Source organism: Poecile atricapillus, chromosome 1 (assembly GCF_030490865.1).
Source record: "Poecile atricapillus isolate bPoeAtr1 chromosome 1, bPoeAtr1.hap1, whole genome shotgun sequence".
Lineage (NCBI taxonomy): Eukaryota > Metazoa > Chordata > Aves > Passeriformes > Paridae > Poecile > Poecile atricapillus.
The window spans coordinates 141585743-141729921 of record NC_081249.1 but is presented as its reverse complement, the minus strand read 5'-3'; the positions used below and the strand labels follow the sequence as shown (position 1 = coordinate 141729921).

The window sequence follows — 144179 nt, the reverse complement described above, 5'->3', positions numbered from 1 at the left end:
TCTCTGGATTTGTCTGTCAAACTTGATGGTACCTGCACTAGGGAAGAGAGCAAGAAGAGAGGTCACTGTGCCTCACAGAAGGTGTGAACTGAAGGAGAGCTCAGCCTCAAGGAGAGAGTGTGGGCATGAAGCATATGCCAGTCTAGGGAGCTGTGGCTTGACATTGTGCTGAGACAGAGCAAAGTACTCTGCTTCAGCTTCATGTATTGGAACCTAAGATTTCTCTCTGGGAACACTGAAACATTTAATATTTTCATCTTTAGGGAAAAAAAAAAAGCGCAGAAATATCATTAGTCAGACAATTCTGAAAGCCTCAGCTACCCAAGAAAAAACCCCAAACCCCAGTATGCTTGTAGAAAATTACCCAAACAGAAAATAATGCTGTTCCCAGCCTTTATTCCAGTAGGAGACTATTATGTCACCTTGTGGGTAAGAGATGAACTGAAGGTTTTTCAACTTCACAAAGGGTTTGTACAAAATATCTACAACTAGCAGGCAGATCTTAGAAAGAAAATCTGGAAAATTTTCACCCCCTCTCCCACCAAAAAAAAAAGGAAAAAAAGTAATGAGGTACAAGGAAAAAGAAGGCTTGTAATCAGGTTTTGTCTGCATGGGATGAAATCCCATGGTCAGTGATAGACACTGATGGAGCACCAGCATAGTAACCAAAACCCAGTGGGGCTGTTTTTCTGAAAACAAAGCTGCTTTCAGAGGGCTATTGTTTCCATTAGAGAATATTGTGCTCTGGCAATGAAATCTTCATGTGCTTTATGCATTCTGCTGTTTGTCAGTGAAAGTGCTTTATCACATGTTTGTCACCCGGCAGGATTCAGGCCCAGATCTCTTCTAAGTGACAAATGCTATCACCTTTCAGCCTGCGACTGACAAACTCACAATCCCCTATTACTGTCAGCACTGTGGGCATGCTGAAGTATTAAAAGCTCTTTCTTGTTCCATCAAAGGAAGAATTAACCTTTTGATCTACTTTGCAGCATTCTGAACCCTGGGTTGTTTGTTTCATGTTAATGAAATTCAATCTTTGTGCAACAGCAGAGGCTTCTTAAGTCTTACAATTCTTCAACAGAGGCTGGGAATGGAAACCTGATCTCACAAGCATGGTCTGAAGCCTTGCTGTCAAGGTCATTCAGCCTTTTCTGAACAGAAAGTAACTGCAGGAAAAAAAGAATATAAAATATTTTCTGCTTTATTTCTGACCATTTATTGGACAAAAGATATTTTTTTGCCTTCATCTTTAATATTAGGTCTAATAACAGTCCTAGAAACAGCCTCCTGTCAAACAATTGTCTTGAAGCAGGTGAAAGAAAATGTCTTTTATTCTTAACTCTGCATCAGAGAATAGCTGGGAGGGTCAGTACTGAATTAATTATATTAGAGATTAATCTAGGTATGTCTAAGGCTTTGGTTCATCTCTGTATATCAAGAAGATGTGTAGAACAGCAGTACTGGTAGCTTTTTGAAGGATACGGATGGATGGTCTTTAGTCCAAGAGCTGAGGATGACACAGTGTAAGAGTGATAATGACATGAGATTCTGTTGCTGATCATTAAAATAGTAGAGCTGGGCAGGAAAGATGCTGGCACTGTCCGGCTGACAGGGCAGATTTGCTCCTCAAAGCAGAGTTTGCAGTGTTAGGCCACGTAATACAGCATATGAGGAAAAGAGGCTGGCTTGCTATTTGCAGCAATTTTTCACAGCCATTTTTCTTGTTTGGATCCCTTGCATGGAAGGCATGCAATTTCCATGACTCTGGAACATGTTTTACATTGCTTGAAGTAAATCAGTTCTGTGCTCAGGTGGGGAATGCTCTACAACTGCAGAACAGTGGTGTCATCAACCTTTAAAATTCCTTTTTTGTTTTTGAGAGACTGTAGGGTAGGCAACTTGCAGTTCATGCACTCGTAATAAAAATATTGAAACGAATCTTTCCCAAGATATGGCTCAGATAATTCTTCAAGAATTTCTCAGCAGCATCTTTGGAACTTCATTTGACTGCCAGACCAGTGCAGACAGGTGGCTTAGTGTGCATGTGTGTGACAGGGGCAGAGGTTTTTCATGTGGCTGTGGATATCACCTGTTTCTATCCAGGCTGTGAGATCACCGTGCATCCTGATGTATCGGCACTTGCAGCGTAGGCTCAAAGCACAATGCAGAGGCACAGCCGACAAAAAAACCCTTTGAATAGCTGCAAGACAAAATAGGATTGTTTTTGTGTCCACATGAACAAGGAGCAAGATTCACTGACTGCCTTACAATTTAAAATGTTATAAATTGTACAAAGCTGAGTATGACTGTCGCACTACCCCTTGTGTACTGGTGGAAATTGAGGCCACAAAGAGGGAAAAAGCCTGGCTTGAAATGATGCTGCAGACCTCACAAATATAGTTTGGCGTCTAATGAGGTTAATTAAGCTTTGGTTAACTCTAAGGTTATTTAGCCTTGTCTGTACAGAAAAAAACTGCAAAAGAGAGAACATAAGCTACTTTCAAAATTTAATTTTGAACTGTTTATTGGACAGAACTACAAATTTCTGTCTTACCATTAATACTGCTTCTTCATCTTTTGAAACAAAAAATAACTTCAAGACATGGAAACTGTCTGAAATTGGTAAATGTTTTGTTATCTAGTCTCACACCATCATTATTCTATTTTCTTTTTGGTTTCTTCAGGTGTGAGAAGAGACATCTAAATCTGCCATTGATGCTTAATTTGTAGATTGTAGAAACAGGAGATGTTTGGAAAGGTACATCAGTATTGATTGGAATTGTGTCATTCCCAGTGCAGTTCATTCTTTTGTAGACGACTAAACTCTAAATTTGCTGTTTCACTGATGACAAGATTTTGCAGTAATCCTAATATCATGGCATTTAGCCTGCAAGGACCAGAGCAGTAGTGCCAGGGTGCCTCCCTCACCTGTTTTAATTCCTCTTCAACCCTCTGCAAAGCAAATTTACAGGCAGAAAGTCTGCATGTGGTACAAACAGCTTCTGCTCATGTCTGCTCTTATTCCAATGACGGAAATTGGAGTCCGTTTTTTCCTGACATGTGTTTAGCTTTCTGACCAGGCTGTATTTGCTTCCTTATTTTCATCTATCATCTTCATTTCGTAAATAATTAAAGAGCTTTCACTTACTTGGTCTGTACTTTAATGCTTTGAATGCATATATGCAGCTGCAATTTTCACCTTCAAGCATCAAGATAATAAGGATGTTGTGTCTCTGTTCCACCCTTGTGGTAACAGTCCAAAAGTAATCTGAGTAGCCAAGATGCTGAAAGAAAGAAGTTGGTTCTGATCTGTCCCACTAAACTCATTTTCCTTTGCATCTCTTTGCAGATCAGCTATTTTTCCTTTGTAAATTAAAGCACTTGAGTAAGAAAGAGAAAAACAAAAAAAAAGGAGTGTTTTTGTAAAAAAAATTAAAACAATGTCTTCAAAATTAAGAACATTTATTTTTATCCATTTGTAATAAAAACATTTCCATTGCAGTTGCTGTGGTAGGCATTAAGACAGCTTCCTATGCGACTAAGAATGCATAACTGCAGATTGAGTGTAGCAGTCCTCTGTTTTTGAATTTTATGAGTAGTTAACCTTTTCCAATAGCTTTCACTGTGGAGCCGGATATTTGCTATTATGGGGGAGGTGAAAATACTTTGGAAGGAAGGCAGTCTAGGAGATTAGAGAAGGAGAAATACCCAGTTCAGTTATTTTTTTCATTGGGATGTTCTTTGCTCCTTTTCTTTTTACAAGATAGCACTATCTGTATCAAAGCTTCTCCATAAGCTCAGTTCTTCTGCTGTGTCATCTTTTCTTTGCAAGGCACACCACCCCTTTCATCCAATTTTGAGAATTTCTGTGGCACTACTATCACAGAATATGTCAACTCTTCCATTATTAGATACTGCACTAACCATTTGTTTCCCAGTGATATACAATGGGAGCTGTTCCTCGGGTCCATGGTTTTTAGATTGCTTTTTTTTTATTTGGCTACAAGGAGCAGCAGCAAGAGTAGCTTCCTCATGCCCATCTTAAATCTTCTGAATGGACCGAATCCCAATACACATGTCCATAAGTCCTGTTCAAGCTCTGTCTCTAACAATTTTTTATTGCTTTCAAGATGGATTTTCCAAATATTTTTACCATCTAGTATTCCCATATTGTATGTATGAAGGAAAACCAGGCTGTTCCGTATTTCATACAGACATCTGAGGCAATATTACACATCTTGTGAGATAACAATAGGGAAACACACATTCTGTAAGCTAGATTGTACTGAATCCTGCCTGACAGTTAGTTTTGGAGCAAGTATTTATCATGTGCATGATCTCATCTCAGTCTTCTGCTGTTATTTCATATTTACAGTCAAGACTAAGTAACTTAATAGTTTTTATGCAGTTTGTCTTTTAAAACCAGCTATGAATCATATATTCGAGACATAATCTTGATCATGGAAATTTCAGCCTATGCATTATACTTTCTAATGAAGCTAGGCTAGTTTGTCTCTTGTCTGGAAATATTATAAATAACATAAGCAAACAATATACATTTATATTAAATGGCCCCCTTTCTCTTTCCCTAGCGTTATTGCTTCCTCCTGGTGGAGAAATCATCTATTTTCTACAGTTTCTTTTAATGAACATTTGAAAGAATTTTTATTTTCCTTCTGATTAAGAGAAATTTCCGAGTTTTGATTTTTCCTTTTCCTTTTCATTTTTTTTTTTCTTTTTTTGACTCTATAGCTTGTCTCTTATGTGACCCATTAGTAAATATAGTTTTAATTACCAGGTGATATTTCATGAGTGCCAGAATTTTGGGGGAAAATCTTGTAACCACGATAATGAGAGTTAATTTGCCATTTTGTGATCAAGTCTTAATTGCCTGCTAATGCCCCATCCTCCAAAGGTTCTCATGCACATGGCCGTAACATGTTTGAAACATGTTCTCAGTTACTGTGTTTTAATCTTGGGCATTGGAATCTCATCTGAAATATCTCCTTGTGCTTTTGGCTTTGTTTGCTTGTTTTGGTGAAAGAGGGGCAAGAAGTTTCTGAATTTTATCAGATAATTTCACCAGTTTGGACTACCACAGAGGGATCTAATTAATGTCTTAATTTATACACAGTGATTTTTGTTTAGTTTTTCAACATTTTTTTCCCCTCCAGGATAAGGCAGATGATTTTTGTAGATAATTTTGATCCATTTGAAAATGAATCAGAACATAATTTCTCCAAAATATGATGCACTTACCATTGATAGATAAAATATTAAAAGTTTTTTTCTTCATATTCTGAGCGTGCTATTCCATATGGAGAAATCCTCTTTTTTATTATTATATTTATGTATACCAAAGAGCTCCTCCTTTTATAAAGCCTTTTGGGTGCTACTTCACCCTTCTAAATATTTCTGTGCACAATCCTCAATAGCAGCATTTTAAACTCTTTCATTTACATTCAAGAAGGAGGTCTATAAGACTCTGGATTTAAAAAAAAAGTCCATATTTGGTTTAAGTTTTAAAATTGCCTCTTTGTGACAAGTTGATGATCAGCAAGCCTTCTGTCACCAGAGTGAAGTGTTCTTATAATCAGGGAGATGACTCTATCTCAAACATTATGCAGCATTTATGAGCACATCCATTTGTTCAAGTCTCCTTCATTTTTAAGAATTTCATTGTCTTGCTGAGTTCACCAGGCTCTTTCCTTATATTAGAATCAGACATTTTGAAATCTGTTTCATATTAGCTCTTGCAGCAAAACAAATTGTCTTGATTTGCTTGTTCACTAGAGCTTATTTTCTAAAATGCTTTGAAGCTGCAAACAGCCTTGCTTTTTAAATATACCATTTTTGTCTTTAAAGGGTAGTGTGGCTGGCTGGACACATTCATTTGAAATCACTCAAATTCCTAACCTCTGTGACTTCCTCACTTACAGAGTCTGTCTTTGCCAAATATATGAGCTGTCTGGGATTTTCTTGATATCAGTGTTTTAGATGCTACTTGCATGTCTTTAATCTCTTGGAGAAAGCCTGAACAGTTTTGTAGTCATCTGGCATTTTCAGACAGACCATAGTGAGGTACTGGGAGGTTCTCAGAGAGCACCTCACCCCCAGCTAGAAAAAAATGGGACAAGACCAACCAAAGCCATGAAAATGCTACTATATGTGAGGTTTAACTGAAGTCTACTGTTTATCTGAGAAATTATTGAGCTTTCTTGCATGCAGACAAACCATTTTTGAGAATCTTTATGTCTAGTGTAGTGGTGAGGCTTTATTTAAGTAGGATTTGTGAACGCTGACAGGGAAAAAAGGTGTTTATGAACAGGAAGCACTTGAGTTCATTGGTATCTAGTATTTTGGAGAAAATATCTGATTAATCACAATTGACAAAGACTATCAAAATCATCCAGAAGGCTGAAATTAAAATATTTAGCATTAATTGGTAATCACTGTAGTGATAATTAAGTGATTCTGTCTTCAATTGACTGTCAAATGGACATGTAGCAAAAGATATCCATGAGTTTCTTTGTATTATCTTCTCTATGCCTCTGCTGGATAGCTCATAGGAATGGAGAATTTGCTTTTCTTAACTAAATATGATTTCAAATGAAAAGTGCAAGCTGCTTTGTTATGCAGCTGTGGGCTTGTCAGTCAGTTACCGTCAGATTTCTTAGGGAAGTTCAAACATGAAGCACATTAAGCTTTGAGCAGAGACCAAACTGGGGTAATCAGTTTGGGTAAATCAGAAGAGCTCATTTGACTTCAGCTAAAAATCTTGCTGTCTAGGTCTGATTCTCAGCGATACCCCCGTATTTACATATTTAAAAACTGGGAGTTGCAGAAACCTAACTTGTGATAGCAGCATTTTTTCCCTGTTAAATGCAAAGCATCAGAGAATTAGGTCCCAGCTTCCAGTCAAATTTGGAAAAAGAGAACAGCAGTGGGAGATAGCTTTTAAATATATTACAAAGTAAAAAAACCCAAAACTATAATAATACACTCTTCATTTATTTTTCATCACCTTCCTTGTATGTGTGAATAGTCACACTGAAGCACTATATTTAATCCCTGTTTAAGTCAGCTCCTGTCAACATAAGCTGTAATTGAAGGGCCAAGTCACTAAAACCTCACCCAGGAGTGGAAGTAATTGTAGCATGAATTGCATCACCTCCCTGCCTCTCAGGACACAAAAACAAGACCAATGCTGCAGTGCCTGGGACCTGACCAGGGCCAGGGCTAGAGACACCAAGAAGGGCATTCTTCAGCAGATTTTGGTTCCTCAGACAATGTTGTCTCCCAGCAGGAAGTCAGGTAACAGAGCCAGCTCTCGATCTTGTAAGGGCGAATCCCTGTGGATGACCAATGCACTGTTGACAGACCTTGGATTTGGTTAACTGCAATACCAACAGGGTGACTCTGGAGCTGTGTTACTGTTGTTCCTACCACAGCAAAGACTCAAAGTGTCGGGAACTGTCTAGGTCTCAGTAATGTTTCCATCTTTTTACTCTGGTAAGTGCAATAGAGGTGTTATGAACTGAGAGTCGGTAATTCTTCACCCAAATAGGTAAGTGGTAAGTTATGTAGGTATGGAAGCACTGGAAGAGATCCTCAATTCAATGTACAGCTATTATGAGATATATGAACAATAACTGACTGTCTTAAATTTGTGCCTCTGCTTTTCATGTTCTCCTACATGAAATAGAGTGAAAATATGATTACCCAGTGAATGAGAAATTAACTGAAAGAAAATTTCATACATCTGAGCCAAGTGTTTGAATTCTGCTGCATTTATACAGAGCTTCTCACATCCTGATTCCATTAAGTGACATCATAGTGGAACATGACACAATGCTATTTTAAATGTTATCTAGTCCAAAACTAGCGGTACACTAGCTGAGAATAAAACCTCAGGGCATCCAGTTATTTTTTTGCCACAGACTTCTTGTGGAAAAGATCCTTTCAGCTCTTTTTGTGATTCTCTTCCTTTTCTCATAGTGGGGATAATATGAGTTGGTGAAAATGCTCTTTAATGTATTAACATGGTCCTGAGGATACAGATTGGTGAATGCTGTTGTGTTAATATTACTTCGCATCATCTTCCTCGTTTATCTTTCACACTGGTGAGTTTTGACTCTTGCACTACTCTCCTAAAATGGTTAAGGGTCTGAGTGCCTCTGTGCCCATGTGCCATTTTTCCTCTAAAGGTCATTACATTAAATAGAAGCTGCAGCAATCTTTATGAAGGCAAGAAAACCTGCCCAAAAATGACAAAAGAGCAGCCACACACAAAGCCTTTGGTAACTGTTATTGAGTGAACGAGTTCCTTGACCTCTTGGGATTACTTCAGTGTATTTTTAATCTAGACTGAGTTTTGGTTTAAACCGTAAACTAGTTTGCCAGCACAGTTACTCAAAACGCATAAAAAAATATCAGAGACATAATCCAGTCAAAGATACAGGGCTACTGAAAACCTTCACAGTGGTACACTTCTCTGTACAGGCAGGGATGCCAGTTTTCTTCAGCTGCTGCTAAAGCTGATGAGACTGGTTGCCTTCCCTGAAAGCAGCCCAAGGCTTAAAGCCACTGGGCTCCCCTACTCCTTGTTCACATGGATGTGTAGATAGACCAGGAGTCAACAGGACTGGGTATCTCTGGTCTTCTCTGTGACACTGCTGTGAAACTGTGGTCTCTGACCCATGGCTTCAGGCTTTTCAGGCTATGACAAGCAATGGTCTGGGACCACTGAGACCACTGGAAGGCCTCCAGGAATACAGACACTGATTGCTGTTTATATATAAATGTTTATAAGTAACTATCTGAGGATCAATAAATTACTATGTTTCAATGTAAGTGTTGTTTTTTAATAAGAATGCTGCCCTGTCAGAAGGAACAGTCAGCCAGACTGCCCTTGTGAGTTGTCTCAAGCTGGAGACAGTCCCTCAGAGCACAGATATTCCTGGAGCTTGTTTGCTTCCCTGACATCCCACATTGACCAGGTGTTAAGGAGCAGAAAGATGGACATAAGTAGGCAAGAGCAGGTTCCCTGAATTCCATCTTGTTTGCCATGTGCCCTGACATCCAGACTCCTGTTTACTTAAGCTTGGTCAGCTTGTGTGCACTTTTTAGAGAAGTTATGAAGACAGCCTCTCTAGTCCAGCTGCAAGGGATACTAAATCCAGAACTCTCTTCCAGAGGACACTTATAATTTAGACTAATTTCAGGGTAACTTTTACTACCTAAGGATAATTACTTTGTGCCTCAGTTTACCTCCAGTACAAGTCACGCACCTCTTGAATGGGTGCCAATGGATACTCCAAATGGTACTGAGCAGAGCTGCTGTGGAGTAGAAACAAGTAGAAACAAGGGCTTGGAGTTTCACATCTCCAGAGTATTGTCTGTACATAGTAGAGGCTCCCCAGGGCCTGGATTTGAACTTGGCATGAGACAAGGGCTGCTACTGATCATTTGCCTTTAGGCAGCAAAAATGCTGTTGAGCTTGTAGCAACATGCCTGACCTAAGTTTGGAACAGCTGATTTCACTGCAACTATAAAGCTGGATGAGGATTTCTCCACTTCCATGCAGAATGGGACATTCTTTCACAGAAGGACCTGCAAAGTAAAATTCCAGAAGTATAGCACTGGACAGAAATTCTAATTAAAACAGCTTATCACTTAAATGTCTCAAAAGAACTTTTTTTTTTTGTGAACTTCCAAATTTCAGTAAATGTTCCCCAGGAAAATGTAATAAAATAGAAAGTAGTTTTGGACAAATTCATTTCAGAATTTTGGTATTTCAATTTAACATAGGATGTCTTTAATGTATTTGTTCCTAAGTTTTAACTACTAGTGAATATTTTATGTTACTACTGCCATATTTGATAATAAAAGTTCTGGGTTTATTTCAAAAATACTGAAGTGAGTTTGCTACTTTGAAATGGCTGAGATATTTTATCTGTTTTCTAGATCAGAGTATTTTCTGTTTGTATCATAATGAAACTATTAATATAAATAGCACTTTGATCTAGAAAAAGTACTTGTTTCAACATATTGTTGAGTAACAACTTATTATTCTTTCAGATTTTTAAAATGAAGGCGTATCTGTGTTTCTTCAGAAAACTCTTCCTGACTTCCTTTAGAATTACACTGTAAAATAAATATATTTCTCTAGCACAGCATAATGCCAATGAGACAAAGGTTAGGGAGAATTTTATACTGATACAAATGCATTTGTAGCTCCTTTCAGCATTCCTGCAGGAAGCAGGCAGGCAGACGGAACCCCAGTGTCTTTTCCTGGTCAGATGCATGTGACCAAAGCCCAGGTGTCTTGACCTTTGATGTCCTGCCAGCTGTTGTGGCAGGAGGAATGTGCTGCACGTCTGACTGAGCTCTACTGCCCAGCTTCCCTGTGCCCCGAGGCAGGGGTGTGCAGGGATGGGCGCTGTTTCTGCTTATGAATGAGCACAGCCTGGCTGAGCATGGTGCTGGCTACAAAATGCTTTCTTCTACCACTGCATCTGGCCAGGGGTTGCTTACCTTGTTCCACTGGACTATGAACCCAGCCTTCTGTAACATGGGAAAACGAGCAAGGGGATTGAACAGGGTGGGAAGGAGAAAGGGAGGATGGATTTCTGAATTGCTTCGTGTGGGGGAAAAGGCAAATGTTACACTTGTTTTGGTGAAGGAGAAAGTAATTTCTGAAGCATGAAATGCAAACTGAGACTCTTGTATAGTTTTGGGAAAGGGAATAAATTGCTTGGAAAAAACTTAGCTTTAAAGAGGTTCCTGATTTTTGATGATAATGGCTATCAGAGAATGATTACAGGATCTTGTGTGGAAAGGACTATGAGACCCAGCTAAGCAGAAAAATCACAGAAAGTGCTGATAGAAAAGATATGGGCAAGATTAAAAATAAACACTTTTTTCTGGATGATTTTTGCCAACTGCTGGGAGTGGCTCTCTATCCCTGCTGGAAAATATCTCACTGTGTTCTCAACTACTTCATTTTATTCCAGCAGGTTTGATTACTTAGGGGCATACATTTATCTTGGTATATGATTATGCAATGCATTTTCTAGTGGCTGGAAACTAGAAGTAGTATCAAGGTCACACTTGGTAACCAAGGAAATAAGATAGCAAGTTTTATAGATATATCTTTCACCTGCAGAGTTATCTCATGTGGATCAGCATAAAATAACAATAATGGCAAAGTCTGAAAGAAGTTTGTACCATTGCTGTTACAGGTCTGTGGCTCCATTGAAGATTTCAGCCTCAGCAACTACTGTCACCACCATCTTCTCTACCATTACACAACACGTTTCCTTGTGCTCAGACCAGCCTAAGCAAGGTGCTTTGTGAGGAACTGTGTGTGCTATTTGTAGGTAAAGAACTTGCAGTCTGGTCTATTTATAGATAATACAGTTAATCTCATCTTGAAAACAAGGAGAAAAGCGATACAGACAGTGGCAGCTGTGACAGTAATATATTATATTTAGCCATTTCATCCCTTCTAACCTGCTGTTTATTGAATGTCAGAACTGCACACAATTAGCCACTGTGTTGTCATTGCTGAGGTGCTGTTGGTGTGGTCTCCTACTCCCCATTCAGCTTTGCAGACTCGTTAAAAATTAACTTGTGATTTTCTTCAGGAAGCTTAACCCAGTTTATTCAAATGTTCTAACTGTATTTAGCTGGGAGTTTTATATTGTTCCAGCTTCATTTCCCACACAGCTGTACGTGCTTCTTGCAGACAAAAGATCCGTACAGTCCTATTTATTTATTGATTACAAGATTCACACTGCTTGGGAACAGGAAGAAAACAGCAGCCAGTGGCAGGTGGAACACTTTTTTCCAATTACTGTTGAGAAGTCTGTATCATTAGTCCAGTTATACCCATCAGAGCATTCTGGACTGAGCTGCCAGTGTATCTTCCTTGGAAAGTCACCCCATCCAAGGCTGTGTACTAAACAAGATTGTCAAAACTGCATCCAGCATTGTTTGTTTCCTTGGGCTAACCACTGGTTAGTACTTTTTTTTTTTTTTTTTTTTTTCTATGTTAAACACTTCTACATATAAGAAATGCAGAGCTGCAGATTAGAATGGACCATGAGACCCATGACAGAAAACAAACATGGTTTTATCACAAACGACCTCTTCCAGATGGCTGTGATTCTACAGTTCCTTGCTCAGAAAGGGCTTGATCATTATTTTTGTTTTGTCATAGACCAGAAACTTGCTATAAAAACCTTGTTTCAAAGCTCATCTATGTATAAATCCATAAATAATATAGGGGAAGTGTTTATATCTAGAAGGGTGATTCTATCTTATAGAGAATTGAAATGTGAGACAGTAATGGTGCTAGTAAAGATAACCTTACAGTTACATAGTACTCACAGCTGAGGGTGGAATATTTTTTCGGTATTTTCCATTTTATACTTACATCCTAAAACCCGATAAAGAAGGCTAATTTTTCTTGTAATAGAAATATTTATTTCTAAACTACAACATGTGACACGATAAGGTGATATTTTAGACTTGGTCTATGTCAGAATGATACCGAAAGAACAGTAAAGACAGCAGCAAGGAGAGATCATGTTAAAGGCAGCTAACTTCTTTCTGATAAGTAACAAGGAGAGTAACTCCTGCCAGCTTGTCACTGCAAGAAACAAACCCATGATCTTAAACAGTTTCCAACCTCTGTGTTTCTGTGGTGGCTGACAGAGAAGCAAATCTGCTTTTTATCATCCTCGTGCAGGCTGCTGCAACGTCACTGTGGCTAACCTCTGACTGTGTGAAGGACAGGACATTGCAGCAACCTCAGAGAACATGATAGAGAAAGTCAAGAAAGGGGATACCATAAATAGCAAGAGGGAGGAGAAATTAGATGAAGAAACCTTTTGGAAGAAAAGTAACTCTTCTTAGTTTTGTGTCATCTTTTGTGTGTTTAGAAAGCTTGGGTTTTAGTGAAGCTGTATCTAAACAAAAAAAAAAATAAATTAAAATTTTCCTCCCTGCTGCACCCAAGAAAAGACCTACAGGCATCTTCTGGCCTATCTATATACTAAAATTATTGGGATTGCATCTCAGATTATAGAAGCCTGTTTCCTATTTACAGGTGGTGAAATACAAGTGCAGTAAATCATAGGTTGAAAGTTTTGAAACTTCTCATGAGTTGAGGAACCAATATTCCCTCACAAAACATCAATGATGAATGCTTACAGTTTATTGACTCAGTTTGCATTTGTCTGTTCTGCACCTTTGCTGATCTGGAACAGCATCAGCAGAGGGTCTCTTCCCTTTGCATGAACTGCATTTGAGAGGACTCAAGTCATGCCATAAAGATTTTATGTCCATTATCAAATCAGTGATGTGTGTTGAAGAATGATGCACAAAATTCCAAGTGCAAAAACATTTTAATCATTCACCATGACTCAGAAACCCATGATCCTGCAGGTAGCAAATATATGTGGCAAACAAAGTTGGCCAAATCTTAGAAATACAGATATATTTTATTTAGACTGGGAAAGACACAATTTTCTGATGTTTCCTGTAAGATAGAATTTCTGTTGAAAAGATAGCCTGCAAATACCAACACATGGGATTTCTGAAATGAAGTATGACCCCTGGCAGTTGCTGGCTGAAATTGGTGTGGTGCTCGCTGGGCTCAGTGCTGCCCACCTCCTGAACAGCAGCTGTGACTTTGATGATGGTGTTAATTTTGCTCAGTGTCTGTTCCCTTCCCAGGTCTGGATCGCTGGGATGTGTCTGCCCTCTGGAAGCAGTTTCAGAGTTTCTAGGCCCCCAAGCCAGTTGGCTCCCTTGCTTGTAGGGGCTGGATGCCTGGCAGTCCCTTGGAATCCCACTCCATGATTCATCACAGATGCTGATCCCATCCCAGTGCTGATACCAGCCTGCTCTGATGAAGCCATGTCTTGTTGGAGAGTTCACAACCATCTTTGACTGGTAAAATGATTAATTGATACTCCCAGAGCCACTGATACACAGGCACATCATTATCATTAGTTCCCTTGCTGTATAATTACCAGGCATAATTCAATATTTCTCCCATGAACAAAGCATTTATCAGTTATGCTCCACCTGCCCCTTTGGCAGCGTCCACAACACAGAATAGCTGAGCAGGCCTGCCAGACCTTTCCAGCCTTTGTCCTCATGCCCTGGCACACAGTTGCAAGGCAGAAATGATCTAATGCCCATTACCCAATTTTCTTCACACAGTTCATCCTTATGTCAGCTTATCCTTTCCCCATATCCACATCTCTGTCCTTGGCTGCCTGGGCCCACTGCCTTCTGTCACTTCAGTAAGGTTGCACAACTTTATTTTCCACTGCTGCATATGCTCACTTTCCTTCTCATTATCTCCTCCTTCAGTTTAATGAGCTCTCTTCTGCCTTACAAACCTCTTTTTCCATATTGCCCATCACTGGGGAGCCAGAGCTTCCTCTTCCCCTTCCTACTTCAGAAGCAGTCAGACACAGTCTTTTCACATCCTATCCTTTCCCCTCCTGTTTTTCAATAAATCAGTCTCCTCTGCCTCCTTTTCAGGTCTCTTTATATTAAACACTATCTCAATATGTTTTACCTCCTCTATCACCATTTGTCCTGGAGCCATGGCAAAGTTTTCTCTTTGTCTTGCCTCATTCATCTCCTTTCCACTCAATAACCCCAGCTCTTCTTCCACGGGGATTTGTTCCACCCAATTTGTCTTATTTCTTAAGGCTTATTTGATTCAGCTATGTGTGTGTTTATGTGAGCATCTAAATCTAATGACCCATTCTTTAACCCATTGGTAAGCTGAAACCTCAGCAATAACAGAGTGAAGATCTTAAAAATACCAACTTCCTGCAGTTCTCATGAAGATTGATGACTGGGTGAAGAAAAAAGATTTGCACTTGCCTTTCCTGCTGGAAAGGCTGCAGCATGTGCTCTTTCTTCCAGTGAATGTACAATTATTAATTATTATTAATTGTCAACACCAGGAAAAACTTCACTCAAAGTTTGCATTTTCCTCAACAAAAGAAAGTGAAGTCATAAGGAACAAATTTTTAAGAAATCAGACAACAGGAATTCTGTTGCTCACTACACTGCTCTTTTTTCCCACTTTCACTCAGTGTTTCATTATTCAGCTTTGAAGATTTGCTTTTTTATTTCATATCTACTTTTAGTTACTTTTATCTCGGTTTTATCAAAATGTCTCATACAAATTTTTAGTTGCTCAGGTTTCTGGTTTGACCTTTGTTTGTGACCTGTTCTTTCTGCATCTTGACTTCTTCTTCAAGGTCTCTCTCTTCATGTCTCCAAATTCACCTTTATGCATTGTCTTCTCCCTTAATGCTTCTATGTCTCTTATTTTCTGTCTAAAGGCTTTTCTCATAAATGTCAGTTCCTTAGTTATATAGCTGGTACTGCCACCATCTCTGAGCACCTTCTTTATAGTTTGTGCCTCTGTAAGGAGAAAATTGTCTTTTAAATTCAGAACTAAAAAAAAACCAAAAAAAAGTCATTGATTTTTCTGTAAGAAAAGGGAAGAATATAGAACCTTTCTGAAACCTTGTAAATGAATTCATAGCCACAGTGAAAACTGATATGCCCTTTTATCAGACTTGATAAATTTTCATATAAATGTTCACAGTTCTGTGACATGCAGAAGAAATCTTTGTCTTACTACAAGTTGAGATGCAGATTTATTTCTGAGACATGTAAAGTTACTCTGCGCTATAGTTCATGCAATGAGAAGGCTGTGTGGCTTTCAAGTCATACAAGTCTTATTTTGCTTATTTTATTCTCAGTGACCTCTCACTAGTAACTAATAAAAAAAAGTGAAGTTGGGACCTTCTGAATAGAATAATACCAATACTTGGCATGGAAATCTATTAAAAAAGAACAAGAAGAGACACAAAAAGAAAAGAGCAGGATGAACCGTTCCTTCATTCTGGAATATCCTCTGAATTGTTTCAGAAATACCAACAATGAGTTAAATTCAGCATTTCAGAGGTAAGATCCTAAATCATATACTTGCAGAGAGAATTTCTTACAACCTGAAATAAAAATATAACTGATGCAAGAAATCAAGGATAGAAGTATTTTATAATTGAGTGACAGATAATGAGAAGCAGCAGAGAAGAGATGCTCTCCAGTGGGCCAGGTTATAAGGGATGCTCCTCATTTTCAGTCCAGGAGCACATAGAGCAATCTCTCCAGCAAAGCTTTCAATCACTGTATTTCATAAATCCCAGAGACCGACCACACACAACTGCCTGCATAGGAGTGAAATTAAAATCCTGTACTAAGTGAGAATTTGATTTTGCCCTCAGCAATTTCTACAGAAAATTTTCTTAGTACTTCAGCCTGTGAAGTATTATAGGTACAGCGTTACGACAGATAGCTTCATTTCCACAACCAGTAAGAGCTCCTGAGTGACAGCAGGTTCAGCTCCCAGTTTCATACCTAAATGGAGCAAAAGAAAATCAAGTAAATAGGAGCAAGGAAATTGCAGCTTGCTTGTGCACCATCAGATCAGACCATAGCTCTTACACTTACATGAGATAAATGGGTACGTCATACTTGACAGGCAATAACCTCAGTTCCGGCCAACAGGTGGAGAGTTTTGAATTTTATTTTTTTTTTAATCTGGATTTTAGTCTTTATGTCAGGCTAGAAAAAGAAAGCTTCTCAAAATATTATTTAATATATGTGTCAAAACCTATTGTGTGGAGAGTAGTTTATGTTTTAAATTTGTAATAGCTGGCTGCCTTGTAATGTACTACCATTCATGTAATTACCATCAAATTTTAGTATTTTGGTTGAACAGTTATTTGCTGTTAAGTCACAATCTGCTTCTTATGCACTGCTTGTAGGGAACTATGAAATTATCTGTCTATGATAAAATAGCTTTTGGAAGTGGGTAGCAGTTGAGGCTAATAGTAATGGTTATGTACTTGCAGTGAAATGTGGAGAGTTTCTTCAGGTCACTATTTTTTCTAGAGTCTGTGCAGACAAGTAGTTAAAAAGTGCCTGCTTTAGTTACAGGAAACATTGACTGTATGAAACATGCAGGAGAAAGGGGAAGCAATTATGGGTACATATAAACACAGTTAAACAAAAATAAAAGTAGGCCTATATATTTTGTCAATGAGAACCTTCTTCCTATGAACATTTCAAGTGGAATCCAGCAGACGTTGCTGACAGACTGAATCAGTTGCTGGAAGAAGAGGGAAGATTGATTCATATAATCTCAATGGCATTGATTTTGTACCTCAGATATCACGAAGTTCATTCTTTTCTCCAGACCATTTTAGTGAAAACAGTTAAGAAGCATACTTGCTTTATTGCCTTATATTCTTAAGTCTTCTCAAAATCTCCCTTGCCCCTGGATTAAATGCCAAACCTTTCCTCACTTGATTTATTTTGCTTTTCTTCAGTTTTCTGTTGGTTGTTGATTTCAATTTTTTGACATTTCCTTTTAAATTTGTGGGATTTTATCCAATAGAATTTATCCAGGAAACTGAATGAAATACAACTACTTAGGTGGAATATTTTCCCCAGATCTTCCATAGCAGAAAATAAAAACAGTGCAAACCTCTGCCATTATCTCATTTAAATCTGCTTCTGCTTTCCGCTTATAGCCTCACTAAATTAGCATTAGAGAAACAGACCTTTATGTTAAATTCATTGCAGGGCTGTGCCAGCAGGACTAGTTGCATTTTAGTGGTCCCTCATTGCCTGTTTGCACAAAATTATAGCAAAGCCCTGAATAGTAAATTAAAATGGAACACAACCTTTTTATGTTGAACTTCGAGTAGTTGAAAGCTTAAGCTTCTCTAGAACCCTATTACTATTGCATAAAGCATGTTTCCCATATTTAAAATTCTGATTAATTAAAAACACTTGCAGTAATTAACATGCATGCTAGAGGAAGCCAGAAATTATCTACACAAAATTGCTTGTGGTTTATTTTGGTGTACATACAAGAAAACTTGATACAAAAACTCTTTTCCTGGACTTCTGACTCCATGAAGTAACACTGTGTGTCTGGTTTGGTGCTTACAGTAGGTTTTTCCTTTACAGCTAGCTCTGTCTCTTCGAGCAGAGTTCTGCCTTGCATGTATTTCATCTCCCCAGTTTGTGACACAGCAGTTTGTAACCAGTCCTCCTCTTGCTTTTTGTCAATGAGCCCTTCTTTGTCTTCTTCACATGTATTACTGTATTGATATAAGATACTGTAGGAAATGTAATAACTAATAACTATTGCTACAAACTGCAGTGTAACCAGGGTTGTTGAAAGATGTTGTCAAATGAGGTGAACTCAATGGCACTTAACAGTATTTAAGGCAGTATTTTGCCTTACCTCCCTGCCATATATTTCTTTTAAAACAGGGGTTCTCTGGGCCATAATCCTACAAAAATCCATAATAAGATGAAGTGTGTATACATAATTTAGGACTAAGAATTGCTAAAAGAATGTAGTAAAGGCCCCAGCTTTATATCCCAGTAAGCTCCTGTTTTATTTTACGGTCTGAGCAAGAATAAGAGTAAGCCAAGCCTATCTAAACAGTAAAGATATAGTGCTGGTTTTCATGGAGGCTTTTAACAAAATCTACTCTGAAAAATAGATTTTATTTAATAACTAACCTGCAAATGCATACTGCATGGAATGTGATGTTACTGAAATGCCTTTAATTCTTTCATAAATACAAATAAGATTAAGGTCCATATCAGCTTGTACCACAAGACAGGCAAAATATTTAATCTACAGTTTGTTTTCTTCTTGTTTGTGTCTGCACTGTTCAGGAGCACGTGTCCACTATATGTGGACCAGACCGACAACTGAACCTTTAACATGTTTTTGATTAATCCCCATTTTGAGATTTTGAGTTGATTTTGATGAGACTTGTAAAAGATACTGTAAAGTCTGTGGGTGATCTGTTTATTCAGAGTGCATGTGTCCAAGCACACACACTGAATGGAAACTGTTCATCTTGTAAAGCTGGCAGAAGACTGAGTGTGGAGCTCCCCTGAAAACTCACCCAGAGTTGCAATAGTGAGTTCACCTACCAGTGCTTGGATCTCATTTTTCTACCGATTCCTAATGTTGTGAATTCAGTGTGGTGCTGTGGGGAGATGTTATTCTTCTCTCCTGGTTTAGTAACCAAGGAACCACTCTGCTTCTTCATGGATATGCCACTTGTGTATGAGCAGTCAGTGGAAGACAAGCTCAATGACTTTCAAAAACCTGTGCATTCTTCCAGTCAAACCCAGCACAGTCCCCCCAACTTTATAATTAATAGCTGCCTGTGTATTTAAAAGAAAAATGTTTCTTCTTTATATGCAAAATTTCCTTATTAAAATAACCTCTGTGCAGTGCCTCAAATGGGCTACTGCAGTGTTTTCTGTGTGTGAAGGTGGAAAGTCTTCAGGTGACTAAAGATGATTTTTAGACAATAGAGAGAAGGTTTTTAGCAGTTAGACAGACCATGATACTTCTCACAGTGTCTGTCACTTACTTAAAACTTCATATAAGTCTGAGTTGTCAGGTATAAGATATTGTGACATTTATTTTTTTCCTGCAGGTGGAAATAGACTATAATAGTTATTGCAAGCTGGCTGACGTGCTTTGGATTTATCTCCTGCTTTATTGTGCACTGATTACCCCTTGTGGACAAGCCCATTAGTCTCTGTTAGTGTGTTAATGGTTTCCCCAGAATGCTCTGCAGCAGGACTTGTGGTGATGTAGTCACCTCACTTTACAAGTAAAGCAATTTGAATGAAAATCAAATTTTAATCAAAGCTTTCCTAATTATTTAGGAAACTATTTCCTAATTATTTATCCCTCTTCACTCTTTCTCCTGTAAGTACATGAAGATGATTTTATACCACACCACCATGTAAGTTTTTTGTCATTGTTTGAGTAATTGCATTGAGTAACTAATAACTCAGTCAAGAGAAACGTAACCAATATAAATTCAAGGTGGTAACACCTTTTAATAACAACAGTTATGTATTCTGTTTATCATATAGAGTATGATTAACTCTTTGGGGTTGCACAGAAATCAGCTAGCCAGAGTGTGAGGATGTCAGACTACTAGGCTATGTATCTGCTGGTATTCCCAATTGGCACTTGTTGGTAATTTCTTTGATTAAAAATTAGCATACCCACATTTTGCCATGCTGTGATATGAGGGCTGATTTAGCAACAAATTGTAAAACAGGCTTATTTGATAGTGTGCTACTCTAGAATAGGAAGAAATTTATAAACTTACTATTATATGGAGTCGAGGAGGTAAGGCTTCATTTACCCTAAAATGCATGACTGATGTTTTCACCCAAGAACCTGTATCATCTAAGAACTTCTACTGGGTGTACCGGGTCAGACAAGAGCCCCAGCTAGCCCAGTGCCCCATGTCTAGCACTGGCCATCCAGGGAGGCCCAGGAAAAAAGCACAAGGCAGGCAGGAATGACACCTTTCTTCTAACACATTCCTGCACTCCAGCTGTTTCTAGCTGTTTTTCCTAGGGCTGGATGTTGTTTGGCAGTCTTAAGTGACCCTTAGAAGACCTCTCTTTGTGCCCATGTGAGCTTTACTATCTTCAATTGTGGCAAGATGTTGCACAGGTCCAGCACCTGTCATATGAAAAATTGCCTTGTTTGCTTAGGACCTGGCTGCTGCCAGCCTCTTCTCTGGGTGATCTGTAAAGTCAAATCCAATCCAATCCATTCCATTCTTTTCCAGACCTGGGAGCCCTAACTAATTTAAATCATGCTCTAAATGGAAATATTTCCTTTTGCCTTTCAGCATTACTTCTAGATTAAGCCCTTCTGCCCTTTCATAATAGAAATTGTTTGGTAGCTTTTAGAACAGCTGACTCCACAACTTCTATTGCATGGAAATATTTAACTTCTGTATATTTCTGTGTACATGTATGTCTGGTTCTGGAATGGAGCAAATCTGTAAATTTTCTGTTTTCAAAGCAGCTCTACCTGTTTAGACCAAATAAAGCTGTCACTGTGAAGATGTCACGAAGGGATTTGCCTTTCTGCTTATTGATGATGATGTAAATTTAATAGGTGTTTGAAGATTTTTACAACTTTTGCAGCCTACCTTAAAGATAATCAATGACCTAAATCTTCAAAATAGTCTCTGTGCAGAATTAAATGATAAAGAGAAGTGTGTAAAACAAAGTAGAGCTGTGTTTTCTCCTTTTTGGACTTAGGCTTACTTGTCAGTTAAGTTTGGTCTGATATTACTGCTCTGGTGAGAATTTGAAATAGGAGTGCCTTATGTAATTTATTCCATGGGTAGTATGAGAACATAGTATTTTTCAATAGTGAATACTTCAATGCAAATCTGACAACAGTGATTAGAATGGACGAGTAGCCTCTATAAATGAAAAGTCTATTAAATTGTGCACATTTAGAAGAAATATTCAGTAGCATTCAAATTAAATGTGAACTCTAATGAAACAAAGGAAGTTCATAAAATAAGCAAAGTGAAGCTGACTAAATGCTGTATTCAAGGATTCTGTGGAAAAAACAGGAAAAGGTGTAGGCACAGTCCGCCTTTTTAGTTACCACGTTAAAAATCAACATGCAAATTTTTTATGCAGAAGTCAAAACCAAACCAAGCAAACTACCTCAGAGCTGGGCAGCATTCCACCCGCAGAAAATTTGTTACATCATGCCTTAAAACTGCCAGCAGGAGCTTTGGGGAATATCAGCACCGCAATGTTGCAACAGCCCAAGCACCACCCAAGGAACTGGCACACAGAGCACATAGTTGAGCTATGCTTTGTAGATCTGGCCACAATTCTATTGCATGAATTCAGTACGTAAATATTAACTTTGATCCACACATATGCACTTTTTCAATAGTTTGAGCAGTCATCTGAGGCAATAATGCATTAAAGAGTTTGTTTACAATTTCTGAACAAGATACCATTTAACAGGAAGCAAGTCAGCTAACTGACTTCTACATTCAAACCTGTCACATGACAAACTGTATTGCACATTTAAGATATAAAACAACTCTGCCATTCCTCGTTGCCTTTTGAACCAAATTTTATGCCTTTATGAGAATGGATTTTAGCTTCTTTTTGGCCTAGTAAACTTTGGGTAGAAGGTGACAGCCTGAAGAATTTCCTGCCGTATCATAGTTTCCACTCCTTCAGAGATACAGATGTCCAGTTTTAACCAGCTGATTTTGCTAAAGCAGTGAAATTAAAGGTTGAACAGGGATATAGACTCATACACGTAACAAATTAATGCCTTTTATTACTAAATAGTGAATGGAGACATTTGCTGTGGCAGACAGGTTATTTGGTAACTGCTAGTTGCAGATCTTTCCTTGCCACTGCTCTATTAGTCTCAGCTTACAGGGAACCTTCAGCAGTGTTTTCAGAAGACACAGGGAATGATGAGAGGCTACAGCAAGTCACAGCAGAGGCAGAGCCCTGAATGCTGAATGACGTTTCAGCTACCAAATCCTCCAAAACTGTCAGGATAAATAAGACTCTCTAACACTGTCTTTTTACTGTAAGTGAGTAAGGCATTACTTTATTCTTAGCCTGGAGGTGTGTATGTGGCCAACAAAATTCTGGCCTCTACACAAAAGCAGATACAAAACTCATTCACTTTTTTATACAATTTTAGCAAACAAAGAAATTAATGTTCATTGGTTCTAAATGACATAATTGTCTTTAATTAATCAGTATTCTGTTTTCTTTTTTTTAATGGATTTCTCACATCTCATGCTAATTAATTTATATTTTTCAGTCTTTTTAATATCTTTTTCCCAGGTAAGGACTTTTCAGTACACATATACTGAGTCTTTATTAGCTTCTTCTCTTTATTCTGGTTTCTGCAAAATGTCCTTGTAGTCCATAAATTCTGTGCTTCTTGTATCCAATTTCAACAATACATCACTCTGTCCCAGGCCTTGTTCTTTGAAGCACATCAAGGTTAGCTTAGCAAAACTTAAAAGTTTCATTAATTTTATCAAGCTCTATTCCCACACTAGCTGCTTATGACAACTTTGCTAAAAGCTGGCTGAGAGTAATTTAAGAATAACATGCTGTTTATAATTAATTTATATAGATTGTTACAATGAAACAATTAATTTAGAAGCTAATTAAAACCATTACCTGAAATTACTAAGCGGTTCTATTGTTTCCAACACTTCCAGAATAATTTCACATAACTTCTGTGCTATTTCATAGTGCCAGCTTGGGATATCAGTGCCTATGGTTCTGTCCCTTAGTTACTTACACAGTCTGCTGATTTATCAAATAATAATAGTTTCTACCAGTTTTCCTAAATTATGCATGGCACAGATGTAAACCTTTTCCAAACTATTTGTCACTCACACCTCTCAGTGTGGATTCCTCTTGATGTCAAGGAAAAGGACCAATTCCTTATGAAATTACTGCCAAAATCGTACCATTAGCTGGAATTAAGCTGGTTAGCCTCCTGCAATGAACTGCCTTCTGTGCTACATGATCATCTAATTTGTGAAGCCTTATTTAAAAATGCACACAGTGTGCCAGGTGGAAAAAAGCTGCACGGAGCTCAACGTTTACGTGAACACAGGGATTATACTTATACTGTTCTGTGTCCACGTTTCTGACATTTTCTTTAGAAAACTGGTAGCCAAGGAGCATTCCCTTGGTGTGCATGCAGCAGCATTTTGGGAAGTGTGGCCTTGTATTTTCTTTCGGCCTCTAAACTGACTCTGTAGTAGCTGAGATCCATTATGCAAGCCCATCTATGTAACAGGGAGCGTTTTCCACTGCTCTCTGTGCAGGATCTCAAAGCATTTTCCAGAACAATGTACATGTGTCATTTTCTGAGCACTGTATGGGGTTTATTACTGCTCAGTAAATATTTCACCCATTCAATAAAACCTACATTCAGAGCCTACATAGGGTGAGTGTCTGTAAGAGTTCAAGAGTTGAAGAGAGGCGGCAATACCAGACAATATAAAATCTACTGAAATAAAATTTGAACCAATAGAACTGTTAACAGCCAAAAAATTTCCCAGGAACAGGGTGTGTGATGAAATCCTATGATAAAAAAGCAGCTCACCTGCATTCACTGGAGGTTTGAACTTTAAAACAAAACACTCCAATGCAATTAACCTCCCCAAGACACCAATGAAAGAACATGCCAACAGAGAAATAAAACTTTGCAATAAATTCTGATGAAAATCCGGTGTCCCATACTATTTAAAAAGAAACTGTAGCATTGGTATTTGATACATCCCATTGCTATCCTGTGAGAGCCACCTTCTATCTGGCGATCTCAGGTCTCTTCTGCACCTGTTGGCTCGCTGCCTTTGAGAGATTTGTTATCTCACCATTCTGCAGATGACAGCAGAAAAGGTAATGATGAATAAAGTCATAAAGTGATCAAAGTTCACACAAAAAATCAACAACAGAGCTGATAGGAGAAACATCTTCATTCCAGTTCATCTACTGTAACCATATTTGTCTACATTTGCAAGGTATATCTAACAGTGGATTTATCCTGCCAGGTTATTGTATACAATATGTGTCAGGATTTGTGCAGCTGCCCTGCTGAAGGTCTGGGTTAATGTAGCACAGATACATTATAGCTATGCACTCCAGCAAGCCAGTTCCACACCTGTCCATCAGTGTGATGGAATAGAGTTTTACCATTTACTTGGCACAGAATTTCAAAAGTAGACAAAAAACAAGTTTAAAATCTGGACAGAATAAGTTGGAGGAAAGTGGATTGGAAAAAAAATAAAAATAAAAAAGGGATTTAGACAGGAAATCTGGATCAGTTTTACAGTGCTGGTGAAGCTCATAGGTACTTCAGCCCAAGGGAGCAGTTGGTCTTACTGAAAGCCAGATTGCATGAATTGCATGATTATCCAGCAAAACTAGCAAAAGCCACTATACATGTTTAGCTTTCAGCCACTTCACGTATTTCTCTTTCCTACTGGAAAGAGACTACCCACGTCCAGAGTAACAGAATAGCATGAAAGTTTCTCTCCACTAGGGACCAGTAATAATTTCTGGCAATAGCAGCTATTTTGTTCATGCCAGTGGATATTTTGAAACATTTCAAACTCTTACAGTAGAGCTTTAAAATGTTCTTTTACATGTGCATGTTCTGATTCAGAATATTTAGAAACTTGTTAACAAGAACAGCTCTACTATTTTAAGAGGTGAAATGGTCAAAGGTTTTGTACATATTTTTACAGCTGTATTGATGATGAGAGTGAGGTATGGCTGACTGCCACACACTCAACTCAGAGAAGACATTGGCAGATGAGACATGACCTGCATCATTTGTTTGGGTGGGAACAGAAGCTGCTTTGCTCACCCTGGATATGTAAAATGCAATGCCAGTCAGATGGCACACACATTTCTTTCCATGAGCCACCCTCTAGGACTCTGCCTTCAGAAAGTACTCCTAAGTTGCTTATGCATCCAAATAATTTTTGGGTTTTGACTGACCAACATATTGGCAGTGATTTGAAATACATGTACAGGTACTTCATAATAATACAATTTATTATTTAATTCTATAATTTCATTATTTTAGCTATGTAAAGTTTTGTGTTACTCAAGTGTGAAAGAGAAAATAATGAAAAATAAGCTTATAATAATTACTACAGGTCTGAAGGCTTTCTGGATTGTGACTATCCTTTATGGAATTGCTATAGAGGAATGACTGAACTTTGCTATATAAATCTTTCTGCTCCAAGATCTGTGATGTCATTAATGTGTTTTTGACTCCTCAATGTTTAAGCTGTATCTACATATGTCAGTTTTTACCAGTTCTCTGTCATGGCACTCCTATTTCTGCTATTGAATGAGAATAGGCTACAGCCTATTCTCCTTGGCTGTAGGATCAAGAGGAAATAGAAACATCAAAAGGAAGTAATAATTTGTATTAAAATATGTTTGTAAAAGATTATGTAAACTTTTCAACCTTGATGTCTCCAATGACAGAGGAGCTAAGCTTTCTTCAACTCTTTCCTGGAGGCAACTCTTTGAGTTCAGACAAATAGCAAGTCTTATTTGAACACAATATGAATGTAGACCATGTTGGATTTATAAGATTGGTTCACTGCACATAGAGGGTGGAGTAAAATGCTGCAACTTATCAGTTGTTCTGTGGCCACCCTGCAAAGATAAATTCAGTTAGGCTGAATTATGAAAGAATTTTGGTTTACCTTTGCTAAGATAAGACTAGATAGATTATATATGTGTTCCTAGTTCAGTCTACCTACCATCTGCAGTTTACAGGGGAAGGGAAGAGCACAAAAAGAGGCTCATCCATTTTGAGTCCTTACGAGATAGGAATCCTTACTTATGTACTGCAGACTTTTGGACATTACTCCCTAATTAGTAAACCACTTCTCTCTTGATTCCCTGTGCAAATTGAAGTTTTGTGCTAGCATTTTAGAGAAAATAAACTTTAACCTCACACATGCACCATATTCTTATACAAATTTTACCTCAGAACTGGAAAAACCTTGCAAACAGTAGATAGATAGCTTATGATTAGTACAAATAAACACTACTACAGTAGCCAAACACATATTTGCTTAGAAAGCAAAAGTGGGTCTTTCAGCCCTCTTTCAGCACTGGCCAGATCAGCAACAGCTTTGGGTAGTAACCAGGTCCTAACCTGGGCCTTGCTCTGCTGCTTTTTGTGTTGCTAAAAGGCGTTGCAACAGTTCAGCTTAATCTGGCACAACTGAGGAGACAAGGTTGCCTTAGGCAACGCTCAAATACTTAATTTAAGGACTGTCAGACTTTACAAAAAGTGAACCTGTATATTACTGGAATTGAACCCCTCCCCCGGCTGATTGTTAGAGATGCTCTGAAGTAATCACTTGAACATTAATTCAAGAAAGATGAAAGGTTAGCAAGGAAAACAGTTTCAATTCCTCATATCCTGCAATATAACATTTTTCAAAATTACTAGAGAAGTCTTAATTATTTGGCTTTTCTAACTACATTGTTAGAAAAAAAAATTATTTAAGGTTAGAAGTAAATTGATTATCAAAATAATCCAGAAAAAATTATGAAATGAGATAGCCAGTTCTAAAGCCAGGTAAAAGTGCAGTGCCTCTGAGCATTACTGACAAAAGCTTTGTTTTTCTCCTCTAGCTGACAGCTTTCTGATTACAGTGGGACACTAAGGGACCTGCCACCAAGGGGGAATGCTGGATGTTAGAAGCAAAACCTTAAACAACCTTGGCATTTGGTGGAGAAACAACACAGATGGGCATACCAGAGTAGACTGCTCACAACAGCCCTTCATTCCCTACAGCCTTTCATTCCCAGCAAAGAGCCTGGTGTGTTTTTAACCCTTTGGAGGTCGTTGTTTTTTTATTGTGGGCTTTTTTTGGGGGGAGGGGGGGGTGTGTTTTTTTATTTGTTTTTGTTTTGGTGTTTTTTTTTGTTTTGTTTTGTTTTTTTTTCCCCTTGGGATAATGTAGTTTAGTAAGTTAAAAATAAAGTCTTGAGTATATCTATCACTGTAGCAAGACCCACTTCCACAGCTGCAAGGGGATGTTTTGCTTCTATTGTAGAAGTGATGGAAGTGAACCAGTGGGGACTGGTGTGGGGACTTGTGTGGGGACTCTCCACAGAGACTGTGAGGAGTTTATTTTATTTGATGAGATACAAAGCCATGCTTGTATCATGTATACTTAATTGTTAGCCACAATCTTTGCTTGTGTCAATGCTGCTAGAAACAGGAATGCAATTCAAGTGAAGGCCTATGTAACTTTAAAATTTCCAGGTGGGATACAGTATCTGGTTTATCTGGTACTTGCTAGGAGGTAGATCCTTTTTCTTAATCTACTTGTAATGGAAGGAAAAACTGGTCGTTCAAGTTACACGTGGGACATGTGATGTGAGAATAGGCTGATAAGTAAATTGCACCGATAAATTGATTTTGCTTGCTTATTAGCTGATTTTCCATTTGCACCAAATACTGATATTTGCAATAACAATGAAATGCCCTTGAGAAATTGAAGAACTATTTTAATTGCAGCTACTGATATAATAATAAATTCACATAAATTAGTCAAAAGGAAAACAAAATAATTGAGTCTAATGAAAGCTTAATTGAATAAAATGTGTTGGTATTGCCTGGTTTTAGTTTACAGAAGTATTTATGTCCAAAATGCAGCAGAGTTCCACGTGACATGTCAGGCCAGTGCTGCAGACTGTCCTTCTCCAGCAGATCTTTTATTGGCTGCTCATTCTTTGAAAGCGTGTGCATAAACCTCTTGTAAAGGCCATGCTGAGAAAGAGGACAGCTGGGGTTATTATTTGAAAAGCCGATAGTATTTTCTCTATAAGCCACAGATAAAATGTTTCACATTTCTATTTCAGGCTGTAAACCGGACCGGGCTGTTCTTGAGTGTAAGTTTACCTTCACAGGAAATCCATTGTTTGGGAAGCTAATGGAATCACCACACCCTGTAAGCACACAGATGAAGCTCTCAGATAAGTTCTTGCTCTCCGTGAATACCTAGAAATTATCTGATAATGCTATTGTTAAATCGTAATATTGAAAATCTTACAAGAAATGATACATTTGTTTACACAAACCTGTTGGGGCTGGGAACTTGATCTGAGAGAGGAAGCAAATTAGCAAGTAGGGTTTTTAATGTCCAGTCCAATGCAAAAAGAAATCATCAATCTGGAATAAATTACTGCAAATTAGCAAGAACCCAAATTCGAGGGCTAAGATCTTAAAACAAGAGAGCTCAACCTATTGTACAAAAACACTGGGAACCTAGTAGCTTTATTTATTCCCCTCTGGATGTATAAAAAATTCTGGAAGAAACATTTTTTGCACAGTCAAGCATTCAAAAAAAATTAGCACTTTCCCCTTCCCTCTTGTGGCAGAAATAGGAGCTGAGTAAAGATAGGAAATTTTCATGTAAAAATGTGTTGGTGATGAACAAGTGGATTTTCTCCATAGATGGAACGAAGTCCAGAAGAGAGAATTAGTACAGCTGTAAAGTACTATGAAAATAGTATAGACAGCAGTACTCTTTTGAATGCCTTGCATTCAGTTCTTATAAAATAAATCTGAGCAAGGAAACCTTGAAATATTGTAGCAATTAAAATGTTAGCAATACCACATTGACATAATTAGAAGTTTGTAATTACTACTCAGCTCTAGAAATGCTGCTTCTTCTAGTATTTCACAGTAGAAAAAGTGGTGAGTTTGTCTGTCTATAAGGATATCCTAGCTCCTCCAGGCATAAGAAATGCATGGAGATGATGTGAAAAATGAGAGAGAGAGGACTTCCTTCTATTTGTCTCCATGTACAGCCAGACCAGAAAATCAGTTTCAGATTAGGTCCCACTAAAAGAGCAGGCCATATCCAGCATATTCAGAAAATTTGGTAAGAAAATCTAGTTGCAAAACTCCATTTGGTTATATGGAAGTTCTGAGGGTGTGAAAAATCTGATTTTTAAAGTCACATCCTCCCCCTTGCTCCTTATAGGAGTAGTCTGGCTAAATACAAATAGATTTTTAAAGGAAAAACTAAAGGCGCATTTTTTTACCAGGATAATCCTGACAAATTTGAAACTGTCACTCCAAAACTTAAGGCATTTGAGAAAAGAGGGACAGAGCTTTAAAAATGCTGGTCCAAACAGCTGACAGTTTATGAAATCAAGTATTTCTGCTGTCAGCAACTGAAAAGAGATCTTAAAGTGGGAAGTGCTGGGCCAGGTGTTATTGTCTACATTGCAGCTCATCCAGCTTGTAATGCAAGTTACATTGTTGGGTTTTAATCCTGAAGTAGCTTTTACTTTGCATAGTTTTGGATAATCCAAATCACAAGTTTTGGATAATCTGTATTTTACTTACTCATCTGCAGGGACAAATGATTGTGTTTACACAGCTGTACTTCTTGAGGTTCAGTTTAAAGAAAGAATGTACACTTGGAAAAGATCTTTTTGCTTTTGCATTTACATTACTGTCTTCCCAATATAACACACTGATCGTCTCCATTCTGCTGAGATGTAAAGACTGTTGCTGTTAGTGAAGCTGTCCCTGCTTCATTCCCCCAGAAGAGATACCACTGTGCAGCTGTACTTTCCACTTAACCATAGGCATCTCTGATGTTTCGTGAACATCCACAGTATGATTTTTTGATTACACAACCCACCCAGCACATTTTAATTGTGTTTGCCCTTTGCTCCTTTTGACCCTTAAGCCTTTGCTTGCAATAAAACCAGTAAATAGACAGAAACAAACCTCTATGCCACATCAAGTCCTGCTAGAATTCAAAGAATTGTAAATATGGAAATGTCAAGAAAGAATAAGTTTGCCCTCATTCATATAAACACTTTATTCAAATGCTTTGGGTACAGATAAACAGTCCTTGTGCAATGTTTGTTATGGTTTCACCTTCTTCAAGCTGGAAACTGAAAGTGTTTTGGTTAATGGGACAGAAAAAGTTTCTTGACCTGCCCTGCAGCTGCAAGTACTTCTGCATGTTATGCTGAAGCACTATCTCACATCTTTTAACAGCAATGCATATCAGTAATTCAGATTTTTAAATTTTGTTTGGTTTTTTGTTTTTGTTTTTTTTTGTCCACAGAGAAGGAACCATTGCTTTGTATTGCAGTTTCAGTGATGGGCTGTACCTGCTGGCATTTCCTGGAAAAGCAGAAATAAATACGGATTTTCTTGATATCCTTTATTGGATACAGACATGTCTTAGTAAAAATGTTTTATAACTTTTCTTACAATACTATTAACTTGGGGGTGTAGGGGGATGGGGGGCGGTTCAAGTATTTGAAATTCTTTTCTATGTGAAGCAGAGACCTAACAAGTATGAGGCCTGATTTCAAACCTGTCGAAAAAACAGGAAAAATTCTGAGAAATTCTACAACAGAAATATTTGATGGATCCTTTAAAATGTTCTTTAGAATTTAAGAAATTTGGTTTTATATTAAATGATTGGTAATAATCTTAGAACTTTTTTTTTAAGTTTTACGTAACATTAGCAGTTTCTGTAATGTCATTCCTATTGTGCCTTGAATTTCCTTAACCCATGTGACGTGTTTTCTGTAATTCTTATGTTACAGTTGCATTTCTGCAGTTTCCTGACTGGTGCAGTGTCTGGGTACTTATAGCATGTTGACTTCTACATGGAGGAAAAATTAACTGATTTAGATTTTTGGTTTTTTTCCCCCAACTCATCCTCCTCAGTGTATATATAGTCTATTTATGAGGGACAAAGGCATAATACCCTTCCATTTTAGCTGCGTTTTTTTCAAATGTAATTTCTACAGTTGTTTCTTGAGTATACTGGTTCTTGAGCTGTTCCTACCCATATGATAAAACAAAGCTTGGATAAATTATACTAGAAACTTTATTATCATTTATAGTAAGCAAAGAAACAATACCTGCAACACTCTCTTGTTCTGATTTTAGTTTTAATGATCCTTGAGTATTACCATTTTACAGTGGTCCACAACAGGTAATACAGAATAATTGTTATGAAATAAAGCTACTTTGCAGCACCAAGCAGCATAAGGGAGGATTCAGATAAGTGTGTGGTTTAATTCTGGTTCCACCTGGAGAATTGGATGTCTTTATAAGTGAAATATTTCTAAGGTGCAGTTATACTGCAATAAATAAAAAGTGTCCACAAAACCTAAGGTAATCAAAGCCCCAAACTGATGCTTAATTAAAAAAAAATTAAACAAATCAATTTGAGAAGTTTTCAACATCCCTTCCAGTTCTTCTTTTCAAGTTTACTACTATGATAGCGAAAAACTGAATTTGCTTCTAATCATTTAATATAATGGGATAAGGATTTAATGTATTTCCTGAAGGAGCTGTTGATACCCATTAAGACCACTTTGTGGCTCTGGGGTTCAGAGATAGTGAAGAATAAGAAACAACTTGTTAACATTGCACAGCAAAAGAAAAAGTTCACAAAAATAGAGTTTTGTTTTGAGGGAGGTTTAAATGTGGGCATCAGTATGTGTTCATGTACTTGGGGGAAAAAGCCAGAATACCTTTATATTCCATTTTAACTCAAGTTGCTACTCAGAGGAACTTCTGAGACAAGTGGCAGAATGTCTCATCAAAGTGAAACCAGAGCTGCCCTGCTGAGATTCCACCTGCTATGTAAAAGTGCTACCACCTTCTTGCCAAGTGGAAAGAATTCGCTGACTCCAGCAGATTTTGGGTCTGTATCAGGTAAAAGTGATTCATTGGACTGTGAGATTGAGCACTAGAAACTGTACACTCCACAACTAGAATTAGAAGCCTCCACATTAAAATTGTTTAAGAAAACTAATTTCCTAACTGTGATAGTGAAAAAGTTTGCCATATTCTAGTGTAAATTTCCCTTCTCAAGTGTTTCAGTGCACCAACAAACTAAAGTTCTGCTCTTGGGATGACGAAGTCATTGGAATCACAATAAGCATTCTACACCTAAAAATGAGCTTTTTGTGGTGAAAATAAACTTAGCTGCTGGCCTTTCAGAATAATTTGGAAAATGTACTTCAGATTGTACGTACCTGCTGCATTTAGCATTTGTAAAAGTGCTGTAACAACACTCCCCTCACTAGCTTTTCACCTCTCTCCCTAGTAATTTAATTTTCTTTCTCCCATTATGTCATGCCTTAGCACAGCTCAGGTCACAGATTCCTCAAAATAAAAATGAGGCTCATAGCAGGAGGTGCTATAACATGGTTAGAACCACAAGATAAATAAAAATAACTAACTGTACAAGTTATGTGCAGATTGATCACACTTTATCCACTGGTATCTCCAGTATAATATAATAGTATAATTTGTGTCATTTTCTTTAAGATCATATGCCTGTAGCACAGAATATCATGGGCTTGAAAGCAAGTAAACCAGCACTAGTTTCCTCGTTGCATTAAACAATCACTTGAAATGAATTTAATTGCACCCACAGAAAGTACAATGGAAATCACCACAAGTGTATCAATGAAAAAGCCCATCTATTTTGGCCTGATTTTTTCTCAGTTTACAAATATTCTATCTAAGAACTGTTTGCATTGAAAGTACCCTAATATTTTGTGGGTTAGTAATCAGATTTATGTCTATAAAATAGTATTTTCCTACCAGACAGGAAAAACCCATCAGAAGATCTCCACTTTTCAGAAGTCTCCTGAACAATTTTACTGTCTTTTAGAATCCTTTTTTTAGGTGACACCCTCCAGGCAAAGCCATCATACAGTTATATGTATAATTTGGAAAGCCTTGCCTTGATTTCTGGATCATCTTAATGCAGCTTTGAGTTACAGAATGATTTGTGCTGGAAAGGGGCCTTTAAAGGTCATCTAAATCCAAACCCCCTGCGATAAGCAGGGACATCTTCAACCAGATCAGGTTGCTCAAGGACCTGTTCAGCCTGAGGTTGAATATTTCCAGGCATGGGGGCCTCCTTCCCTTTCCTGCACTGCACACACTTTTGGCCCTTTTGCATGTACCTAGACTTTTAAAAGGTTTTTGATTTATGGAACTGGGTTTTGGAATACAAATCCTTGACTAAATTTGTAGGCAATATAATTGTTAGTAGGTATAACAACTGACACAGTCACAGGAGCTAGCAACTGCACTCAGCACTTGACAACCATCAGCAACCTGCTTATGATCTCAATTTCTCAGCTAATCTCTGTTATTGTCAGTTAGGAATCAAAACCTTAGGGAAAAAAAAAAAAAGGATATATTATTTCTGCATTTCCAGATTGCTCTGGAAGGTTGCTATGGGCACAGAATATTGTAACTCTTCTTTCCATCCCCCAGACAATGCTTGTGGTGGTTGTGCCCCAAACTTCATGTTAGTAGCTGATCCAGAATGTACAAAATCAAAAAAGAAAAACCAACAGAAACTGGCATAATGTCTCTTACAAGCAACTTACAAGCACATTTGTGAATGTTTACTACTTTTGGGGAAAACAAAACAAACCGAAAAACAACAAGAGGACTTGTGAAACAAACGAGAGAAGACAAGTGTGAAGGAATACAGGATGGAACACCGATATGCAGGACAGCTGTTCTGAGTCTGGGAGGGGGTGCAAGAGGGATGTGATAGTTACAAAATATCCATCCTTACCAGCTCTGGCTTTTACCGAAAACAGACTATCCTCGAACATACTCCTACTCCAATTTCTACTTCACATGCTACCTTTCCATCTCTACCATTTCGTCTCCCAAGCACACTGAAGCATTACCAGTGCACATTACAAACTTTTAAAATGTATGTAGCTTTCCCACAGGAATGTTCAGGATACTATAGCTGCAGCGTTAAACGCCCTGAAATTCCGCATCCATCCGAGTTCACCCGTTTACGTGCGCTTTTGGGAAGGGTTTTGTTAAGCCACAAAGGCGGAACAGTCAAGGGTGCTTGGACAAGAGCGGGCCTCTCCCCAGTCCTGCTGTCACCCAGCAGACACAGAGCACTCCTTTTTGTCTCCTAACAGAAAATTTCGTGAGATTTCTGTCTTTTGTAGGGATCCTTGCATTAAAACCACTTCTGCTGTCGGCGGGCAGGATGCGCTGGCGCTGCGGGCGGGACCAGCCTGTTGCGGGCAGCAGCGCTGCCGGGGGCTGCGGGCGGCCCTGCCCGCGGCACGGCATCGCCGCCGGGGACAAAGCCAGCCGGGGGAGCGACGCCTTCCCGGAGCGCTCAAACGCCGGTTCCGGGTGCCCTGCACGCCGCCCCCGCGCCCATCTCCGCCGCGCTGCCGGGCGAGAGGCAGGACCGCCGCCGCTTCGCGCTCACGCCCATCGCCGGGGTAAACGCCGCCGCTCCCGCGCCTCCCGCGGGCTCTCGTCGCCGCCCCGCTGCCCCCGCCCGGCGGGGACAGCCCCGCGCGACGATGCGGGGACAGCCCCGCGCGGCGATGCGGGGACGCCGCCGAGTCCGTCCCTCCCGTCCCGGCCGCTCCCGGGGCGGGGGCGCGCGGGAGGAGGCGGCGGGGCGGGGGGAGCGCCGGCGCTGGAACGTCCGGGGCGCGCATGCGCGCTCCGGCGCTCCGTGACGGGGGCGCTCCCGCGGCACCGGGGCCCGGCTCGCGCTCCCATAGGCTGCTTCCCCCGCCAGGCGCGCGCCCGCGGCGCGGCTCTTCCGACCGCGCTCGCGGGGGCGCGCGCTGCCCGGGCCGTGCGCCGCTGTCACAGCTGCCCGCGCGCCGCTCCCCGCCCTCGGCGCGCGCCCTGCCCGCGCCCCGTCCCTGTCAGCTCCGCTCCTCCGCCGCCGGCGGGTTCCTGCTTCCGTCTGCTCCCGCCGCTCCCCCGCCCGCCAGCCCCGCCGCCCACCCCCCCCCTCCGCCCGGCACCCGCGGCAGCGGCAGCGCGGGCTCCGCCGGCGGCGCCGGCACTCCGGTAAGGGGATGCGGGGGCTCGGCGGCAGCCGCGGCGGCGGCTTAGTACCTTGGGGTACCGAGGCGAGACGGGGCTGCTCCGGCTAGCGCTCCCCATCCCTCTCCCGGGCCTGGCGCCGCTGCTTTTGCGACTCGGGCGCTGCTCAGCAACCGCTGCCGCGCCGCCGCCGGGGTGGTGATGGCGAGGAGGGGGCCGGTTCCCGCCGTGTGCCGGGATCCCCGTGGGCTCCCTCACCTGAGGGTCGCCGGTGGGGCCTGAGGCCGCCGGAGAGGGCGGCGGAGGAAGGGGAGGCCGGGGCTCGGCGGGCGGCCGGGGCATCAGCGTGGGCGGCCGGGCCGGGCCCGGGAGGGGGATGCGTGCGAGCCCCGGGCGGCGGCGTTGCCCCGGGCGCGGTGCGGGCAGCGGGGTTCCCGCAGCGCGGAGCGCGGCTGCCGCCGTCCCGTGCGCCGCGGCCGCAGGGCGCGGGGGGCGGCCTCCAACTTTCCTTGTCCCGGGAACTGCGGCCGCCCGAGGGGACGCCTGCTCTTGGCAGGGAGGAATACACGGGAAACGTGGGCTTTGAGTCCGAACCTCACGCTCTAGGGCCGCCTGGTAGCTCGAGGAAGTGCTTGTCTGTCGCGGGTACACAGCCACCGGTTGTTGCCTGGGGCTTTTTCCACGGCGACCTTTCCTGTATTTCGGCACAACTGACTTTGGTCGTGGATCCTGTTACTGGTGAGGCTCTGGCAATTTACTCTTAGGCGAACTAGTGCTTGACGTGTGCTCCGGTCTTTCACACGTGTGTGCAAGTAGGGCGCGCACTGTGTTCTTGATGCGCTGCGAGGACCAGGCTTTGAGGCTCTGCTCTCAAAGCTCCTGGTTGAGGGTACAAGAGGCAGGAACTGTAGCGCGGTGCTGTGGGTTGTACCAAGACGCCTAAGGGCAAAGACATCGGCTGTAAAATTGCTTGTTGAAAGACTGTAACTTCCTCGGGGCAGTACCTGCTGTAGCTGCACACAGGGTGCACTGTGATGCACATGCTGTGTGTACATGGATGTGACAAACAACCCTGCGTTCAGAACATTCTTGTACTATCTGCGATCTTGTATTAGAGCTTGGCACCTCTTGCTCTGTGTGTGTTTGTATACCGAAGCATACACATCAGCTGAACATTGTATGTTTCATTATTCATGTGTACGTATATGCACACATACTCTTTCTCTCCCGAAGTACAGGATCTTAATGTCTAGGCCTGAAAGTTAATGCAGTAAATACTTCAAAAAGAGCGAGCATGAAAAGGTTTCTTGATTTTATAGTATTAATCTTATTTATTTTTTCTGAGTAATTTTCTACTTCAAGTCATCAAAAACTTCAGAAAAGTCTGGACTGCAAAAGCAAATAAGTGGCTAACTTGCCTGTGCTGCTGGTGCTTGGGGTGCTTTTACAGATGACTGTTACAATTCCTTTCATTATTAAAGAAAATTAGCTATGAGGAGTTGGCAACTCTGCTTTGATGTATTTCCAGTAGCGTCTGTTTCTCAGGTTATTGCAGGTGTGCTTACTGCCAGATTTTTATTGATGCTTGTTAGGGTTTCATGTGTATATGTACCTTAAGCAGGCACACTAGCATATTGCAGAGTTTGCATATTTTCCCAACTACATGTAATAAGACAGCTTTTTTCAAAGTTGGAAGTATAATTATTACTCATATTTTCTGAGCAAGTTCAGCAATGAGGGAAAGGCAGGAATCAACTTGGAGTGTTGAATCAGGCACATTCACTCTTTTAGTGATGTATCTGCCAGGAGACATTTGACAGCTGGGAAATACAGAAGGTCAGCTGGAAGTTGTAGCTTTCTTTCCCTTTTAGTCTGTTGTCTTCATTTGTTTAAAATTTTGGTGGTTTCATGAGCTGAACAGCTGAAAATATACTAGTTGTAGCTAATATGATATATAAAAAAAAAAAGCTATACTCACTGGAGTAGAAATGGAGATACTTTACCTTAAGTGAATTAATAAAGGTTGTACTAAACCACATTGCACTTCCCTTTGGTTTGTCATTTGTGGTTTATGATCACTGTATTGACACTGCAAATAGAGACTTGATTGTATAATTGAATGCTTACGTATTACAAATAATGCATTCCATTCATAGTGTAAAAATTTTATTTTTGGTCCATTTCTGTCTTTGTGTGGCTCTATGGAAAAGGTGCTTTATCTGGCAGCTCTTTTCTAAACCAAATGATTTTCCCGGGCTTGGAAAGTATGCAGTTAAAAATAATAAATGATAATTTTATTTATAGTTTATCAGATCAGTCTGTTCATTGACATTTCAGTGGATAAAGATGAAGAAGGTTTGGATTTGAGTATTTATATCTTGTTGCAGAGTCAGAATTAAAGTAAAAAGTCATTACTATGATCTTAGGCTGGTCTGGAGGGGGAGCTAGTGTCAAAGCAAAAGTGACTTAATTTTCTGGACGCCTTCAAAAGCTTGTTGTTTGGTCATAGAATATGCTTCTAATACAATAACGGAAACAAATATAGATGATACATGCTATGTATGATTGCATTAATATGCATCTCTTGTATGATAAAAATAATCTGCAGGTGAAGTGTTGTGTGATATTTTTTTTAGGGAAATAGAATATGAGTTTTGCTATTGTGGAACAGAAAGTATATCCAAAGAACTTTGAAGTTGCAAGATCAAGCTCTTATAAATCATGAAATGGCAGAATTAGAGGTTCTTGTAAGACATGTAATGTGCCTATAAATGTAGGGTTAAATGTTACATTTTTCCCTACAATGCTGCTTTCAGTCTACAGCATAGAGTGGCATAGATGGTGTTCAGTGTGTGACACTGAATCCTTTTTCTTGGTATCAAATAATGTGTAGCCTCACTATTTGTTTTTGTGCTGTTCATACTGTACTTTCTTAATTTCCTCTTTTGCTGTTTCATTACCTTCAGTCTCTAGTGCCTGCATGTTTCACTAGTAATATTTTCACATAAGTCTCCTGAGATGTATTATGTATTCCTTTGTGTTGAATATCCAATTTAGGACCTTTATTATATGATTTTTCAAAATAATCTATCAGTGTTTTAATGATTTATGTGTTCTAAGATGTTTTCCCATAAAGGTCTAATTTACTAACAATAATCTGGCTTTTTTTTTTTGGTTATTTTTAATAAATCCCTCAACAGGGATCCATGAATGCACATCTAGAAAAGATGCTTTATTTGTATGGTGTGTTGATTTAGACTGCAAGTATAAATACTTAAATCTATTGCAGTGTTACTACCCCCAGGTAGTAAGTCCATAATTTTGGTGAAGAGTGCATTGCTCATTAAAAGTTTGTGGGGGTTTTTGATATTTTTTTTCTTTTAAAGATGATTTGTGTGCAAGAAAGAAGAAAATAAAAATTTCCAGGACAGTTATAATTCCCTCACATGTCCTACAATACCTGTCTTATTAACAACACACTTGCCAACATTTACAGTGCATGTGTCAAGGATATGATATGATATAATATAATATAATATAATATAATATAATATAATATAATATAATATAATATAATATAATATAATATAATATAATATTTTTCTAACACTTTCAGTAACACAGCAAGAGTACCTTGGGCACAAGGGCACAGAGAACAAGATCAAATAACCTTTAATTTTTGCGATGTGTTTATATATTTTTTTTGAACCAACAGTTAGGTTTTTTATAGTCAACTGTTTAAAACTCCACAAAATTCTTTGCACACAACCAAAATATTCAACATTCTAGGTTAAAAAAAAAGTCACCAAGCCTGATGGACAGGAGGAAACCCTCTGCCCTGTGGGATTGCACATATGACTAATACGCATATAGCATATAAGTCTTTTAAAATGCCGAAATTTGTCTATTTTGCCACGAGACTTGTGCCACTTGAGCTAGCTGGGAATGCGATACTAGTAATTTGTAATTCAGCTGTGCTCAAAATGATGTGGTCTGTGTATGGTTTTCTGAGGTTTTTAAGTGTTTGAAACTAGAGTTGAAACTCTGGAATCTTGGATTGTATTCCATTTCTGCTTATTCCTTGTGTGGTATCTCCCTGTCCCAATCTTCTTTGCCCTATTCTGAAATTTTCATCACAATCCTATTTTCCTCAAGTAAACTGTTTGTTTCTTGTGAAAGGTCTTCTTATCTGACATCCAGTATTGCTGTACATAGAGATTCTAACTAATAAATTGTTTATCACACTGTTTATTCACTGTTTGAATCCTTTCTGGCTTTTTGCAGTCCTGTCTTGCTGGTCTCAGGTATCTGCCTACTACCCTCAGTTTCACATTCAGTTCTCTGTTATAAAAAGCATCTCTTCTCTCTGTGTTGTGCATTTTCATTGGCTCCTGTAGTTCTGTCTTCTGTAGTTTTTCACCTTCAATTTTGTGCTTCATTCTTCCTGGCTTCTCTCATCTGAATTTGTTTTTTCCTTTCCTACCTGTCTTCCTATGTGTTTCAGGCTTGGTCTGTAGCCCAAACTAAAGATTGTGTTCACTGTGTCAACTGTATCAGTTTTTTCCCATTTTGCTGTTCTGTCTTTAGTCAAATTTTATTGGTTCCTCTTTTCCACCCTTTTGTTTACGTGGATAGCTTATGTTTTCATATTTGTTGGATCCAGCAGGGGTATCACTGATAATAAATTTAGATGCAGGTGATCCATCCTGATAGTCAGGGAAGCAAGCAGGCTCATCAAGGGATGAGCTTGACTTTGTGGGGAACTCATGTCTGAGCTGCAGTGCAAAAATGGGGTATACAAACAGGGGCAGGTGGGACAGGCTACAAAGGAGAAATTTACAAAAATTGTCCTGGTATGCAGGGATGGCACCAAGAGAGCCAATGCTCACCTAGAGATGACACTTAGGAGGCAGATCAAGGACAGCAAGAAGAGTTTCTTGTAGTACTTGAGTAGTGAAAAGCACGACAAATGAAATAGGAGCTTCTTTTAGAATATGATGTGTCACAGTGACAGTGGACACAGATAAGGCTGGGGTACCCTGATCCTGCTGTTCTTTAGCTGAGTCACTGCCAGCAAGGTCTCCCAGGCTGCTGTGCTTAGTAACAAGGGTTTGAGGAGAGCAGCTGCCAGCAGTGGCTGAGGATTCAGCTGGGGATTATTGGGAGAACTCAGATCCTACCAATATCAAATCCTACCAGTGCATGGGGCCAAATGGACTGTGCCTGTGAATGTTGATAGAGCTGGTCAGAGTCACAGCGAGGTCCTTCCCCATCATCTTTGAAGCATCTTGGATACCAGAAGACCCTTCCAATGGCTGAAAAAATGTATATGTTTCACTCTCTAAAAAGGCCAAAATACAGCCCAAAGAGCTACAAATGGGGTAGCTTCCTTTTTGTCCTGGGAAAATAAGGGCATGGGTGTTCTTGGAGCACATTTCTGGTCACAAGAAAGAAGTAAATGGGAGCAATCAGCATGGATTTATCAAAGGCAAATCATGATGAGGCAGATTGCATTATATGGTAAGCTGACTGAATGTTTGGATGAGGTAAGAACGGTGGATTTTATTTTCCTGGACTTTAGTAAGATTTTCAGCTCTGTCTCCAGCAATATTCTTGTTTCCAGATATGGACATAACAGGTTGCTGGAGAATATAGACAATATAAAAAAGACTGGTTGGATGGAGGGACTCAGAAAGAAGTGCTTAATGTGTCATATAGGGAGGTTGATATCAAGAGGGGTACTGCATTTAGGGATTTGTCCTGAATCATGACAAATTGTGCTTTCATGCTTGCAGATGATACCCAGATTGTGGGGAATAGTTGCTATGCTTGATGATGGGGTTGCCATTCAAAGGGACTTTGTCACTGTGAACACAAGGCCTGTCTGGGGCTTTATTCAAGAACAACTGCAAAGTCCCACACTGGTGAAAGAGGAGCACCGTGTGATACAGGCCAGGGACTGACAGGCTGGAAAGCAGCTCTGCTGGAGAAACCTGGGGTGCTGGCAGACAGCATTGATCAGCAGCATGCCCCTGCAGAATCACAGAATGGTTCCCAGCTACCAGTGTAAAGCACAGCACTGAGGACTGCTAAGGAAAAGAAAAAAAAATAAACTCTATCTCAGTCAGACCCTATACAAAGGGACATAAAAGATCCTCCAATTCCAACTCCCCTTCCATGGGCAGGGACACCTTCCACTAGAACAGGTTGCTCAGAGCCCCATCCAGCCTGGCCTTGAACACTTCCAGGGATGGGCCATCCACAGCCTCACTGGGCAACATGATCCAGAGTTCCACCACTTTCACAGTAAAAAGTTTCTTCTTAGTATCTTATCTAAACTTCCCCTCTTTTAGCTGAAGGCCATCCCCCCTTGCCCCATCACTACATGCCCTTATTGCCCTTGTTTTTAAGTCCCACTCCAGCTGTCGTGTAGACTCCCTTTAGGTACTGGAAAGTGCTCTAAGGTTTCACAGGAGCCTTCTCTCCTTTTCCCCTCCTTTTCCCTCTTGCTCTCCACAACCCTGGCTCTCTCAGCCTAAAGAAAAGAAGGGCAACAACATCCTGGACTCTATGAGAAGGAACATAGCCAGCAGATGGAGGGAAGTGGTTGTCCCTCTCTACTTGGTGTTCATTAGACTGCATCCACAGTGCAGTGCCCAGTTTTGGGACTCTCAATACAGAAAAGACATTGATAAATAGAAGTGAAGTTGGTGAAGGACGAACAAGATGATTAGGGAGCTGGAACACTTGTCCTGTGAGGAGAGGCTGAGAGAGACAGGTTTGTTCAGCTTTAGAAACAGGTGATCTCAGTGGGATCAAACAACAACATACTGTTTTTTTTTGAGGACATCACTGAGAAGATGGAGTCAGGCTCTTTTACTGAGATGTGTGGGGAGAGGACATGAGGCAGCGTTCATAAATTGAAACAAAAAGGTTCAGGCTGGATATAAGGAAAAGCTCTTTCCGTGGGGGGTATTGAAGCTGTCTAAGAGGTTGCCCTGAGAAGCTGTGTAGCTTCTGTCTTAGAGGTTTTCAGGACCCAAATAGGAAAGCTGAGCAACCCATTCTTAACTCATATCTGACTTAGAGCAGAGAGATTGGACTGAGGGACATGTGGAGGTCTCTTCCAAGCTCTGTTATCCTGTGAGCCTACAGCTGTGGATTTTTAGTTCCCAGAAGCCTTAGAGGAATGGAATAAGTACAGACAGAATATGTAGGTGGCTCAGCTGCAACATATCAAAACAAAATCAGAAACAGTAACATTACAGTGAGCTTGACAAGAGCATCGCTTTTATGTCAGGGTTAGCATTTTGCAGTCTCTTAGAAAGATGCGTTTAGAGCTTAAAGCATACGAGTGATTAAACTTTTTGAGGAAAAATAATCTTTTGTAATGAGGTGAAAGTGTATTTTTTATGGAGCTTTCCTTGGAAAGGGGAAAAATATGTTTTGCATGCCATGTAAACAATGAAGCAGCTTTGACATGGGCACCTGGCACAGAATGGGTCATCTTGAAAAGCCTTTGGCAACTTAAAGTGAAAAATTATTCTTCTACAAGGAAGTATCTGTCAGCCTTAAAAGTTGGTGATCTCCCTTGGTCATTTGTCATGATAAGTATGTAAATTCATATTATGTAGCCCATAATGCATCATTTCAAGGTGATGATTTTCTGACAATCTGTTAAATCAGTTGCAATCAATTCTGTCTGTCCTCCCCCCCACCCCCAAATATTATATACTAAATCCCTCACATGATTACTGTTTCTTCCTGCTCTTTTCTCCCTCCCCTGCCACATTTTCAGGGTGGGGAATAAATAAAGGAAGAGAAGTAGTCCTAAGATGCAAGGAGCCCAGTAACTGTTTTGGAAGACTTTTGGCTAAAAGTCTCCAAGTCAGAAGAGTTGCCTGTAGCTGAGAACTCCTGTGAAAAAACACAGTCTGGGTGTATATGGATATTTAAAATTTATTTTTCATTTTCGTTATTTAAATATGAGATATTATATGAAGTATGATCTTTTTCAGAGTTTTTTGCCTCTTCATTTCATTTTTCTAACTTGTACTCTTCAGGTATCCTCCCTAAAACAAATGGTGATTTCTGTAGCAAAGCATAGTTTCCAGTAATCAATGATTGTCTTTAGTTCCTTCAAATATTAGATATTTATAAAGCATAATGTGCATAATTTATTTTCAGAATATATAACACAGTAAAAATAAATAGTTCATCTGCTGGTCATTCTAGAAGTTGAAGAAGTTTGTGCTGCTACAATTGCTTTGTGGTAGCAATATTCTGAATGTAAATGCTTTTAAGGAGTGTGCTTTCATTATATGTTTGCTTCATAATCTTATGATGCATAATTTTCTGTAATGTTAGAGAATTTCTTTTGTGAGGCAGTTAATAGCAATAAATATCACCATGACATTATCAATTCTACGTGCTACAGACTCTTTAGAAGCTTGTGGAACATTGCTGTGAATATCTTATGGACATCAACTTTGACTTGCTGTGAATTAAACTTTTTTTTCAAAGCATTGCTCTTACAAAAGGTTTTGTAAAAGAGCAGTAGGAATTCTCTTCCAGTAACCTCTCAATGTTCATCTTTAGTTTATAATATTACTTATGTTTTACTTCACCATAATTTATTTGCAGTGACACAGTAACTTTTCGAGGTAAATTTGATTTGTATGGGTACCAAAATATTTGTTAAGCTGTTTGGAATTTATTTATTTAAAGGTGTTTTTTTGCATGTATGTAATAAATGTTAAAGTAAGTGTTTATCCAATATGCTGTTTTATGTTTTTATGATGAGTTCATAAAACATATTTGTAAAAATATTTGTTTAAATTATGAATGTATTAAATTACAAAAATTTCTTCTTAAAACCCTTTGCCTCTAAGGAAAATCCTGTTGACCAAGTTCAGGATATGAGCTTTCAGATTGCCTGGAACCTTTGTCTTTAGCTCTGTGCCTCCATTTATGATGATAAAATGTGTAGTATACCTGATATGTTATACTTAACTAACATTTTTTCACCTTTTGGGTGTTTGCTAAACAACTTGCTTTGTTTGACAATCAGTGCTCACACAACAACAGCTAAAGCTGTTCCCTCTCAAGGATACAGTCATCTAATGTGGATGTAATGTGTTGATGGATACTCTCTCCCCCCACCCCTTTTTTGATTTTCTCCCACCCTGAGTTGTATAAAACCATGGCAGGGCACCTATGTCTTTAGTTTTGCTCAGCCACCTAGGCAAGCATTTGTTTCTTATTTAGGGCAAGATTTGAATATAGAGGAGAAAAACTTAAGACCAAACATAAATGTTTTCCTTACTGTTGAGGGTTTCAGTGAGACACCTTTGTGCTCTTGTGCCTTGTCTCAGTATGCTTAGATAGCCTCTGCCCTTCCTTTTTCTGTAGTCTGGGGTCTAGAATGACTTGTTCACAGTTTACAATCTTCTCGATGCATGTCTTCACATTTCTGTTCAATAACTAAATCTGTTTCACAGTTATCTTGGGATTTGTTTTTTAACGGTACAGCATCTGACTTTTTAATCTGTCTATTGCTTGGGGTGTTTTTAAGTTATAGCAGCTAGGACAGCATGAATTACACCTTTTTCCTCATGTGGCCCACTTGAGGCATTCAGTGGCATTGAAAGATGTTCTTGAGTTCTTGTCCTTGAGTTACTCTTCATTGCAGATCCCTGCTCAGCAGTCTGGATTTTGGATTGAACTGCTAGACATTCTCTTTGCAATGCTTTTTGTCTTTTTAGCATCAATTAGGTGGTGCTGGACTAGGTTTCAATACTCTGAAGTTTACTCTGCCAGGCTGTAAAGATGGATGGCGATTTTGGTAACATGGCAGCTTACATTACACTCTTTGACAGTATTTTCAAATTCTGCAGATACATGCTTTGTGTAGTTCCTAGGGAGCAGGGGATGTTCCCTAGCAGGTTGTTGATTTTTTTTTCTGATGTAATTTTTTTTTTTCAGTGGCAGCGGGATCTTTGTAATGCATGTGAGAAAGCCCTTTTTTCCTTCTTCACTTAATTACAATGGATAGTGCTCTTACAGATGAGGAATTCAGTATAAGTAGAGCAAAGAGATCTCTAAAGGAGCCAGGCATACATATGAGATACAGAGAGATCAACATAATTTAAAATGCTTATTTGATTTTCCTGTACAACGTACTGCAGCATCACGCATAGGTTATGTTAATAATTCTGCAGATTCTGTGTCTACAGAAGAGCTGAGAGAACATGGTCTGTATTCAGTTGCTTTCTCTTAAGACCCTTCTGTATGTGTGCACAAAGTCACTTGCAGTTTATCCTTAGGTGCACTGAGCACATCTATTTGCTTCAAGCTGTTGGGACAAGAATAGGAAATATCCCCAGTACTGAAATCTGACATAGGGTCATAAAACCATGTGTTGAGATGTGACAGGATATGCTGGCATCTCTTCACCATAGATGTTTTGATGTTAGACTTTGCAAAGAATGAATTTGAAATACTGTTTTACAGAGCATTGGTTTTTACTTACTTCCAAATCCAGTATTTCCAGAAGTCCTGCAGCAGATAAGATCCTGTTCTCCCACCTTTGAGAAGACATTAATGGTTTTGCGACAAACTGTATTTTCAGTTAAGACTTCCAAGACTGTGCCTTCTGTGGCACGTGTTCTTATGTAGATTGTGAGTCCATTTACTTTTCCAAATGTATCAGTCTCTGGTATGCTGTTTGAGTGCTGCTGCTCTTTGGGGTGTGCTTGCTCATTCTTTGCAAGAATAAAAGGGGAAGTGTCACATTTGTATGCCTGCTAAGTGGATTGCTTAACTGCATGCATGTCCCCTGTGTTGGTTTGCTCACAGTTACAGGTTCCACCAGTGGTTAAAATACCCTTTTTTCCAGCTTTTTATGTCAAGTGGACAGCAGTTGTCCTTAGAAAAAGATTAAGTCATTTTTGTCTGCAATTTTTGTTGACGTGACATGTATTCCCCCCTGCCCCATCTGATCTTTGATTGGTCCTTTTATATTTGCTAACTTTGGGGATCCCTTTTGGGCTGTCTGATTCCGGGTTTACTCTTGCTTACATAACATCCTGCTTTCTGCAGTGGAGAGCACTTTTCTTAGAGGAGAGATTTGGAAGACGAGCATAAAATTGACTGTGGTACAATATAGTAGAGATTTTCAGGTATTTTCAAGTGATGGCATGGTGATTAAGACATTGGTATGATATCCTGAATGTCATGGAGTCATAGAATGGTTTGTGTAGGAAGAGACCATAAAGATCATTCAGTTCCAACCCCCCTGCCATGGGCAGGGATACCTTTCACTAGACCAGATTTCTCAGAGCGCCAGCCTGGCCTTGACTGCTTCAAGGGATGGGGGCATTCACAGCTTCTCCAGACAATCTGTTTCAGTGCCTCACCACCCTCATAGAAAACAATTTCTTCCTATTGTCTGATCTAGATCTACTCTCAGTTTGTTGTCCTGCCACTATATGCTCTTGTCAAAAGTGCCTCTCTGTCTTTCTTGCAGGCTCCCTTCAGGTACTGGAAGGTAGCAATTAGGTCACCCTGAAGCCTTCTCTTTTGCAGGCTGAACAAACAAAATTCTGCCAGTCTTTCCTCACAGGAGAAGTGTTTTGCTATAGATTGTTTAGAAAATAAAATGATTCATCTTGGCCTTTTGATTTTATAGATTTATATGACTAATTTTTTATGCTTTCAAAGATCTGAGCTATAAATGGAGGTAATGGTTTAGTGTCCCATCAGAAATTCTAACCAAGGTATCAATTATACGGTTATATTTGAAAATAAGTGGGAAAAATGGTTAGCAGAATTGTATCTTGTTTATTTCAGAGTGCTATCTTGAAGGCACATGCAGATTCTGAACATCTTTCATGCGGAGTCAGGCCTTTTGACTTCCTTCATGTTTATATAGCTAATATAAATACAGAAACACTTTTTCATAGTCCTTAAATTTTCATTTAAATAAATTTCCTCGTGGCGCTGATGTAAAATGCTGCAATATGGTTATACTGTGCTGGACAGCAAAGGTGCAGCCTAGGTGTTCCTGGAAATTGTTTCCTGCTGAAAAGTTTGTAAATAGTGGGTGAAAGTCACTGGCAACCTCAAGTCAAACATATTTAGCCAGTTTTTTGTTTCTTAAAGGGTTTTAATGTGATCTGACTTCTAGGACAGTAAAGAACTGCTTGTGTGCTTAATGTTCTCTGTGCCATTCTGTTATGCAAGAGCTCCTTGAAGTCATAAGCAAATAGGGAATCTTTAGATTGATAACCTTTTGTTAGTGGCTTTTCTCTTGAAGTCTTCTGCAGTTGTCTAGTATTTAACTTCTTACTATCCCTGCCAGAAGCAACCACAATGAAATTGATTATTTATCTGATTTAAGCATATCTTATCAAAAAAGGTCATAGTTTTAACTGTTCTTTTTGAAATCATTAATACTGTGAAATGGAAGCACTTGGAATGCTCCTTTGAACAGTTCTTTCCTCAGTTGTTGCTTGAAAACATTTTATTAATATGGTGTTTATTAACTGTCATCAGCTGGTGTTGAATTGTACCTAGAACTCAGGGCCCTTAAGTTCTGCCTTTATTTTTGTTTTTTTTCTTATGTTAAGTCAGATGTGATTGTAGATAAAAAAAGATGCTGTGAACCATGGATTCCCATCAGAGAATTCTTCAGCTGTGTTTGGATATGCTGTGTGAAGACTTACTGTTATTTTGAAGGTGGATAGTCCCAGGTGTGCACTTAGTATGTGCTAACATAAAAAAATAGTGTGACAGTATTTAAGAATAAACAATGATAAACCAGAATGGAATATTGTCACTTGAACTGATTTTTAATAACACTTGTGCTATTACAGGTGTCTGTCTCCCCTTAATTGCACTAATTACATATGTGTAATTGGTGACAGCATGTATAGTGTGTAGAGAAGAGATATTTGGAAGGCAGACTCATTAGTTCTTGAGGGTGCATTTTGAGCTTCAACAAAACATTTTGTGTCTCATCTGTCTTTTATCTTGTACTTTTTCAGCTTTAGACTTTCTATTTCCTGATGGCAATGTATGAAGTGTAGTGACAAGTTTGTCCTTCTTTATCCAGTAGGCTCTCTAATGAGTTCAGTGATGGACAGCACTGATGTCAAGCTGTATCTCTGTAAAACTAAGTGTACAGTGAAAGCTGCTACAAATTTTGCTTGTATATCAGGCTTAAGACTACATATTTTTTTTTTTTTTTAAACATTGTCTCAATGTCTGTACTTTCATATTTCCCAGAGTTCATCCATTTCCTACTGTCCTGTTACTGGGCTCAGGATTTAGAAGAAACCCCTTTTTCTTGATTCTGTATCTCTTGGTGTTTGAGTACTGCCTTGTTTTCTTTGCTTGGTGTCTGTCAGCATCTCTGACTGATGGGAAATGGTGATCTATGGTTAAATGAAGCAGCTGTTACAAAGGAAAACAGAAGTGGTGCTCCTACAATTTATAAAGTTCTTTGCTGTTTGTATAGTATAACTTGAACATACCCATATTATATGCATTTGGACAGATGTATGGTCAAAACTATATAATTATACCAGATTATACTGTTCACATAGGGTGGCTTGTACCACAGTCATTGGGTAGTGTAGGGAAACCTCATTACTACCAGTGTATACTTTCATTGGGTATGAATGAAGCATTTTTTTGTGGAGCCTTTAACCCACAGTAAATTAATTGCAGTGTTTATCCGCTCTCCTTCATACATTATAAACTTAAAAAAAAAAAAAAAAAGATGAAATTCAACTTAATTAAAAATCAACATGTAACTTTTTTGCTTTTTATCCCTATGTAGGAAGGACATAGGTATAATTTGCTAAACATTTTCTTCATAAATTAAGCATGAGAGAAGTAAGAAAGTTATAAAAGATTGGCTAATGGATAGTAAAAGTGGGAGGTAGAAAAATAACAACCATTTCAGGAGGAACATTGAAGTGTACATTTGAAGGAATAATATTTTAATATCACACTGTTAATCTGTTTGTGATGAAGCCTGCTCAAGGAAAAGATGTCAAAATTTTTTCAAACACCAGCAACTTAAAAGACCTGAAATCTCTGAAATGAAATGTACTCTAGTATTAGTACATGTTTTTTTCCCTAACATTGAGATTCCATAGTACTCGGTGTGTAGTATCAAGGAATGTATTCAAAGGCATTTTCTGTTACACTGAATGATATAAATTGCATGGGTTTTCTGTATTATATTTATACTGATGGAATTATATTTAATACAGATTTTTAGCTTCCTTCGTTATCCGGCACCTACGTTGCAGGAAGGTCTTTCAGATTTTGTTATTGAAAATCCCTGACCACTTCTTTGATCTTTAATTGCCAGGATCTTAAATTTGATAGACTTCTTGACTTTGTTTGAAGATTTGTTTGATGATCTACCTTTGATTAACCTGTCTGATGAACATGAACATTTACCGTGTCTGATAAACATGAAGCTGCACTGCTCTCTCAAGGGAAGCAGTGTTGTGTGTTCCTTTTTTTCTCAGCTTCCTGGTTGCTGAACGCTGCTTGCATCTGTTCTTAGCCTTCCCACGGAGGAGCAGTGGCAGCAGTACAGAATTGATACTATCTCTGAAATCTGCACAGCTGCTGGTATGGGTCTGAGTCACAGCAGTGAGGTTGACCACAATCTTGTTAATGCACTGCTACTTGACCAGTCACTTAATAAAAGCAGAGTCATTCAAGCTGATCGATGATAGACTTTGGAATAAAACGCTATGATTTTTATTTGTTTCCTGTTTGAAAAGCTTCAAAGGAAAATTGAAATTATGTATGAATTCCTAGTATAATTTCCAGAGCAAAATCAAACCATGTGCTCACGGTGGGTAGGTTTGAAGAATGTACCTTTTCCAGAAGGTGGAAAAAAAATCAAGAAGGAAAAGGGTGCGGCATCTAAGGCACAATAGAAAATGTGGTTTCTTTCTCTTAGTTTACTAAATAATTTGTTTCAATTCACACATCGAGGATTTTTAATAATTCTCTTGGTGTTGGTATTTCCCTTGTGTGTTAAAGTATTTTTCAATATGAATTTTCTCCAGCTGTAAAAGACTTGAGTAATGGTATTTGTAGGGGTAGCTGGTATTTGCAGTGGGTAGTAAGGTGTATATTTTTTAATTTTTAAAAAACTTTACCTGCTTTATGTCAGAACTTCGATAGCATGAATTAAATTCCACACTTTAAAATGATCCTGCAAAATAAAAAGCAAGGTTCTCTAGCTTTTTTATATAAATATGAACTAGAAACAAATAAGATTTTTTATTGGCTTACAGCCATGTTCCTTTGTGTTGTGTTTTTAACGTCACAGTTGTTTCTCCGTGACATGTATGGTACTGTCTGTCTTCTATGAAGCTTGCTGATTTTTTTTTTCTTGTGACTGTCAAACATTGTCTTTTGGTAGGATGGATTTTGATTTTCTCTTTTGAACTAATTAGTGCAAATGATATCAAATAAGCATGAGGCATGAACAATTTTCTACCTCAAATTCAAATCCAGGTTTGATTTTTTAAAATTTTGTTTCTTGACCTATTTTTAAATGAATGGGTTTTTCCAGTATTTCAGCTTGTAAATTGTTGTTTCTTCTGTATGTTCACTGTATTCTCACTTAACAGCATTCTTAATTGGGTTTTCCTGACAGCTTTTTTTCTAGTCTTTTCATTCATTAGCCTGTGTCTACAGAGTGTTCTGTCTGTGTGATTTTCTTTCCATTAAATTTTCTCATTCTTTTGGTTGAATTTCTAAAGATAGTTACTACTTTCTCCTCTTTTTTTTTTTTTCTATGTACTTTTCCAGACTTTATCTGCACTTAATTTTAGTTTCCTTAAGCTGGTTTGATTTCAAATCCCTTTTGACTGCATCATCACTAATAAAGTGGACCATTGTCTGTTACTGAGGACAGCTGGCACAGATTGAGATTTGTCCTTTCTGTTAATCTTTCAGCCTTAAAACAGGTAGCTCTGTGCTCAGTACTGTTGGAAGTTTTCCCAGCCATGTGATAACCCTCAGATTGTTCCCAGAGGTTGGGAGAGTGCAGTTGGCCTTTATCAAAAGTATTTCAGGACTTGTTCTGACACAATGATTTGCATTTCAGTCTCTGGGAAGGTTTTAGCCATTAATGTATTGATGTAACCTTTAAGGTTAACTTTTGTAAAGGCAATAGTTAAGCCAGTTGCCAACTGGAGGTTAGCTCAGCTTTATCTGTTATCTTCTTCCTAAAAGGCCTACTCTGTGAATCATTAATATTAAATCTTGTGCTTTGAATCATTCTGCTAGCTGTCTAGAAAAAAAAACCCAAACAGTACCCAACAAACAAAAAAAACAACCCAAAAACCCAAAGCAATTTCAACAGTCCCTCTAACACCCTCAACCACTTAAATTTTCTGGTTTGGTGATTTATAGGAGGTCAACATTTTCCAGCTCACTGTAACTTCTCCTTTCTAATGTTATGCAGAATATTTGGCATCTGTTGCATTCTTTATTTCAGAACAGATATTCTAATCTTAAGATGTTCAAGACAAGATTTCCTGCCCCACCCTATATATCTGTCCTCCCTGAGCCAAGTATGCCTTCTAACAGGATGGAGTACCTCACAAAATGTGTTGTGTCAGTTGAGTTATATTTTTGTTTACTTGTTGAGATTTCCAGCTACCCTTGTTTTCATTCCCATAGTTCTTGCATTAGTTTGCTGACAAGCAGAAGTTTGCAAGGAAGCTCTGGAGGTATTCTACTGTTTGCCACCTTCTCCTCCCTGTGACCCTTTAGCTACCCACGCTTGCCACTCATTCCTTTGGAGCTGTGATCTAGGTTGCCATTTGTAAGTCTTGTTATTTTATTAAAGAGGACAGTCTTTGCCTTTAATTTGCTCACTGGTGATTTGAATGACAGCAGAGTTTTAGCCTGCCAGGCTGGGAAGCACAGATGGCACTTCACATGGCTGAGAAAAAGTGGAACTCTGGGGAAAAGAAGCATATGTTTTCCTGGATTTGAGAGAACTAAAAGAGGTCCACTGCTTGAAGTGTTTTTCCAAATTTTCCCCAAATTTGCACTACACATGAAGTAGTGTAATGTATTAGCAATGTCACTTTAGCATACACAAAACTTTGTAAAGTGACACTGAACAACAGTGATGTGTCTTCCAGGAATAATGGGATGTGTCAGCTAGGGCCATGTAAATGAAAGGGAGAAATTAGTCAAGTGGTTGGGCCAATGTGTCTTGAGGGAGAGGAGCAGGAAAGAACTTGAGAACGGTGCAGTTCTCAAGTTCTCAAAATAGGTTTATTTCCTTCTGAGTCGCCTAGCTCCTGGCAAGTGGATGGATTAAAAATGTGTTTATGTTTGGGATAGTATTTTATAACTTAATTCTTTATTTGCCCCTTTAATATGCCCATGAAAGAAGTCAGTGGATTGTGCACTGTTCTGTGTACTGCATCAGTTTTGTGGAGTGTTCTGAGTTTGTACCTTGAGAAACCATTATGTGTTAAAATTTCAATATCATGAAGAGATTTTGTACCTTAAAGCAACTATTTTATATTTTCTTCTGTAAAGGATAAGCACTTAATGATACTAAATTTTGTTGCTAATTGTTGTTTGTGCTGTTAAAAATGGTGTGCTCTTAGAACAAGGTCAAAATGGCAAAGTACTGTGGAGATTTTTTGTATTTTATGCTTATTTTGATGAATATTGAGGAATAATGCTCCCAGGTCTGGCTTGATTGAAAGTGGAATTTCACTGACCAACTTGTATGTCCTTTTCAAACCAGTGGTAATCAAAGCTTGTTTGAAGGGGAGCCTCCTATACCAAACTGAATTGCAGAAAGAATCTTGTGCACTTCTCTGCAAAACAGATGATTCCTGAGTGCTTCTTCTCTGTGCAGTAGAAGTTTGATAATTTGAATCTGTACCTTGCATATGCCAACTTTTTTAGCTCTTAGCTAAGGAATCTGAAGAAAAAAATGCAACAAAACCAAACCCCAAACCATTATATAATGTATATAGAAAACCCTCTATGATTTTTTTTTAATATATACATGAAAAAGGTTAGCTTTCCTTCTGTCTCTGTGGGATGTTTTTCTTCCCATACTTGTTTTAAGAAATTTGCTCAGTATCAGAAATTAGCAGTGCTACTAGACAGATGGATTGATGGGTATAGGAGAAATGAAATTCAGTCTTTCAGTTATATACCTAGTTCTCCGTTAGAAAGATACTGATAAAATCATGTTCTGAGCCTCACTTGGGCTTCCAGAAGGAGTAATTTTCTATTTCTTTTTCTTTACAAATTTACTGATTTTGTTTGAAGTGGTTTTGTTGTGCTTAAATTGTTTAAAATAGATTCTTTTCACGCAATGTTCTCCCTAACATAGGTTCAGTCACTTCTCTTGAAACTTGAAGCTGGAGAGCCAGCAGTGGAATATGCAGGTGACTTTACTAAATAGCTGGTCTGTAGGCTTCAGAAATTGCTTGTCCTGGAGAAGGTAGGATTGTCACACTTAGGAGTAGATTTATGTGTCTGAAGTAATAGAAAATGTTTAATAAAAAAAAAATAAATTGCAAATTCACATGTATGAGCACTGATGAGAACTCCTGATAAAACCAGACTGGTGATCAGAGGCAGATTGCTGTTGTATGACCCAGCTCCTGATCTGCTTCCTTCTCAGATGATGTGGCTTGGTGAGAGTAACGTGATTCTAAATCACACCAGCTGGTTTGTAGCTTTTAAAAACAGATTTTTAGAACCAGGCAATAAAGCATTTGTTGATTTACATTTAGATTTGCGTTAGCTCTGATCACAGTCACACTCAGAAAAGAGCAAGTCATTTGGATAAGAAAGAACTGTTAGTGTGATTAAGCTGAACTTGCCTTCTTAAAGGAGAAAGAAAGCATTTGTCAACTGAAACCTGGGAATAAATAACAATAGTCTTTATTGGGTGTAGGGGCATATATGGGAGAGAAACATCAGAAAATAAATATATTTGAGGCATAAATTTAAGAAAAAATCTTGTTTGAAAATCAGAAGATGAGGTCTAGTCTCAGTAATGGAGAGAAAGAAATTCAGTGGTTCAAGATGATCTTTTTTATATTTATGTAAGAATACCATGTAAGATGATAAGGTTGATCCTGGACTCAGAAATTAAAAATGAACATTGGAGACCCCTTGGTACTAGAGTAAAAGAAATCTCTGAGAAAGATGGTAGAGCAGATAGGGAAATACTTGATTGTTATTTGTAATAAAGTTTTCAGTTTTACAAATTCTGTTCCGTAGAGCTACCACTGGTATCCTGTACATATCTGAAGGAGATATTTATTATTTTTAATTTTTCTCTTCTTAGTACATAGTTTGTTTTCTTCTGAAGCAGAGACAATTTGCCATTCTCTAAAGGTGGGATTTTGAGTGGTGAGTCTGATTTGTCCTGTGGTATTGGGAAAGTAGTCCTGGCCTGGCATACGGGTCTAGTGTCTGTGTTTAGAATTAAATCAGCTTGCCCCAGTCAAATGGAGAAGGGATGGGAGAAGTGTTTCCTTTTTTCTTCCTCCATGCTGCAACCCTCTTTGTTCCTAAGGTTGTGTAGGTATTTTCATCCAACACTTCTCTAGTTACAGTCGCTAAAGTGTGGCATCCTTGAACTCTATTACCTTGCTCTTGTGCTTTCAAGTTTTGTGTCTTTTTAAAATGCAACTTAAATTATATGAAAAATGTTGATGGAATGGTTTGATTGTAATGCAGAAGACTGGATTGAGCACTGCAGAAGTTGCTGAATCCTTTATAAGGATATATATATATTTTTTAAGAAAAAAGAAAAAAGGTAATGACTAGTCTGTGTACACCCAGCAATTCAAAGTCATAACTGGGCATATAATTAAAATTTCCCATCCATAAGGTCACTTAATGACCTTTATTTTTGAAAAGATCTGTGTAAGAGGGCAAATTTATCTGGAAGGAACCACTATCTAATTAATGATATTTGTAAATACTCTTGAGGTGGTTGAAACACAAATGCAAAGATTTTTTTAAAATACTTTCAGTTTTTACATGAATAGAATTCAAATCTCAGGATTTATTAGCAATACTAGGCTGTAGAATTGTGACGTTTTTGCTAGTTTTGAATGTTTCAGAGTAGGCTGGCTGTTTTAAGGTAATCAGAATTTATGTAAAGTGACTGTATTCTCTTATGGAAGTGTGGGAAAAAGCCCAAAGAGCTTTATTTCTCTCCTCTTAGTAGGGCATGGTGATTTCCCCAGCCTGATAGGACTGGAAGGCCTTTTGGTACTGCTTGCAATTCTATTGCTTAAAAATAAAATTTAGTAATAGTTCTTGTTGTTATATGAAATATAGATGTTTCCACTTCATGTTTACCATGAGCCAATCTGTCTAAATCTATTTTTCCATATGTATGGCTCACATAATGTACTACCTTCTACTCGTTAATGAGGTTGGAAATATGAACTTGTAAGAAAATACATCATAATGCTTCATACAAAAGTAAAAGTAAACATCATTCTAGACCGTGCTCTAATGTTTTCCCTGTAGGGCTACCTCTTGGAACAAGTAGACTGCGAATTTTGTTCTGCTTGGCTTCTTGAGTCACCTTCAGCTGAAAGTTTCACCTCTCCATTTCTGTGAAGCAGGCAATGTAGCTGATTTGATGAAAGCTACAGTAAAAGAATGAGTTTATTTTTTCTCATTTTACTTTTTTACATGAAGTAACTGGGTTGTATTTTTTTTGTTTGAATTTCTGAGATACTTTATCACAGCAAAAGCTATAACCTTTTCATTGAGTGCCTTAGCCAAGTATACCCAAACTATCAATCTCAAATAGAAGTGAAAATAGGCTATCTCCCTGTTTCCCTCAGGCTTTCCATATTTGGAAGTTCATGAGCTCTGACTTTGTAGGTGCTGATTACTTTAAATAATTTATTACATGAATAGGAAAACACAGAATTCAGATTTGTTTTTTATCACTGTTGCTCCTTTTGAGAGCTTTAGAATTGCCAGTTCACCTTGTTCATCTAACAGTACAGCTGCTGGAGCTTCTCTTTGAAATAGAAAATCACTTAATTTTCATTCAAAAATGAGACTAATTTGGTAGAATTTTCATTGCAGTAAAAGGCAGTTATCTGAAGCATTTTTTTTTTTCTTTTTTTCCTGTTCCTGGTACTATTGTTGCTTTAATTGGTTTCCTGTTTATTTTTTTTTCTTGCTTTCATTCCTTTCCTTGAAGTCAGGTTCACAAATAAGCTTTTTAAACAGCCAATTTATTGCTGTTTCAGTCTGATAGTGCAGCTTTTGATTGCTTTTCTGTTAAATGGCCAGAAATCAACATTTAGTTCAGTAGCATGCTGCCATCCTGAATTAGTGAGACAACTGTTAGGAAATGATGTACGAACTCCATGCCTTGCTAACCCCAAAGTAAGATTTTGTTTAAAACAGTTGTTTCTTCACTGAAAGAGTAGTCAAGCTCTCTAACAGGCTGCCCAGGGAAGTTGTTGAGCCTCCATCCCTGGGTGAATTTAAAAGATGTGGCTCTTAAGGATATGGTTTAGTGGTGGACTTGGCAGTGGTAGGTTTATGGCTGGACTTGATGATCTTAAAGATCTTTTCTAACCTAAATGATTCTGTGATGAAAACTAATTATCTTTTCCTCTTCTACTTTCAGAGAATTGCCTATGCTTCAAAATGAAAGTGAGGAAGAAGAATCCCCAAAAGTATTAATTTAAACAATAATTATTGGTTGTAAGTAAGTACTTCTCATTCTTTGTGATGTTGCCTTCACAACTGAAAACTGCTCTTCTGTTAATAAGTCTTTGTCAGCTGAGAAAAGGAAACTTTGCAAAAGAGAGGTCAGGTCCTTCAGTTTTGAGTGATCACTGACAAAATGGGTCAATCAGATAACCGTTTCACGTTTTGTTTCTCCTTACATCTATTTCTCTCCCTTCTCTTTGCCACTCATTTCTAAAAAGAGAAATTCTTTGGTAGTTTCATTATGTACCCTCTGTCTTACATACAAAATCATACATACATTTGGCAGTATTTCTGGGCCCTTTCCATCTGTATTGCAGCTATTACATGTAATTTCTCATGGATAAGCTATACTTCTGCAGAGGCTGGGCACAGGCCCTACTCCATGAAGTTTTTCAAGAGATATAAGCAACTAAGCTGTTGTGGGTGGAAGGTATTGTGTGGTCTGGGATATTCCAGATCCAGTGCTATTTAATACTTCAGATTCTTATGGTTTTGAAGGTCTGGGCAAGTACATAATAGTTGTGTTTGAGGACACATTTTTTTAAATTTAAATAAAACTCTGTTTTGCCTTTACAGAAAGGTAACTCTCTTCTTTTTGAGAAGAATGCTTAAAGAATGAAGTGAACTTCACTGAAACATGAATCCGGGTGTGAACTTAGAAACTAAGCATATTATGACATTATTCTTTTTTTGGTGCAACTGTAGAAAAGAGTGTTATGATCATTATTCTTAACTATGATAAGAAAGTTGTGAAATTTTCTTAAACTTCCACAATTGAACAAATTAGACTAAGAGTTCAAGCAAATTTTTTGCAGATTTGATGCTTTTACAGTTCACCCAACTTCACTAGTGGTTGTCAGGCTGGCAATATCTAAAGTGCTCTCAATTATTTTGATTTATTTTGTGCACTTATAATTCTAGAAGTACTGTGGTATTGTAAGAGTTTAATGAATGGTTTATTTAAAAAAAGAAAAAAGAAAAGAAAAATTAAAAAAATAGTGGGATTTCAAGTAACGTTCTAGGGACTTTCTGGCCTGCTCAGAAGAATATGGTGATAGCTTTCCAAGTGTCCAGGTAAGTGTCTTGAAACTGGGTTAGCTGTTGTGAAACTTCTTCCTGTTGGTGAAAGGAGTTGTTTCCATTTCCTGAACCCAGCTTTCTTCTCTGTCTGACTCCTACTGAAACCAGTTAATTGATTTATCTCACAAATCCAGGGAAAAGGTGGCTAGTTTTGTTTCTTGGCTTTTGGGATGGATCAGCTCAGACAACTGTTCAAACAAGTGTTCAAATGGTACAGAAGAAACAGAGAGACTCTTCAGGCAGGAGGAAATAGTGTGGGAGCATCACCTGTCCCTCTAGGCAGCTGCCAGTCAGTGGATTTGCCCAGCAGTTTGTGGGCACGCTCTCTTGAAATTGTTAGGCTGGGAATACATGATTTGACTGTGGAAAAGAACAGGCTTCTGTGGAAGCTTCAGTGGCTAATCTTGCCAGATCCCTCCCAGCCATTGCAGTTAGTTGGAATGGTTTATTGAAATGGAGTAGAAACAATGATTCAGAGGAAAAAAGATCTTAGCAGGTAACCAGGAAATCTGTAACAATCTTTCCCCCACCCTCCAACTCTCCAGCCCTGTGTGTAGTACCTGTGTGCTCCAGGCTCTGAAAATGAATGAAAGGTAGAAGAACTTTCATGACCTCTCAAAACCTCACTTGTAGTCAGAATCAGCTGGTCCTTTGTACATGACATTATGTAATACAACAATTTGTATCTTGATTCAAAGTTTTGTAAATTAAAATTTGTTTCCTTGTGAGAGCCTGCTTCCAGGCATGCATGCATATGTAATTAATTAATTACTTTTGTACTTCCTGTTGTTCACACTAACTTGATTTGTCCAGAAGCTGTGGTGATGGCTTGACTTTAGCAGAGGTGTGTTCCTTCCTTTAGCAAGAGAGGCACAGTGGTTGAGAGCTGCATGAAACCTCCTCTTGCCTTTTCTTTGTAGTTTGTGTGGGAGGGTAATTAAAAGGATTTGTGCAGATCTATACACTGCAGTGCCTGGAGCTATAGTTAAGCCAGTGGTTTGGTATATGCATTGCTCAATTTACTGAGGGAGGTTGAGCAGTGGAGAAATACTGATTTGTGCTTACTGTCTAGGTAACATCTAGGTAGTGCTGGTGGGTTGAGACAAGTAACTGAGCACTACAAGGTGATATCTTTCCTGTATTACTTGATCATGCAGTTCATGGATTGTGTTGGATTCCTGCTTCTGGTCAGATTTTGTAACAAGCTGTGTTTGGGATTATTTTCTGCTATCATAGTCTGGTTTGGGAAAACTGTATTGTCATCCATATACTTAATATTTTTTCCTGATTCTTTTCAGATATAAAAAACGTTTCCATGGTAGCCTTTCCTTTTTTTCTTCCCAAATCATATTTCACACTTAGTCTAATCCATTCCATCTCTGAAATGCTGTTCTGTAGTTTGTTGAGAAATAAAGATCAAATCAACATTTTTCTATTGCATTCTAAAACACTTTCTTATCCTTTCTCAGATATTCTGTAAATTAGATTAATCTGCGATAGGCTTTTCAAGATAAACTAATCTCTGGAGAAGGCCTGTATATCTTGAGTTTTATTTATTGTAAGGGCACCTATAATCTCGGATAAGTATTCTCTGTTTCTACATATCTAAATAGATCAGTATATGATTCCTGTTGGAATATACCTTTTCAGGAGGGTATGTTGCTGATTTAGCCCTGCCATTTTATCAGGACTGTCTGTCTATGGTTCTGGAGTATCTATGATCTTACTTGCTACTTTCCCTCTTGCCTGAGGATCAGCAAAATCTGTTTCTTGTTCTAATATTTGGCTTCAGTGTGCTCTTCTATCCTTGTAGACATTTAACTTGGATTCTTCTTTGAAAGATTGCTTCCTGCTCCTCTGTCTCTCTGAACTATATTCTTTATTAAAAAGTGTGTTCTAGATAAGTCATTTCTGATGCAGAAGCACAAACAACAGTCTTTTATGTTTTTCTTTTCAAGAAGAGGATTTTAATGGATCTATTGACACACATGTTTACTGCAGTGAAAAATGATACCAGATTGAGACACTGCAGAGAGGTTGGAAGGTTGGAGGAGAATTTAACATGAAACAAGAAATTAGAATGAGCCGGGGAAAATGGGATTGAAGTAGTTAAGGGGAAATTTAAGATACTGCTTTTAAATTAAAGAAGAAAGTAGGCGAGTCCAGGATAAGGAATGGCTGAGAGTTCTGAAGAAAGAGATTGAGGTTTAAGAGCTGACGTTAAATCAAGAGTATCATGCACCAAAAGTAGTTCTGAGAGTTCAGGATGAGTAAATGAAAGTGCTGTCAATCAACACTGTAAAACTGGTGTAAATCCCTCCACACAACCTAGGATAGAAATGGAGTCAACTAGGTAATTGTGTCCAATTTGGAACTGTACACTTAATGCACACAAAGAAATCAAAGTTGTCTTGCTGAACTGGGGAGTCCAGAAGAGAACAGTATTGAAAATAGACCACTTGATTCAAGATCTGTGAGGAGAGGTTAAAATAATAAGAGGTTGATTAAGGAGAAAAATTTTTTCCCTCCTTAATTGTCTACATCTTTTGTGAATGAAGCATAGGGAGAGCAGCATTTTGCAAAAGATTCTGAGAAGGAGCATAGAATCTCTTTCTGCATATTGCAATGTCTTTTATTTAAAAAAAAAATTAGCTTAAATACTTCTTCCAATGGACCAAGTAATATTTTATCTGGAATGCATCCAAATTTAAACTTAAATAGTCCAAATCTAAAACATCAACTGAAAATTTGGAAAATGACTAGACATGATAACCTGGTGGATTATTTGACTCTAAATTAGCATTATTTTTATAGTGCCTGAAAAGTCAAACTTCAAACACTACTGGTAGTCTGTACCTTTTAAAATGTCTAGGATTAGTCTGTTGCACAAAACTAAACTTCTGTATCAACAAACTGCTTAAGGGGACAAGATCAGAGAAATAGCCAGGCAAGAAGCTTCCTGCTTCACAAGTTCTTTCAGTAAAATAGGTGAGCACGTACATCACAGGGTTTTTAAAACAGAGAGATAGTGTAGGTGTGATAAATGCATCTGTGAGTTACGAATTTTTATTTAATGTTGTCATTTTTAGGTGAAATGGTGGAGGAGGAGATAGTCTTGCACACTTTTTGCTGTTGAATGAAAGAAATTGTGGCTGTCATGGGGAGAGGAACAAAATGTGGATAAATGTCAAGGCGACGTCTACAATATAGAAATATGCTGCAGTTGTTTTGTCTTTGCCCTTTTTAATGATGTAATTATACTACACTGATAATCCAGTACTTCTTTATTGTTTGGATTATATTAAATAGTGGCTAATACGCATTTCTGAAATTGGCAAATCCTGTTAGCATAGGAAGATCTTTATTTAATTGTTTTTGCACCTCAGTCTTGGTGGGGTTTTTTGTTACTTCTTTTGTTCTTAAACAAATATTGAAATAAGCCATGTCTAAGGGGAATGAGAAAAATTAGATGCTTGCCAGTCAGTATGTGGAAAAAACCTAATCAACAGAGGTTAATTATAGGGTGATTCACTTGAAACTGATCCTAATGATAATGTCTTTTAATCAGATTGATATTACCTAAGCATATTTGTTGTAACTTGTGTTAACTGTATTAAAATTGGTTAATGAATCCAAAAACCTGTCAGCAAGGAGGGAAGTTTCAAATTCTAAGGAAGGCTCCCTCATTGCTACGTGGCAGGAGGTTCTTGCTCACTGGCTTTAGCTCTTGGGAATAATAAATTGCTCCTAATACATTTCTAAATTTTATAGAAAGAGATTGCTGACTGTTCAATTTTTTGGCAAGTTGAACTGGAAAGAGCCAAATGTGTGATCCCAGGTCTAGAGACCAATACTGTAGATTGTACTTATGGATGAGAGACAATGGTTTGGAATTACACACCCAGTAGAAGGGATGTAGGGGAGGGGACATTAACTGCTGTATACAATATCAATGGGCTGTGGTTGGTATGTAATGGCTTGTTCGGGGTTCCTAAGATTAGTCAGAAATGGTTTTAAGAGATTTAGAAGAGAGCTGTAAAACTGCAGGTTTTGGGAAAGTGTATCTCATTTTAGAGATTTAAGAAGCTTGTTCTGTTGAAGTGTAACTTGAGAAGTTTTGAAGATTTGAACTTTAATCCTATATGAAAAGGCATTGGTGAGAGCTGAAACAGACATTTGGTAGCTAAGTAGTTGAGCAATTTATCTGGGAATCATTTGTTCTCTCTTATTCTTTCTTTTAATGTTTGAATGTCATGGATGGTTTTAGTAAAATGTGCCTTTTCTTGGAGAACTTGTGGTGCTGATGCAAGAAATAGGAGAAAGTGTGTGATCATTGGATCACAAAGCAAAGATGGTAGTCATGATGTATTAGAGTGCCACAAGACAGTATCCAGAATATGCACATTAGATGGAAAGAAAGCAAGGATTGCCATTGCTCTTGGAGATGGAGCTGAGACCTCATGGTGTGGCTCAGGAAACAAAGATATTACAGACTACTACAGAGGAATCCCAGTCCAATTCCCAGTGCCATATTCTCCTCTGGGGGCAGGGTATATACCCTTACCCGACTCAGCATGTTACTGGTAACATTTTTGTCACAAATTGTGTGTAAAATACAATGTGTCACAGTAAGAGGAATATAAGTCCCTGAAATCCATTCTTGTCTCAAGGTGTTACCAGCTCCTTTTCTGCCAGCCAAATGCATTTTCAGGCATCATGTTGCATCTTCTTATGCAGTAGTTGTGCTACTCCTTTCTCCTTTCTAGATGGTGTCTAGATGATTTTTCACCTGTTGAGCTAATGGTAGAATCCTTCTGAATGAATGTTGGCTTTGCAGTTCTGCCACTGAACGTGATCCTTTCCAAGAAATTTGCTAATGTTTTCACAAAGTTCTGTTTTTAAAACACTGCTTTTTGCACCTTCCTTCCCAACCATACTAATATTTGTGGTATTTTTTTATTTTTTTTTTATAACCAAGGAAAAGTACTCCTTTCCCCGCTATACTTAAGATTGGCTTAGGAAGGCAGAACTACTGTATATCTCTCTTGTCTTGATTCATCACAGTGTAGAAATTCCCTTGAAATGTGCTTTTTCCTGCATGCTACAGTTGGAGTGCTGAGCAAAGGTCATGTTTTTAGTGTCTCTAAATGTATGAGAATAGCTATTTATATTTCCCTTTGAGCAGATAGTAGTCTGGAACTACAAAGCTTCTGGAGGGCAATCTTTCCATTTTGTGCCGTTGTCAAATGACTTTGGTTGCGTCGTCAGCGTTATGTGTAGTTGTGTTTGGCACGAACATGGTCTGAAGGGTGCAGGGAGGTTGCTGATTGTCCTGTGACAGTAGGAGTGAGTGAACTTACAGCTCAGTGCTTTTCTCACAGACCTGGAAGCACCACTCAGCACCGTGCAGGGGGTCAGGGAACACTTGCAGCAGTTGATGGTTTTTGTGTACCATCTGTGTCATGCATCCCTTCTTCTTGATTATCTTGTCTTCATTTCAATGTATTTTGGTAGTTGCTGAAGTCAAAGAAATACAAAAACATTATCTGTGCTATTGTTACATGTTCATAACACTCCTCTGAGAAGAATTCACATATCTTCTGGAGATACATGATTCTGGCTGAATGAAAACTGATGTGATGAGCCACGTGTATTTCAAAAAAGGGACACTAAAAAGCCACTAATGAAGTTGTGGGAAGTGGACTCTTGAGTCCTCGTAATTTCCTGAATGCTGTGATTAGCATCCTACAGAGCACTGTAAAACAGTTCATTAATCATAGTCAGTGCTAAAGAAGGTTCTGGAATGTCAGCTGTATTGGGCACCTTTCTGTGGTTACCAGATCTTGTGAACAGGGCCAGAATATTTACAAAAAGAAGTATATGTGTGCTGTGATGGGCCACTCTTAGCAGCAGTATGACAATGCTTTCTGGAACAAAGAATAAATGGAATAAAACTTTTTCTAGTGTAGCAATACTATTAGAATAGGTTCTTGAGTTATTTTGCTAAAAATATTTTATGATCTTTGTATTTTACCATTTCTATTTTAAATGGACATTCATTTTAAAAATTATTTCACTAATTTTGTCTTACTGGTTCCACTTAAACCATGCATCTAGTTGTGTTCAGTTTGCTAATCTACATGTTTTCTTACTATTTTATAACATTTTATCCTAGTGTTCCAGATATTCCACAAAACTAATTTACATATACTTGGAATCTCTGATTTTCAATTATTAATTGTTGCGGTTAACATAATATGTATTTCTTAAAGTGTGTTCTGATGTAAAATGGTGAGTATGATGAATTACTTAGCTCCATTGGATGAGAAAAATTAATGTGGATAATTTTGGAAGTTATTTTGCAAAAACTGAAAATTGAACATTCATTCTACATCAGTGCTATGTAGTTTATTTAAAATGGTATATTTCTGAAAACCATTACTGTTCTAAAGCATACACTTGAAGTCAAAAGTCACTAAATCAGAAGCATTCCACCGGTCCCTAGATTTTTCAGGCAGTAGCTTATATTTAGTTTTGGCTCTTTAGTCCAATAGCTGTATTCCAGAGATTGTTGTTAGAATGTGACCAGTGAAAAATAATCTCCAAGTCTGGGAGAATTTAATGGGAACATATATTAGAGTGGGCTAATGTTTTGATGTCTCACTAGAGCAGGGAGCATAGCTTGAAGCAAGGTCAATAAAAAGGAAAACTTGAGCTCTGTTGAGAAAATTAGTGGAATGTAGTTCATGCATTGAAATGCATTCTCAGGCTTCTGAGAGTATCTTAATAACATAGACTTTCCACTTCTCATTCTGCTTTTTTTCCTTCCACATGCCTTTTTGGAGCACTGATCTTTTAGTCTTGAACTCTGCAAATCCCTTAAATTTGGGTGAACTTAAGGATTTTTCTGTTTGTCTTCAGTCAAAGGATTGCTTACCGCCTGCTTTTCATTTATTGCTTTGCATCAACTTTTTCATAATTTAGTAACTGTAACTGTTGTAAACGTGTCATCTAGAGATGGAGTTGGTGGCAGAGAGAATGGGATCTCTTCCTAGTGCGTGCCAAAGATATTGAGTAGGTTTTGTGTGATTTCCTAAAAATCTATGGATTTTCTCCAGATCTCTATGCAGGGAGACTCAAACCTCTTCTGTAAAGAAGCATCATAAAAATTAATGCATAGCTTGACAGAGAAAATAATCAGAACTTTCTTGCAGTTTGGTACTCCTGTGCATATATGTATATATGTGCTCTTTCCATGTAGTTGCTCACTAAGTCATGGCCAACTACATTTGTTGCTGTCTTGTATTTCAACAGTATTTTAATCTGTGCCATTACTTTAGAGGTGTTAGGAGCATGTCATGTACCCATATGCACGCAGAAAAGAATTAAAAAAAAATTCAATCTATGCCCTTCTTAGCAGTCATAGGATGAAGAAATGTTTTTTTATGTTTTCTGCTTTATTCACATCTACAGTACTTTTTCCGAAATGTAATTTTTCTCATACTCTGCTTAAGGATGTAACTTTTTTTGGTTTAATTCCTGGTCTGTTATGATGAGCAATCAAGTATTTCTTTCATCTAGTAAGATTTTTGTGTTTATGAATTGATTATCTTTCTTCAGCTGCTAAATTTTTCAAATCTGTTTCTCAGAGTGTTCAGTGTTCTTCAAGGCAAGAAGAATTTTACCTTTTTTTTCCTCTGTTCCTCTGGCCCAGTTCATGCAAATTGTGGAGAGGGTTCTAGATTTTTTTGCTGTATGAGCATGTTTTTATCTTTCTCCACCTGTCATTTAATGAGACAAGATTAAGGAAAGAAATATAAAAATGTGTTTTTCCTAAGCAAACAGGGAAAACAAATTATTTCATAACAAGCTAACAACCAGATAATTAATAAAATGTTGTGTATTTTTTAAAATATCAAATGTGTATTTTAGGAATGATGTAGATGAACTGGTTAAAAAGTGTTTGTGAGAACCTAAGGTTTTTCTTCATTTATTGTCAGAAGTGATTTCCATTCCCCCATTTTCTTGTTGCTAAGTCTCCTCAGACATTTTAAAATAATGATCCTCATTTCTAGAGAGCTCAGAGCTGTTAAGAATGTTTTGGTGGTGTGTGATAGTAATGATATATCCAGTTTCATGTCTTTTTATTGATATCATGACATTCAGTGTGTTTGACCTATAATTTTTTTGGTCAAGCAGAGAAAATCAGAACAAAGAGTCAGCTCAACACTTAAAACATTGAAATGTCTCAAACCAACAAGCAATCAAAAGAACAAAAAAAGAAAAAAAAAGAGGAAAAAAAAAAAGGAAAGCAAAAAAAGAAAAACCTTAGCCAAACTGTTCCAAAAGTCTGTATTGCATGTATTGCATGAGGAAGCTTTCTCAGCACTCATCACAAAATGATGGCCCACATTGCTCCCTGTAAATGTGGCTCTTTCATAGGTTATACCTTCATCTTAGTTGACCATACTTCTGTACTAGGATCAGATCCTTTAAATTGTCTGTATAGAGCAAGACATAGTCTGTATAGAACAGACTTCCTCTTGTAACTTGCTTACGTTGGTCTCAATACTAGGAAAGTAAAAGGTGCTGTATTTAATAGAATCTTATTTTACAAGAATTCCAAAGATTGTCTATGAAGTAAAAGATCTCTAAGTTTAACTCCTGTTAAACACAGCCATGAAAAGGGTTATTTGATATGTGTTCAAGTATGGTATGTTGAAGAAGAGCCAATGCAGAGGTGACCTGATCAATAAACTATAATTGAATTGCCTGGTTTTGGCAAGGCTTTTCAAAAATTGCTTTTAGAAAAATGAAATTTTGGGGAGAAAAGAGAAACAGTTGTTTTGTGAATTTGTAACCCCATAATGGAATAGAAAAAATCAGAATATATGGTTATTTTTCATAATGGTAACAGTGTAATGCAAAGTTTCATCTTATCCTGCTCAAGGGCATGTACTGGGTCATGTGTACTTCATCATAAGAATAAATTGTCTGGAAAATAGAGTCTCTTGAGCTTTTCTAGATTGAACGTATATAGGAAACTTCAGCATTGTATTTATGACCAAATAATCTTGGCATAATGTTTTCATTTTAATTATTTTGTGTGTGCGTGTGCTTCTCTAATATAGATAGATAGGGAGGGAAGGAAGTTAGGAAGTGAGTACATACTGAGATTTGGGAAAAGCTCTTCTGTGGTCAGGTAATGAATAAAAAATTCTGAATGGTACTAAATGAACCTGTGCATGTAGCATTCCATGAAGATATGACTTTATGATATGTGTTACTCAGTATGTGTAATAATGGATCCATTTGAAGTAAATCAGGGTCATGTGTTTTTTTTTTTTAACTATCAGTGTTGAATTTTTGATCACCTAATGCTGTCCTAGACCTTCATCTACCATCATTACATGTAAAACAGAAGGTGAGCCACTAGTGTATTTAAAATACATATTTCATTGCATGTGTGTTTTTAAAAAGCTTAACTTCTTGTGTATGACTGAAATGAATAAAGATCTCTAAGCTTGACTTTGGATCTAAATTATGTATTTATCTCTGGAACCAGCTGTGTAAATCACAGTGAAATAAACACAGTATATGAAATTTCTATTCCATCAATTGTTGCATAGAGTTTTTCCTAGGGAAGTCTTATGAAATCAATTAATAAATATTTAGACCATTTGTAAGTGATGTATAATTTTTTTTTTATATATCATTAGGGAACCTTTTTTTAATGTTCTATATTTCTGTGAAATAATGAATAAATGTTTTACAACCATAAATTATATGCCCATCACTCCATTGTTTCTCAAAAGAAAACAAAAATATTTTGCTACATATCTGGTATTTGAAAAAAAAGTTTCTGAAAATTAGCTAATTTAGCTAATAAACACAGCCTGGACTAGTACAGTAGTAGGATGTTGTGATGTTTTTTAATAAGTATCTGGTTACTATCTTTCTCTCAATATTGCTGTCTTTATATGTACTTCATTATTAGATGGCAAAATTCATCTTGCTGTCATATTCTGGTAGCTATTTTTTTTAAGTTTCGTTTATTTAAGAAAGCTTACATCAGTTTTAACCTCCTGATATAAGGAAGCTTATATCCATCACCTCTGTGCTTCAGAAAAGTGATGGTTATATTGTGAAGTAGAATATCTTGCCAGCAGACCCATGAGTATTTTAAACTGCTAAGGAATTACACTGACCATAGCAAAAGATTTATCATTCACTTGTGTTGAACAAACACTTTTTTAGTGAGGGGCAAGATAGCAATGACAGGAGTAATTAGTGGTGCTGCTCTGGGTGAAAATAAAAAGCACGGCCTTCTTGTTTAACCTTGGTGTTATAGATTATTGAAGGAATTTATCACTTTGTTTTGTTCTGAAGTTAAAAAGGAGAAATGTTATCGCAAATTTTTTGCAAATTTTTTGCAGATCTTCTTTTTTGCAGTGTTCCTTCTGCCATACAAGCTGTTTAACTTCTTAAAGGAAAAGGCTAAGATTTTGCTCCAAATAAATGCAGTGGCAGCTATTAACAGTCTTGAAATCATTTATGGGGAATTAATCAATGCCTGACTGAAGAGACCATAAAACTGTGTTTCAGAGGAACTAGTTATCATAGCATTTTCAGCCTCAGGTGATATTATTATTGCTCAGCATCGCAAAACCTGGACACCAATGTGCTCATATTAGTATTACATTTCCAGCTGGTGTCTTTATGAAAAATCTGAAAACAGCAAATGTATGTGGTCTTATTATTTAGGATTATTTAGGTTTATATCAAATTTGAATTAACTGTGAGCAGAGGAGACAGAATTAGAATTGCATCTGAGATACTGTAATGATAGTTTGATTCTCACGTCTTTGCAAACAAGTCAATGTTTGAAAGTTATATAGTTGAGAAAATACAGGTTGCATTGCAAATTTTGTATCTGTAAAATATAGATTGAATTTTACAGATTTAAAATTGACAACTGTTTACAGATTGTAAAATGCTGTCAGAATTTTGGTAGCTGTTTGATTCAGTCTTTATTAAAGCATATGTATATGCGGCAGGCAAAAGCTGCTGGAGAGCTGGTATATTTGAAAAGTTCAATTGAGCATAAGGAATCTGTTGTGAAGAAAGAATTTCAGTGCTTGTTATGTTGGTAGTATTGTGTAGTGATGGATGAAGTGCAGGGAGAAAATCAGTTTCACCTTTGTCAGTGTATTTGTCCACTTTTCATTTCACGTTTCCTCATATACTACACTTCCGGGATATCTGAGTAGCAAACATAAAGAATTTTTAGAATTTAAAACATATGGTGTTCTCTGAACTTTGGAAACAAGTTTCAGTATTATCTAAATGTACTTTTTTTTTCCCCCTCTGACTGACTTGAACTGTAATGCTTTATGATTATGTATATTTTAAATGATGTCTCTGGGTTTTGATGTTTTGGCAATCTAATTCTTTTCCTCTCTATAATGTGGTTAGAAAATAGGTCAGGCAGTATTGTGCTGAGAATGCAGTGCTGGTGTTCTGTGGGCTTTCCCCCCTCTGATAAATATATTTAGTAAATTGTTAATTTATTTGACATCAGTTACAGAAATGCATGTAAATAAAAAAAGGGAAAATTAATAGTTTTCCTCCAAATTGATGATTGGATATCATTTTGAAAAGATTAGAAATAATTCAGGCAGTTTTTGGAAAGTGAAAACAAGTGAAAACACATAGGTAGTACGGGGTTCTGTTTTGTTTCTGAGAATTCTCCTGTACTGGTTGCAGCTAACACTTTGAATGTGTATGGATGCTTCTGTGAAAGCTGGGTGCAGGACCAGGATCTAAGTTAGGGGTGCAAAGCAGGCACAGCAAGTCCTTTGAATACAGAAGGACTTAATTATACCAGCAGCAGCATATGACACCCTAGGAGCACGTTTTACACTGTTCTGAAAAGTGCAGTCTGCCTGTGTTTTAAGTAGTACAGATGAAATGGTGAGGTTCCTAAATTAAAACATGAACACAAAGTGTTCGCATGCACAGATTTCATTAGGATATAAAAATCACACACAATTACAAAATTTCTTTGATCTTGTTTTCCTAATAGACTGCTTTTCGGAGCCTTTATCTGTGTTTGTCCTAATAATGCTTTGTTAGTTTGTGGAAGAACATAGTAATTAGTGCATTTGCAAAACTTACTATTGGGATTTTTTTAATCAATTAATTATAAAGCTCTCTGATTAAAACAAAGTTGCAGAAAGAATGTAATAGGTTTGTTTCCTGTAAGCGCTCCAATGCTGATAATTTTATAAACTACAGGTAAAAAGTTTTGTTTCATATTTAATTTACCATCCAAGCATCTTTCATAACATTTCTTTTGTAGAAATGCTTGTGTTATCTTTCTCTGTTTTCACATGACTGGTCACATATGACTTCTTTCTTTCTATGGTTTACTGCTACTTTTCATAAAAAGAAAGTGTGAGAGAAAGCGGTCTTAAAAGTAAAATTTATTTTCTCTATTATATATTTCACCTGTATTAACATTGACATGGTAACTTTAACTTTTGAAAAAGTTTTCCCTAAATTCTCCAGCAGTATGGGTTTCTTGTCTATCAGTGGAATTCAACTCCTGCTACCTACTTCGAAATGCATACACACGCACTATGTCATTCCAGCTAACTCCCAAATAATTGCTTTTGAAATTCTCGCAGTAGAAATATTCTCCCTAACTCTGGTGTTTCAGAAGTTCAACTTTATTATATTAGGTATCTTGAAGACCCTTAAGAACAGTATCAAAGCTTTATCAGAATGGGCTGAGTTCCATGGCACTGCTTATTTACTCTATTTTGTTGCAATTTTCTTCACTTTTTTCCTTCACTTACTGAATAGATTTTCAGCAATGACCATGCCTACATAAGATCCAGTGAGAAAAAGTCAGTTTTAAAATTAATGTGATTTGAGCTTTTTTCTGAAAAGGCTCCCTGTCCTACTCAAATGTCAGTAGCAGTTATCTATAGCAGTGGAAACAAGCACTTCTAGCTTACTTTCTGAGCTTCCAGGACTTGGGTTGTTCTAAGACAGATGAAGTATAGTATCCATGGATGGTTTTTGTAGAAAAAATATCAAAGTCTGATGTCTTTAACATATCAAATTCTTTAAACTCGAACATTTTAATTACAGTGAATTTCACAATCTAGTAGTGCCTTCAGAAAATCCTAATATTCTACATCAATCAGCTCTCCCTAATTCCATGCTAATTTAGTTTATAAAACTTAGTCACCTTCTGAGGCATGACATCCCTCACAAAAGCAATGTTCTTTATTTCCCAGTATCTTGTTTTAATTGATGTGCCTGTTGTTTCTGATGAGTATTGTAGTTTCCTAGCTGCAACAATTCTTCTGTCATCTTCTTTGTGAATAAAAATTTCAATGTAGGCATCAATTTAAGTTCCTTCTAGTAACTGCTAATGCATTTATTTAACTTTCCTGCTGTAGTCCTATATTTAATGTGCTGTAATAATCAGCTCCAACATCATTTGCACTTATGTATTCTATGTCAAGTCTTTCAGTTCCATTGTGCTTTAAAAGTATTTGATATAGCTGTTATGCATATAAGAATTGGCTTCTCAAAACTTCTGTATTTGTCAATTTAGTATCTTCCAATTAAGCTTCTGCACCATCTCTCTGCTTGGTTTATGTGTGTCATAAGGAGAAAAAACTTGGTCATTGATATTTCATAAAGCAACCTAAATTGTACTCCAAAGACTCCTTTTTTGCTGCTTCTGGTAGTGTTACTAGAAGTGATTGTGGACTTGAAGTCACCAGCTCCTTCCCAGCATTTTCTTAAAGACCATCTAGTTTTCTTATAAAATTCTGTCTTTATACTCAGCAGTAATTTGATCACAGAGCATTCACTAGCGTTAAACAGCTTGTTATCGTACATGGATGATATTTTATACTTTACTGTATAATCTGCCTTCTGTCCTTCAGAATTCCTGTTAGCCTCCACATAAGAAGTATGTTGGTATTATCTACTTCTGGGACCATTTCTTTTCTCAAAATTTTCTTCAGGCTCTCTTGACTTGGGAGCCCAGAATGCTCAAAGTATTAAAAAATTTGTTTGGTGTACTTATGTGTTGACGTGGCACTTTGGGACGTGGTTTGGTGGTGGACTTGGCAATACTGGGTTGACGATTGGACTGCATGTGTCTTAGAGGTCTTTTCCAACCTAAAAACTTTTATGAATGTATGAGTCTACTTGTCTGTCTAGAATATTTTGATTTCAGCAAAACCAACTTCAAAAACCAGTGTTTCGCTTTTTAAGATCCTCACTTACCTCAATGGAGATAATCATGTTTATAAAGCAGAATGATTTGGGCTCTAATCTTCTGCTGCCATTTGTTACAATCTTCATGTGCAATTTTTAAGTTGGGTAGCAGACTAATTTTCTTGTTTCATTGTTCCTTTTTGATTTTGTGAGTAACTTAACGGCTAGAGATGTAGATCCTTTATGCTTCTCCTTCCTTGTGGAACTGAACTCCAAATGCCATCCAGACTCTCCTTTAAATTGCTATGATACTCTGTCCTGAGACTCAATTTGCTAAGGCAGGTTTGCTTGCTTTAAAAAGAAGACAAAGATTTATAAACCAGAAGCCTACTATCTGCGTTTGGGCCTTAGCCAGACTCTTGAGTAAAAAAAGGGTGTGGAGTGTGTGTGATTCTCACAGGAGAAACCATGCTCAGAACCATGGAGAGCTCTTTTAAATTCCTGTATGGGAAATAATGGGCATCCTTGATTTTTTTCTTGTTACTGTTGCTAAAATTAGCCTGAGCTATTCAGAAATGAAGGAAGCTGAAGGGCTAGAAAAAGACTACACTGAAAGTAGGAACAAGAATGTAATACCTGTTATAAAAGAGTAGGTGTAAAAAGCCTAACTTGAGAGTTAAGGAATTGTGAGGTACTGCTGGAGAACGGCTAAACATAGGAGCCTCTGGCTACAGCAGTCACATCCTTAATATAAGGTGTTCACCACAAAGGAAAATACTGCTTTTCTCACAAATAATAAGTTTATACACAATTATTCTATGAAGTAAATGGCTGTGTGACTATGTAGGTTTGCTTAGGAAACAGTAAGAATAATAAGATTTTAGGGTTTTCCTACAAGTGCTTGACTTCCAGATTGATTCAAATAGTGATTTAAAATCCTGCATTTTATTACTTATTATCTGTCTGAAATACTTGAATGGGATTTCACTAGGATTACCTTTGAGAACATCTACAAATTTAGCTTTTAAGTATTTTGTTCCTGTAAAGTATTAATATTGCTTTAATAATTACAGACTTTATATGGAAAATTAATTTAAAATCTTATTTTTAGAATGTTTAAATTCAAAAATAAGGTATTGTTTGGTAAAAATCACCTAGCTTGCTTTAATTGCTGTAAAAAAAAGTTATATATATCTGGGCACACAGACACAAAAATCCCAAAATCCCATCTTAAATATAAAAGAAAATAGCTCACTCATTAAATCTGATAGTTGCTAACACTCTCCATGGTTTGACGGCAAAGTTATGCATTGGTGATAGTTGTTATAAATAAAAATGGGAATTCTGATTAACAGTATAAACTTAAAGTATTAAGTTTGAAAGGACATAAGAGAAGCTAAGCAAAAAGCTAATAATTTCAATGGTGTTTTTAACTCAGAAAGTTTTAAACTCACCTGTCATTTTTCCATAATAATGTGTCACACCAATTTTGAGAGGAAAAGGCATTGGCAGCATTATGTGAGGTTTTGACTTGCAACTTCACAACTGTGTTTTATTCATAGCCTTACTATTGTGCAAAGTGCTTTGAGTTTTTCAGTTCCTTCACTTTTAAATAAATGAATATCTTAGATCAGTGGTATGCTTGAGCCATGGTGATGATCACAGGCAGAATGCAATCAACTTTTGGTGCCATGGAGCTCTACAAAAGCTGTAAACCCGTGTAAATTAGACATGAACCTATGTGCTAATGCAAGTAAATTGCTTCCCATACTTGAATTAACTCATTAGGTGCCTTTTTTTCATGCTTTTTAGCGTGTAAAGTTCTGTATCCCAAGTAAAAGAAAACTGGAGTGCCAAGGGAAATTTCTACAGGCTAAGCTTTGCATATTTTGGTGGATTGGAATTAAAGTTAAGGCAGATACTTCTTTATCATATGGCAATATTCCTATTTGCAATCCCCAGTAAAGATTTTCTTGCTCTAATAAAAGTACTGTATAAAACATTGTTCAATTTGAACTAGAAAATGGTGATACTTGAAAAACAAGTCTGATTATTTAGTTAATGACCCCATTTGACACTCTTTCCCTGATATGGCCCACTCAAAACTGTATTCCGGCATTTCTGTCGAATCACCCAGTCTCCAAGCCTGCCATATATAAGAAGAAAGTCTTTTAGCTCAGTTCTGTGATGACTTTTTTTTTTTTTTTTCCCCAGCATCTGAATGCCATATAGCCTTCACTATGCTTTGATTTTGCAAAACCTCCTGGTTGCAAATATCACTTCAGTTTTCTTATGGCTGCCAAGTGTCATGCATTTTTGCATAACTATTACAAACTCAGCAGCTCTCTCATCTGCCTGTTTTTCATCTTGATTTATAAACATCCAGCTGAGTTGTGAACAGACTGATGTTAAGTTTCCTGGTTATTAGATTTTTGCATGTTGCTTTGATGCCAGCCAAAAGAGGAAAGATCTTACCTCTGATCTTGCTTCTGATGTTTGCAGCCATTAAGGAATGACACAGGAAGCAAGTGGAAAAGAAAAGAAAATTTAGTGGAGTGCTTCATCAGGAACAAGAATGGAAAAGTCAAATATTACCTTAAGGTTTTCCATTGTTTTTTTTTCTCCTTTTCAGTTCCTTTCCCAAGGTATGCAGGTTTTTCTACTGTTAGGGGGCTGCACTTTCCCCAAGAAGATGTGTATTTTGATCCCAGATGAGCACTGAAACAGGAGTTTTGTTAAGTTCTGTTAAGAAAGGGGTGCAACATTTCTGTTTGTTAACTCTCAAATGACTAATGCAGGGCAGAAAGCGCTAGTCTGTTCAGCTTCTTGATTCAACTGCTGTTTATTTTTGAGAGCATTTTTGGTGCTTCAAATAAAAGGGAATGTGGGATTAAAAGGGAATCCATTACTTAATGAAATCATCTATTTCAGTTGCTGTTTCCTTTATCTGTTTTGCACTTAGATGTTTAGGAACTACTTTCTCCTACCTCATGAGCCAAATTTATCCAGGTGGATAGAACTCCTATTCCCCAGATTTTGTTTTGTGTTTGTGAGTGTAAGAAGCAATTCAATGCCAAAAATTCTTTCTTTTTATAAAACACAAGTTATGTCCTTCTATAGTCTGTTTTTTTTTACTTCATTGCTTCCAAAGATTCTCTACCTGATTTTTTTTGGACTGAGGCTTCTGCAAGGATTATCAGTAGATTATTAACCTAATACTATGGAGGAAGATCATGCTTGATGTTGGAGATTTGAATTTTTATTATTCATTGACTGTGGTTATATTAGAATTGGGTTGTATGGAGTCAATACAGTAAGTAAATGAGAAAAAAGAAACCTTTACTATCATGTGATTGTCCTGTTCATTTTCTGAGGCAATTTTCATTTTACAAAGACATTCCATTAGTTCAGATTAAACAAAGGTAACTTCTCACTTCACTGTGTTTCTGGTTAATGTATTATCTTAGGAATTAAAAAGGACTGTAAAACTGAAAACTGCTTTATCCATTGCTTATTAAAATGAGTCTGTATGTATAATTTCTTTGGAGGAGTGCATTGTTTCTGCAATTGACTCTTTTATCTTTCTAAAAGAAGAATCACCAATAAGTTTTTGTCTGTTTGACAGAAAATCTTGCATGTATTTGACAAGTACACTGCTCTTTTTCTTTCAAGGTACAATTCAGTCTTTTGTTCAAAATAACATCGATTGTAAAAAAAAGGGAGAAATTACTGTATCGTTTTTGAAGTGTTCAAATGTAGTATGTTACAAGATTTATGAGCACTTATATTTATCACTGTATCTAATATGAAAGAGAGCTTATTATTTTCAAACTGTATTTGTTATTGTTGATGTACTGTTGATTCTTTTATCTAGTTTAGGAAAGTCATTACTTCTGATTAGATTCTTAACTGCTGATAAACTCTTTCAAGGTCAATGTTCTATGTGTAGCTTTAGCTTAAAAGCCCCCAAGTGCTGTGGGTATGGACTTCTCTGACCCACTGCTGTTGAGATAACTGAGCCTTTAGGCGTTCATATAGCATAATTTTGAGGAATATTTGGTCTCTGATACTAAAAGTACCTAAATTGGTCTTTTGATTGTTTGTTTTTTATTTCTGACTAGAAGCTATGTAGTTGAAGTAGGATTAGTACTTAACTCCATTGTGGTTTTTGTTATTGTGTGTGTGTGCTTTGGGGTTTTTTTTCTTCCAGTAGAAATAAATTTAATAACTACAGGGGCATAGGACCTGAGTTGGCCATCATTTTTATGTGGTTCACCTTAGGCGTTCTCCATGTAATTAGCTCCTCGAAGGAAACCAAATGGTTTTTAATTGAAAATGTGCCAAGTTTTATTAGAATAACAGGATAATTAACACTTTAAGTATTGCAAACTCAGTGAATAGGAAAGAAAGAAGAAGGAAAAAAATTTTATAGCATTTTCTCTGCCCACATTGTCATTGTGAGTGTACTGTTGCTTCTACTTGTTCACAATTAATTCAGTGCCTTTAAGCCTTGAACTGTATGAAGATAGCTTATCTTTCTTTGAAAGATAACAGGAATTTCCTTGAAATTTTGGAAGTTGTATTCTTTTACTATGGAATACTTTTAAATAGCTGTTCAACTTATTTGTATTTTGTTTTCTCCAAATCTCCAGATCTGTGATTTCTCCAGTGATTATTCTAGTGACTTTTAAAATTTTGATTGAAAGAAAATTATTTCCAAGGTTTTCTTAACATATTCATAATTTTTATAAATTATAAAAATACATAAATGATAAAAGATATTAAATAATATATTAATATTCTTCTATTAATTTTGTTAAAATTAAGGTTAATTTATCTTGGATTTTTTTTTTTTTTCCATTTCAAAGCTTTGCCTGGTATTTTGAACAGGGAGTAACACTTAGAGACGGGGAAACAGTTATTTGACAAAACTGCTAAATGGCTGAACTGCTTTAATTGATTATGCAGATTTATATCTTTCATTCAACATGTATAACAACTTTCAGCTGCAAATTTGATGGTATCTGTAAATATTAATGAATCAACTTCAAACATAATTTTGAAGTTGGCAAATATTAACAAGGGAAATTGGGGCCTGGTGAGACTGACTTGTAAAATTTACTCATTAAATCAATACAGAGCCTAAAATATTCTTTGATTTAATTCTTTGGTTCCTAGATCACATTGTATCTAATCGAGATATAATGAAAGATGGTAGTTAAAAATATTCTAATTGAGTGATTGATCTTCATGGATAATCTGTGATTAGCTAAATAACAAGTAGAAAATGTAGTATTTTAAAAGAAAATATTAGGTTCTTTCTCACTGTTATGATAAAGAGTGAATCAAAAAGAAGTTGTTCTTACTGAATGTGAAATTAAAGGCACTTTCTTTTTTTCTTTCAAACAGTTACTAATTTCACTGACTGCTGGAATTGTGGAATTATTTGGTAACCTCCAACCTCCATGATGCAGTTGTGTTTATTTCCTGCTGTCACGGAGAGGGTAAGCCGTTCTTCATGTGTGTTATGAAGTTAGGATTTTTTAAAATGTATTGCTGTTTATGTGACCAATAAAATACATTGTACGTTTGAATGTTATGCCTTTTAAAATAATATTTTTTACACACCAAAATCTGTAAAACTTCTTTTATTTCATGGAGTCAAATCATAGTTGGCTTTGGAAAGTGTCTTTGGGGATCTTCTAATCCAACACCAGTGATCAAAGTAGGGTTTATTGGAGTGCACTGCTTGGGTCTTTGCCGAGCCTCCAGGGATGGGAGCTTCACTGACACTTTTTGCTGCACTTTCACCTGTGTGACCATGTGATGTACTAAATACAAGGAATTTAATCCAATGTAACATGTTGTGAAAAATAAGCTATTGTGGGAACTTTTAATAATGAATTTTTTTTTTATCATGAAAAACTAATAACTAGAAATTGTCTTGCAGTTTTATTTTTCTAGATATTTTGAATCAATCTTTCCTACTTTATAATTTTTTCAAAATTTTTGCATCAAACATTCATATTTATTATAACCACTTTTTTTTTTTTTGAGGAATCATTTCCATTAACATCTGATGTTAATGGAAACTTAACTTCCTAAGTATGTGGTTTTGTGGAATTTTTTTGTTTGTTTTGGCTTAATTTTGGTGTTTTTTTTTTTTTTTTTCTTAATGGTGGATATTTAGACTTGAGGATAAAAATCCAGAAATTACCTGGAGAATTTGTACCATTTTGAACATCAAGGAGATAACATAAAGGAATATAGTAAAATAGAAAGTAATATTAGAAATTCTTTTGGGTTGAAAGAGCTAAGACCTTGTTCAGTGCTTCAAAGATTATTATTCTTGATAACAGTTCAGGTATTTGTGGTGGTTAGGGATCACTGATGGAGGAGGAAGAGGAGGCTTACAGGAAATAATTGCATAAATTCCTTAATTACTTTCCTATATGATTTTGATTGAACTTAGACTTATGAGGGAAATTGCACTTATTATTCTCTCAGCTTCAGTTTTTCTGCTACACACCACGTTAAGAACTGGAAAAAAGCAGTAGCCACCTTGGTTTGGTGATTTCTGTCATGTCTTCATTGATCGTAGGTCATTTTTGGGAATTTATTGATGCTACTTTGGTTGAAAATGCAGCAACTCTTGAGCTGTTGATCATCTCTCAGTTTGTGTTCTATGTGTGTTCGTCCTTTTGATTTGTTTTGGTTGCATCCATAAATATTGACTTCCTAAAAGAAGAATACATTTGACATAAGATTAATAATTGGTCATTCTGAATATTTGCCTATTTATTCCTCTAGCTTCCATTCTGAAGATGTTTTCATTTCAAATTTCTGCAATGTTGTTTTCAGGTATAAAATGCTATGCAGTTAAATTGAAAATAGTTTCCATGCTGCTCAGCTGAGCATTTTACATCAAATACACACTATAAGCTCTGAAAATAATACCAGAATCTTTCTCTGCATTCCTCTGCTTTTTTTTGTCTGTATTATAATATGTATTCTGCTAAAGCTGCTAAATGAATCTTCAGATGACTCTTTTCAAGTTGATAATCTTGCTTTTAGACTTGAGGTTTTAATTCCTCAAGTTCGAGCAATTTACCTTCTTCATAATCTCTTTAAGTATGGAAAGTCATCAAGCTTCTATGTTCAGTGACAGAACCTCTTCAGCAAAATTTCAGGAAGGATAAATCACATTGTGTCTTTCTCCAAGGCTTTTTGTGATTAGTTAAGATTTTGTTTTCTAACAAATGAGTGGGCCTGTAGCTTTTGCACAGGTAAGGAAGTCCTTCAGTACCATCTTTTCCTTCTCAAATGTTTAATTTGAGATAATCTGCAGATTGTATCAGATGCAGAGATTGTATTTATTCATGCACAATTATAAGGGACTATATGAAGGAAATATCAAATTGCTCAGAGCAATCTGTGCAGATATAAAATTAGAATTTTACAGAAAGAAACAGTAGTAAAGAGGGAGTTGTGGATGTACAAGTAAATAGTGAGCAAGTCTAATGATTGTCAGTTTATGGCCTCTGATTCAGGGGAATAGAAATCAAGAAAAAAAAAGTAAATTTCTCCAATAATTAAGTATATATATGGAATGCTACAAATTTTATGTCCTTGTTCCAGAAAAAAGAGAAAGTGGAGAGTTTTTATGGGGAGAAAAAATATAACTAAAACAGTGAGCTTGACTAGGAAACTAAATGAATTTCATTTTGGATACTTGTAGAACGCAAACATTAATACGTACTTTGTGAATGGGTTTCTAGTTGAAGAAAACAATAGATATAATTTGTATGTTAATAAAGGTAATTAAAAAGTTATAGATGAATGAAATACTTCCAAATTGTATCCAATCACGATTCTAAAATATTTGCAACTAAATGGAAAAAGGTCTCTTGGGATTGATATATATGAATGCTGGAATTAGAAATAATTACCAGTCCTGGCTTGATCACAATAGTGTGCAAAGCATGGGGGCAAATTTCAAAGAAATTACAGTTAACAAAGTAGAGGTAGATAAAAATGGGAAATTAGATGAATGCAATATAAGTTTGTTATCAAAGATTTTTTATCTGTTTTTTCTGGGTTCACTTGCTAACTGTTTCAATGTGGTCAATTTCCCAGTGAAACACAGTTGGGCAGATAATATCTATGTATCCCTTTCAGCATTTCTTGGCACATAGAAAGTTCTGTATTGACTGAGGGAGGTTGTGGGTGAAAAATAGAATCATTTGTTGGGAAAGGAAGTAGCTGAAGGGATGAAGTGACAGAAACTTGTGCTGCTAGGAAGAGTATCAGTTTGGAGGAGAGATTCTATTACTGCAGTGGATTGCATGTGTTACTCATCTTGGATGTTTGTAGTAGTGACAATGCCACAAAAATATAATAGCTCATAATGAAATATAGGTCACAAAATAGAGGAGGGTTCTGAACAATGTATAAGGATTTTTTACTTGGGATACTGGAGTGGTAAAATGGGATAAAGTGTAATAATGTACAGTTAAAAGGATGAAAAAATACAAATTTCTGTATATAAGACAAGCTTATAAATTTGAAGAGAGATAGATGCAAAAAGGTTTGAATGTATTATGTCCTTGTAAAATGGTTGCTGACTGCCAGAGCGATGCAGCCATGAAAAGACAAATCCTGTTTTGGGATACATCACAGTAGGCAGGTCCAAGAGAGAAAAACAAGTATTTAGTTCATGAGAGACACCAGCACTGCCTTGTGTTACATGCAGAATTCTGATTGAATTACTGTGTAAGTCTTCATAAAGAATGCATTGCATACACCGTGAATAATATTTGTAAGGTTTGCTTATTTTTATCAAACACTACAGAAGGATTTACTTGTTACTTTTGTCCTTTGATCCTTAGTTTTATTTTAATATCCTAAAAGGATTATTTCCGTAGGCTCCAATCCTTTGTCAGAGGCTGTGCAATCACATTATTCTTAAATAGGAACTGAAATCAGAAAGTTGGTTTTAATTTTCATTTTTATGAGAGCACAACAGGCTAACATTACTTAGAGTAGAATGCTTTCCTAAGAAGGTAATTTTTGTTAGTGTAATCTTAAAAATACTAATTTAAGCTTACTTTTAAGGGAAACTGAGAATGTTGTGAGAGTTCAATCTAAGTTGTATGTTGGGTATAACATGCTTTTTGAGTGTTTCACATTTAGTGGTAAGTCATTGTGATAACTCTTAGAGTGGAATGAATTTCATGTTTTGTACATAGTACAATTTTAGGTGATGTACATGGCTTAAATACAGTGCTTTGTATGTTAGCTATAGTGATGTGTGTGCTTTACTTCATGAGTTGTTTTCTGCTTTTCAGCTTACATAAGGTATACTTTTTTTTGAGTGAATCTAGGCCAGTAGGTGGTTCAGCCAAAAGTAGACTTGCTTAGTTTGCTTTGAATTTAATCTAAAATAACTTTAAACTGTACATTGCCAAGAAAAATCATAATGCTATTCTAGGTCTGTAATTCTGTAGGAAGCAAAAATACACAAGGAGAAAATACACACTGTGTCACTGAATTTACTATTGAAAGCATGTTTGAAATAGTACATTAAAAAGAACCTTATTTAAGTCATAAAAAACCTTCCATTTGAAATTATATAGTATTGGGCTACTCAATTTTCTAATTCTTAAGTACCTTTTAAAGCTTTAAAATAACTTGAAGGCTTTATGGGAGCAAGATGAAGAAAGGCACTATGGTGTGGAGTTTTTTTTTGTTGTTGTTTCTTTTTTGTTTGTTTGTTTTTTTATTAATAATTTTTGCTGTAGCAAAATAACTTTGACATGGATGCACATTATTTCTCATTAAGATATTGGTGCTATGCTTCAGTCTCTTTTTCTAGTTATCAATTTAATAATGTTTCTTTAGTGTTTCATTTAGTCATTTTCACTTAGTCATTCAGTGCATTCCATTGCATTGAAGCAATGTTGTTTTCTAACCAAATTTTTCCTGTTAATTTAGCAGCAAAAGATTTTCACATTCTTACAATTGACTGTGGCTTACATGTGTAGTATGCACAATTTGATTTCCCAATTAAGGCTTGAAGCAGACACTTATTTTTAGGTAAATGTTCTGTCTCCTCTACATGGAGTCTTAATAAGTTTGTGACACTAACCACATTTTCTGTGCTATGGACTTACAATAAATAAATTTTAACTTGAGTTCCTTTCTCACCGTGTTATTTTTCATTCAACTGATGCATTGAACATTATGTATTCCCAATGATTTATGGTAGCCACTACTTACCAGACCTATTTTGTTTCATTAGATAATGCTGCACATTTTGTAGTGACTTTTTATAATAGACCTAGAAGATTAAGTTAAACCTGAAGAATAGCTTACTGTATGTGATACTTTCAACTTAGCATTTGCTTTTAATGTTCTTATTCTACAAAACTTTTTCCTGATATTAGTTTGATGTCTTTAGTAGCTGAAGTAACAAATCAATTTGTAAGGAATGATAGAGGCCTCCTACATTTAAAAACAAAAAACATTCTTTTTAATCAACATCAATGTGCTGTTTATTTCTCATTATATTGAGAAAATTTTATAGATGCCTGTAGCCTCTTCATCTTCTCTCTCAGAGAACCAGGAGACCTTTTAAATTTGTATATTGAAGATTTTGCACTGTTAATGTCATACCAAATTGCTTTATTTCATGGCAGCTAAAAATTGTGTCTTTACAAGCATACATTCAGGAATGACTGAAGGTTACCAATTTCTCTGTGGCATCTGCAGTCCCACCACACTGATGCTGGCATTAAAGCTGGCTTTGATTTACTGTACTGATGTCAGCTGCTTCTTGGACTGAGCTTTGCCTTTCCATCCATGCCTAGCACCTGTGACTGGGATTTCTGTGGCTGGTAGCTGGGCTCTTACATGTGGAAGATGATTTACCTGAGGGATCAGGTTGAAAAACTGTCTTAACTGTGTGTAGTGATGAAATTTGTAAAGAAAATTAGTTTGAAAGATTGCTTTAGAGCTGCTGGGGAGAATAGAGGAATAAATACATTCTTTTTCACTCCATATATCCAGAGTTAGCCTTTTGAAAGAGATGAGAGCTATTTCTTTACATTATTTTAGAGAGTAACATTGCAAGAAAGTAGTCAACCATTCTCAGGATCCCCTAGAAAGGAAACAAGAACTAATCTAAAGTTGAAGGGAAAAAAATTAGCTAATTGCCATTATACTATGTTTTGATGTGCTTATGCCCTGGAAAATGCAAGGGTACGGGTAAATCTAAGCAAATGTAAGACAAGAAATCATGGTAAATCTCAGGAGATAACTAACTACTAAATTAAAATTCATGGCTTTCTCTGGTAAAATAAAAGTAATGTAATATTCTTAGATAAAGAACCTTCACTATATAATTATAACAAATTTATAATAGCACTAGCGACTGCTATTAAGATATTTTTCTCTTTCCTGCTTAATAAAATGTATTCATTGGTACTGCTCTGCCCCACCTTTTAGGTTAGGTGGACTTGTATTTAGGTACTCAGTGTCAGATGGTGTTAATAACCATGTCATGATCCATGACAGGTTTGAATTGCTGCATTTGTGGGCTGCTGCTGTGGTTTTTTTTCTAACTCAAGGCTCATACTTTCAGTTTTGGTAGTCTTGAACTTAGTTTACAGTATGAAATCTCATAGACAGCTGTAGAAAGTTAAACAAGTATAAATATTGACATTACATCTTGACTTTCTTTCAGGCAGATAGCTGTGGCCTATGTCTGCATGTGGAGATCTTTCAGAAACCTGAGACAAGCCATAAAAATTGAACAATTTTAAAAGTGTGATAATTTTTCCTTTAATTTGATTTATCTAAAGATCTTGTGTGAACTTTGAAATAATGAATCACAGAATGATAGAATGGTTTGGTTGGAAAGAACCTTAAAGATCATCTAGTTCCAAATTCTGTGCCATGAGCAGGGATGCCACTCACTCGATCAGGTGGCTCAAAGTCCCACCCGGCCTGGCTTCAAACTCTTCCAGGGATGGAACAGCCAGGGATGCTGGATGTCTCATCCCTGGAATGTCAAATACCTTGACAAAATGTCAAATGCATTGGCATTTTGCATTCCAAGAACAGTGTGAAATAAAACAATTAATGTGAAAGCCACATTACAGTACAAAGTTGATAGTTAAGTGTTGTTGGAACTCATGTATAATTAGACACACCACATTTGAGATACAGGCTTTTAAATGTTTTTTTCAGAATGTTCTTCCTATTTGTTCAGCTAGTTTGGCATCTGTATTTTATATTTAACTCTACTGTGACCTAACTTATGAAAAGAATAATGACATCTTCAGAGATTGATAGAAATTGATAGAAACCTGAAAGTTTAGAATTAAAAGTTGATAGAATTTAGAAATCTAAAACCTGTGAGAACTTTGTTGGGTTTAGCCCAATGTTGAACGGACATTTTATAGAATTACCAATACCAACTAAAGCCCATTCCTAATGGGCCTCAAACATCATCTCTACACACTGCAGAACTGATTTTTTCCCTCATTAAACATCTTGATAACCTCCAGTTCATTGCTATCAGATTTTTCACCTTCTGTTTCATCTTGTTTTCCAAACACTTATGAATATGTCAAGCTGTATGAAGGCTGCCATGGGTACAGAGAGGTTCTTGCTCACTCTTTCCACTTAAAGTGATTCTCTGGTCTTACTGTACATTTTTTCTCTTCTAATGGGGTGGGGACTCACGTGACGATCTTTCTTCTTCCATCCAGCTTAGGTCTTTTGGAACATTTTGGGGACCTTGTTGAATGGCATTTGAAAATCCACATTGACTTAATCAATTATGCAACAATTAGGACTGGTTCTGTCCTACCTCTGTGTTTGTTTACATCTTCAAAAGAACTTTTATAAATTTATGGGGCACAATTTGTCTTTCTGAAAGTAATGTTAGTACTTTTTTACTTTGATTACTTTCGTCCTTATATCTGAAGATTTATTTAATCTTACTATTTCTGCCAGTTTGGCTGACACGAATATATTTTTTTCTGGCCTGTAATTGCAGGGTTCCCTGCTGTCACCCTTAGAAATAATTCAGTTTACTTTTTAAATTTTCCATTCCTTTGCTACAAAGTTGTTATAACTAAGAGGTTGCATAATTAAATTAATAATTAATTATCTGTTGATAATTGAACTATTGCATTCCTTAACTTCTTTAGAACTGTTGGAAGAATACCATCTGTTCCTGATGACTTGTTATATCAATTTTGTGGATTATTGATTGTCTAATCTACTAACACTGGTGTTTGAGACGGACCAACGTCGCCTCTGATAAAGAAGATACGTGATTTGTGAGTCTGCTTAAGCTCATGTTTTATGAAGAACAGACTGGAAAATGAAGTTAATATTTTGCTTGCGAAGTACTCTATAAACAAACGTGTCCCGTCTTACTAGTCACAAGTGAATTTTTTTTTTTTGCCTCTTTTAAACATATGCAAACTACCCCTCTTCTCAAGATAACTAGAGAAATTTTTCAGCATTTTGAGTGCTGTTGAAAACACTAAGCATTTTTTCAAGGTTAGAGTTATTGTATCTGGAAGTGTGTGCTCCAGGCATATTTCCATAACTGGGTGAGTTTGGAAGTTACTGCAATTTGGGAAGATTTTGCTCTAGACTTTAAATTAGCTGGAAAAGAATAAATTAACTAAATGAAATTAAAAAGAAGTTAGGGTGAAAGAAGGATCAAACAGAAAAGAATAATTTGAGGGAAGGTAGATATGGATGGTATCTCAGAGGAAATACAGTGGATTTAGAGATTTGAGAATTCAGAAAATGGGTTACATTGAAAATTGAGTCAGAATGGCATATATGTGCCCTTTAAAAAAGGTAGAAATGTTACATTGCTGAGAAAGAGGAAGAGAGGGGAGAAGCACTTAAAGAAGACTGGACATGCTGTCAGTTAAAATTTGATCTAGACAGATGAGGAAATTTTTCCCTAATCAAATGATATTTTGCCAAGTAGAATATGAGCTGAGGTGACTTTGTGTTTTTTAAAATGGCACGGTGGTTTTATTTGTGAGAGAAGGTATTATTACCCTTGGAGCATTTTCTGCTTTTTTTTTTTTAATAGTTTTAATAATAACCTGTCAAAATAGGTTTGATAGTTTGAAACAGCAGAAGATTTTTAAATACTTGCCTGATTTTTAAATACTTGCAAATAGGAGAATGGACTAAATCTTAAAATGGCTATAATTCATTTATTAGAGTCACAGTCATGATAAAAATGGAGAAGAAATTTAATAAAAGATTTATAATTAAATAAAAGCTATTTGTTGATAGTAAGGAAAAATGTCAAGTTTATCACAGAGTGACTTTTAAACTATTTTAAACTATTTTAATGTCTGAAGTGACACATGAAATGGTAAATATTTCTCTTACAAATGCAGCATTTCTTCTGGCCATTTCAAAGCCAAGATTGATTGCATATTCTTTGTAATTCATTTGTGAATTCAGCATAATGTTCTGTGGAAAGTTAAAAGCTTTTTTTCTTTGTCTTTGTGACAGAAAGTGGTAACATTGACTATTGTCATTCTTGAATGTTAATGACAATACATTTAGCTCAATTGCAGTCCACTATATTTTTACATATCAGAGTTATAATTTCAGATTTATTTTTATTTTTCCCACAGAATATAAATGAAGAATGATGCAATATTCTTTGTATAGCCTTATAAGAATCTTATTTAAGGAGTTGCAGTAAGACAAACACTGAAAAGAACTTTTCCCTGGTACGATGTGTTGAAGCAGAGGAACTGGAATTGCCCACCTTTGTACAAGCTAAGAAAATGTTTGCTGTTTTGTGAGTGGAAGCAGCTCTGGAGTGAATTGAACTTCTGAAAATGCGGCCATGGACTGGTTCCTGGCGTTGGATTATGCTCATCCTCTTTGCTTGGGGAACTTTACTGTTTTATATTGGTGGGCACCTGGTACGAGACAGCGAGCACCCAGATCACTCCAGTCGGGAATTATCCAAGATCCTTGCTAAACTTGAACGGTTAAAGCAGCAAAATGAGGACTTAAGGCGCATGGCAGAATCTCTCAGGTAGGATCTCAAAATAATTACAACTGTTCAGAAAATGTTTGAAATATGAAATACCAGAATTTAAATTGTAAGGGCTCTTTGTGGGAGTTTTTGCAAAATTATATTTCTCATTTAAAAGTGTATATAAGTGTTTCAGTCTGTGCTGTAAGTAGCTGAAAATATATCGCAAAACTTTTAAATCAATAGTGTGCATTTAGCTCTGGTCTGATGTAATCATTACTTAGGAGTCATTTAATGATGTGGAAGTGTTACTGTCACAATAACAGAGTTCTATAGGTGGTTCACCTCTCAATGCCAGCTTCAAACAAGTGCAGTTATTATGACATTCATACAAATTAGAACATCTAGTTCTTTATACTTCTGCATGCAGTAATTGGAAGAGCTCGTTTTAAAATTGCTGTAAACATTTGTACAGCTTGTTGAAGATAAATGCTGACTTGAAGATGATCTGCAATAGATTGCTGCATTATACAAATTCTTTTATCTTAAGTTTTCTTCCTTGCCTTGCTGCTAAACTTGTAGAAATACTTGTAAAACAGTAGGATCATCTCTTTTTTCACAATTACACAGTCACTGAAATGTAACCCATTCAAATTACACAGTGACTAGAAGAGAGTAAATGATTTTACTGGTGGCAGGGTACTGTTTGCCTCTCAAGAAGGAGGTAGTAGAGACAGGAGATGCTAAGTGTAAGGAGAGGCTAAACTATGTTTTAGGCAGTGATAATTTTTCTAAATACCTTTCTATATTTCACTAACCTTATCTATATTCAGATAATATTACATTTTTAATGGGCAAGTTTTAAATAATAGCTTATACTGTTGATAATTTCCTATTATTAAAAAAAAGAAAAACTGTATTTCAACATTCCTTCTCTATGATTCCATTAATGGTGTCAGGATGCTGGAATTAGATGCAAAACTGTGTTGACTGGACTCTGTTCAGCTCTTTTGTAAATATGTTGTTAACAATACTTCTGAGACCTTTCCTCGGAGTGTTTGTGTATCATAACCACAGGAGAATCTGAAATTTTAGCATGAGAAAGCCCAAATGACTTTAAATACCAGTTGAACAGCCACACATATCCAGGTTCAGTAGTCAGTTCTTTCCAGGAGTGAGTCAGCTTGAGACTGGAAGATCATCAGGCATAGTTTTTTGTGGAAGTAATCTGAGATTGGTGAAATACTGGACTTCGAGGCAAATGGTGCATGAAATATAGGGCCTTTTCATTATTTTTACTATGCCAAATCCATGGTACTGTTTACATAGAAACATCGCAAATAGTATTTAGAAATATCCTGGTCAACCTGTGTTATTAAAGTATTAAATCATAGTGTGGTACAGGATTTCAGTATCTCATTTCTTTGTTTGCCAGATAAAATAAGGTGTGTTGAAAATAGCTGCTGGCTTTAAAACTGTCCCATTTATAGTTTTGTAGCAGTGTTGTTTAAAATGAGACATTAACCAGCAGCCCATGGATTGAGTATCTGTGTCCTGGAAGAGATCGCTGCTGCTGTGAGCATACATTATGGAAACAAAAGAACTCTTAACTTCAGAAATCCCATTAGAGGGAAAAGATTACTTTTGCTCCAGTTTATATCTTAAAGTAAAGATATAATTTATTTTAGGCTTTACTGATCAAAGACAGAAAGACTGGAACAATTATTTGAATATGATTTAATTTTTTAGAATTTTTTGTTTTGTACTGAAAACTCTGATAGTGGCAGTTAAATCTGACTGGGTAAGACAACACTCTACATCAGTACAGCTCATAAAGGGCATGAGGTAAAAACTTGGTTTTACTGCCCTTTTCCACTAAGAATTTATATCTAGAGAATGAAACAGTATGTGTTTTGTGGTTAAAACATAGAATATATTATGGTGTGCAACAGGGCTAAGATAATGCCTAAAAAAAATTAGGAATATTTCAAATACGACCTTAAAGTTACTTGTGGAGGAGTTTATACAAAATGAGAGTGCCTACCTGTAAAATTGGAGCAATAAACAAACATCTAGTAACTATACTAGTTAAGTATTTTGGCACTATTAGATAAAACTTCTGCATGGTAAAAAGCTACAAGTTAACATAATTTACTTTAGTGAGCAAAGAAGTTTTGTGAATGTTAGAAAATTCATAATGAATAGTTGTGATATTACTAATGGCTAGTTATGGCAGGCAGGAAGGGGCAAAAGGCAGGTATGGTTACAAGAACTAGTAGTTTAATAAAAGTGTAAGTTTTTTAATTTCCATTTTGAAGTTAGAGAAAATTGGTATTTTGTCTTTAATTGTTAGTTAAAATAGTAAAATGCATTTCAAGGCATTTCCATTGCCTGGGCTTTCCCATTATAATGGGTTCCTGTGACTCCTCTGACTCCCTTATCACCTGATAAAAGTGTCAGTCTTTGGGGATGGCTGAGAAGAGGAGCTGGACTGTGCTTGTTTCCATCCATCTCTCTATGAATGCCAACATACAATGAAAAGAAGTGATCTTTCCACCCTGAGATTTGAATCCTCCTTTGCTGCCAGTTCATGTAGCAGCTCCTCATCCCCAAAGACAACAACAAAAAAGAAAACCAAAAATGTGCCTTGTGAAACATACATTACGTGCATACAAAACCAACCATTCAAAACTTGACAAAGATCATATCTGTGAAAAGGCTTTATAAAATTTTGCTTAACCCTTTTTTGCTCTGTGATTATTAAATAACATCTGATTTTGTAATTTTCTCCTGGTTGCTTCATTTCACACAAGATGTACAAGGGGTAGAATTAGGGTTTTAAGGGCAAGGATAGGTACTTGTTTGGGTTATTCTGGTTTATTTCCCACCCACTGCAACCATTTGTATTTAAATGCTTGATTTTAAAAAGTATGTCCTTATAATTAAGAAAAAAAAATAATTCCTTAAGTATTTATGATTTTTAAAATTTAAATTTTTAATTTATTACCCATATTGGTCAAGAGTAGTTCATATTTTTGCAAGGATTTTTGGTGAGCATATTTTTTCTCTATTTTCTAAGATATACCTTTGCAAGAGTGCAAATTGGAACAGTCACATCTTTTTGAAAATGGCCTGAAATAAAAATATTCCTTTGGGAACTGAGTACACTTTTGTGGTGCAGTTCTGATTACTTGAAATTACATCAGGTACCACATACTACATAGTTTTTATGGTGTATTTAAAAGGCCTTTGGTAAGGAGTTACCATAGTTTTTCTTTTGCCAATATGAAGCTATGTAAAAACCTTCCTTGTGGGCTAGAAAGAGGCACAGATGTATGTTAATGATGCAGAAGATAAATGGAATTAAAGGTGTTTTGTATTTCCTGAGTTTTAGAAATTATGTGCATAAATATTGTAGTACAGTGAGTTTGGAGTGTTACCACAGTCTGTATGTGATTATAAACAATATTGTGTGAGCAGATCTGGGTTGATTTTAGAAGCAGTCTAGATTTCATTAGTGCAAAATAGAAATAAACCTGAGTTTTTTATAGGTTGTTGTTTTACTATTCTATATCCAGTAGATCTGGAAGAGCCCTTTCAAGGACATTTATTACAGATGTAGTAGGTGTGACAGCAAAACTAGAAGTCTTTACTATGATTTTTGTAGTTATTTAAAGGAAACTTGAGAGGAAGTAATAATCAAATCAAAGTATTGTATAGCATTGTTTCCTAAAACCAGTAGTTTTACCTAAAAGTTTAACTTACCACTAGGATTGTGATATGACTGCTAAACACTATCCCTGTTGCATTTAGATGATACAAAGCTTTTAGGAATAGGAGAGTTGAAAATTACAACTTTTGTAATGTCCCATTTTCTTGGATGGAAACTGTGAAGCTGTTCTTTCAGCTGTGCCTTCATCCTTGCCCTCAGCTTTCTTTATTTTTGCAATACATGAATGCTCCATAGTATTCATGTACTTCTTTGTGTATTACTGGGTGGTAGTCAATTCTTTATATTTTAGGGTATTTTGATGGAAGATAAACCTGGCAGTTTAGGAACCAGTAATTTCAGAGTTCTCCTCAGGGAAATAGAGAATCTTGTTAAATGAATTCACACTGTGTTCATGTTATGAATACATCACATTTGGACTATATTTGCTTCCTAGAGTCTTTTAAATATTGCATTTTGTGGAACCTGCAATTCTTTTAATAAGTATGATAACCTGTTTCTTACTCTGAATTAGGAGCGTGTGTTATAAAGCAGAACAGAGGTGGAAAAGGGCAAAATGTCATCAAGCACATAAAACCAAACACCATTATCTCTGCACATTATTCTTATAGTTCTGAGTGTAGCTTCAGAAAGAAGAGATCAGATTTTAATTTTGGAAAAGCACTAGAGTTGCTTTAATGTTGCTGGTGCTGAGGCTGGTGGAGAATCCAAACTCAAGATCAATTAATCATAAACAACTCTATTAAAGTACTTTTGTCAATTACTCTGGACAGCTTTTTTTGTCTGTTAAACCTGTAGAAAGCATTAAAGGGGCTTGGATTGAAGAATAGCTTTGGGTTGATAAAAATTTAAATACTAAAGTGCACTTTTCTACTACATTTATTTAAAATATCTCGAGTTTGAAGCTGAGGGTATTGCGCAGGCCAATGTAGGAAGAATGAAGATAATTGAACTAAATGGTGGGCACCTCTGCTCTTTTTACTGTTCTTTGTGCAATTCTGAGTTAAGGGAAGGAAGATGTACAGTGGATATAAATCAGTGCTGATCAGGGCCGTGCTGATCTAAATTGATATGGGATGCTTGCTCTATATTTGCAGATAACATTGACTCTTTTCTTTCATTTTTATTTACTGAGGAGGTTTTATCTAAGAAGGATGAAGTGACAGCCTGTGTTCTTTTTGTTTGTGTGTGCTAGAACTCATTAATAATTGAACATGATTTTCTTCTTGGGGAAGAGAAAAAAGTGAAAGAAGAAAAGGCAATTGTGATGTGGCTTTAGTTAGTTATAAACCTTCTAGCTCCATACAAAGAACCTGGATATAAATGAAAGAATGAGAAAGTACTTGAGTGTGAACTTGTGAAATCTTACATTTTTCCTTTTGCTGATAAATTAGTGTAACCTTTTAGATATCTTGGAAATAGGAAAAGGTTAGAATAGTTTTTATAATTTATGGGGTTTTAAAAACTATTTTTACAATTATTTTACACAGTATGGCAGTTCTGCTAGCTAAATTGAATGTCACTATGATTAATTTTAAGGGGTTCTTTTTGCCTTCAGAGTTCCAGACTAGAGATCACTGCTTTGTCATTGCCCCTCTGTCACCTGAAGGTGATGAGAAAGTGGCCTCAGTCATATGGATTATGTACACAGAATTATTTTTTTAAATCTAGATTACTAACAAGGGACAAAGAAGAAACAGATTATCCCTACAACATAATCTTTTTGATGCTTAAAATTATACAGTAGTATCTTTATTTGATGAGTTGATTATGGAAAAGATAATTTATATTTGCTGTCAGATGGTAGGAAGCAGCATGCAAACATCACACCTTGTAACTATTAAGAATTGAAATAAACCCACTACTTGGTTTATTAGCTTGACTGACCATTTAAGTGGATTATAATGGTGTTTATTTTGTGTTCATAACTTAATTTACAATTTTACCATAGTAATAAGTGAAAGATACTCTGTACTAGATGCTTACTGTTTTTTCTACTGCTTAGAATCATCTTAGTTTAGATGAACTTACTTTAAACTCACTTCTCATATTTTAAGGATTAAAATAGGTGTCAAGACTTTGGTAAAAATTTTTTTGGTAAGAATTCCTGTTTTTCAATAGAGATTTTTATTCGTAAATATGCATAATTACTAGGATATCCTGCACTAGAAGTTACCTGCATACAGGATGCCATGAGACTAGACAAGGATTTTAATTCAAACACTTTTCCCTCAGATGTTGTCATATCTCCAGCTCAGTTGAAGTACTAGTAGAAGGTAATAACAGCCAAGATGTGCTGGTTGCAGAGAAAAATATTTTCCTTAATTTTGAGGTGGGATGAAAGTGAGGAAGACAGCAATTCCAATTCTGATGAGGGAACAGGTGTAGAGACACAACTGAAAAAAGAATAAGCTATCTTAGTTTCATCCTAAAAAGATGTGATTTTTGGAAGGCCAAGAAACTAGCTTAGGGAATATCCCCCCATCCCAGCTCTTTTATCTAACAGTCTAAGTATAATTAATTTTTTATTGCAATGTGCCAAAGGAAGATGAATGTTAAATGGCAAAATGGTACTTTTCTTTTTAAGATCTAATTGTATCAAATGATCAACATTACTGTGCTTCTTTCATATCATCCACAACCATCCTTCTGTAGGAGTCTCTAATTGCTACTTTACAGACTTGCCTTATGCTAAGAGAATGTGTGCACTGTCTCAAGACTTCTTATGGTAATGATTTTCTACCCTTTCACCCTATTGTTCTTCACAGATTCTGCCTTTTGGGTACGTAACTTGTACAAGATAAACAGTTTCATTTTCTTCTGGTAATTTTGTGGTTAGTTGTTCCTTCACAACTCAAATTGTGGTACCAAGTTGGCAGATCACAAACACATTTCCATCTGGTGGTTTTAAATTACTGTAAGAACGTAATTGTCTTTCAATATACTTTTTAAAGGACTGTTTGTATTGTCCTGGACATGGCAATACAATACTTTATCTCAGTAGGATATAATGCAGTACATTTGTTGTAGATACAAATTTACAAATGGATTGTTGAAACAGAGCATATTTAGGGAGTGCACATGTTTAAGATTAGGATATTTTACACAGTTCTGACATACTTGTTCCCTCAGTGCATGAAAAAACAGATGTACGAACAGTTAATGATAATTTCTTTTTGTTTACAATAGTAGTTTTAGAACACAAATATTTTTTTTCAGTAATTTGATTATCCCTAGTAGGATAGGGATAGGATAGCTTTCAATAGGAAGCTTTATGACTGCAGAATTTTTTACTAAATCTCTGTCAGGCTATGTAGCTGCTGCTTCTTCCAGCTCTCCTACCCCCTTTTGAAAAAAAGGTGCTTAAATACTATTCTTCATGTGATGCACCTTTCTGTTGCTTACATAAGGTATTTGTTCTCTTCAGCTGTTCCAGGAAAAATGAACTTTTTATCAGTTCCTGAAATTTTATTGGAATTTAGTTATCCAGACCTGAGAGACATTAAAGTTAATAACATCTCAGTAGGATATTTAGAATGCTGTAATTTCTTTTTTACAGGGAAGGTGCTCCCTCAAACCGCTGTTTTCTCTGTGCTGGAGGCATCTTTTGTCTGTCAAGGACACTTCCTGTGTACAGTGCTGTGAAGCTGTGTGTTTGTGTGGAGAGAATATCTGTTCTTTTTGTGCTCATATTCCTTTATGAAGGAAGAATCGTCTTCATGTTCTGCACAAATTCTGTATTCCTTGCAGTTCTAAAGGCTTCTCATTGCACCTCTGCTTGTTCTTTTTCTTTCTAGGGTCAGCTCTTACAAAAGCTTATAAAATGGGGAATGATTACAAAAAGGGTAATTTCTCTTGAAATGAAAATGGTTTTTATTTTCCCTGTATTAAATTTGTAAGGCAAAAAGAACTTAGCATCTAATTTTTAAACTATAATAATTTTGCTTCATTAATGCGTGGATTCAAGTTGAGATGATGAACAATCATCAACTATGAAACAGCTCACAGAGTTCAGATATGTATTTCCATACTTCTCCTGTGCTCACAGATCAGAAATTTAATAGATGGATGTTACAATTGCTGCTGTTTTTTTAGGTGATCTACACTTTAGAATACTAGAGTTTTCATAAAAAATCATGATAGTGGTACATTTAAGAAGGTTGGATCTTGTTCTCAGTCCAGACAGTACATTGAAATCATCCTGTGTGGATGTGTGGGAAGACTTAACTGGAGATGGAGTGCTGGAGCCCTGGTTCTCTAATACATGGCCAGGGTTCAAGAGCAGAATGGCTTTGTGTGCCAGCCAGGTTAACAGTTAAACTGCCACAGATGCTATTTTCATCAGCAGAGCCTTGGATTGTTCTTGTTGGTGAGTGGAATTCTTGTCAACAACACAGTTTAGGATCAGGCTGAATCGTACCTTGCAGTGGTGTTGTGCACTGTTTATCTTCTATGAAACTGTGTTTTTAAAATCTTATTCATGCAAATGTGTTTAATTTCTTCTGGTTTTAAGGAAATCTGATGAAGGTTTATCCATAAAACAGTATGAAATAAAAATGAGAGGAGAGCTGAATTGTTAAAGCAAATAATTTATCAAATAATTATATTTATAAATAATGCAATTTCTGTATTTTCTGTATCCTAGGATACCAGATGGTCCCATTGATCAGGGACCAGCTGCAGGAAAGGTACATGCTTTAGAGGAGCAACTTCTAAAGGCCAAAGAACAGATAGAAAACTATAAGAAGCGGACCGGAGATGGTTGGTAGATGAGTTTTATTTCACTTCTAAATCAAGTTTTGGTGTTTTGGTATTTCATGTATTAGCTTCTTAACAAGTAATTGAGCTACACATACTGATACTTTTATGCCTTTTTTTTTTTTTTAAGTAGAAGGCCTTGGAAAAGACCATGAAGTACTGAGAAGGAGGATTGAAAATGGGGCTAAGGAACTTTGGTTTTTCCTCCAGAGTGAACTGAAGAAGTTGAAAACTCTAGAAGGAAATGAACTGCAAACACGCATTGATGAATTTCTGTCTGATTTGGGTCATCAGGAAAGGTTGGTTCTCACCTTTAATTTAACTGTCATTTTGTTGTTCAAAGATGTGTGGCAATTATATTTTTCCTTGCTGTCAATCATCAGGCCTCCTTATTGTAGGGAGTACCTTTTGTATTATATTAAAATATTCTGTATGAGTTTTGTTCATGCTGAACAAAATTAATCCAGGAACTGTTAAAAAATCATTGACATCTGTCTTTAAACATAACTCTGTTCCCAACAGGATTGCAATGACAGTTTGTGACTCATCAGTAAACAGTTGTACAAAAATAGTTGAATTAACTAAATATACTACCTTAAATCAATGCCCTGAAAAAAGCTGTGATTTCCATGTGTGAACATCAGTAATAAGGCAAGAGCCTTTGAAAATAATAATATAGTAAAGGGAAAAAATCATAAGAATTTTAAATTCCTTAGAAATAATGCAAACACTATTTAAAACATAAAGACAATATGAACTTGATTATTAATATGGGAAAATAGTATAGTCCATTAAATTTTGTAATTTATTATTCCACAATTCCAAAATCCATTTTGTCACAGATTGATTGAGTTGAAAGTGAGAAGGGACTATTCAATTATTGAGGGTTATTATTTATCTAAAAGACATGATTAAATTTCATCCAATTAGTTCTCTGCCAAGTGCAGTTTTATACATTTGACTGAAATGAAAGTAGTGCTTGGCTGAAGCAGAATTTTCCAGAAGGCTTGAAATCTTCACTTGAACAGTGAACTGACAGAGAAGCTGCCTCTTCCCTGGACAGTTTGTTTCAATATTTATCTCCACTCAGAAATATTTCTTCTCCATAGAAGTTATTTCCGTGTGGGCTTCTTGAACTTTAGGTTATGGATTCTTTTATGCCTTTTAGACTATCTCTGCTAAAGACTGGAGCAAGTAGTCTAATAGCAGACTTTCTGACATCTGTCATGATAACAAGATCACTTTGTGTGCACATTATTGCTCTGTTTATAAAGCCAGGATGAGACACCATCCTCACCACAGTGAAACCTTGAATAATGTGTGTGTTTGATGACAGAAGGTTTTTATGTTGCTGCCTCCCAGGATGAGTCGTTTTCCTCAGTCTTTTCCATTCTACACCAATGATTATTAATTCACTAAATCTTAATTTGCAAGTTTTTGCATTTCTGATACCCTTATGTTCACATCTCTCTATACTTCAGGATGAGGTGAAACTGATTCAAAAGATACATAAACTCCTTTGCATTGCATTATAAAACTGCCCTGTAGACCTCTGGAAGTTGGGAGATAAATCTCAGTGTGGTACTGAAAGAAGTTGGTATATGGTGCAAGCAATCACAACTGCTCTTTTCTTTTCCTCTGAGGATTTTTGTTTTGAGTACAAGTATTCTTTCAGTTGTCACGGTGGTTATTAAATATAGAATAATCTGAAGTCTCATTAGTCTTAGTAATAAATCTGTGTAGACCTGAAAGAATATCTGTGTAGTCCTCAAAGAAGACCAAAGTCATTTAAGCTAAAATCAAACAGCCTTAAACTAGTTTTTATTAAACTGAATCTAGACAATCTGATTACAGTATAGAAATTCAAAGGAATTGCATTAGAAAAAAATGGATACAAAAATGTTTCTACAGTATTCAGCCTGTGTTCCTGGTGCATTTGCTATGTTGCCTTCAAGCAGTAGAATTATCTTGTGTTGCACTTGAATGCACTTCTTGTTTGCCTCTAGTCCTGAGGAAGTTTTTTCCTGCACCTTTGAGGTCAAGCTGTCTCCTCCTTTCCCTTTAATCTTTCAGTCTTGTTTTGTGAATTGCAGAAAAATTCCCAGTTCTTTGTGTGCACATCCTTTGGCAAGTGATGCACTGCTGTCTCTGGGGTGTTCTTTTCCCTTACAATGCACAGGAGCTCCCCAGGGAAGGAGCGGTCTCATCTTCCCTGCACACTGTCCATCTGGTCGCGTCTCTGAAAGGAACATGGCATAAGTTTGGAATGAGCAAATCAGATGTTCTCATTCACTCAGTAGAAGCACAGGGTTTTTTTGTTTGTTTGTTTGTTTTTGTTTTGTTTTGTTTCTTTTTTGTTTTGTTTGTGTGGGTTTTTGCTGTTTTGTTTTTTTACTTATTACTGTTTGTTTGTTGGTTTGGTTTAAGTACATGTATGCTTTTTGAATTTTTTTAAAGGGATTAAACCTGTTGCCAAATGCTCTCTTGTTTACAGAGCTGTCTTAAAAAGTTATATTTTAGATAAATGGAACACTGCAAGTGCAGCTGGTATTACTTTTATATATATACACACACACACACATAAATATACATAAAGATATCTCAGAAATTCCAATATGTATTATAATCTAATGCTTGGATTAGAAAGATTAGTGTTAATTATAAGTACTTAAAGGAGTTTTTCACGCTGTCCTTATGTGAGAAAACAAAGAGGTAGGTATGAAATGATGAGATAGCTATGTAAGGAAAGAGGCTATTACTTACTTTGTTTTGTTTGTGAGGAAAGCCTGCTGTGTCATGGATTAAGACTTTCTTTCTCAGAGATGATAAACTTCAATTTCTGTGGTTCTGGACAAGTAGTATTAGAGTTCTTTGTTAATCTTGGTGATGTTAAGCAAATTGTTCGCTACGTACATGATAGTCGCTCCTTGTTGGATGCCTTAATCACTGTTGGCTATGTCCTAGGAGCTGTGTGAATTTTTTCTAGGAGAGTGCTGGTCTTGCATATGGTTTTGTTAAATATTGCAGTACTGATTCTGTTTGAGAAACACGGTTGCCCACCGTAAGAGTTTCCTTGAGAATGACATAATTGTATTCTTTTAGTTGCTATAGGGAAGAGGGCTGTTGAGAGTAAATTCGTCTAAACATTGGAAAGACTATTTGATACTGAGTTATTAAAAAAGAGCAACTTAATCCTCTAGTTGTCATGGTTGTTTCCTGTGTTGACAAAAGTTGTTTGCAAGGTGGCTGTTACTGAGTTAGTTTCATTCCTTCTCCTGGGGAGTAGCTGTCATCAGGGATTTTGTAGTAACTGGCCAACATTTGATGCATAGCATTCAGACAAATTTTCACATTATTTCCTTTGAATTACATATTTTTGTTTGAGTTTTTATTTGTTAATATAAAATTTTTAGGAGGTTTAAAATATGTTTTCATACAGCTGGAATAAATGTCTAGCCCGATTGTTAAAAATGCTCACCCTTCCCTCTTTATTTTGGCAATCAAATACAGATGAAACACAGCCAGATTTTTTCCTCCATTCTGCTTTCCAGGAGCACAATGCTTTTATGTGCAGCTCCAAGATTTATTTTATGATCTGAAGCAACAGCAACAAGTTGATATTGTTGGGTAATAACCCAGTGAAAGACCAAGTTTGATGTAGTAAATATCTACAGTGCTGCTGTGTGAAGTTTCCTGCCATTTTACCACCTGCAGTAGCCTCTAACAACCCTGTTCAGGCTCATCCTTTGTCTGCACTGAACTATCTTGGGCTCGTGGGTCACCACTCCCTACACTTTTAACTCTCTGCTCATGGAGCATGACCCTGGTCTTTGGTATTTGTGTCTCTCCTAAATCTGTATTAATAAGTTATCACAGTGATCTGTCACACTCAAAAAACCCTGACAGATGTGGCTAGGAAATGCACGTTTCTGAGCGGTAACAATCAAAGAAAGAAGGTCTCTGTGATTGTGTCTTAAAATAGCGCTACCTTATAATCATTTCTGTGTGATAGCAGCAGTGAATTTTTCACTTCCTGGTTTACTTCAGGGTTTTATAATTTTTTTTAAAGAAGGTTATGGATACTCTTTGAAAACTCTTTCATGAATTCATAGCATTTCCTGCAAATCATTTGATACTTTTTATGGTTTGTACTGAACAAAGCTGCCTTTACCTAATGTGGTGAGTCACTGAGGCTGTGTAAGGACACTCTCACCATTTCTCTTAACTCAAAAATTATCAAAGTAATTATATTTCATCTATAAGGCTGATAATTAAAACTAAGCTGCTGCCTTTTCTTTGTCATGGTCACCATAGATAATAATCTAAAAACAAAATAAATTGGGCAACACTTTTTTCCCTAGAAATAGGAAAAATTAGTTTTGAACTGACAGAAATTTTTATTTTATTGTTGTTGCTTTTTAATTGGTAAGCTTTGTCTTTTCAGATATTTTTTCAATATTTAATGGAAATATATTTCTGTAAAGTATAGTGAGAGTACACTGATTACTTCCATCCCAGGTACATAAAAGACATTTTAAGGCTAATGAAAGAGCCTTTGAAAATGGTTTAAAATGTGTCTGTGTGGTTGCACAGCTGCTTGTAATGAGAGACTTTTTTTCATTTTTTTTAATGTTTAAACCTTAACTTTGTGATTTTTTTCTTTAAACACCCAACATGGGTTTTTCATGTAACCCAACATGGTTACATCCTGATTGGGAGGAAAAATATATTTAAACTCCCAAGAAAATGCACTGGTTTCCTTTTCTAGTATGCCTACTAGCCAATGTGTTTTCTATAAATAGGGAAACTGTCCTAAGAGGAGCAGACCCTTTATCTGTTCAGTTATCTGTCTATAATCCATTGCATTAGAACTAGTCCATCATTAGTTCTGTTCTAATTCTCTTTAAACTGTGTGTATGATACTGTGTGTATTATGTATCTTTAATAGTTACTGATTTAAAACTAGTTACCCAGTGATGCTTTAAATTAATTTTTATGCAAAGCTGCAATAGGATGTTTCAAGCTCAATTACCTTGTAAAAGAAAATCCAGTTTATATCGTTTCAGATTAGAATGTAGATAAGGTTCTACCAGTTGATTGACAGAAGGTGAAGATTACTGCTGCTGAATAATTTGGGTAAAATATTTAATACAACAATAATAGATGCTATAGTCAGTGTCTCTGTTACCCTGTGTAAAAGCATGGAGATAAAGACCAGAATGACTGTATGAGAATAAAACTACAGATCCATAAATCCAGTTATTAAATTGACAAGAGAAGTTTGTCTTATAACTTTGCTAATAAAGATAGGGCTGCCCTAATTTGATTTATCTCAATGTTTACTGCTTAAATATTGTGTCATTGGAAGTGGTTTCCTAGTAGAGATACGCAGCCTGCTCTTCTCACTTGTGTACAAGGGATAGCCTTGGCTAATTGGGTTTGTGCTTCCATTGCAAACAAGTGCTGCCAACAGCTTGACAAGACCACTTCAAATGTTTTTTCTTACCCTCACACTATTTTTTGGTCACCTCCAAAATTTCTCTGCCTTTGTTCTGTTGCTTCTCTTTCTAGTGATCAAACTTGTGGTTTATCAAGAATTACAGGCAATAAATAGCAGCATCTGAAGTTCAGATGAAAGTATTAAGAAAAGTGGTTCAAACTTTAGCACTGTTAAAGAGAAATGCTTAGCAATATTAAATATTCTCAATCTGTGAAACCAACTCTGAAATTACTGGTTCTGAATTGGGCCACCTTTATTTTTAGAGTAACCATTAATGTTACTAGAAACACTTTGAATAGTTTGTCTCCAGTTTTCTATTTCTTCCCAAAACCCACAGAGGTTTAAAAAAAAGAAATCTTTTCCAAAGTGGTACTGTTTGGACAAAATCAGTAATTTTGACTAGCCTGCAAATTTTAACAAATAAATGCTATATAACATTTTTATTTTCATGATGATGAGTTCTTTATTCTCTTATTTGGCTAATGAAATGTTATAACCCTAAGAAGAGAATCTCTAATGTATTAGATAATCTCCATTTAGTATTTAAGGCTGTGAGTCTGTTTAGAATTTTTAATTTTTAATTGCTAATGGACATGGAACATTTATTAGATGAAGGACACAGTCAGTCTGTCTTGGCTGCTGTTTGAATTGTGCAGTAGGAGATGGCATGAAGAAGTTGATTTTGAAGCTGCAATTGAAATATCTCTTTAATTTGTCTTTGATTTCATTTAATCCTCCAATTTAGTAACGTTCAAATTGTTTTCCATGGTTGCTTATAGGTCAATAATGACCGACTTGTACTACCTCAGTCAAACAGATGGAGCTGGAGATTGGCGGGAAAAAGAGGCCAAAGATCTAACAGATTTGGTACAGAGAAGAATAACTTATTTACAGGTAAGAGGATACAGCTTTTGAATCGAGGTAAACATTTCTTTCTTCTTATATACATAGCACTTAGCTAAAACCTGGCAGTAGAATAATTACATTGCAGTTTAAAATGAATGTTGGTATGTGGATGAATTATGTAGAAAAGAAATTATTGCACTTGTTTCAAACATCATTTTATATGTATATGGAAGGTAATATTCCAAGGCACTCATTGGAGTTTGTATTTTTGTTGTTTATTCTGGTTTATTTGTTTCTTTGTTTGTGGGGATTTTTTTGATCTGTAGTTTTTACTAGACTGTACTAACCTGTTTGAATTCTTCACTTTATTGTAAAAGATAGTTAATTCTCTTGAATTTTTTTAAATTTTATTCTTTAGAGTACCAAAATGCATAAATGTTTGCATAATTTAAAAAATAAAAATATAAAAGTCTTTGTATCAAACTTCTGAGCTAGCAGCCCATTTCTAAAAACATAAGGAAGTAAAATTGAAGTGCTTGTATAGTGTATTGTCTAGTTCTAGATTGTTTCAACATCTGTTTGTGATGTCTCTAGGTGCTCATATTTTTGAAAGTATAAGGCTTTTTTAATATATATGTGTGTGTGTATAAAATTTAAACTTGATCTGAAGGTGTTGGGACTTTTTTTCATGACTGAATGCATGCAGCTACTTATGTAGTGATCAAAAAGATATTTGATGTGGTCTGTTTTATTTGTATGGTCACTCTTAATACCTGATCTTTTCTCTTGTGTAAATAGGTGAATTTGTTTCTCAGATTTTCATTATTTCACAGTTCAGCTGTTGGAACCCTTTCTACTGTGACCAAACTAAGCATTTGTTGGTTGTTATATAAAAAGGACACCCTTCTGAGGAAAAAAACCATCTCCCTAAGTTGTGCAGGAGTTATTACTTTATTGTACTTCTTCAACTCCTTTCTGAGAACTGTTCCTTATTTTTTCATTTTGATACTACAGTAATATACTGTAACTGCTTTTCATGCTGATAAATATAGCCTTTCTCTACCTTCTTCTTGTCTTTCACTATCCATTTGCTGTCCTATTTAGTAATATAACTGTGCAAGTCATCAACAAGAGCACAAAGTTATTTGCTTTAACAAATATTCACCAATATAAAGTGGTCAAATGGTTCAAAATTATACACATTTATATACCTCTATTAATAATAAAACTGTATTAAAAAATAAAATATTCAACGACCCCTGCTCCTCAAGTCGATGCCAGAAAGAATTATATGGGACATATTGGTAATTGTTTTTTTAGTTAAGTATGAAAGTACTGCATAGTTTTTTTTCTGGTACATGTTGAACAGTGACAGCTGCATTATTTTGGGACATCTCCTTGGGAAGTCATTTAGCTGTATGATTGTGAATAGTGATGACTGCTATTTCATTTGGGTGACATTACCATAAATTTGATTTAATGATGCTACATGTAGCTAGTTCCCTATAGTTGGAGCAACATTTAACAAGCTAGGACTTGATATTTAAGAAAAAGGCCTTATTTTTAGAGATGTTTTTTATCAAACAGTTGAAGAGAATGTGCAAGAGAAGTCAGATGAGAGCACCTTGTAGTACTGTAATCAAGTGAATAAATGATTATGAAGGCAGCAGTTTTCTGTCCCTTCTCTTTTGTGCTTATTTTTGTTCTGTTTATTTTAGGAAGTTTGTGATTCAGTATGCAGTCTAGCAATAGCAGAGTATTTTTGCCTCTGATTTAAAAAAAAACAACCCAACTTTTTGTTCAGCTTTGAAGGTTAAAAATATAATCAGGTGAGAAAGGTTTCTAAGTATGCAGTAACACAACAATTATATTAGTCATACTTTGCCATATTTTAGTCTTATTCTGCCATACTATTTAGTTGGGACTTTGTATGCATGCAAAGAAGACAAAGTTGGTCACAAGACTTTTTCTGAGCTTTTTGGAGTTTGCAGTATTTTTGTTCATTTAATGTTACTTAGATTTTTCTGTTGTAAAGTGTATTAAATCCTCTCCCTCACATTAAAATTACTGATTGATATTTTTAATAAAAGTGCTCATGTTAAAATGACAACAATAAGAAAAGGCTCTGGGCACTTTGCATACATGCAAAGGGATGCACCCCATACAGTTGTAATCGATCAAATCAAAAGTATATTGTATGGTTTTGGTATAATAGCCACCTTAGAAAGTGTGATCAGTGCTGATATCTGTGTGAGGTTTTCTCTAGGATCGAGGAACACAGTGTGTTTAAATCCATCTGCATGCTGGGATGGTTCACTCCAGCTGAAACTTGAGTGTCGTAGGAGGGTAGGTGCAAACTAGAGAAATTAACATTAGAGGAAGGTTTGAGATCTCTGTCTCTCAAATCAAATATCTGCTATTTCTGACTAGGGAGAGAATGTTTTCTTCCAGCAGCTGGAAGAAACTTCTGATGGTTTGTTTGGTTTTTTTTGTTTCTTTCTTTGGATTTTTTCTGCCCCCAAAGTCTTGAGGGGAGCTGGTATGAAAATAAAGGATTACAAATGACATCACAAAAAAAGGGGAATAGAAGATGGTATGAATTGCATTTGTGATAACTAGGATGAGAAACACCCATTTTTGTCATATTTCTCTAAAAAAAATGGGATTTTCCAAAGTTTCAAAGTTCCAGTGTTTTTAGTTGCATTGTTCATAGAAGTTATTCTGAGAAAGATAAAAGGTGTAAACTCTGGAACAGCTTGATGATCTAATCTTCTCTATATTAAAGTATGTTTTGTGTGATTGGTTAGCTTGGTAGATTTTTTTGTTTGTTTGGGATCTTGTGTGAGTTGGTTTAATTTTTGTTTGGATTTTTCTGGTATTTGTTTTTACTGCAGTTGTATGGCTGTTACTTTACAGGGGTTGACATTCATGGAGGTCCCTTTCATCTCTCTCTTGATTATGTAGATCATTAAATTGGAGACAGGAATGTGATGAGCAGTGTCATTAGGGTTGAGAACAGAATGTACTACCCATTCAAATCAGGGATTTATAATCTTTTTCTGTGACTTTTGTGTCAGGAGGAAAACTCTTTTGTCAGTCTTAATTGGTTTTGAAATTGACTGTTATCCTTTATCAGCTCAATACTTTTACTGGTTGCTTTAGATGGCTGTCTTGGTTATGAACACCCAAGCTATTCTGATGCATGAAATGTAACTTTTCTTCCTTATCAATGGGTAATATTTCCACTTTTTCCTGGAAACATCAGTTGAAATGGCAATATATCCAAGTATCTCTACTTCCCTTTTTCTTTTAAAATTCTCAATAGACAATTGAAGCTCAAATACTGCTTTGCCTTTTTGCTACTTGAGCATATCAATTTGAAAAAAACTCACAGTCATAAAGAAATTAGTTAAATAGCTTCCTTTTTAAGTCACAAAGTAATACTAATAGATACAGTTTTTAGTTAAGTCTACAAATAATGATAAAACCCAAGTAAGTGCATCATATTAATATTGGTAAGCAGGCACACGATCGAATTATGTTTCATTGTGTGATTACTCCTTGATTTCCATAATATTGTTCATAAGCTATTATATGAAGCTTGCATTTGCATGAAAGAAAGTGAGAAGGGCACACCTTGACAATACTTTAAATATGCCATTGATTAAATGCTTTCATTTTAGAGGACACAAGCATTTGGAGGTAATGGCAAGTGTAGAAAACATAATCTAAGGGCATTTTCTAAAAAATTCACAGAGATTAACCCTTCCAAAAAGAATGGTGTTGTGGCTTTACCCAAGCTGGCACCAAAGTACCCCCCAAGACACCCACTCCTCCTCCCTGGTGGGACAGGGAGGAGAATCAATGGAAAAAATCCTCAAACCTACGAAAAACCCACAAAGAAACCCCATTGTGGGTTGACATAAGAACAGCTTAATAACTCAAACTGAGCAAATATAATACTATTAATGACAACAGTAATAATAAAAATATAATACTGCTGGTAGTAATGATATGAGGAGGTGTTTTTTCATGGAGATCTTTCTGTGTGGGCTTGTAGAGAATACTAGAAAGGCCCTTTTCTCTTCTGAAAGACTGCGAGAAATACATTTGTTGTAATTTCAAAGATAACTGTTAGGTTATGTCTCAAGTTATCCATTAGATTTGTAATGACAAAAGTACTAGTCTGAGAAACAGAAATTTGGAATGGAAATTTAATATAATTTATTATTTTCACACCTAGTTAGGCTTTGAATCAGGTGTATTTAAAATAAAAAAAAATACTGAAGTTATAGCACATGTTGTAGAGTTTTGGGTTTTGTTTTGGATGTTTTACTATTTTCCACCCCCTCCACCCCTCCCCCCCCGCAGTCTGAATTATTTTCCCCTCCTTTATACCACCAAAAGCACAAATTAATTTTCTTTTAAAGTATTTTAGGATTCAGAATGTTCAGATTATCTTTAAGAGCACTTGAAGGAGAGATCTCAGTGCTCCAGTCAGGGATCACTGTTTTTTTAAGATTTGATTTTATTGTTGCAAATTTACAGAAAATTGTATTTAAAGTTGTTTAGATGTGAAAGAAACAGAATTTATATTGATGCTCAAATATCAGTATTTTCGCAACTTATCTGAAACTTTCATCCTAGAGATTTTATGGAAGACCTTTCTGGAATTTAGAAGTGTGTCTAGAGCCATGCAAGTATGAATACATACAAAAAAAGTACTCTCCTCAATGTAATAGAAAACTTCTGTTGATTATGATGTTGTGTTGTCCACATACCTAAAAATTCCACATACATAAAAATATTTATTTCTTTGTATATTTAAACATGGCATTCATACAATGTGGGCATTTGTCTCCTAACTTGTGGTTTCTTGGTTTCTGGAAGTGAAGTATGTTATTTTATGTAAAGTGTATGCAGATTAAAATTTTATCCTTTTTCAGTCTGCTGAATATGTTTTACATTCTGTAATTACTGTGTGGTCAGTTAGCCTGGGAAGAAGTTCCTTAATAAGCATTTGTTTTATTCTGTACCATTTGTTTTATTCTGTACCATTTGTTTCATTCTGTACCATTTGTTTTATTCTGTACGTTGTAGACAGGTGGAAATTTTCTTTTATTGGATGACATGCATGTTTATTGAAAGACAACTAACAAATTTGAAAAAATGCCAAAGGAAAAAGCATTCCAACACTGAGAATCATGTTGATGAAACGTGAATTCGGAGTCCAAATGTTGGCTTATTCTGACAGATTTACAAATGAGGAAGTAATTTAAAATCTTGAATATATTCTATTGTACATTGGGGTAGTGAAGAACGTTCAATAACTGCTCATGTTCACAGTGAAGAATTCACATAAAATTTTCATGGAGCTGAAGCTTACTCATCCATTTTAATCGGAGATGTATTATAGCGGGATGGCTTCTGTGATTTATGACATTTGCCAGTTTTTCAGAAAAATGCAAGCCTTTGGTGTATATTCTCTTCAGCTCCACTTTTTCATCCATCCTCACAGAACCCGAAGGATTGCAGCAAAGCTAAGAAACTTGTGTGTAACATCAACAAAGGCTGTGGCTATGGCTGCCAGCTTCACCATGTGGTATATTGCTTCATGATCGCGTATGGCACCCAGCGCACGCTCATCCTGGAGTCGCAGAACTGGCGCTACGCCACCGGCGGCTGGGAGACCGTGTTCCGGCCCGTCAGCGAGACCTGCACCGACAGAGCAGGCTCCACCACTGGCCACTGGTCAGGTAAGGCTTCACCACTCACAACATTTCTCCTGGCTTTTGGCAGCATCATTCCCATAGAATTAATTTGTTGTCTCTTCCATGTTGTGTGGAGCATGTGGAGCATGATGACTATGACTGCGGTTGTGCGTGTAAGCACCTTTTACATCTTACTTGTCTGTTGTATTGAAAGAAGTTCCTTGATAAGATAGCTCTGCATTGGCAGAGGTTTTTTTTTTAATAGAAAAGTTTTTTATTTGAGATTTAAATTAAAATTTTTTAGCAGGCTGCTGCTGTTTTCTCTGCTAGGTATTAATCTAATTTTAATGGGAAGAGCATATTCAGTAGAGGCTGTTGTTAATAAACTCTTCAAAAAATAAGGGATGTTGCCAATATAAAACAATAGAAATACAAAAGAAATGCTATCCAATAGTCATTTGCACCTCAACAAAATAAAGAAATAATTGAAATAATTCCCAATGCAAGCCGAGCAGATCCAAAATTCATGTTGTAAAAAGAATGGCAATGTTAAATATGAATTTTATTTGTACATCAGCAAGTTGTTCCATTCTTATATCATGTGGAGCAATTTGCATAGAATAAGTGGATGGGCACTGATGTTTGGAAGATTGGGTAGCTTTGTTTGTGTGAAAGTAAATAATATTTGTTTTAAATGACATCTTTCTCCATGTGATTGATAGTCAAAACATATCAACATCTTCATTCTTTTCACTAGGACATTGCATACCCAGTGCATATGGAATCTTAAAGTAACTATTAAAGTTTTACAGGTCTGAAATTAACTTTATTAGATTTACAAAATCCAGTTTACAGAGTGCATGTAAACTTGCATGTTTACACATTGAAACAGTGTTTGCACATTGAAATAGCATCTGTTCTTCAGAGCTTCAAGATGCTACAGAACTTAGCTTTGAGAATTCTAGTGGGTTTTGTGAATGGAATTTTTTTTTGCAAAAAAAAATTTTTCTTAGAAATGGTTGGATTTTTTAAAAAACAACTGTAAATGGACAACAGATATTGAGAATTCCAGATGAAGTTTTATTTGTGTTTGGCAAGGGTAGTAAGTGAAACTACTGTCTGGACATGGCTCTCAGCGGACTCCTCTATGTGACTCCAGAATTTAGGTGCAGGCAGTTTTTTTGAGCAACTTCTGAATACAGTAAGCTGGAAAACAGGGCAGTCATGCACACGTGGCTTCAAAAGATACTATACTTTCATAAAAAACTATTTAAATAGATCATGATTTCCTGTAATGTAGGCTCTTGCTGATGAAAATACAAATAATGCTTCATTTTAGGTCCCCATGTTCTGTTTGAGGGTTTTTAGGTTTTTTGGGGGGTTGTTGTTGTTTTTGTTTTACCTTTTTAATTAGTTTCTAGATCAGGATGAATAATTTGAAGGCTGAGCACATGAAATACCCTGATGCAATCAATTTTTTTAAAAATATTGAATGCCACTAATTTGAGTTTTGATATTCTAGAGCTAGGGGACATTGAGGGATGAAAAACAATCTTTATGTAGTCAGCCTGTTGGCCAGCCACACATGCTATAAACTGTGTTAAACTCTGATTTTGTGCAATGCTTGGTCAGTGAGGATGAATGATAAAATCAAGCTCTTCGCTATCCTCAGTGTGGCTTCAGTAGGAGTCTTCACTGGATACTTAATTGCTGCTAAATTTTGAAGACGGTGCATCTTGCTGAAGATTTCTGTGTGCTTTTTATGTCTCCCTAAATCTATATAAATTCTTATTTACTTGTATATCTGTTTATTTCTTCCCTGTTTTTTTTTTTCAGGGATATATGTCTGAAAGTCTTAATTCTAGTTAAGAGTGGTTTTTTTACAAAACCACACTTTAAGTTTTTTTTTTCCTCTACAAATTCTGAAGCCAGCATGGGATTTTCTAGATTTTCAAAATAAATGTATGAAAATGCATTGACATTTATCAAATTTCACTTTTCATAAACTAAACATTTCTCCTATGTAGTGTAGGGATTTTTAAATATTTTAAAATTGTGTTTCAAAAATATTCATATAAGTGAATAATTTTAGCAAGTGTTCATTGTAAATTATGGAAATCGGCCAACAAGTCAGAAAAATATATCTATCCTCTAAGAGAGATGCTTTCATGTAATTTGCAGACCTGAATAGATAATAATTTAGTAAAAAGTGCTTCATGACAAAATTGTTTAAATTTGTACATCTATCTTTCCTCTTTTTAATTCAGTTGCTCCTGCTTGACATTTTTTAGTTTTATTCACAGCATAAAATGTTGCAGTTTCTGAACTTTATTTTCAGTGAAACAATTTAGATTGCAGTATCTTCTCCAAAGAATTAAGAGACTTATATAAGCTAAGAATACATATAGTTCTGGAACTTTCTTTGTCTAGTCCTCTTGTAACTAGTTATAAAAACTAAACTTGTTTTTGGAATTTGGGAATTAGAGTGAATTTTAATGAGAAAGCTGATTTTTGCCTGATAGCAGAAGATTAATAAGACCTGTTCTCATCTGAGAAGAATTAAGGGTCAGCTCAGCCCATGGCATATCTCGCAGGAATTTTTCTTCATGTTTGACATGGTAGTTCTGGCATCAAGTTCAGCTTTTCTGGCTTAAACGTATGAAATGATTGAGAATTCTATTGCAGACTTCTGTAAATGCAGCAGTTATTTTACACTCTGGCATAAGTTTTCCTTGTCCTTTGTTTCACTCATACTGTCATTCTAGAGTAAAACATCTTAGGAGATGGTTGTATATAAGCTTGCTCTTTTTAGTTCTAAAATTATATATTGCCTGTAATTGTACCTTTTTTTATGTAGTTCATTTTTTCCTTTGATATCTATGGTCAAACTGTTTATGAATAATTTAGGTAGGAATTTTTATAAGAAGCATGAATGATTTACTAGTAATAAGAACCAAAACATAAAGAACTTTTGAAGACATATTTATCATTAAATTTTTAATTAATTTTCTTTAAATTAATTAGTTAGCCAGGTCATAATGTTCTGTTATCATTGCTGCATGCTAAAACAGAGCCTCTTATCGTTTTTTGCTTGCTGATTTATGACGTTATGGTGGCATTCCCCAATAATAAATTGAAAGGGATCTATAAAATAACTGGACAAAAAAATCATAAAATAAATGAAAAAACAGATTAACAGGAAGGACAGATTAATGTACTCTTATAATATTGGTATGTTAGAAGTCACATCTGCATTCCAGGCTGGAGAATGAAGGGATGTAGAGGTAAAGAAGCTATCTACATGCTTTAAATAACAGTATGTACTGCTTCCCATAAGGCCTAAAAACCTTAAAGATGAAAGATAACTTGAAAAAGGAAACCTGAAACACAGTTTCCTGCAGTTATCCTTGAATATTGATTTTGCTGCCTCTAACTATGGTTTGATGAATTAATGCTTTTGAGGAAGGGATACCCAGAGGGGAGAAAATGGCAGAGCTCTTCATTTGTTGGTAGTGCCAGCTTTTAAGTATTAATTGAACTACAATCTTAAAATATGAATTAACTAATATGTTTATATGTATAATTCAAGAACGAGGATACTGTGGGTACACAAAATGAATGTTTAATTTATTAAAGACTATCTGGCAACAGTAATCAAAAGGACTAAATAAAAATTGCAAAATCAAACCATAAAAAGTTGTACAGAATTAATTGCAATAAATTAAAAAGTTTCACTCCATGAACTAGATATTCCTTGACAGTAGTTTCTTATGGAAATCAGCTGAATATTTAGTATTGGCCTAAAAAAGCCTTTAACTAGCGTACAATTGTAGGAATTACGTTTCTCTCCCATGTCTCGCTCTTATTTATAAAAACTTGCAGAAAAAATTGATTCATTTCTAGTTCTGATTCATAACATTGTTTTTATACAGTGTATTTCATTAGTTAAATTTTAATTCAAACAAGTTCCAATTCTGTGAAGCAAACTGGAGAGCAGCAATTAGAGAGAACAGAGTGTAACAGCAGCCTCTCTGAATTTTCCCTTTTTTTCAATTGTGTTACTCTTGAAATCAGGCTACTGATATTGTGTAGATTTTTTTGTCCTCAAGGTGCTTTGTAAGATACTCTATGTAAAGACATTTGTCTGTGTGAACACATAAATATATTTAGGAAGTGGTAACTCTTTAAAGGACTTTGGAATTCTAATGAGGTAGGTCTGAGTTTTCAGAGCAATGCAGTAGCCTAAAAATGCTACGTGTGATCCTTATTCAAGTCTAAGTGGAGGATTATTGAATAATAGCAAGAAGTTATTTTCACCGTGCAGAGCAGAGACAGGCTGCAAGACACTGTCTGCTTCTGTTATCTGCCCTTCAAAATGAATATTGATATATATGAAAGGATTCTGAGAAAGACCTACACTGATTCAAGGACATAAAAATCTGCTTTACAGTAGGATATTAAAAACCCTAATTAAGTTCTAAAATAAAGCAAGTTTTAAAAGGTGATCCTGCCACATTTTATAGGGAATTTCTATATGGGGGAAGTATGGGGGAAGTATTTCTACTTTTAGACAAAGATGTGGCTGGACAATTTTAATTAGAGATGAGGTCTACTTTTTAACAACAACTTGCTGCTGCTGTTGACCCCAATTACGGCAACTGGTCCAGAAGGAGAAAAGCAAAAAAAATTGCATGATCTGAAATGGGAATTACAGGAGATGCAGTCTTTCCTTGTAACTAGCTTTATTTCTTTTGAGGATTTTTAACAGAGAAGAATGTTTGCCTTTGATTTTTGAATGGGTTTGGGCTTTTTAAATTTTTTTTTGTTGTGTAGTGATACTTTGAATATTGGCTTACGACTTGTGTCACGAAGTTCACTTGTGCAGTCCCAGATCTGCCATACTAAACTAAATTAATTTGTATTTTAAGGAGACTGTCATAAAATACATCTGTGTGTTCTTTCATGCTATAATCAATCAAACCAAATTGATCCTAATTAAGCCATTTATGTGGCCTAAATGTATCACTGGTTCTCTTCTAATTATATGAGAAATTTAATCAAATCTATTCTTGGTAAAAGAATGGTGTTCTTGGAAGTTGTTTTGCATGTCATGGTGTCTTTCAACAGGGTGAGAGATTAGTGGGAAATACTTTAATTTAGATACATGCATCAGTAATCTTCTGATAGCAGAAGTAAGAATATCTTTATTTCTTTAAAGGTTGATTTATATAATTATGCTATCAAAAATGTTCAAGAAGCAGAAACGTTCGGATAGTATACAGTGAGTTCTCCTTATGTCTTTGCTAATTTAGGTTAAGATTTGATGTCTGTATAAAATGCAATTGAGTGTTTGATAAGAGTTCCTTGCATGGGCAGGACCATAAGCAGATTAATAAACACGTTCCATGAGAATTCTTTAACTGTGTTGAAATGAAGGAAGGTAACCTAAATGTGGCCACTGCAATAATTTCCAAACTTTCCAAATAGCAGGGGCTTCTTTCCCTCTGTTTCTTGATAAGGGAAAGCTGAAGCTGAAGACTTAGAAATCCAGAGTGCATGGAGGCAGGGAAAAGGATTCTTGGCTTTGTTCTGTTCAGTGGTAGGAATAATCAATCTCATATTTGATCACAGATCTTAAGCTGTTCATATGAAGTATTACACTCTGAAGCATGACTTTCTCTTTTTCCTAACAGGTTGGTGTTGCCCCCACACAGTGTAGTAGCAAAACTAGTACCTGTAGGTTAGTGGTTAACTGCAAACTTTCCTCATGAGCATTAAATCATGGATGACAAATTACAGATTGGTGAACAAGTGTCCATTACAAATTGTAAAAAAGGTTTTTGCTTAACTGTTAGCCTTCTAAGAATTGTTTGATAAGCAAAAAAGTGACAAATTGGCTTAATATTAGAGTTTATTTGTTTTAAGGTAACCACTCGACTTGGAAAGTTGTACTGCAGCAAGCACAGTAGGGAAAAATGGTGTTTTGTACTCAAATGAAAAAAATCAGATTTCCTTTTAATATGAAGAGATGCCATGAAGTAAACTAAGTATGTTAGGTCTCAAACAAACTGAAAAGTTTGAAATGTTAATCTGAGTTCTTTGTTTGGCTGCATAAATTTCAGTCCAAACTGAAGTATTGTTACTTAGTTTTTTTTGGGAATTATAACATGCATTCAAGTTCTGAATAACTTTCTAATGTGTTACATTGGACATTACATTTAGTTAAGTAATATTACCTTTTTTTAAGTAATCTTTAAGCAAGGGTAACCTGAACTGGCAGCTGTGGAGTTAAATTCAAGTCATCCAAACCCTTCCTATGCCTTGAAAATGACTACTGCCATTTCCAGGTGGGAGACATCCCGGAGCACCACCAGCACTATGGGTTATGGCTCTGATGCTTGGGAATATATCAATTATTATAGTGGTCATTCTTTCTCTTCATGCAGCTTCTCTTAGTTCTTTACAGTGGAGCAAGGCTGGGTGTTTCATTTCAGTTTAACTTTACCAAGCCCCAAAAGGTTTTTGTCTTTTTGCATTTGAGTAATGAAATAAAAGAGAACCTTAAAATGTCAGCTAATTCTCAAGATATATCTCATGTCTAGATTTAGAATGTCATATTGAAAAGCTACTTATAGGCAAATGGTTGTGAATGGTTCTGAATAAATTTTTTTCACAATGTGAAATGACTGAAAGTTACAAGACTTTTAAGGCAGAAATAATTTCTTGCATTTTATATGTTTGTTTCTCAATCTTTAGGCCTTCAGCCTACTGATTTATTGTTAGTGTTGTGAACAGATAGGAAATTTGAAAAGCTGCCTTTTATTACACTGGTCTCCTACCCATATTTGATGACACACATTGATTTTAACATTTAATTTAATTTAGCATTTCAAATGAAACAGTAAATATTTTATATTAAAAGAAAAAAATATTTACTTTAGTACTGTATTTTTGGCATTGCATGTCCATGAATGCGATTGTGCTAAAGTTTTGTAGAGAAATTTTTGGAAGATATTTTCCTTTATCTGGTATTACAGAAATCCTGTGATAAACGTGAACAAAACAGGTTTTGTTTGTTTGGTTTTTTTTGCAAGTACCCTTAAAGTAGTAGTTTTAAGTTTCTATTAATATGTAAATTAATAATAATTTATTACTGTAATCGTTATGGAGAAAGCATCTCTATTTCTGTGTGATTTATCTTGTCTTGTTTCTTCATACTTCCATTGCATTTTCCGCTGTGACTGAAGATTACAAAAATTTCCTTTTCCATTAGTGCAGGCTTACACTCTTGATTTTCTCCGTTCCTGTTGGTAGAGCACATGTAGTAGAATGAATCCTTGTTTCTTTTAGATGTATTGTTAAGGTGACATGTGCCTCACTGCTCTGAATCTCAAACAGCAGAGAAGGTTTATTCTCTCCTGTTTTATTTATGGGTAACTAAAATGTCCTTTTGTCTACAAATACTTAGAGAGCTGTGTTCCATCTGGACTTGCATATGGGAGATACTTTTACTAATTCATTGAAAGAGGAGTCCTCCAAGTGTTCAAATTATGACAATACAAGATTGGGAGTTATAAACCACTGTCTTAAAAGGACAGTAAACTGGGAGTGCTTCTCCACTAGAGTCCTGGATAGCCAGCTGCAAATATTAAGCTCCACTGTCACAACCTGTTGGAAACTTCTAGGTCATGAGATATGAAATATTGTCTGCATGTTGTCTTGTTTTTCACGTGCTTATACATGCCTGTTACAGGCTTGAGTGTATGCCCAGTCAGAATATGCATGCAAGAGATAAGTCCCTGAAGCTGTTGAAGGATAATTATAAAAATAAGCTATTTTCTATTCCAGAAAAGATAACCTAATATTCAAAGCAAGTATTTGGAACTATTTCCAAATAGATAATAATTAACATTAGACTGAAATAGAGAATGGGATTAATTGTTTGAAAGCAAATCCAAAATTGCTTTTTCATCAATATAGCTGCAAAATATTTTTATGTGTTCCTGAGTTTTTTCCACTATCTTTACATATGATCTTACTTTTAAAACATCAATTCTGTTTAATTGAATGACTAGGTTTGGGTAACATGGCAAAACCCCTTTGCATTTATAAAAGTGTATTTGCCTTTGCAAATACACTTCATGATATTTTCTGGCAGCCAGGGAATTTGAGCTTCTCTTCAACAGGTACCCCTTTCATATTGGCTGTTTAGATGAAATGGGGCATTGTTCAAAAGCAGTTTGAATATATAAAGGTAAAAGGAAAAATAAATTGCTAGTAAGCTACTTGATTTCTACCTAGTTTGATGATCTTCTGACTGTTCTGTGAAGTCCATTTGTGCAATCTCTTCATCTGTAAACTTTCCAGCTGACACACTGGCTCTCTAAACAATTGAGAATGGGAAAAATCTTTACTTTTTAATGTTCCCTCAAAGTGATGTGGCAGTTGCCACATGAAGCGTTGAGAAGTTTTCAGTAGAGTGAAACAGAAATATTTATAGGTCTTTGTAATGCAGCTCACCTGAGCTGCTAAAAAGGGAACAGAGGCTCTAAAGGCACAACTGCCTTTGTTTTGTAAGAGACAGAGCTATTGCAAATGCAGAAATTGTTACACTCAGTTGAGGCCTCCATCAGGTCAAAAGGGAGAACATTCACTCGAATCTCATCACTTGTAGGGCACTAAGAACACTGTTCATCTTTGTGCTATGGTTTTGATTATGGTTAAGATGAGCAAAGAACCAGAACAACATGGGAAAATAAATATCGCAGGGCTGTCAATTGTGTTCCAGGCATGTTGGTAGTTCAGTAGCTATGGAAGTTACAGTTTTTGCAGGAGCAGAAGACAGTGTCATTCAATTTTACTTTTTGGCAGGGAGATGATAAAATAATATCTTTACAGATTTATTTTAGACAAATTTCTTGTGGCAGCAAAAGTTGTGTCATCATGCTTTACCTTTCTATCTGCTCTTTTTCTTCTTCAGCCTAACTTAGTTTAAGTCCTGAATATTGGATGAGTTGGCTAAATTTGACTAAAATAAATAGGTCTTACTAATGTCTCTCAAAAGTCCTCAAAATAGATAGACTGTGTGTGTGTAAAGAGCACTGAAGTCAGCATTCAAGCCTGTGAGGAGGTGAGAGGCAGTGACTGATCACAGATGTCACTTTTCAACACGCAAACAGTACCCAGAGAGGTAAGAGACATGAGAGCAAGCGAGGGTAGTTGCAAGAGTTGTGCAGGAGAGGAGAGGAAAGAATGAAGGAAAAAAGCCGTGGGAGTGCTGAATTGAGAAAAGTAATAGAAGGCATTTTGGCATGTTTGGAAACATTTTGGTTTGTTCAGTCCTGAAGGTAACGAAATTCAGCCCCTTGAGATGACAAATGGGACAACACTATCCATGTGGCATGTGAAACCTGGGGGAAAAAAAAGGACTGTGTCTTCTGGTTCTTTAAAACAGCATTACACCAGAATTATTCAACACCTGTCTGCCTTAAAAGGCTTGGTTACATAAAGGATGATTAAAAAATGAGTAAGTGGAATACTAGTGAGAAATAATTCAGAAACTAAGTTAAAAAATTCTGTATTAAAATTCTACAAAGCAAAAGCTTAGATAAAAAAACCATTCAGATATATGAGTTGCATTTTACATTAACTACTTTAAAAGAAAAATTATGATTTTTACCTTATGTCGATTCCATTTTACAATTTAACTGCTGCATAAAGCTCTTATGAGGTAACTTTATTTAAGTTTGCAAATGCCTGGAAGATAGTTGTAGGTGTAGTTTGCATCACAAAACAGATAAAAGCATACTTTTACTTTCCTCTGAATTAGCTGACAATTCATACCAAGTGTAACATGCCATAACTTTGCCTAGTTTCCATTTTTTACTGTGTCTGAAAAGAAAAGCACTGAAATATCATTGATGAACTCTGAACATGCTGTCCTTTGCAATACGTACCAGGAGCCAGCAGGACAATGAGGAGCCTTGAGAGAATTCAGCACAGTCCTCTCACCATACCCTGTGCTAATCAAACAGCTTTCCCAGCACTCTGACATTTCTCCTGTGGCTCAGTTTAGAGTTGTTCACCTGGGAAAGGTTCCACATTGGCAGTACTTGGTGCTGCAGAGCTTGGTCAAGTAGATCTGGGATAAGTCTATGCAAGTTGATATCAGCTTAATTAAGTATATTATATAAACAGAAAAGCAGGGAAACTGTACCATTTTTACATCAGTTTATTCAGTTGTGTTTCCAGCAAGACAAGCTGAAATTAAATTGAAATTCTCAGTTACAAGATAAGAATGCCCTTAGCATGGTCTTCTTTGGCATACTTTTAAGGACTTCTTGAAGGAATTTAAATTAGCTGATGAATTTTAAAATAATAGAATGAATGATCAAACGGGGTTTCAGTTAACATGAACTAAAAGTGATTGCATAGTATAATGTAAGCCTCCTTTCAGGTAAAGAATCAACACCCAATGAAAATGCCTATCCATGTGCAGGTGTGAACCAATGTTCAGATGGCAGGAAGTAAGCTTACTTAAAATGACAAAATTCCAAAGGTCTTTTTGAGTTAAACCAGCGTTTTTCTGGCTTTCAAGAAAAAGAGGTTGATAAGAAAGATACAAATGGCAAAAGTTTTAAAATGGGCTTTAAATTAGAGTAGATTTGAAAAGTAGGCAGACGGTAAGGGTGTGCCAAATCACAAAAATTATGTAAGTCCTGAGGGCTATAAAGTGATTATGGCACATTGGGACACTGCAGTGAAGCAAAGTTATGCTTTTTATAACACATGGAACTCATTTCAGTATTTAAAAAGTATTCAGTGGGTGCCCTGGAATTCGAAACTGTATTAGTGATGTACATATCCAAAAAGTGGTAATAAATAAGAACTAGATAGTACAACTGGTGTTGGTCATCTGAATTAAAATCAATTTCAGTCCAGGACCTTCCTCCAGAGCCCATTGTTATGGTAAGAGTGTTTTCAGTATTGCAGTATTTTATGACTCTTGCAAAAACACTCAATCTTTGGTTACTCAGTGGAGTAAAATCCCAAACAGGATTAAATTGCAGAGCTCTGGAAGACAATTATTTTCCCAAACTGAAAAACAGCACCTGGAATTGTATGAAAGTTAGCTATAACTAGAATTATAGTGACAAATTTTTACAACTAAAAGTAAAATAAATCACATCAGAAGATGTAACTTAAGGTATTGCTGACATTTAACTTATGCTGACTTACATGTCAGCAGTAATAACAAGTAAGTTATAACAACTCTAGAGGTATCTTCAAACCTAAATAATTCTATGATTCTGTGATCAAATATCAAAATTGTACCACCACTGAGCAGGGAATTGGCCCTGACTGACATGATGATGCTGTGATTTAAGCTACCAACACGAGAAAAATACCTAAACATTAGTATGGATTATTACCTTTTATGGTTTATCTATTACTTAACAAAATACATCTATGAAGTAGAAAAAAAGTCAAGTATTTTACAAATTAGAGAAAATGTAGCTAACAACCGAAGTGTGGATTAAAAATTCATTCTATATTTTTAACTTGGTTTCATTATCTTCAATTGAAAATTCATATGAATCAGCAACGTGACTTATTGTTTTCTAATATATCTGCTTGTCTTTTGATCTGAGTTTTGGTTATCTCCTGTATCATTGATTTTGATTGCAGCTTATTTCTGATTAAATAAAACAATATCCTGCTGTCCAAAAAAGGGTAACAGTTTTTTTAAAGCATGCCTGCTGAAAATAGGACAAGCTCATTGCCTATTAGGAATCCTTTCACAAATACTGAATTAAAAGAAAAAAAAAAAAAAGTGATCAGTAGGGTAAGAATGCTGTCTCTTGCCTGTATGCTGCAGAGAGTTGTTTACTCCACAGTTACTAAAGAGTTACTCTACATTGTTTTTATCCAGTGCAAAAGCAAACAGTTACTCTAAATTTTCCTTTCACTGCATCTATCTCATCCATCTCATACTTTTAAAAGTGAATGAAGACTAATAGGGAGTTTTTCCTTCATTCAGATATTCAGATAATGTGGGTAATACAATCTAGAGAGTTGCCATAAGGTTTTCTGGAATTTTACACATATCTATGTGTTTGATTATGCAGATGAGAATTGTATGTAAGTAATTAATGAATGACAACATCATTGAAATCGACATGACCATATTTATGATTTGATTAGTATTTTTTCTTTATAGACAACACTCAACCTAGTAATTAGTTTTGAACAAATTGTTCTTCCTTAATGAAATACATTTAGTTTGTTTCTGATTTTGATTTGCAGCAAGTCTTGCAACTTCATTACTATTCAAACCACATATCACGTAGAGTTGAAAGGTGAAATCTGATTCTTTTTTCACAGTCTTCTTTGATATTCTGTAATTTTGGTATACTTTAATGTCGTTTGCTATATATGCTGAGAGTTTTTCTTCCTTTGAATAGCATGGAACAATTTATTGAATGCTTTTCAGGGTAGGAATGTCAAAAAGTAGGTCAGATTGCTCAATCAGCTTTATCAATAGCAAGATTTTACAAATGACTGTCTTTACAAACCAACATCTTTATTCAGTCACAGAACAAAGTTTAAAAGCTTGTCAGTGATGCTGTACTTCATAAAAATCCACCTTTTATATGTGGCTTTGCATCACCCCCTTTTTCACCTCAAAAGGTTTGCAGCAAATTTCCTTCTCTAACTTAAGGTGGAAATCTTTTCTTTCTTCTCTTGTTGAAGACTGCTAGTGTTTTATTGTGACCCTATTTGTTTTCCCATTCTCAGTTGAGGGGAAAAAGGTAAAAAGGATGGAACCTCAAACATTCTTCCATACCATTCCCAAGCTAAACATTTCTTGTCTAAACTTCTGCCTGATACTTCACATCTGCACCAGATTTAGCACTTCCCTGGTTTCAGCTGCTTTTCTTTATTGCAGCTTTCTGAAGTCGTACTAGTAAAGTATTATCCATCATATTATAAGAGTATTTAAATGCTCAATATTTTTGCTGAATTTATGAACTTTTATTAAATTTTTTCCTGTGAGTGTGATATAATAGATGATAAAAATGTGAACTGGCTTCTTGAATTAAAAAGAATCATCCATAACTGTAGTGTGTGAAATTCTTCTAAAGAATCCCATACAGTGATGGTATAGAGTGTATAGAGTGATGAAATACTGACATACAGATACATCTTCGAAGATAGATTTCCAAATCTGGTAAAAATGAATTGAAAATATACCTGAGCATAACAAACATTCCTTAATTAAATAACCTCAGAGAGTTCCTGCACAATTTTGACTAGTCTTGCAGAAGTGTTCCAACCTTTAGGATCTTTAACTGTTCTTAAACTCTTAAACTCATTATTCCTTCCCTGAATTGATTTCTTTCAGCATGAACATTTACTTGGTCATCAACAGTTCTATGGGTTTGATTTGCTTATATTTAAAGCAGTTTTTTTTCCTGGCTGATGAGCACTAAAGGGAGAACCAACCATCTTTGCCAGTAAATACTGCAGACAATGGAAACATTATTTTGGAGGAAATGAGCACACTAGAAATATTAGCTGAAATGTTCAATGCTTCAAAAATGCAATGTTTTGTTTTATGTTGCCATGTATTATAATTTATTTCAGTATATGAACATAGCTTTGAATTAGCAGCTGTGTGTAGACAGTTGTGTTTGTGTAATTTATAAAAACTCGTAAAAGATGTTTGGTGGCTATTAAGCCTTGATTTAAAATCCTATCTAAACCATCTCTATATTCTACCATACTCAATATTTAAAACACAGCAAATTCTTACCTGTATGTATATCACATGCTTATATAGTACTTATGCTTTCTGTGGTCTATTTAATTTCATAGTTTAAGTTCTTGAAGACAGGAATTGTGTTTCTCCTGTTCTAACAACAGAGTAGCTAATTCAGTGGTTACAATGATGTCTGGAATGCTGAAATTTAATGCAATAAAATGTGGTCAAAAGAGCAGCAGAGCTGTAATCATTTTTATTTTTTTTATTATTATTTCTTGTGCTTTAAAATATTTATTTGTTTAATTTGTTAAGAAGTAACTGAATTTTAGACATTTGAGATAACCAGTCTGTCCAGATAAGCCTTTGCACACAGTAATGGTATAGTTGTATGTAAGAAGGTATCAATATATAAACAGGAACACATTTTATGTTTTATTAACTACCAACTGCTAAGAATTCAAGAACCTTCAATTTTGTTCTACTTTTGTGCATTGTTAGATACAGTTCATATATAAATCTACTCTGAAACTGATTTTTATTAGATTTGTTAATGCTGTTTTTGAAAAAGTAGAGCATGGGTTAGGTAGTCCTTTTGAAATTGAAGATACAGATGAGTTGATATGTTTGGGATATTATTTGCCAATGGTAAAGCTTATTAATAAAGTAAACTACTTGACTCATCTTAGTATGTATTTTAAAACAGGTGAGGCTAATGATAAGGATGTTCAGGTGGTGGAACTTCCCATTGTTGACAGCTTACACCCACGGCCACCCTATTTGCCCTTGGCTGTCCCTGAAGACTTGGCTGATAGACTAATTCGTGTACATGGGGATCCTGCAGTGTGGTGGGTCTCACAGTTTGTGAAATACTTGATTCGTCCACAGCCTTGGCTAGAAAAAGAAATAGAGGAAGCCACAAGGAAACTTGGTTTCAAACATCCAGTGATCGGGTGGGTATTTAGTTTTCTTTTTAACTGTTTGTGCTTTAATATGTGTGTGATATGTAGTGATTCCTGTTCAGAAAAAAAATTGTTTTATGATGGTAATCAGAGTCTCTAAGTATTTTTGTGGGGAGAGAGGGTGATTTCTAGATGAAGCTCTTATTTTTTAACTGTGAATAATACAAGTTGATTACAAGTACTTCTTCAGCACACTTGTCTACCTGTGGCTGGACAGATATATAAATAGCAGCTCAATAGGTTTCTTAACACATCTTCCACATCTGGTAATACAGAATTTCATTTATGCAATTCTCTTACAGCTTGTATTCCATGCACTTTACTGTCTGTGTCTTCTTTCCAGTGCCTATAACTTTTATGTTTGAGGAAAAAAATTTAATACATGCCACAGTTCACAACTAATTTTATTACTGGCTACATACGAACATGGAATGTGCCTTTCCCTTCCCTGCTGGTGTTTTCGCAGTTGTTATTTCTCAGCAATAATGATGAATTGGAAAGGTCTGTGTGGGGAGATACAGGGAGAAGGAACAGAAATAAAAAGCAGCTTGTGGGAGAAAGGTTTTTCCACCATGTAGTGTGAAAAATGTTGCTGCTGCTGTACTAGAGTCTTCTTCCTTTGCCAGAATTTCCTTCAGTCCTTAAACTTGCTTTTTCTAGGATTACACAGTAGGTTGTCCAAATGTTAGTTGGCTTTTGACCTTGAGCCAGTAGGGCACTTCACCGCTGCTGTATCTGAAGACTTGTTACGTTTCAAGGAGGTCCAAAAAATGGATTTGTAACTACCTTAATTCAAACAATGCATTATATGATGTAGATATTCCTGTTTTCCTTTTGACCTGTATTGATCAAGTATTATCTATCTACAGTAGATAACTTAACCTTGTGCACAAAAGGAATGCCACTTTATATGCTATAATTCAATGTCCTTCATTCCTTTCTTTCAGTTACCCTTTGCCTACATTGTCAGATTATTTTATTGCTTTTGAGAACAGACTAACTTCATATTGTCAGTGTGTCTTGATGGACATGGATGAGTTTTAATTTGTCCTTATTTTATGTAGGGATTCAATTTAACATTTCATTTGCTGAAGTATGTATAGTAGTTACAAATGTAATTCCTGGTTTCTCCCTTTTTCCAGTGTTCACGTCCGAAGGACAGACAAAGTAGGGACAGAGGCAGCATTTCACCCCATTGAAGAGTACATGGTACACGTGGAGGAGCGGTTTGAGCTGCTTGCTCGCAGGATGCATGTTGATAAAAAAAGAGTCTATTTGGCTACAGATGACCCTTCGTTGTTGCAAGAGGCAAAATCCAAGTAAGATGAATTATAATTATATTACAGTTCCTTCCTTCTGGTTGGCTTTACAGTTTCTGAGTATTGTGCACCACAAGTTTTAGTATAATTTTTGGTTTTAATCCTTTATTCAGTTAAGACTGCACTTAATTTTCAAGTGATTTTGATTTTTCTCTCAGATATTCCTTTTTTTGGATTTTTTTGGTCTCCCAAGTATGCTTTTCAAAGCTTAATGTTAAAAATCTAGGAGAGTTGAGCAAGACCTGTGACTATGTAAAAATAAATCAATGGTGTAGAAAGGAGGTAAATAAAAATAATATAAATGTATTTTAATATGAATATAAAAAATAAACTTCTTATTGAACATACATATTAAAAAGAAACTACTCTGAAATATTGTAAAAGCTGGTTGATATATTAAGAAGTATATGAAACCTGTCCAAAAAATACCTCTCTGTGAACAGTTGCCAGAGGAATTTTTATAATTGTGTTTAAAAGCTTATGATGAAGCTCTTCTCTCTTTCAGGAGGACTTCTATAGTGATAGCATAGAAGAGTTTCATCATACATGTTGAATAATTTTGTCCTTAGATATAGGACTTCTTACAGTGTCTGCCCCCTTCTTTGCTCTGTATCCTCTTCTAGCTCTCTAAAAAATGGATACATGGTGGATACATGGTAAACATTCATTTACTCCTACATGGCCTGTATTTCCTTGTAAATGAATACTTCTAATTAATTAATTAATACTTTCTAAAATCAAAGCAACTCAGTTGTGGTAAATTATTGAACTGTTCTATTCTTGGTGACATTCTTGAAAAAATATATAAGATAACATACTACATAACAGATTTTCTTTGGCATATGCAAGGTAAGCAGAAAATGTTATTTTTTAGTAGAAGAACTTTCTACAGCATTGAAAACCTATCTATTTCAACTGTGCTGTTTCTGTTTTTCTTTCATATCTATAAAAGGCTGCTGTTTAAAATGATGGTGTTTTGTAAAAACTAAATGAACGAACTTAACTCCAGATGAAGGCAACCTAGTCCTTTTTTTGTATGTGTACTGGCAGAATACAAATGTAGCACTTCATTGTTTAGATTTGCACTTTAAAAGACAGGTAATGCTAGGTTGAGGTTATAAAATTTAATTAATTATATTGTCCTGCCTACCTTTAATAACTGTTTGTAACATAACAGAATTCAATATTGATGTAACAATTTTAGTTATGCATTTTTCTTTATTTTTGTTTAAATATCAAACCTTAGCATTCTTTGTGAATAGTGACATGCTCTACCTATATAATCCCAAGTTTATAATAGCAACAAAAAATAATTGTAGAATTGTAACTTATTCAGTAAAACAATACTGAATTTTATTAAGAATTACAGCTCAAGTCCATTCCAAATCACAATTTTACTTTAATATGGTAAGATACAGCTCGGTCATTCAGCATTAATTTTATGATTTTTTCATAAAAGGCATAGAGTCTGTAAGTATTGAAGAATTTTTTGTGTTACTGCTGCATTTTCAGGTCACAGCTTACACTGAAACATTATTTCCTACGTTGCTTGCACCCTACTGTTGCTTGCAGCTTCAGATCCCTTGAGTAGAAGGCATTTGAAACTTCCTGTGATTTCACAGAAGGCAGGATGCAATTTGATGTTTGGGCATTTAATAACATCTGAAGGCAGGTTAAGGTCATGTTTTGGCAGCAAAGAAGCTTTTCTTTCTCTTCTTGTGAAATCAACTATAAATTGGTTTACGCTTCTGACAAAAATGTTCTAGTCACACTGAACTACCAAGCTTTGATAGAAACAGCTGTCACATTGCAGTAGCTTATGTTGCATTCATTATGTGGTGCAATAATATTAGTAAGTACTAGGTACTGTATCTCTCTACAAGAGTGACTGGCTGTCAAACAGCGTTGGCATTTAAGTAAAGAACATTTAGCCAACATTCACATGAATAGGCATGTTGTTTCTAGCAAGGGAAGTATTTTAAGCTATTCATGGTCATGAAAACAGAAATGTTTTGACTTAAGATTCAGAAACTTCCCTTGCAGTCAGATGTCTACCAACTGCAAATACAGTAGTACAGATAGTGCAGTCACTGCCACCAGTTTGTAGAGTTTTTGTGTTCTATTTCCAAAAGAAGGAAAGAAGTGATATATCTTCAGAATTAGGATCATGTAAGAACAATTTTAGTAGAGAGTAAAAGGTTTGAGAGTTCAACAACTGTAATGATCAGGGGATTAAAGCATTTGACAGCTTCTGGTAAGCAGAGTTCCTGGTATTTATCTTGGGTAAGTGATGTGTTAGGGATGGTGTAAATTGCTTTTTCTTTGGCTGATTTAATAGTTTTCACATGCAAATTTTTGAATGTCTAGTACATGTGTTTTCTAGTCTGTAATATTACTTACAGTATCTTCACTCTCTAAAGTATTCAAAATAATGCAGATTATATATACATAAATTCTTAGGAGACCATATTTAATATATATCTGGTTTGTATATGAACCTATTTCAGTGTCTTCTTTTGAACATGAGCACAAAAATTCAACAAATCAAATTCTTCCTTCCAGAATGTTTACCTGTATAGTCATCTGTATTTTATTTTTTCTCCTTTTTTTACTTCTCCCTTTCTACTATCTGTAGTTTGGCTAACACTCCCCATCCTCCCAAGTCATAGTATGCCAGATATATAGAATTCAGCAATGCTTCAAAGTACTGGAATCTGATGAACAGCTCATAAATTTTCCAATTTCTTCTAGAGCAAGACCTGAGAAAACACATTATTTCTTACTCAGTCTGTTTATACTCACCATCTCCTTTCAGAGGGAAGAAAATTTTCAGTGCTGTTCTGGAAACTTCCACAGGCCTAGCAATTGAGAACAGGAGCCTGGGACTCACCTTGCTTTGCACCTGCAGTGATAAGCTGTAGTTACACAAGAAGCTCGATCAGGTTCTGAAACCAAACACAAACTTGAAACAGTCCCATAACTGTGCTTGATGTATATTCTTATCTGAGGGTGTTAGGTACAGGAAGGAAAGATTTTTAACTCTCTCTTCCCCACCTTCTTTTGATTTCTTTTTTCCCTTTCTAATAAGATGAAACAAAATAAAATTTTTCCTGGCCTGTACATAGGTTTCAAGAATCTATTAGATAGCTTTAAAAGAACTGGGTATTATTTTTAGGTGTATGGAAGAGATACACTACACATATGCAATTCAATACAAAGAAAACAGAATCGTGCCAGTGTCCATTATTTGGTTTTGTCTTTGAGCAGGCTGCCCAAGGAAATGTAATGCCACTGTCTCTGGAGGTATTTAAAAGTCATGTAGATTTGGCACCTTCGACATGTGGTTTAGTGGTGGACTTGGCAGTGCTGGGTTTGTAGTTGGACTCAATGGTCTTAAAGGTCTTTTCCAACTTGAATGATTCCATGATTCACAATCTGGGCTTTTCCTGTTTCAGAAAAGAGGCTATGTGAGTAATTCTAGAAGGCATCCTACACAATATTGTGTTTTGCTGATTCTGTCAATAAAAATATGACAACTTATAATGTCTGAATCATTTTCTACACATTCAGGAATCCTAGTAATAGGATTGTGCCTAATTTCTACTTTGAAAAGAAAAAAAAAGGCCCAAAAACTTAAAATGTAAGCATTACATTAATCATAATATTAATACAGATGGAGAAGGGAATGGAAGGAAGCAAGAGCTAACTATAGAACTTTGGTAGTTGTATTTCCTTTATTCTTTGCAGTCCTTGTGGCAGGAATAGCTTCAAATAGAATCTCAATCACTGTAGTGAGTGGGAAGGAGAATTAAATCTCACCTGATGCAGGAACTCAGTGGGCCATATACAGCTTGAGAGGAGTGTGCACCTGCCCTTCTCCTGTATTTTTCTTTATGCTCTGCTTTCAGCCTGTGTTGGAGACAGGATAGTGGACCAGAAGATTCTTTGGTCACACTGAATATGGCTGCTATTTCACTCACATTTTAAAAGAAACCTCTTTTCCCAAGCATTGTGTGTGGGAGACAACATGAAAGTGCTTGTCTGAAAACTTAACCACGAGAGTGGATAAATTACAAGCTTTGATGATTATTTTGAAGAGTGAGCTCTGAAGCTGTTGGTTAGAAGAGTTTGGATCAACTTTATAAAATGGAATTGAAGACCAGATCTAACAGCATCTCAGCTACTGTTTCAGAATAAATGAAAGAAGGAGAACATTTTAAATGTATCTATAAAAAAGATGTGTAAATAATTCCCACCTTTTGCTTTTTACCAGATCAAATATGACACTTTTTTCCTTGTGGTTCATTCCTTAAAGTTATTAGAGTGATTTTTTCCTAGTAGGAAACCAAATTCTTCAAGGAAAGTTCTTTTGTGTCTGCTCAGCATATGGATTCTGATTTTTGAAGTCTGAATGAAATTATTAATTTTAGTGATATTCCTGATACCAAGAACTTGCAAAGAGGTCTGCAAATATCTTTACCATGTTCATTGTCCCTAGAAATGCCATCTTTTGTTAAACGTTCTTTGTGTTGCTCCACTTGCAGTTGTTTTCTTGAGATAAGACTGATGCTTATCTCTGTTTCTCAGCTAGACCTTGGAGTAGGGTATGATGTATTTCCGTTTGGTCTGTACTTTTTTCTTCCTTTAAAAAACCCAAAAAGCTAATATGATTAACCCCATGGAAATGATAACAGAATATGTGACAAATATTGTGGTGTCATCTATTTTGAGAACTGGTTAAATATTGACAAAAAGTGTTAGACAAAAAAAGATCAGAAATAAAATTTAAATTGCGAAAGAGTTCTTACTGAAAATCTATTTTTAACTTCAAATAAGCTGTTGTAATTCCTCAGAAGGGGTATTAGCAATTATTCTATTTCCCTTCTCTTTCTTTTTTCTGTTGATTTTCAATTGATTTGTTTCTTGTTGTTTTTTATTGTAACTTTTCCTGACCTTGATGATCACATACACCCTTTAAAGCTGTCCCATACATTCCACGTTAAAAGTGGACATTTTGCATACAGTATTTTGATTTGCTCTTGAGATAAATTTACTGGTTTGATAGTCACAAAAGGCAACTATATTTGTCCATTTCACTTTTGAATACGTTTTCCCCATATTTTTAACTCTAAAATGGAATAAATTAGGCATGTTCTTATGAATATTATATTAGCTCTCTTGCTCTCTTATATAATGTATTGATTTATATTTGCAATGAAGTTACAAATTTGAAAAAACCTTTTATTTATATATTTATAGGTTTTTTATGATAAACTGTGTAATAATAAGTGTAGTTGAAATTTTGTAGTTGGCTGGTAGTCATGTGAGTTACATTTAATGATTGAAATATAATTGCTCTGCAATAGCAACATAGTTACCACCTTTGTTACATCTGTAATAATTGTCTTTGATAGTTGAAAATTTAATTGTTTAATTAATATTTTACATTATTAAATGTTTAATTAATTTAATTTGTGCTTCTTTCCACAATTTCTTTCTGATTTCAGCTCCCCATTACAGAAGTGTAATTTTTTGGAGAAATTTTCAATATTTTAAATGGATTTTTTAAAAAAATTGTTATTGTTATATGATAAAATCTTTTCTTTTAATATAATATAAACTAAGGTTTCATATTTTAAAAAAAATTTTTGACTTAAAGTAGTATTATTTTTTTTTTGTAATAAGTCAAGAAAAGTGTATTGGCATGGAATTCTACATTTAATTCCTTTTGACCAGTAAATTGACAAATTCCTTCTCCATATGGCCCTACGATCTGTGAAAGAATTTTTTTATTCTTTTCATTACTTTACATGCATTTATTTAATATGTCCCTTTTACAGGTGACTGTTCTTTTTGCACAATGTCCTAATCAGTATCTAATAGTATGGTAATAAATCTAGTCTAGTAAAGTCAGAATCCCATATCCTGTTTAGCAGTAGAGAAAACTTAATTATCTGAGTATATTTCATCTAAAATCAGCATCATTTGCAGAATGTGATATATACTTCCTGATACTTCTTTCACTTCGACTTTGTTATGTATTAGATAGACTTACAGGATCTTTTTATGTAATTATTTTTTCTAGATAAAGAGAGGGCATGCTTGGAGGCAGCAGTGACATTCTAGAAGTTTCAGCAAAATTGTAATTAATTACCTGTAAAGTGGAGACTCACTTAAAACAAATTAACAACCCTATCTTGCAGCAGAGGTAATGCTTCTTAAAAAAATACATAGAACAATGCTATTAACTGTGTATTGTATTTTCACAGGTATCCAAATTATGAATTTATCAGTGATAACTCCATATCCTGGTCAGCAGGACTCCATAACCGATACACTGAAAACTCTCTAAGAGGTGTCATTCTGGATATTCACTTTTTGTCTCAGGCAGACTTCCTGGTCTGTACATTTTCATCCCAGGTAAAGTGCAGTGCAGACACAATGTTGATTATATGTACCAGTTCTAAATCTTAGATTTCTTCATGCCTCTGTTTGTAAAAATCCGTTTTAAGATTAAAAGCGCTGCAAAAAGCCACCAAGCAGTGTTTTGTAGCTAATATGCTGATCCATCTAATTCACATATGGCAAGATATGATTTCTATCAGACTGACTGATGGTTTTTTTACTTGCTGTTGTTGTTATTCTCCTCAATCACACATATTTGTACTGTTAGATGGAAGTGGACACAAAACTCAAAAGTTAAAATTCACTTGAAAACAAAATGTTTTCCACAGCCTCAAGTGTAAATTTTCTGCTGCACTGTAATGACAAATAGGTAACAAGCACAATGTTAATATTAAAAAAATGGTAGATACAGTGCTATATTGACTTTGACAGGCAGGATTCTTAATAAAATTGCTGTAGCAAGAAGATAGCAAAACTACAAAAAATATAGAAAAGCCTCTTATACCTCAATCATGCTTGTGCATACACTTTATTTACCATTCAGCACATCCTGTAGAGAGAATGACATTTTATAGCATATTTAGAAGGTTATTAACACAGGCTGTTTCAGACCAAAGACCTGAGTAAAATCCAAAGTAAAAATCCTCACTAAGAAGAGCTGTGAGGAGCCATCCACTGTAGTACTAATGTTTGATTTAGCTGAAGCACATCCACTGAATGCATATCACAGTGAAAAAAACAAAACCTATGGCTGTAGTTCCTAAATGCCACAAGTGCATTGGTGTACAGACAGTTTATAGGCTGAAGAAAGAATTATGTAGTCTTGGATAAAAAAATACTGAAAAATCTCTAACATTTTCTGCCTTTATTATATTCAGATAGCTGTGTTAAAAGTGATAAGTGTTTGCTTTAAACAAAACCTTGGGTATAAATAGAGTTTAAATATAGCTGCAGATGGCTTGGCTAGAATATATTGTAATTGAATTTTAAGTATTGGAGTCATTTTGAAAGAAGAATATGTGTTTAAAATACTTCAGCACAGTTAAGGTGCTGCAGGTTGATCAGGACCTCTGGGGGGCATCTGATGCAACCCCCTTTGAGGGTACCTTTGAGGTACACGGTGTCTTTGGGATCAACTCTCATTCTCTTTCACCATGCATTTGACAGTAGACTTGATTATTGGATAACATTTGGTTTTCCAGAGTTGCAGAAAATTCTACTGAAGTATAGGAGATCAAATATTAGAGTGTTACTGTCAATAGCTGGACTATGAATTTGGTCCAGTAATTAACTTAATTTGTTCCAGGCAATTTATTGTGCTTTAATAATTCAAACTCCTCAAAAAAAATTTAATACCAGTTCTTCTGGGCATGCAACAATGTGGATCTCTATAGAATCTTCATATGTTGGGCTTTTAAAAGGTCTATTGCAAGTTTTCCCACTACTCTTAGTTTCATTTTAAGGTGTTTAAAATTTGATTCACTTATCTCTAACAATTGAATTGCTATCCTTGTCCATTCATCACTTAAATAAACTATTTGATGGTTACTTTGGCATTGAAGGTAAGCAAAATAAGGCAGAAAATGATCATCTTTTGTCCAATAGGGATGAAGAGAAAGTGAGGTTAAATTATTTCCATTGTGGCTTTGGACTTTCTCATTAATCAATTCTATGCTGACTTTTTTTTTCACCTTTTTTCTAAAAGACTAGAAGAGTAGGTTTCCTTAAAATGCTGTTGTTAAGGAATTGATCCTGTCATGTAATGGAAAGTCAAGGGACCTACCTTGGCACTATATTTCAACAACATCACATTAATTGAATAGATTAATTTAATTTTATAGAAAAGCCACATGGGAGTTACACAAATCATAACACAGTAGGAGAATTAAGATTATACATAAGAACAATGATTTTTTTTTTTTTAATCTCTTTAGTCTTCATTTAGATGAAGTCATAGCTCCTTCTGACATAACTTAATTTCCTTCCAGAAGTTATTAGTCTTTGTATTTTTCATTGTACAGGTAAGTATACAGGCTGCCGAACAAGGGATCTGAGAATAAAAAATGGAAGGCTGGCTTTGGCTATATTTCTGCACGTGGATGTTTTGCCTGCTGTTTGTCCTCAACAGTTTACTGTTTAGTCACCCAGGTCTGGTGATACAAAGAAAACACTTGCTGAGAGGAGATGTTGAACATTTTGTGTCAGATATGCAGGACACACTTGCTAAAAACATTTCTACTGAAAAGATTTACAATCTTTATAGTGTGTATTATGTGTGTCTGCTTCCTGGGGTGCACACACATGCAGAGAACAAAACAAAAACAGTCACAGACGCTATAAAATAAATAGCCTTTTTGCAAATATATGGGTAATCAAATCTGTTTCTATATTATGGTGTGTAACAGGTACTTTGAAATAATTAACTTCAGCCTGATCTTCGAAAGGTATTTCTGAAAAGTTGTTTTAAAGTTCAGATGCAGAGGGATAAAAGGAAATCTATTACATTTTTAAAGCAAATGCGTCTCTCAAAGGAGCTAAGAAAGTACAAATATGTCTTGTATGACTGATCAAAGTTCTATTCACTGCATCTTCAAAGGGAGAAAATAAAAGTAAAATCAAGCTTTACTATATTAACATAGACTGAAAATTTATGAAAAAGCTCAAATGCTTCTTCATATTGAAGAAATCTGCTGTATTGTTAATCAGCCTTTATCAAACTTATGCAAAATCAGAGAAGGATACAGTAATGGAGGTCAGAAGTCAGAAAAACCCACAGTAGTCAAGTCAGACACCTGACAGAGAAGAGCTTTTTAGCCAGCTGTTGAAAAAGCTTTTTTTAATATAGTAGTAGACTTTTGTGTTTCTGGCAACTCTGGGAAATAGAACATCATTCTGATGTGGGAACATGTGTTCAGTCTGAAGAAAATTCCCTTCATAAAGTGGGCTACAATGACAAGTAAAAATGCATCTTTCTTCTCACCAACATAATTATTGTCTTGACAGAGTTCAGTTTAATTTATTTGTCTTCTAAGTTGCCAGCAGTCATAATTCTGTCACTGTTCTAATATAAAGAGCATTTTAAAGCCTTGGACTTACGGAACTGGTTGTGAAAATTTGAGCTTCCTTTAGGAAGTAAATGCAAGGTCTCATTATTGCAGGATAAATTTGAAAATGTAAATTCTAAAGGTTCAAAGGGATGTAAAATACAATTTTTAGTAGTAGTAGTAGAAAAAGTAAACTAATTATCTTTTACATTTGATTGGCTACAGATCATTAATTTTAAAAAGCAGAATTGCTAGTGTTCATATAGATGTTTTCATTTTATACTGAAGAGTACACTGTACTTATTATTTATCTATTTATTTGTTTGTTTGCCAAATCTGATCACCAGAGCCCAGTTAAGGTTCTGCAAAACTAGTAGCAAATATGCAGGGATTCTGTGGGGCTGTTTGGTGGGTTTTTCAGTTTGGTTTTGCTTGGTTTTTGAATTTTTTTGGGGGCTATTTTGGTTGGTTTGTTATGTGTTTTTTTTTTTGGACACAGCCATTCCAGACCCTGATACTCTTGGGAAATGTTACTTTGCATTGGTTGTTGATTTCTGTGGTATATTTCAGTCACACACAATATTAATGACTTCTGTTTTTATTTCTAAGGTTTGTCGAGTTGCCTATGAAATTATGCAGACATTGCATCCAGATGCTTCAGCGTATTTCCATTCTTTGGATGATATCTACTACTTTGGGGGACAGAATGCTCACAACCAGATTGCTATTTATGCTCATCATCCACGAACTGCTGATGAAATTCCTATGGAACCTGGAGATATAATTGGAGTAGCTGGAAACCACTGGGATGGTTATTCAAAAGGCATCAATAGGAAATTAGGAAGAACAGGCCTGTACCCATCCTATAAAGTTAAGGAGAAAATTGAGACAGTCAAGTATCCTACATACCCAGAGGCTGACAAGTAGATTAAAAGGAAGACATTCAGAAGTTATTATAATAAAACTCAATTTTGATTGGTTCAAACCAGTCAACAACACACTAACTATTGGTTTCTATGGGATTCGAATTTGCATTTTATCATGCGGTTAAAATCAAAGCCTTTGTAATGAAACTGGAGAAGAAACTGAGAACAAGTGGATGGGCTATTGTCTGAACTTACTCTTAAACATTTTTGTTATATGCACTCTCACACATGCACACACAAACCCACGTACAACAGGAAAACTGTTGTTTTATACTTCTTGTCTCTTTTCAGGAGTTGTCCCAGTCATTAGTCTTACGTGAGCTTTGGGCTCTTTCCTCCGCCATTAATTGACAATAATGTTCAGACTTATAACACTGCCACATTGTGTAATTTGAGTGACATGAACATATTTTGTATGTGCAAAATTTGAAACATGGTGCCTATATTTGAAAAGTTTGTGACCTTTTTAGAAGAGCCATGCCTGTTTCACAATGGGCAAGAGTCCACTTTCATCTGGTGTTACCATGACCACTGAACTTGCTTCAAACAACAGATTCAGATTTCAGACTAGATTTCTTTACAAGTATGGGGTTTTTTTAGCATTCCATTGATTACTTCTCATAATTAATAAAATAAAGGTTACATTCAACAATAAAGTAGTCACTGTCTCTTAGGAGCTTTTGTAAACAATGCCATGAACAGATTCTTTAGTACTGGTAATTTCTAGACATTGCCTTAGACTGAAAAAATTCGACAACACAAAATCCACAAAAGAAGGAAAAGCTAGCTGGAGTTTCATTGAAATTTAAAGCACCTGTGTAGTACAACAGTTGTGTAGGGCACAGTGCTGCTCAGCTTTGTGGACAGTAGGTTACAGCAGGATTGCTTCAGTGACTAAATTCCTTACATTTACACTCTGACACAATTTACTTACCTTTTCTGTTTCTCTTCTGAAAATAATTTGGGGTTTAGGTTATTATGGATGGCCACTTAGCATTTTGGCATTGAATGTAATTACTTCTAAGTAAAATACTTCAGGTTATCCCATTTATAGAACCTGTCAGTCTGGACTACTTTAAAAAAATCTAACAGCTTACCCAAAAATAGTAGGTTACAATAAAATATACAAGGGTGAATTTTTATGCATGTCATAAGATTGTTAGTAATTCTTAGTGTTTTGAAATCTCTTGCCAGTCAGCTCTCATTAAGAAAAGAGATAATTTACAAAATAATTTTACGAATAAATTCATAGATTTGATGGTTGTATATATAGATACATATAATATGTAAGATGACAAGAGATTGTTTCCAAATTAAAAAAATATTTAATAGCATTTTTATAGCTTCCAGTGCAATCCAGTTTGGATTACTGGAAGTACAGAAAATGAAAATGTTTATTGTTCAGAGACTCAGAAAATGCCACATGAGTAAAGGTTAAAACAGCATGGCTAGTTGACCTTAGCACAGCAAAAGTATATTTAATTATGTTTATGAATAGACCAAGGACAGTGTTAAATTAATGAATGGATGCACTTGACCATGAATAAATTTTAGGCTGAAAACTAAAAGGAAATCTCTGGCAATGTGCAGTTCAGCAGCAGGCTTCCAATTGAAATAGTGGTGAGATGGAACTGGATTGGTATGTGAAGGAATTACAAAGCAGTACTTTCTGGCATTATTTGCAGGACTGAGCCTGTAAATCCCCTCCAGTAATGTGTCCCTCAACTGAAAAATTATTTTGTCTCTTGACAAAGAATAACAAAATCAAAGTTGAAAATCTCTGGGAGGAGAAAGATACATTTACTGTAGTGTTAAATAGACATATCTGTGAAAATGAGCTTGGATACCAAATGAGATTTAAAGACTGATTGAAGGGTAATGGAAAATTAGTAAGAGCAGCCAGGAGGTGCGAAAGATGAATTTTTGTAACAAAAGATGCCTAGAGTCAACTGGTGTTTCTGCATTTTGGAGCTACCAAGGAAGCTATTTTATGTTAGTTTCCTGTCTAAGTGATGCTGGCAAATTTTCCACTAATTCAGGCAAATGTGGTATTCCAGAGGTACAAATGCAGGCTAAATAATAATTATTTTTTTATACTTTATTTTGAATTGTACATATAAAGCCACTACTACTTTCCTTTTCAACTTGAAAAAAAAAAAAAAATCCAAACCCCTGAACATTTCTTCCTCAGCGATTAAGTCAATGCATTTTATTTTTGGGAAAAACTAGTTTAATTGTTTCTCCACAAATACTACATTAGCTAATTTATGTAGGTTTATAGATTTTGAAAATGTTTTGTTTTTAAGCTGTTTACTTACAGCTTCAGAGTCCATCATTTCTAGTTCATTTCTTAGAGTGTGATTCAGAAATAATATTCAGAAATAAATTAACACTAAAATCTCCCTGTAGTCAGGTAACTCAGTTAAAAATACAATGGAAGAAGATAAATAACAGAATTTAAGGTGAGCCCAAAGGTGAAAGCAGATTTTCTGGTGTGGTAATGAGAAAACAGAACACTGGTGTTGTAGAAGCTGCACCTATAGAATGTGGCAATTCCTCAGCAGATTGTATCTGATAAAACATCGGCATGGCACACATGCCTCCTTACATATTCTAAGTACCTAATGAATAATTAGGTCATCATCTTTGAGAAAATGATCGTGAAATGATACAAAATTATAGCATTACTGTTAATAATTCAGAAATGTACGAATGTAGATGCTATGATTTTATTCCCCTGGGTCATATGATCCTCTAGTGCTTAAAGTTCAGTACTTCTCAGAGGAAGAAATCTAGCAATACCCTGCTTGCTAGATGCATGTTTCTAGAGATTTGTTTCCTTTAAGACTACCAATTAGTTATATTTTGGAATCCTGGGACATTGGTACATGAAAACTGTTTTATATTAAACAAAATGAATACTTGAGACTTTATTCTCGGTGTAGTCGGGTCTATATTAATAGAAGGATTGATGAGTACATGGAAAAGAGACCCCCAGATTTTTATTGTAGCTCACAAGAAAGTGAAATAATAGGAAATAAAAATTTTGTCTTGAATACCTGGGAGAAAGCTGAATCTTTTGAAGGCTTTGAACTCATTAAGTTACTAGCCAGAATGCCTGTGAGGAAGCAAGCATACACTGTGTTTCTTCTGTTTATCTTGTAGCTCTGCAGCAATCTAGTCTTGTAATTTTTGCCTCATACCAAACCACCTTCTCTGCTATCCATGAAACAATAAGCCTTCAGACGCCCTTAAACAAGCACTGTTTAATTAAATTTTTCCTCTCTAAGAAACTTTGGTGCGTGTGTTTGCGTTGTATGCATGCTGCATACATAAAACCCAATATGAACAGCACTCTTGAGTTCTTTGTGATTTTGTGTTATCACCATCACATTCTCTGTAAAAACTTACTTGCCAGCTAAATGTAACATTTGGAAACTTTGTATTCTACGTGCTGCTTGGAAGCTAAGACATTTATTCTGAGTCCTTCAGTTAACTGGTCTTCTGTGACATTGATGTACCACTGACCTGAGTTCTTGATTTTCAGGCCAGCCCATGGTCAAATGTGTGGGATTTACAGTCTTTCTCTACCACCATCCTGCCCACGTGAGCTGCTGAGTATTATGGATTTGTTAATGAAAAGTGATATTTTATTTCAAAGTTTTTACATATTTTTAAATGTTTACCTTCAGATAAGTCTTTTTGTTTAATTCTTCTATCACTGAACTTTAAGAAAACTAGGAAAAACAGAAAGATTTTTCTCCTTTACCAATTTTCTGAAAGGAGATCTGGTGGTACCTTTTTTTACAGAGAGATATTCACAATGTAAATGTTTACTTCATAATGGGTTTTATGTTTCTTTGGTTTGCAATTATAAAATATGGGTCTTCTGAGCTAGGAACATAATAGAAAATAAGTGGAAAATTTTCATGACAAATTCTTGATAGGGGGAGGGAGATTTTTCTTCCTGCCAGTGGAATAGCACCTACCATTTGGAGCCTTTTCATAATAGTGGATTGAACTTGGTTTTTCCAGGTCATTAGTTTCTTCACAATGTAATCTCTGATGTGACAGAGGAATCCAGATTAAAATAATTTGCTTAGTATGGGAAATGGGAAGGAGAGAGAGTCTAGTAAAACATGATATTGTGCTTTTAATATGAGTTGCTATATCACCTTATAAAGCCACAAATAAACATTTCTGTGCTGGGTGAAGGACCTCAGCTAGTGAAATCGTATATAGAATTTGCAACCCTCCTTTTGATTTTGCCTAATACCAGTCTGAGTTGTGTATAAACATCATGGTCATATTCTGATTCTTGTTTATTATTATTGAAACTACAGTTTCAGTCCTGTTTTGGTGGCATGGGAGCAGGTTGTCAAGGGGCTCAGAAAGTTAGTTTTCTTATTGTATGGAATTAAAATTGCATTTAAATCTCATTTAAATTCCACTTCCCTAAGGTGCCCCTAGAATTGTAATTGTAGTCTCCAGACTTTTGTCAAGGTTCTCTCTATCTACCTGCAAGCTTACCTGGAGCAAGACTGAAGCAAAGAAAGTTATTTATAAATATGAACTGCATACAGGTTGTGTTTGACTTCATAGTATCTTGTTCGCTGCTAAAAATCATGAAACGTGGCACTGCATGATACAAATAAGAGGATAGTATAAAATTCCCAAGCCTGCAAAAAAGAATTGCTTGTATGCTTGCCTGCATCGCTGGTTGCATTCACTGTGTACAAGATTATTTAGGAATTGAAATACATGAGGCAGAGGTCTTTCAGTGTTACTGCTGAATCCCTTCCACTGATGTTTGCTGGTGTTTAGTCCGTTCAGTGCTGTGCACAGACAATGCTGGTGATATTTGCTATTCAGTGGAATCCCTTTATTTTTTATGCTTGTTTCCTTTGACTCAGCTTGTCAGCAGAATCCTATTGCCACTGCAATTCAAACAAGTTTGGATTACTGCAAAGGCATGCCAGTTGTTTGCACAAAAATGTCTTTGCCATTGCTCAGAATTAACGTCACACTCAGGCTGGCTCCGTGGGAGGTGCTGTTGAGGGAAGGAGCCACCTCCCCTGCACTGTACTGTACATATTTTATAACTGCTGGCAGTACATGTACTGGTTTTACTTTCAGTTTTGCATGATTTTTCCACTTTATCCAGACTCAAGGTTTTGTTTTCATTTTAGTATATGAAGAGTTTTCTGGAGGATGGTGAGATGAAGTCCCAAATATCCTACATTTTCTTCTAGAAGTGTAACAGACCTCATCCCATTTCCTCTTAACTGTCTTAAAGATATACTTCAGTTGCACCAAGAAGCAGCTAGCTTGATGTTTCCTGAAGACTGTGACATTGTTTGTTCTTATATTAGCCCTACCATGCATCTGATCCCGATTGACGGTGGTTGTATGAACCTTCTTCATGCCTTTCTGCTTCACATGTTTTGATTTCCTTACCCAGTGGTCATTACTTGACTGGGATTCCAAGGGAAAAGTCTGTATTTGTTTTTTCATAATAACATGTGAAATTATATTCCTGGCATGTTTGCATTTTTGTTTTTATTTTTTAGAAACACATTTTTGTGTTACCCCTCATTAGTATAGTCAAGGATTCAAAGAGGAAACACTATAATTTGATGTGCCTGATAGGTGTTTAGGAGGCTTACAAGACAGAGAAATGCCTTTAATAATAAGGTTTACAACTCATACCATGCTAAGTATGAAGAGACCAGATGAAAGATATATTTTCATAACATTCCCTATTCATGTTTGGCTAGTGCTCATTATACCCTAATGCCTGCAGCTTAATTTGAAAGAAACACAATGTGGATGCAGGCTTTTTACAGGACTATACAGATAATTTTCTGCCCTTCAGGCTTGGATCCCTTTATAACTTAGTTTTAATATTTCTCCCTGGTAAGTTGGTGGGTGGGGGTGGTTTGTGTAATACAGCTGCACCATTCTTGGTTAATTAGTCGACTGCAAGTAGAGCCACGAGGATATTGCAGCTCAGCTGTGAGAAGCCACTGAATGTAGAGATTACTGTCCAGTTTGGCTGTCTACAGAAGATCCATCTCTTCAAGAAGCCAAGTGTATTTGCTGACACCTTTCCAAGTAGTAGCAAGCTGGAAGAATGGAAAGAGACCAAAAGCCAGGACATCCTACTCACTTCTTTGTGAATGAGAAGGAATTGGGCCTGTGTTATGTTGGTGGGAGTAGTTTGCTTCAGTACTTCAGCTTATTGCTGGAGAATGACCTGTGATGATGAGTTTATAATTCTAAATCTCTGGTCAGTTTGTAACATCTATAAAATTTTGTTTCCACTTGAGAATAAAATTGTTATACACAGTAAGTTCTGACTTTTGGAATTAGACAGTTTCATTCTTGCTTCAGATGGTATGTTAGCTTTTCTTAAAATGATGGTTGCCTATGAATAAGATTCAGTTATTCAGCAAAGATAGAAAAATCTTTTTTGGCTGGTTTGGCCAATTTTTAACCTGTACATGAGTAGAGATTATACAGGGGCTAGAGAATCTTATGTACTGGATTTAGGATTGATAGATTCATTCCCTTAACTGTTCCTTTTGTTTATAAACAACAGAAAAATAGTTTTGTTAATATTAGAAGATTATAGTTGCAAATTTCTTTAGGGCTGGTGATGTGCTATGGCTGCTTTTTATTACATGGATTCATATTTGCTCTTTTGTGTTTCTGAGTGTATTTCTCTTTCCTTTTGTCCAATGCTTAGACTATAAGATTTATAATCCAGGAGTTGCCTTTTTTGGTGTTGCCACCTCTTTGTTCCAGTAGGATTGTTCATTCAGTAGGATCCCCAGACAGTACAGTAATATGAATAATAATTGTAGACATAAAATTTCTTAAACATTTAATTTGTAATGCTAAATTCAATATTATTTTTTAATGCTTCCTTTTATGTAGGTAACATTAATATTTTGTTTGGTTATATATATTGTTTATTTGCCATTATGTGTGTATGAAAAAAAACCAAAAACCCAAACTTTACCTCAAGGAATCCAAGTATCAGAAGTCAGACTCAGGAGGTTATCTTAGATATCTCCTACATGCTGATGACCTTTGTCATTGATAGTGTATTTGCATGTTTGGTTCTGAAACAGCACAGTTTAATTAAGAAATTATCTTGTGTGCTTTTTGTGCTCTCGTTCCTTCTATTGGAAGTTAATAACTGTGTATGCTAAATCTATTTAACTGTGAATTGAAACAAGTTCATTTCCGTGCTGATTGGTCTGGTATATATTAGTCAATGACACTTTTGGCAGTAAATGTGAATGTATATCCTTCATTTCTGTGCTTTTAAAATTGAGTAGGAAAATAAGTGAAGGAGCCATTGGAATACCAGGCTTTTCTCACCTTTTGGTGAAATGTCTAGAGCTGACTCATGCCCTTTTTCATTCTTGAGATGCACAGATAGATAGCTCTGTATCTTACATGAAGGGATAAAATCTGTTGAAGCATCTGAAGAAGCCTCAAGAAGACCAGGATGCAACCAAGGTAATGTTTGGCTTGATACAAAGGTTTGCAGTCCTGTAATTAACTGGAGGTCTTGTTGTTCTTCTCTTCCTGGGCTGCCCCTTCAGGATTTGTTTAACAGACAGACATTATTTTGTTGTGATTTTGTGCTGGACGGATGCTGGTTCCAGAGCATCCTGTTGCTTTCTGATAAGGTGCATTATGTTAGTACAGCTGCTCTGCTGTACTGCCTCCACAGTAAAACAGTCTGAGTTTTCTCAGTGCAGTGTTGATGTTGCTCCCTCTTCATAGTTTCTCTTGAAGGGTTTCCTTTTGATAAAGCCACACAATGATTGAAAAAAAGAAAACTACATAATTCTTTACTGATAAGAGTTATTTTATTTCTGAAGTAGCAGTCATTGGCCTTGCTGGCATACTGTCCACAAGATAGATTATAACTTCTCTCCTGTAGCAAGTAGCTTACTACTGTAAGCTGTTGCCAACAATTTGGTGCTGAAAGGAAGCTTTAAGTCTCTGAAAATACTTCTTTCTCTTATTACTGTCTGAGAAAGAGTGGTGACCCCTCCTGACAGCAGATGTCTGGAGTCCACAAGAACTAGTTAGGGCTAATTCCATGTGATGAAATTTTTTCTCTCAACATTGCCACACTTCTGCTTAAGTTTCTCTTATCCAGCTTGAATTCATTTTATAATTTAAATTAAAAAATTTAAATTCTAAAATTAAATTTATTTAAAATTAAAATTTAGTTTAGAAACAAGGCAGTAGTGTTGTCTGATTGAAAGGGAGTCGTAAATAAGTTTTCTAAGCATGCTGCTAGTACAAGGCACAGCAGTGTCCATTACTCTCTTCATTTATGCAGTAACTTCTCCAGCAAGTTCTCTACTGCTGTTGCCAGCTTTTGTTTCCAACTGATTGCCTCCCTGTCTCTGCTTATACATGGAGTGGTCTTCTACTCTGACCCTTTATATCTCAAAGAACCCCTCCATATATACAAAAACTGAAAACAAAGCTAAATGCAAAGATATTATCAACACATCTGATTTCTTATTCAAATTTCATCTTCTATATATTACATTTTTAAGGTTCTCAGAAGAAAAAGACAAAAAAATCCTTTTTGTTCAGACTTCTTAATCCTGAAACAATAGATAAAAAGGTTTCTAGGAGAAGCAAAGCTTTTCCAGAAACAGTAGATCATTTAGCCCTAGCACAAACAATGAAATATATAAAGCTTATTGAATTCCCGAGAGTAGAACTGCGTGAAAGAGTACTGAGAGTGCCAGAGTGGAAATACCCGGGATTAGGGTTTGGTTTTCCCCTGTTGGTTTCACAGCTCATCTAAGTTGCTGCTTATCTGTGAGGAATCATCATTAATTTGCATCTGTGGAACTGGACAGACTCTTTAGTGTGCAGGCTGCCTGTCAGAACAGCTACATGAAATAAAGTCTCAAGACTTTTTTAATCTTACTACAAAATTACCTTGATGTTCTCTTAAAGTATTTAGTATTTTTGCATCTTGAGGTTTTTGGATAACCACTTGTGAGTGGTATATAACATGAATGATAGGACTTTAAGTATATCCATCTGGAAAGTGTAGGAACAGCTGTTCATGCATAAGGAGGTACATTGATGTGTCATGTTAATTAATCATTTTCAAGTCATAGGAAGTACAGAGTGTATCAGTGTTTACTGCGCAACAGTATGGCTAGGAAATTATTTGTGGAATCAGTGTCCATTCTAACTGGGATGATTTTATTAAAGGACAGTGTCTATGACCAACAGTTTTAGTTTGAAGTCTGCCACTTGTTTATCATGGCACACACTCAGTGACTGAGCAGTCAAGAACGTCAACTACGTTTCACTATTGGAGACAGATGCAAAGAGTTGTTGAGTCTTATCACTTAAGAACATGTTATTGGACAAAAATGCTTATACTAATTTCAGTGAAAACTCTGGAGTTTTCAGATTCTGTCTGGGGAGGATTCAGTTTTCCAAGTGTGTGTACTTGTACAGTGCACTGTACCCAAGTTTTCTTATTATTATCTACTTGTCTGAGGAATTTTGTGTTGCTGATGTAATGCTTTCTCAGAATTCTTCACATAGGTCAAGCTTCTATTTGTGTATGACAATGAAGTAATATATGCACAAGCAGACAAGGATGTTCCAAATTCCAT

The 144179-nt window shown here is 36.0% G+C and overlaps 1 protein-coding gene across 5 annotated transcripts; it reads left to right on the top strand.

The window, feature by feature from the left end:
• Window positions 1-34073: 34073 nt before the first annotated feature.
• On the top strand, window positions 34074-135151 carry FUT8 (fucosyltransferase 8). 5 transcript variants are annotated; one of them, XM_058859167.1, is made up of 13 exons: window positions 34074-34815; window positions 57087-57167; window positions 77906-78000; window positions 85714-85845; window positions 87184-87596; window positions 95912-96027; window positions 96155-96323; window positions 102304-102418; window positions 107889-108126; window positions 122550-122796; window positions 123948-124124; window positions 130394-130544; window positions 134183-135151. In XM_058859167.1, the coding sequence occupies exons 5-13, from the start codon at window positions 87394-87396 to the stop codon at window positions 134498-134500; spliced, it is 1734 nt and encodes a 577-aa protein (XP_058715150.1). In that variant the 5' UTR covers window positions 34074-34815; window positions 57087-57167; window positions 77906-78000; window positions 85714-85845; window positions 87184-87393; the 3' UTR covers window positions 134501-135151. The 5 variants fall into 5 exon arrangements, with proteins under 5 accessions (XP_058715150.1, XP_058715179.1, XP_058715161.1 ...); XM_058859178.1 differs by lacking the exon at window positions 34074-34815 and adding an exon at window positions 35348-35404; XM_058859196.1 differs by lacking the exon at window positions 85714-85845.
• Window positions 135152-144179: the final 9028 nt, after the last annotated feature.

Coding starts and splice junctions, on each gene's coding strand:
- FUT8 (XM_058859196.1), top strand. CDS start 87,394: ATGCGGCCATGGACTGGTTCCTGGCGTTGGATTATGCTCATCCTCTTT. Junction 102,419..107,888: donor GAAGAATAACTTATTTACAG/GTAAGAGGATAC, acceptor CCATCCTCACAG/AACCCGAAGGATTGCAGCAA. Junction 108,127..122,549: donor CACCACTGGCCACTGGTCAG/GTAAGGCTTCAC, acceptor ATTTTAAAACAG/GTGAGGCTAATGATAAGGAT.